Source organism: Helianthus annuus, chromosome 3 (genome assembly GCF_002127325.2).
Source record: "Helianthus annuus cultivar XRQ/B chromosome 3, HanXRQr2.0-SUNRISE, whole genome shotgun sequence".
NCBI classification, from domain to species: Eukaryota; Viridiplantae; Streptophyta; class Magnoliopsida; order Asterales; family Asteraceae; genus Helianthus; species Helianthus annuus.
The window spans coordinates 6,733,488-6,840,849 of record NC_035435.2 but is presented as its reverse complement, the minus strand read 5'-3'; the positions used below and the strand labels follow the sequence as shown (position 1 = coordinate 6,840,849).

Below are 107,362 nucleotides of genomic sequence, written 5' to 3'. Positions count from 1 at the left end.
AATTACACGTTGTATGTTTGTGCATAACTCATTTACATTGTGCGTCCAGTTTTGTCAACGTGTTTGCTAAAAACTTGTCTATATGAAGCGACACAGTTACTCGATCCTTAAAACCCACACATGTAAAAACTTGTCTATATGAAGCGACACAGTTACTCGTATCCTTAAAACCCACACTGCCACACATGTACACATGTTGCCACCTCATACATTCCTTCATCTTTTACGAGAAAAAAAACCTTAATAGTGGAAACGCCACTTTATATACATCCAAAGAGTAATGGATGTAATGTTGTTTGAGTTGTTTATATTTAACTCGTATAAAAAATATTTACTTGGTTTCATCATCCAATTATATATTATACTATGTATTCCGGTTTATGTGAAAAAAAGTGTACCACGTAGGCGTCACGTAGACAGACACAAGAGCTTTCATATTTCACATCTCTACGCCGATAATCTTATTAATAGTTTATGTTATAAACAAATAATAATTTTTCTATACTAATAAACAAAAATCCTTTTTGGACACGTGTCATTCTCTGGTAATTTCTCACTCTTATTTTTTTATTTATCTCTTTTATTAAATAATAATAATAATGCTAAACATCAATTTAACTAAATCTATTTATCTCTTTTATTTTCATAATCTGAAATTGATTTCTTTTTTAACTGTAAAGTTTCAATCTTTGGCAATTTAAGTTTAAAGTTTAAATCTTTGGTATTTTAGCCCCTTTGATTAATTTGATTTTTCACTTCTAATTCAAAAGTTTTCATCTTTTGCAATTTAACCCCTTTAATTTTATTACTTTCAACCCAAAGCTTTTCATCTTTCGCAAATTAATCTCAACACTTTTTTTACTTTCAACTTTAGTCTCTTATATACTTTTCATCTTTCATAACTTCTCCGTTTAACGTGTCGTTCTAAATTTCCGAGTTAATACGCCGCAACGTGCGTGTGGGGTTCAACCTTTTTTCATCTATTTTTTCCTGTTTGACATGTCCGTCGCAGCGCGTTTATTTTTCCCGTTTGATAGGTCTGTCGCAACATGCGATTAATTATTTTTTCTCGGTTTTACACATAGCTCGTGATCATGTGAGAACATTTGCCTTTCATCTAACATGATATATAACTAATGAATCCCCCGCCACATTGCGGCGGGTGGTAATTCTAGTAATAATAATAATAATAATAATAATAATAATAATAATAATAATAATAATAATAATAATAATAATCCAACATGTGACTTATTAAACATGTTTTTAACACCAAATTGTGTAGTAAATCAGTGTTGTACTAATCGTGACTAGGCAGCGACTAGTCGACGATTAATCACTAGTCGGCAAGTAATTGAGTAATTTTTTGTTAATCAGTCCATTAATCGCTAGTCAGCCAGTAATTAAGTAATTTTTTTATTTACATATAAAAAATCTGATTCGATTAATTTCAAGTAGTCACTAGTCCCTACCTCATCAGCCCGACTAGCGACTAACGAGTTCTCCAACCTCGAGTAAAATTATGCATATAAAAATAAGGGGCTAAGTGGGTGTTTGGGGTTCCTTATTTTGAAGAAAAAAGGACTTTTGAAGGGGTAAAAGTCCTTTTAAGAAGTGTTTGGCTTTCCATTTTAAGGGCAAAAGTCCTTTTTTGAAGGCAAAAATCAGAATTTCCTGACTTATTTTTACCAAAAGGACTTTTAGAAAAATCAGCAATAAGTTAAGCCAAACATGCCCTAAAAATCGAGTTGCAAACAAGTGCAAGGTAGTTTAATATCTCCAAACACTAAACCACCGCACTTGTAGCTGCTAACAACCGCAAATTGTCCTCTTCCCACAATACATACCCACATGTTACAAATCATTCTTTCATCTTCTTCTTCGTTTGACTAATAAATTACACAAGAAATTGACCAAAAATGGCGAAGCTTGAAGTGAAAATGGAGGTGGGTTCTGACGGTGTTGCTGTTATCACCATCTCCAATCCACCTGTTAATGCCTTTGCTGTCTCAAGTAAGCTTTTTTTTTTTTCAATAAAAAATCGTTTAAATCTGGATATTCAACTCAAATCCTAAACAAATTGAACAATCCTTTGTTGTTATAGCCCTTATGTTTTTCAATTTAGTGCTTTTTTATTTTTATGTAAATCAATTTTTTGATTAATTGTTTTTCTTGTGAGTTTTATTGGTTTGGGAAATTGGGTTTTCTGCAAGTTTAGTTTTTTCTCACTTAAATGTTGTAAAAACTGTTTTTTTTTTTTTTTTTTTTTTTTTTTTTTTTGGCAAATCAAATTTTTAATCAAGAAACTGTGATGAAAACTGTTGATTATCTGTTTTGCTTGTGGGATTTATTGGTTTTGGGAATTGGGTTTTCTAAAAGTTAATTTTTTTTTTTTTATGATTTAAATGTTGTAAAAAGTGTTAACTTTTTTGTTTGGTTTATGGTTTTTCTGTGTAGTTATTGCTTGGCTGAAAGAGAAGATCAGTGAGGCTATGAGCAGAGATGATGTAAAAGCTATCGTTTTGACGGGTAATTCGTCGACAAGCTAGTGTATTTTACTGAATTTAGACTGTTTGTTTTGTTGTTGTTACTTGTTAGATTAGATGTGAAGTTTAATGACCACCAACTGTTTGATGTTTTGCTTCTTAGAGTATTTGTAGATTTTGGAATTACAAGGCCTTGGGCATATGTTGGCATAAAGTTTTTTATTTTTTTTTATTTTGCTGCAACTCACCCTTATAATTAATAAATTATTGATATTTATTGACCAGATGTCAAACACATTGAGTTGACTATGCATCTAATAAAATGTCTCATTTGTTTCATGTTAGGGGAGTGAAGTATTACTAAATTATATTACTCTCATAGCAATATGATTATTTAAATAAAGTGATTTAAGCGGTTTTATGCATCATAGTACATTTCGTATACTATTTTAGCTACTTTTTAATTTACCATTTGACGTGTTAGAGATTATACATAACCCGAATTGACCCACTCATAAAGAATTAGATTGAGATTGTGACATCGACTTATCATGGTTTGAAAATAAGTATTTGTTTCCCAATTTGTACTCCTTTTTCTTTATTTACCATCAAAAGGTTCTTAGAATGAATGCAGTAATGTAATTGTTATCGCATGAGTTTTGTGTGTGTGTGTGTTTTATGTAATTTGCCTGCCTGCTAAAATCAGTTTCTCTTATTTCTATATAGGCAAGAAGGGCAAGTTTTCAGGTGGATTTGACATCAATGTGTTCCAAAAAGTACAACAAACTGGTACTACTTTATTCGTTATCATCTTTACGACAAGCTATTATCAGGGGGTGTTTGGATGGGTGGTATCAAAACGATTACTGGATTTTATTATTGTTGAATAAAGTAATTATAATTAGTTTTATACCAACTGGCAACTACGAGAAAACTGATCATGTAAGGAGAAACTAAAAGTACTTATTCACCCTATTTGAAATACATTTCATCTATTCTTGTTTTTATTATTATCTTGGTTTAAAAAAGCGAGCTTAAAGGGTGAGGCGATGAAGCGCTAGGGTTGTCGCTTTTTTTGCTCTGAGGCGACAAATCACGTGAAGTGTTTTGAAGCGTGCTTTAAGCCCGAAGTGCCATTGGTTTGAAGCGACGCTTCAGCCCAATCAGGTCAGATTTAGGTTTTTAATTTAGGCCCAATAGTCTCTAATAGGGTTTAATTGAGGCCCGCTACTTCTTTACCCCAAAAAAAGAACGTTAGTAAACATCTTCAGCCGCTCCCTCCCTCTTCTCCATCGATTCTTTATACTTTCTCCAATAATCGACTTTAGTTTATGTTTTAATTATTTTTTTTATGTGTTAAGTGTGTTTTTTAATCATGTTTTTGTGTTTATTATTGATTAACAAATAGAATATGTCATATTGATGTGTACAAATATTTTTTTATTTTTTTTCTTTTGAGCGCTTTGTATACGTGAAGCTCTCGCTTCGCGCTTAAAGCTTTTGGAACCAAAACGCTTCGGAGCGCCTCGCGCTTTTTTAAACCAAGATTATTATGAATATAGATAATCTTGAAGTTTGAGATGATTAATTATTAAAGTAGTTCATTAACAAATACTGTATAAAAAGTATTAGTATTGTTGGTAGAAATAAATCTTCATACTCAAAATTTATATTTTAATTATATAAAGAAGATATGTGGTCATTATATTTATTGGGTAAAGTTCTTGTACAAATAATCTTAACATACTAAACATACAAATTGAAGGAAAACTCAAAAAGACAAGGTGGCATTTTTGTAATTATCAATAACTATCAAAGTTACTCTACAAATATACCTAAAAAAACCTAACCACTCCCCCACCCCCAAAAAACACCTAAACCCCCCCCCCCACCCCCCAAAAACCTAAAAAAACCTAACCCCTCCCCCCCCCCCCCCACCCCCAAAAACCTAAAAAAAACCTAACCCCCCCCCCCCCCCCCCCCCCTCCATCCAAGCTAAAATGCTAAAAACTAAACCCCCCAAAAAACCTAAAAAAATCTAAAAAAATAAAAAAAAACACACAAATTATTTTATTTTATTTTTTTAACATTTTTTATTAAAAAATCGCTACTTTTAGTAGCAGCAAAAAAAAAAAAAAAAAAAAAAAAATTTTTGCTAACGAAATGTAGCGATTTTTTAATAAAAAATGTTAAAAAAAAATTGTGTTTTTTAGGTATTTTTGGTTGTAACTTTGATAGTTGGTGGTAATTACAAAAATGCCACCTTGTCTTTTTGGGTTTTCCTTCAATTTGTATGTTTAGTATGTTAAGATTATTTGTATTTGATCTTTTGCCTATATTTATTAGTTGCCACTATTACAACTTCAAACATCCAAACGCTATCTCCTGCAGGCCGTTCTATAACCACTGTTTATCACATTCTGATTATTCCGTTTAATATAATAAGTAGTTCATTTTATTGTTTGAATGTATATGCTGACAGTTAGGCATTATCATTTGACTGGCAGGCAACTTATCTCTTCTACCCGATTTATCCATTGACCTTGTGGTCAATAGAATCGAAGGTTCCCGTTTATCACATAACTCGTAATCAATATATGTTACCAAAGCTCGCTTTTATTTTATATATGTATTAAATTTGTTTTTTGTAAACTTAGATGCAAAGAAACCTATAGTTGTCGCAATAGAAGGACTTGCCCTTGGGGCTGGATTAGAAGTTTCAATGGTTCGTAATTTTTGGGCATCTATTTTTTTTTTTTTTTTTGGATTGAAAATATAAGTTATATATAAACGGGATCTCGTATGTTTGTTTCAAATAGGGATGCCATGCGCGCATTGCAGCACCGAAGGCACAACTTGGCTTGCCGGAATTGTCTCTTGGAATTATCCCAGGAGCTGGAGGTAACATCGTAATCTGTATACTTAGACTATCCACATTCACAACCCAACCCAGTCTTTAATAAAATACTAATTTCTCTCTCTTCCACCTACACAAGCCAACCCAACATAAACTTTCACACCCATTAGCAACCTAACCCATACCAACTTTTATTAAATAAATAATTTATGAATATATTTTTATTTAATTTAAACTGTTAAAATATATATATATATATATATATATTTTTTAGAGTTAATTACTGTTTTCGTCCCTGTGGTTTGTCAAAAATCACTATTTCAGTCCATTAGTTTAAAAATTGCGATTCCAGTCCCTGTGGTTTCATTTTCGTAACCATTTTAGTCCATCTCGTAACCATTTCAGTCCCTATACTTACAAAATAAATGGATTGAAATGGTTACGAAAGTGAAACCACATGGACTGAAATGGTTACGAAAGTGAAACCACAGGGACTGAAATCGCAATTTTTAAACTAATGGACTGAAATAGAGATTTGAGTGAATTGCAAGTTTTGTCCTTTATCTTTAGGCCATTTTGCAAGTTTTGTCCTTTATGTTTAAATTTGACGAGTTTTGTCATTTATGTTTGAAAATCAAGCACGTTTTACCCTTTGGGGCAAAACGTGCTTAATTTTTAAGGACAAAACGTGCTTGATTTTTTAAACATAAAGGACAAAACGTGCTTGATTTTTAAACATAAAGGACAAAACATGCTTGATTTTTAAGGCTCAAAGGGTAAAACGTGCTTGATTTTTAAACATAAAGGACAAAACTCGTCAAATTTAAACATAAAGGACAAAACTTGCAAAATGGCCTAAAGATAAAGGACAAAACTTGCAATTCACTCTAGAGATTTTTAACAAACCACAGGGATGAAAACAGTAATTAACTCTTTTTTTTTATTTTGAAACAAATAGTTTTTTTTATTTTAAATATAAAATAAGAAAAATGAAAAAATTAACATTCATCAAATAATCTATATTTATTTTATATTTAAAAATATATTTTTCTGAACGAACTCTGTTTTTAATAAAAGAGTGAATTGCAAGTTTTGTCCTTTATCTTTAGGCAATTTTGCAAGTTTTGTCCTTTATGTTTAAATTTGACGAGTTTTGTCCTTTATGTTTAAAAATCAAGCACGTTTTACCCTTTGGGCCTTAAAAATCAAGCACGTTTTGCCCCAAAGGGTAAAACGTGCTTGATTTTCAAACATAAAGGACAAAACTCGTCAAATTTAAACATAAAGGACAAAACTTGCAAAATGGCCTAAAGATAAAGGACAAAACTTGCAATTCACTCTTAATAAAATTTATATCAGGATGTTCACAAAAATATAATAAACAAGACAGTTTGTTTAGATTTTTGAAAAAAACTTAAAAATTATAAGTTATTAGAAAAAAACTGATTATATTTAAAACTAATTGTTAATAAACAAAAAAGAAAAAGAAAATAATAGTGATGCCCACTCTTGTTGTGACACGTGGCATAGGAAATCGCCAACCTAGGTTGCAACCCTGCTGGAACGACCAGGTTGCCCATTTTTCTTGTATTTTGTTTTTTCTTTAAATGATTTCAACAACCCAACCCATGTTTGGGTCACCAATAGGAACAACCTTAGGGATGAGCATTTTGTACTGGGTACTGGTTTCCGGTACATAATTGTTTTCGGTACCGATTGGGTACCCACTTTTTGACTTCTTCGGTACCGGTAAAATACCGATATTTATATTCAAATACTCACACCGTACCGAGCAATTTCGGTACTGGTACCGGTACCCAATTTTAGCGATTTTCGGTACCGGTACTTTGGGTATTGGTACCGGTATCACGCTCATCTCTACTATTTTTTGAATTTTTATTAAATAAATGTGGTTTTTATGAATATTTGTTGATAAAAAGTTAAATTTACTTTTTAAGGTACCCAAAGACTTCCCAGGCTTGTGGGATTGCCAAAGGCGATCGATATGATGTTGGTGAGTTCCTCTATCTTTCAACATGTTTAAACATGACAAAACTCGTATATAGTCATTATGATTTAATATTATCTTATTAAAGTGCACTAATTTTAACGTTATTTGACTAATTTCGTGAAAATAACGTTAAAAGCTGAGGACGGTTAATCATGCATCATGTGGTGGAGTTGATAGCTGAAAGACAAAAGGGTACATGCACTAATCGGTCTTTGTCCCGATTGCTGAGTGTTATGTGCCTTATGTCCAAGGCTTGATGCAAAACTACTATCGAGCCAGGGGTCTCACTGGAAGCAGCCTCTCTATTCCTACGGGGTAGAGGTAAGGCTGTCTACATCTTACCCTCCTCCTCAGACCCTACCTTTGCTTTGCTATTGGTGGGATTTACTGAGTATGATGATGATTTAGAGCGCTGTCTTGAAACAAATAAAGGTTTTGTTTTAACTATGTACGGTAGAGGTGGCAATATAGACCCATTTAGTTATTAATGGGTCAATATGGTTGTGTTTTATGACTTTATCTCAAACGGGTCAAGTAAATCAGCTAATATGGAAACAGGTCAAACGGGTTGACTTTCGGCCAAAGTCTATACTGTTAATGCATTAAGGATTCTAATAACAGATTTTGATTACCGTTGTCTTCAATTTTAACTTACCGATTATTGATTTAATCACTTATTTTGTAGACATCTAAACCAATACTCTCCGAAGAAGGGAAAAAACTAGGTCTAATTGACGCTATTGTGCCTCCTCAAGAACTGCTAAAAGTTTCTAGACAATGGGCGTTAGACATTGCGGAAAAACGTAAACCGTGGACGCGGTCCCTTCACCGCACAGACAAAATTGGCTCTTTGTCAGAAGCACTTGAGATAATTAAGGTTGTGCGTCAACAAGTCAAACGGTCCGTATTTAATATGCCACAGCACCAAGCATGCCTTGATGTTATTCAAGAAGGCGTTGTGCTCGGAGGATACCACGGTGTTTTAAAGGTATGTTTTAGAAGTGTCAAAATGGGTAGGTTGGATGGGTTGTGTCAACGGTCAAAGCGGGTCGTGTTGGGTAGACTTGAAACGCTTTTTGTCGAAAATAATTTTTCATGAATTTACACAAATCTTTTGTTTTCAGGAGGGCAAAGTTTTCAATGAGCTCGTTGTTTCAGACACATCAAAAGGTCTTTGCCATGTGTTCTTTTCACAACGTGCAACCTCAAAGGTAATAATACTTGATCTACCGTGTTTTTTTAAATACTTTTTTTCTTATTGAGTAAAATGCCGTTTTTGTCCCTGAGGTTTGGCCAGTTTTGCGACTTTCGTCCAAAGGTTTGTTTTTTCGCATCTGGATCAAAAAGGTTTGAAATCTTGCCATTTTCATCCGGCTCGTTAACTCCATCCATTTTTCTCCGTTAAGTCAGTGATATTTCCGTCTTTTTTGTTAACTTGAAGGGTAATTCAGTCTTTTTTAGGGGTATTAGGTCTTTTTTACATGAAATGAAAAAGACCGAATTGCCCTTTAAGTTAGCAAAAAAGACGGAAATACCCCTGCCTTAACGGAGAAAAAAGGATGGAGTTAACGAGCTGGATGAAAATGGCAAGATTTCAAACCTTTTGGATCCGGTTGCGAAAAAACAAACCTTTGGACGAAAGTCGCAATACTGGCCAAACCTCAGGGACGAAAATGGCATTTTACTCCTTTTTTTTAATAAATTTACATGCTCAACTTAGTTTTTATCATCTACAGGTGCCTAACGTTACCGATATTGGGCTCAAGCCCAGGCCCATCAAGAAAGTTGCTGTGATTGGTGGAGGTTTAATGGGTTCTGGAATAGCTACCACCCTTATAATTAGTAATATAAACGTTGTTCTTAAAGAAGTCAATTCTGAGTATCTTACAAAAGGGATAAAAATGATAGAAGGTAAGATCTCCATTTTAATAGATTTAGTTAACGGTACTTATTCATCATATGGGTTAAAGCGGGTTCGGTTTGAAACTTCACAATGCTATCTGTTTGTAGCAAACGTTCGAGGTTTGGTTGCAAGAAAAATGTTGGCACAGTCAGCAGCTGACAAAGCGTTGTCGAAGATTAAAGGTGTTTTAGACTACTCGGAATTCAAGGATGTAGATATGGTCATTGAGGTATTTTTTAATGGTGGTTTATCAGAACTTTGGATTTGGTCCCTAGCTTTCCAAAAGTACACAGATGGTCCTTGTGGTTCGTACTTTGTAACGCATTTAGTCCCCAGCTCTTTCCAAAAGTACATGGATGGCCCTGTGATTTGCACTCTGTAACGCATTTAGTCCTTAACTTGGACATAATAAAACCTTTAAATTTGTTGGCTGGGGACTAAATGCGTTACAAAGTACAAACCACAGGGACCATCTGTGTACTTTTGGAAAGCTAGGGACCAAATCCAAAAATATGGTAAACCGAAGGGACCATCCGTGTACTTTATGGAAACAAAAAAACTTGTACGGTATTAAAACGTGAGACGTGAGTACATGGGAAATTGTGAGAAAAGACCCTTAGTGTTTATTTTTGGAAAGACGCTATGTGAGGTTATTCATTTATCGAAACATAGTTGTTTGATTAGCTACTTACATTAACAGGCGGTTATTGAAAACGTGCAACTAAAACAAAAAATCTTTAGCGAGATTGAGAAAGTATGTCCTCCTCATTGCATTTTGGCGACCAATACGTCTACCATTGATCTCAATTTGGTTGGAGAGAATCTAAGATCTCAAGATCGAGTTGTAGGCGCACATTTCTTCAGGTTAAGTGGCATAACCCGTATCTTATGAATTATAATATTCGTATACACTCGTCATTGAAGTAAACGAAAGGAAGTATGCTAAGATGACATATTAGTGTTCACAATTCTAAACACGTAATTTTTATGTAGACTGACATGTAGGGCTGACAAATCGTGTTTTATCGTGTTTAAAAGGTCTCTGACGACTCGAATAATGCAAGTATTAAACATGAATACACGTAGTAAAAAAATCACGTAGTGTACTTTTCAGTAAACAAGTCTAATCGTGTCTTATACAGGTGACCTATTGCCAGCCCTACAGTGAAATGGGTCGGGTCGGGTTGGGTTGGCCCGAAACCATTTTCTCCAGTTTTTTTAAATGTATTATGAATAATTAGTGTGCTTAATATGATTACAAACACCATATTATTGTAATATAATACTATTTTTTTTTTAATAAAATGGTTTAGGAGATTGTATGCATTGAAAATACATATTACTTTACGTAACTTTTGACCTGTGTATTCATTCAACTCATTTCATTTTTAGCTGAAACTTTAAAATACCCATTTGACCCGTTAGAGATGACATAACCCGAATTGACCCATTCCTTAGTAAACTGGTCGAAAATGCCATCGTTGATGTCATTTATTCACATTGTGCATCATCAAAACGAACATGTCCCTTATACATATTTTTTCTCACGGTATGTATTTGTTTTTGTTTTTGTTTTTTTTTGTTGTAATAATTGCAGTCCTGCGCATATGATGCCACTTCTGGAGATCGTTAGAACCGAAAAGACTTCCGCTCAAGCGATTCTTGATCTCATGACAGTTGGAAAAGTTATAAAGAAAGTTCCGGTTGTTGTGGGAAATTGTACGGGTTTTGCGGTTAATCGTACGTTTTTTCCGTACAAACAGAGTGCACACATTCTGCTTCATTTAGGTGTGGACTTGTTTAGAATTGACAAAGTGATCAGCAGCTTCGGGCTCCCAATGGGCCCGTTCCAGTAAGTTTCTGGACTATAAATTGGGTTGACCGAAACACTATTTGTCTTTCGTTTTAACAAGCATAGCCCGCATGACCCATTCATAGATAATTGGGTCAAACTATGAGAAGCTTTTATAACTTATTTATTTTTATTTCTGAACTTATAATCGTAGGCTTGAAGACCTAACAGGATATGGTGTAGCTAAAGCTATAGGTAAAGAATTTGCTACGGCTTTTCCCGACAGAACATTCAACTCTCCTGTAGTTGACCTTCTAATTAAAAATGGACGTAACGGTAAATTGCTTATTACATTTGTTTATTTTTCATTTCTATTATATTTAAAACCGAGTCACCTGTTCACAGGATTATGTTATTTTAGGTAAAAACAATGGAAAGGGTTATTACATCTATGAAAAAGGTAGTAAACCGAAACCTGATCCCTTGGTGCTACCGATTATAGAAGAGTCTAGAAAGCTCGCTAATCTTATGCCACGAGGGCAGGTAACATGTTTTTTGTTAAACAAAATTAAAAAAAAAAAAATCAATCATAAAAGAAATTTGAATGGTCTTTTTGGGTTGTTTTCTATTTCAAACGGTAACCCTTAACTTTTGGCACATTCACATATATTAACCCTCAACTTTTGACAACATTCACGTATCAACCCTCAACTTTGGACAACATTTGTTAACCCTCAAACTTTTGACAACATTCACTATTAACCCTCAAGCGTTTGACATGAAACACTATAAACCGTAAGTTACACGTTCACTTCTAACTTTTGGTAATTGACAACTTTGACCCTCCAACCTTTTCTACTTAATAAGTTGGCACCTCCTTATGTTTAAATTACTATTACGACTTTACACCGCAACGTGCGACACATTATTATACTTTTTTTTATCTATACCTGACCATGTTAGTGTCTAAATTTCTTTTACGACTTTACAGCACTATCTAAATTACTTTTACAACTTTACACCACAATGTGCAAGACATAGTCTTTTTTATCTATGTCTAACGACGTTAATGTGACGAACGTAACATATGTAACAAAGTAAAAAACGCGTAATGTCACGTTCGTTACACGTGTAACGAAGTCACAAACGCAACTTTGCCGCCGCAACGTGCGGCATAGGTCCAAATTCTAGTTGTTAATCAAAATGAACCAGTTAGAAGTGGAATGGGTCAAACGGGTTGGAAGTCACCCAACATCTATTTTCAACGCATGCAACTTCCTAAAGCGTTTTATTCAAATATTCAGCTTATACCCGTATGAAAAATGACACATTGCAATATAAGCACAGATCGAAATCAAGTTCGTTGATTTTTTTTGTGAGCTCGGCCATTTAATCATATCCATCCATCAAATAAGATGATTTCCATTTTTTATGTTGAGAATACTATGAAATAAAGTCGTTTCAACTATTTTTTTTTTTCTTTTTGCAGCCTGTATCTATAACCGATCAAGAAATAGTAGAAATGGTATTGTTTCCCGTAGTGAATGAGGCATGTCGTGTTCTAGAAGAACAAATTGTTGTTCGAGCGTCAGATCTTGATATTGCATCAGTTCTTGGAATGAGTTTCCCTAGATACCGGTATGTCCAACATTGTAACTTTAAACCAGTGGCGAAGCTTGAAATTTTTAAGGGGGGGTCGAAAACGTATATACCCAAAAATTTCTATAGAACCGGGGGGTCGAAAACACATATACCCAAAAATTTCTATACGAAAATTATATATATAACACTACTGGCCGAAAAGTTCGGGGGTCGGGCGCCCCTCCCGGCCCCTTCAAAGCATCGCCCCTGCTTTAAACCCGTTTCTGTTCAGCTATATTTTTTTTATCTTACGCGTTTAACATGTTCGGGATTATGTAATTGTCCCATTGATAACCTAGACTAAGCCGCCACGAGTCCATGACGTTATTGTGCTTTATTATATATTAAACGATCAACGAAAGGAATATGATGATTTGAAAATATGTTTCTTCTTTTCTTTGGCTGCAGTGGTGGCATCATCTTTTGGGCAGATTTGGTTGGAAGTAAACAAATTTATGCAAGTTTAAAAAAATGGTCCGAAAAATATGGCAATTTCTATAAACCGTCAAGAATCTTGGAAGAACGAGCGATGAATGGTGTACCACTGGTGAGAAATCTTAATCTTCCTACAGTTCGCAATTTCTAGCCATTTACTTTTGACCGGGTCGATTTGGGTTAATTTAAGTATTTAACATGTTAATTATTTCTAAAAATAAAAGTTGGCAAATAGAAAGGGTCTCTGATACAAAAACACAAATTGTTTTTGATCCATTACCCAACCCATCCGACCAGCCGATCCCACCATTCGTTCTAGAAAATGTACTATTTATAAAAAAAAGGGAATTGGCCTGTAATAATCTCAACTAGACGTCATTGGCCCCTGCCAGTCTCACCTTTGAATATTCCCCATGCCAGTCTCACCTTTCACCTATTTTTTATCCACCGGTCCTCGGTTAAAAGAACTTTACGGAGTAATCCCAACTAGACGTCATTGGCCACTGCGAGTCTCACCTTTGAATATTCCCCATGCTAGTCCCACCTTTCACCTACTTTTTATCCACCGGTCCTCAGTTAAAAAAACTTTACGGAGTGAAGTTTTTTTTCCGAATTACAAACTGACGTATTAGGGCTTTTGATCATAACGAGGATACGAGTCTATTGATGTAGAACTTACCTCGAAACGGCGCTTCAAACGACTTGATTTTTGTTAATTGGAAGTTTAAACACCCGAATTGAAGCACCGTTTTCATCGTTTGGAGCACAATTACAAGGTAAGTTTTATATCATTCAACTCGTATTCTCGTTCTGATCAAAAGCCCTAAAACGTCAACTTGTAATTCAGTAAAAAACTTAACTCCGTTAAGTTTTTTTAACTGAGGACCGGTGGAGGAAAAATAAGTGAAAGGTGAGACTGGCAATGGTCAATGACGTCTACTTGGGATTATTATAGGCCAATTCCCCATAAAAAACAGTAAAAGAGTTTTTTTTTCTTTAGAAAAGAAAATGAAAACAAGTTTCTTTTCATGTGTGTAACATATCAATCTGTTTTTTTTTTTTTTTTTTTTTTTTTTTTTTTTTTTTTTTTTTTTTTTGCAGAGTGCACCTGTGTCATCTCCTACAGGATCTAGGGCTCGCCTCTAAGCAACTACAAGAACACGAGTATATACGCTTAAATTGAGTTATGTATATAGCTGATATTGAATAAACTGATCTTTTAATTTAGTCCATAAGATTTAAACAGTATTATATGTTTGAAGAGTCTTGTTTTATCTTTAAATAATTTGGGTTAAAAAACTATTTGTTGAGTAACTTTTTTAACAAAAAAAAAAAAACTGTATATATTCAAACCGTGTGAGGTTAGCAATGCATTCTTTTTATTTATCTTTTTCAAGCTTTATAAAGAGCTCATATATCAAATATGATAAAGAACCTATTATTATTATTGTTGTTAAAAGGGAAATTGGATTTTAATAATCTCACCTATAGAGGTAGCTAGCCATTGGTAGTCTCACATTTTAAGTATTTTTTCTCTCACTGCAAAAAACACTTGATCAGAACGAGGAAACGATTCGGTTGATGTAAAACTTACCTTGAAACGGTGCTTAAAACGACGTAAACGATGCTTCAATTCGGCTTTATAAAGAGCTCATGTTGTACGATTTCGGCAACCCATGTTTCATAAGAACTCTAGTTCAGCTTTAATAGTAGGGAGTTGATTAACTAACCCCGTTGGGTTTAGACATTCCTTTCGGCACCATGTTCTTTTTAATACATAATATTAAAAGAATCTAGACCTATATTTGGACAGATATAGTCTACCATGCGTCTAAGAATTAAGAATGCAATCGGTCATGGAAACCTCAAGATCGCATCGTTTATACATGTCTGAAACAATGATAACATGAATATCTGCAACCAAAATGCGTAGTACCCCTTGCATGTGTTGTCTGTATGTCTAGGCAGAACAACAATTTGTTGACGATGAGAAACCAAACAGTCCTCTCCATCCTTACAGTATGTATTCCATACTCCATGAACCTCGATCGTCCAAAGTAGGAAAAATCTTTCACCGCACTTGTCCATGTGGCGAATATAGTAAAAACGCTTGAGCTTCACGAGCTCCAACAAGATCATTAGAATCTCCATAGATGTCAAATAGAATGCAATGAGAGAGTTATAACATGGCTCATGCCATACCATCCATTGGAATAAGACAAATGTCAAACGACTAAGTTTAATGTAACTATTTCCAATAACTAAGATAAGGTGTCATAGATGTTACACCCTAGCCGATGGCGGAAACATCAGAGTAAGACGAACGAGATTGCTCATTGCAACATAACACTAATGGCGACATTAATTTAAATAAACCGATTTCATTTCATAACAGCTTGTCACATTACAATACTTGGAAATTCAAATACAACATGAGTTCAAATACAACAACGAAACAAAATACAACATAGTACAAAATTTGATATAACAACATAATCTAAATATTTCTAGGTGTGTATCTAAAGCATCGTCGCTACACCCATTTTAATATCATCATCATCATCATCATCATCATCACCCTGCAATATGTTAAAAATACATGGTTCAATACAAACATATTGGCGAGTATACAAGTTTAATACGTAGCATAGCATAAAAGTTTAACGAATCCACATGGCAAACTAGTTATCAAGATTAACATTAAAACTGGCATGTGATTGTTTGAGCCAACCCTCTTATTATCGCAATAATAAGCATTTAACATGACCACAAGTTTACGGGCGGTGTGTTACTCCTATAGCGCTATACATGTTAACGGGAGGCTTGTACGAAGTTAATGACAGGTTATCACACAAAAGAATCATCCAGAATAACGAATCAAGTATAACGAATTTAGCATGCATGTATTGGATCGTTTGTGCATTTTGTATAAAAGTCTAAGTGTAACTGTGTAGGTTATTAGGTAAACATATTGCACCCAAAGTGTAAAGCGGAAAAAGGGTGTTCGAGTATACTCACGGTTTTGCTAAATCTTCTTTAGTAATCCAGCGAGCGTAGAGTTGGTTGACGTAGTACAGGAACGCCAAGGTTATTCTACCCGGCGAGCAAAGGGATGGTAGTGACAGTACAGGAACACCAAGGTTACCCTACAGGGCAAACGAAGGCGTGAGTTTGAGTTGCAGGATTATGTTACAGAATTTAAAGTACTTAGTATGATACGAAAGTATAATAAAACAGAAATTGTATTCTGTCCGTGCACTTATCGCGAAACTGATTTTCTGTGGTTTTACGGGTCCTAGTTTGCCCGACAGAATCAGCAACAAGGAACGCGGAAAACAGAATAACGGGAAAACTGAAATACGAACTGTTTGGACGAGAGACTGACTGGGATGAAAAGGCCATTCGCGCGAAAGGGCCTGTCGCGCGAAAGGGACTGTCTGGTGAACTGAGTCTCGTTTGAACGTTTTAACTATCAAAAAGTTATGTTCGTGATTTCTATTAAGTTTATTAGTTATTATATCAGTATATTAATAGTCCAGAATATTCATAAGGTTCATAGAAGTCATGCATGGAGGTTTAACCTCGTTATTGTTCACCAAAGCACAAATCAGTTAACTTAGTTAACTGACCGGTTGGTCATGAATATGGAATGGAAAAGATAGAATGTAAAATTTACCAGACAACCGAATAATGTACAACCCAGGTGTGCCAACATGACATAGAAAGAATTAACTAAGTGTCGGAGGCTGCACGGGGTTCACTTGTTCTGGGTCTAGGAGATTGTTTGGGTGTTCGTTTCACGAGTTTAAGTCAGGTGGTGGATCTAGATTGGAAACAAAAGTTCCCACAGAACACACACACTGACATTCTAGAATCATCTATATTGATAATAGTGATCTGGATAGTCATTCAACACTTGAAATCGTCGGAACTTAGTGAAACAGATGCATTCGGACGCCTGGGAGTCCCCTTTCGTACGAAAGGGTTATCCTCTCGGACGAGTGGGCCTGCACCTCGGACGAATGGGGCTGTTTCTAGATGAAATCAGTTCGGTTTTGCTTAAACTGATTACCTACTCGGTTGGAATTGGTTCAAACTTGAATCCACCGCTATTGACTTAGCTTGTGAGCTCAGAGAACCTCAGATCCGACTGAGTTCGAAGTTAAAAAGATTGTTTAAATAGTTTTGAAGGATTTACTTCACCTTCAGCTTGGTCGTCAACTGATTTGAGAGTTTATACCAGTTGCCATTGCAGATCTGATAAACCAAGTGAAGATTCGTGAAGAATCTTGTAAAAAGTTTACAATATAAGTATGATGTCATTGCAGATCTAATAACCTAATTCCCTATAACCAGTGCTCTGATACCAATCTGTAACACCCCAATCGCCTAATACAACAACACGCGGCGGAAATATCGGGGAGTCACGTTACAAATTGCTCACAACCACTGGTACTAAATTGTTTCATTATTGTTAACATTGTTTTACAATACAAAGAATACATGTAATTGTCTTTTGATTAAAGAAGTCTAAGGCCCGGATGCGTCCCTATGTGTAGCATGCTTGAATAATCAAATCCTGAAACATATGTGAAAATGAGAGTTAGCTTTTATGCTGGCGAGTACATAGGTTTTGTTTAGCCAAATAAATGGCAAAAAGTTTAGTATTGCAATACTTTGACAACTACGAGAGTTGTCAATTGAAAATGGACTCTTTGAAGCCAAGGAATGGCAAAAAGGTTTAGCATTGCAATACAGTATCTTGGTTGTAAAACTTATGACAAGATATCTTGCATCGTTAGAATGCAATATGGTCCTTTAGCTATATGTGTGACAACTCGAGTTTCCGACTTTCACTTTCACATTTATTGCACGTTGACTTTGACTGTTTAGTTGTTTGACTTGTTGGATTTGTAATTGTAAGCGTTGTGTTTTAATGAAACGTATTTGTCATGGTGCATATATGTGATTACGTAATGTTGTAAATATAATATTAGATTATTACAAAACACTTAGACTAAATCACGTAATGCCCAACGAAACAGAATTTTATTCACCATTTAACCGACTCGACGAAACATATGTGTTTCGCCGAGCCTTGATTCGCCAAAACCGCCAAAGCCCAATTACGGCCCAAATTTGTTTGCGTTAAATATATATTAGATCAAGGGGACGGTTACCAAAAGACTAAAAACCCTATTCCTCCTCTAGTGCGTGACGGCAATTACAAGATTCCAAACCCCTCCATTCGATCAGTCTAGTGACTCTCCCTTTCGGTTAGTGTACTATTGTTGAATAAAAGCAATTGTTTAAGCTATTCGTTTATTATCACTATGATTTCTTGATGAACGCAAGATTCAATGATGTTATGTATGTAGATACATGTTATTATTTACAACTGTTATGTATGTGTTCGTGAATGATCTGCAAATTGATTTATAATCGTGACTATACAATGATTAAGTAGTTTGAATATTCTCATATCAATGGTTGGAATATGGTTGTGTGTCATTGGTTCATGTATCGGCTGGATAAGGGTTGGTCCAATCAACAATTGATGGCACACTACACAATTTATAATAATAACATCAAAAGTCTACGAATGTCTTTGAGTCTAGCAATTGTCAGCCAGCATGTTGTTGAATTTGCATGTGATTATATCAATGTGCATGTGGGGTGTCGGCTGGTAATTATTTAGTGGTGCAGGGTTCAAGGTCAAGGTCGGTAGGTTGCAAGGGAGGGGTATGGGTGTGATGTTTGATTGGCAGTAATGGGCGGTCCAACAAAAGTGATTAGGAGGTCTCATATGATGAATTTCCGATTGGTAGGTTGGACGGCCAAATGGTGGCCATTGGCTGTTTTTAGCGGCCCATTAGCATAGGGGGCCAACCACCTTAATTCCTTAAAGTAATACTGTTTTTTTTATTGTTGCTGTTGTGTTGGCGAAACAAAATTTATACCGGCGAATCACCGGTTGACGAAACTTGGCTTTGGTTTCGTCAAGGGTGGTTGACGAAATAGAGGGGGGGTGTTTCGCCAAGAGTAGTTGGCGAAACAGAATGTGTTTCGCCAAAAAGTGTGTTTCGCCAAATGTATAACCTGCCCAGTAACTCAGTCTAATCCTGTTAAATATTAACTGAGATATCTAACTGCTGTTATGTTAAGTGATGTGCATGACTTTTATGATAGTGGATACATGCTAGTACTTCTGTGATTATACCTATACGCGAACAACTTGGATACAAACTGATTATGTATACGTACGTATTTAGGATGTGAATAATTATCTGTGAGCACCCACTTAGCATACCGAGCAAACCAAGGTGAGTTCACACACCCTCTTACTAAGGCATGGGATTCCCAGGGCTTGGGAATGGGATTGAAAGGATAACGTTGAATAGATTCATACGGACACTATTACTAGACTACCATACCATCGTCCTCGGTTGTGCAGGATACATACGTAAAACCTACGTATACTTATGTTACTCACTGTCCTCAGGTTGCGAAGGACACTCACGTAAAACCTACGTGGACTTATACTCACTACTGCCTCGGTTGTGTCAGGCACATACGTAAAACCTACGTAAACCCCCGCCTACCCCTATCCTCGGTTGTGAAGGATACTTACGTAAAACCTACGTAAACTTGTACGTATCACTGTTCCCGGGATATGTAGAACACTTATGGTTACGAATAGTCTAGTGGTTATACAACATGGGAAGCCCCCACCAATAGAACTTACTATCGGCCCAGTAGAGCCACATGTTACAAACGAACTTACTATTATGCATTTACTTTCTGTGAACTCGCTCAACTAGTTGTTGATACTCTGTTACATGCCTTGCAGGTCGTTAGGTATATGGAGCTTGCACATGGAGGAGCTGGTCGTTGTGGGCTTGGATCGTGATTGTCTTATTAAACATTTATGACATTTTGTACTTATATGTTGGGTTTTAATTATACGCTTCCGCTAAACAGTGATAACATACTTATGTTTTGGAACACCTTTCATATGGATTTGGTTTGGTTTATATTGCAATTACTTTTACTTTATACAATGTTCTATATGATAGGTGACTTGATCCTGGTCAGTCACGCTCTCAAGCGGTGATACTCCGCAGGTGGATTTTGGGGGTGTGACAGATTGGTATCAGAGCCATTGGTTATAGAGAACTTGGTTTTAATATGGGAAAACGTTTTTATTAAAACCAGACTATAACCAGAACAGTGCTCTCAACGATCCACAACGACGCTTCGCTCCACGTGCAAGACTCAACATCCTAGGTAATAAGGTTTATGTTTATTGCCTACATGCTAGAATTGCATAGAACTTTGCTAGTAGTATGCTTACATTACTTTGCTCACTACTTGTTATTGCTTGAGAACACTTGTGTGCTTACACTCTTCTGTCATCGCACTATTCGCGAACCTTTCTCACTTATGTTGCCTTTGATGTGAAGATCAATGGCCGGACGTATTAACATGACTCAAGCCCAGTTGACGACTCTTATCAATGAACAAGTTGCTGCGGCACTTGCAGCTGCAAACGCAGGAGGTATACCCTGCAGTCGTAACTCATCCTAGGATCTTTAGATCCTACGTCTCTAACCAACTCTTATGTTTAACCTTATTCTATTCTTACACATTAGGTCAACACGTTCAGCAACCTGTGTGTACCTTCAAGAACTTCATGGATTGTCGTCCTAGCACGTTTAGTGGCACGGAGGGAGCGGTTGGACTCCTCCACTGGTTCGAAAAGCTCGAGTCTGTGTTTGAGATGTGTGAATGCCCTGAGGCTCGCAGGGTGAAATATGCCACTGGTACCCTAGAGGGGATTGCGTTAACTTGGTGGAACGCACAAGTGCAGATCCTAGGGTTGGCAGCTGCTAACGCCACCCCTTGGAATGACTTCAATGAACTGATCAAAAGGGAATACTGCACACGGGAAGATATCCATAAGTTGGAAGACGAGCTGTATCATTTGAAAATGGTTGGGTCAGAGATCGAAGCTTATACTAAACGGTCGAATGAGCTGGCCGTGCTATGCCCAACTATGGTGGACCCTCCAGTTAAGCGTATTGAGTTGTATCTCAAGGGTTTGGCGCCAGAAATTTAGAGCCATGTGACATCGGCTAATCTTGACAACATCCAGGCTATTCAACGCCTCGCTCATCGCATCACGGATCAGGCAGTGGAACAGAACAAGTTGCCTAAACGTATCAGCGCTACTGCTACTACTTCTGCTACACTTGCTACTCCCAGTGACAACAAGAGAAAATGGGATGGGGATTCTAGCAAGGGATCAACTTCAGTTCAGTCACAGGTTCAGCAGCGAAAGACTGACAGTTATCAGAGTCCCAGTCTGTACTCCTCAGGCAGCCACAGGCATGGTGGTTATCGAGGGAACCTCCCAAAGTGCAACAACTGCAATAGACACCACAGTGGCCAGTGTAACAAGGGTCGCTGTCAAAGATGCCTCAAGATGGGTCATGAGGCCAAAGATTGTAGAAGCCATCGGCCTGCGAACCAGAATCAACAGCAGCCACAAGCACAGCAGAATCAGCAACAGGGCAACAAGGGGTGTTTTCATTGCGGCGTAGAAGGGCACTTCAAAAGGCACTGCCCTCAGCTAAACAGGAACCAGAACAACAACAACAATAACAACAATCAGGGAAATGGCAACAACAACAACAACGGTGGGAACAACAACGACAATGAAGCAAGGGGTCGTGCATTTGTGTTGGGGCAGGGTGATGCCAGAAATGATCCCAACGTAGTTATGGGTAAGTTTCTTCTCGACGATATTTATGTTACTGTTTTGTTTGATTCGGGTGCGGATACGAGTTATATGTCTTTGAAAATGAGTAAATTGTTAAAACGTACACCAACACTCCTAAACACCAAACATGTCATAGAACTAGCAAATGGTAAAAGTGTAGAAGCCACGCATGTAGTCAAGGGTTGTAACATCGTTCTAGCGGGTCAGGCCTTCTCGATTGATCTTATTCCAATAGTTTTGGGTAGTTTCGACATCGTCATCGGCATGGATTGGTTATCCAAGCAGCAAGCAGAGATCCTATGTAAGGAGAAGATCATTCGTATTCCTCGTTCGGGTAAGGAACCTCTCGAAGTTCAAGGCGACAAGAGTGGTGCTGTGGTTGGCATCGTCTCTTTCTTGAAGGCTCAGAAATGTTTACGAAAAGGTCACACTGCCATTTTGGCACTTGTTACTGATGCATCGACGAAAGAGAAAAGAATTGAGGACATCCCAGTGGTACGCGACTTTCCTCAAGTGTTTCCTGAAGATTTACCTGGTCTACCGCCTCATCGCCAGGTCGAGTTTCAAGTCGAGCTAGCTCCAGGAGCAGCACCTATAGCTCGAGCACCGTATCGTCTAGCCCCAACTGAACTGGAAGAACTGTCTAAGCAACTACAAGAGCTCTTGGATAAGGGCTTCATTCGTCAAAGCTCTTCGCCTTGGGGAGCTCCAGTATTATTCGTGAAAAAGAAGGATGGCACTTTCAGGATGTGCATAGACTACCGCGAACTGAACAAGGTGACAGTGAAGAACCGCTATCTTCTTCCTCGTATTGACGACTTATTCGACCAGTTGCAAGGGTCGAGTTACTACTCGAAGATCGACCTAAGGTCAGGTTATCATCAGCTGAGAGTCCGGGATGAGGACGTCTCCAAGACAGCATTCAGAACTTGCTACGGTCACTACGAGTTTCTTGTTATGCCATTTGGGCTTACGAACGCGCCTGCAGTCTTCATGGATCTTATGAACAGGGTGTGCAAACCTTATCTTGACAAGTTCGTCATTGTCTTCATCGACGACATTCTGATCTACTCCAAGAGTTAGGAGGAGCATGAGCAGCACTTACGTCTTATCTTGGAACTCCTTCGGAAGGAACAATTGTACGCCAAGTTTTCAAAATGCGACTTCTGGCTTCGTGAAGTCCACTTCTTATGCCACGTGGTCAACAAGGATGGGATTCATGTTGATCCATCCAAGGTAGATTCGATCAGGAACTGGCCTGCACCGCGTACACCAACGGAAATACGCCAATTCTTGGGTTTGGCGGGGTACTACAGACGATTCATTAAAGACTTTTCGAAGATCGCACAGCCGCTTACGCTACTGACACAGAAAGGTGTTACCTATCGTTGGGGTAATACACAAGAAACGGCTTTTCAGTACCTGAAGGATAGACTATGCAGCGCACCTATTCTCTCATTGCCAGAGGGCACGGATGATTTTGTGGTCTATTGTGACGTATCGATACAGGGGCTTGGTTGTGTATTGATGCAGCGGGATAAAGTTATTGCCTACGCCTCTCGTCAACTCAAGGTTCATGAACGGAACTACACGGCGCACGATTTAGAGCTGGGAGCTATTGTTTTCGCGCTTAAGATATGGCGACACTACCTGTACGGTACCAAGTGCACAATTTACACCGATCACAGGAGTCTCGAGCATATCTTCAAGCAGAAGGAATTGAACATGCGTCAACGACGATGGGTCGAACTGCTTAATGATTACGAATGCGCCATCAAGTACCATCCAGGCAAGGCCAATGTTGTGGCTGACGCTCTCAGTCGAAAAGATACTTTACCTAGGCGGGTACGAGCTTTGCAGCTCACTATTCAGTCTGATCTTCCTGCACAAATACGAGATGCTCAGGTGGAAGCATTGAAACCAGAAAACGTAAAGGCTGAAGCCTTACGCGGCTCAAGGCAACGGTTGGAACAAAAGGAAGACGACGCTTACTATGTAACAGGACGCATTTGGGTCCCACTATACGGCGGTTTACGAGAACTTGTGATGGATGAAGCTCATAAGTCTCGCTACTCGGTACATCCAGGCTCGGATAAAATGTACCACGACCTTAGAACTACATACTGGTGGCCAAGCATGAAAGCCCTCATCGCAACGTACGTCGGCAAATGTTTGACTTGTGCGAGAGTCAAGACAGAGTACCAGAAACCCTCAGGCCTACTGCAACAACCCAGAATACCACAGTGGAAGTGGGAAGAAATTTCCATGGATTTTGTTACTGGCCTGCCTAGATCTCAGCGTGGGAATGATACTATATGGGTGATCGTGGATCGACTCACCAAGTCTGCACACTTCCTGGCTATTAAGGAAACGGATAAGTTCTCCACCCTCGCAGACGTTTATCTTAAAGAAGTTGTTTCGAGGCACGGGGTGCCCACCTCCATCATTTCGGATCGAGATGCACGATTCACCTCAGAACTATGGCAAGCGATGCACAAAGCTTTTGGCTCTCGTTTAGACATGAGCACAGCTTATCACCCTCAGACGGATGGGCAGTCTGAGCGCACGATTCAAACTCTAGAAGACATGCTTCGGGCGTGTGTTATCGATTTCGGCAACAGCTGGGAAAAACACCTCCCTTTAGTGGAGTTTTCGTACAATAACAGTTACCACACCAGCATACAAGCCGCTCCATTCGAGGCATTGTACGGACGTAAATGTCGGTCACCTCTCTGTTGGGCAGAGGTGGGGGATAGTCAGATTACAGGTCCAGAAATGGTAGTTGATGCTACTGAACGAATAGCACAGATACGACAACGCATGGCGGCAGCTCGTGATCGCCAGAAAAGCTACGCTGACCTACGCAGAAAACCGCTCGAGTTCCAAGTTGGGGATCGAGTGCTACTCAAAGTCTCACCCTGGAAGGGTGTGGTTCGATTTGGTAAACGAGGCAAGCTCAATCCACGGTATGTTGGACCATTCGAAATCACTGAAAGAATAGGCAAGGTAGCCAGCCTACAGACTAAACCTACCAGCTGAACTCGGTGCAGTTCACAACGTATTCCACGTGTCGAATCTGAAGAAGTGCCTGTCAGATGAGACCCTCATAGTTCCTTTTAAGGAACTCACTATCGACGAGCGGTTACAGTTCGTCGAAGAGCCAGTTGAAATCATGGACCGGGATGTTAAGGTCCTCAAAAGCAAGAGAATCCCTCTTGCTCGAGTTCGTTGGAACTCCCGATGTGGCCCAGAGTACACCTGGGAACGCGAAGACCAAATGAAAGAAAAGTACCCCCAGTTATTCGGAACCAATGCAACCACTACTGAAACTGAAGCTACTACTGCGGAATTTCGGGACGAAATTCCAAATCAACGGGGGGATGATGTGACACCCCAGGAAAATCAGTAAACGATACAACTTACCTAGCTTCCTCAGTAACTGCATGCTAAATTTCGGGACGAAATTTCTTTCAATTTGGGGATAATGTGACAACTCGAGTTTCCGACTTTCACTTTCACATTTATTGCACGTTGACTTTGACTGTTTAGTTGTTTGACTTGTTGGACTTGTAATTGTAAGCGTTGTGTTTTAATGAAACGTATTTGTCATGGTGCATATATGTGATTACGTAATGTTGTAAATATAATATTAGATTATTACAAAACACTTAGACTAAATCACGTAATGCCCGACGAAACAGAATTTTATTCACCATTTAACCGACTCGACGAAACATATGTGTTTCGCCGAGCCTTGATTCGCCAAAACCGCCAAAGCCCAATTACGACTCAAATTTGTTTGCGTTAAATATATATTAGATCAAGGGGACGGTTACCAAAAGACTAAAAACCCTATTCCTCCTCTAGTGCGTGACGGCAATTACAAGATTCCAAACCCCTCCATTCGATCAGTCTAGTGACTCTCCCTTTCGGTTAGTGTACTATTGTTGAATAAAAGCAATTGTTTAAGCTATTCGTTTATTATCACTATGATTTCTTGATGAACGCAAGATTCAATGATGTTATGTATGTAGATACATGTTATTATTTACAACTGTTATGTATGTGTTCGTGAATGATCTGCAAATTGATTTATAATCGTGACTATACAATGATTAAGTAGTTTGAATATTCTCATATCAATGGTTGGAATATGGTTGTGTGTCATTGGTTCATGTATCGGCTGGATAAGGGTTGGTCCAATCAACAATTGATGGCACACTACACAATTTATAATAATAACATCAAAAGTCTACGAATGTCTTTGAGTCTAGCAATTGTCAGCCAGCATGTTGTTGAATTTGCATGTGATTATATCAATGTGCATGTGGGGTGTCGGCTGGTAATTATTTAGTGGTGCAGGGTTCAAGGTCAAGGTCGGTAGGTTGCAAGGGAGGGGTATGGGTGTGATGTTTGATTGGTAGTAATGGGCGGTCCAACAAAAGTGATTAGGAGGTCTCACATGCTGAATTTCCGATTGGTAGGTTGGACGGCCAAATGGTGGCCATTGGCTGTTTTTAGCGGCCCATTAGCATAGGGGGCCAACCACCTTAATTCCTTAAAGTAATATTGTTTTTTTTATTGTTGCTGTTGTGTTGGCGAAACAAAATTTATACCGGCGAATCACCGGTTGACGAAATTGGGCTTTGGTTTCGTCAAGGGTGGTTGACGAAATAGAGGGGGGTGTTTCGCCAAGAGTAGTTGGCGAAACAGAATGTGTTTCGCCAAAAAGTGTGTTTCGCCAAATGTATAACCTGCCCAGTAACTCTGTCTAATCCTGTTAAATATTAACTGAGATATCTAACTGCTGTTATGTTAAGTGATGTGCATGACTTTTATGATAGTGGATACATGCTAGTACTTCTGTGATTATACCTATACGCGAACAACTTGGATACAAACTGATTATGTATACGTACGTATTTAGGACGTGAATAATTATCTGTGAGCACCCACTTAGCATACCGAGCAAACCAAGGTGAGTTCACACACCCTCTTACTAAGGCATGGGATTCCCAGGGCTTGGGAATGGGATTGAATGGGTAACGTTGAATAGATTCATACGGACACTATTACTAGACTACCATACCATCGTCCTCGGTTGTGCAGGATACATACGTAAAACCTACGTATACTTATGTTACTCACTGTCCTCAGGTTGCGAAGGACACTCACGTAAAACCTACGTGGACTTATACTCACTACTGCCTCGGTTGTGTCAGGCACATACGTAAAACCTACGTAAACCCCCGCGTACCCCTATCCTCGGTTGTGAAGGATACTTACGTAAAACCTATGTAAACTTGTACGTATCACTGTTCTCGGGATATGTAGAACACTTATGGTTACGAATAGTCTAGTGGTTATACAACATGGGAAGCCCCCACCAATAGAACTTACTATCGGCCCAGTAGAGCCACATGTTACAAACGAACTTACTATTATGCATTTACTTTCTGTGAACTCGCTCAACTAGTTGTTGATCCTCTGTTACATGCCTTGCAGGTCGTTAGGTATATGGAGCTTGCACATGGAGGAGCTGGTCGTTGTGGGCTTGGATCGTGATTGTCTTATTAAACATTTATGACATTTCATACTTATATGTTGGGTTTTAATTATACGCTTCCGCTAAACAGTGATAACATACTTATGTTTTGGAACACCTTTCATATGGATTTGGTTTGGTTTATATTGCAATTACTTTTACTTTATACAATGTTCTATATGATTGGTGGCTTGATCCTGGTCAGTCACGCTCTCAAGCGGTGATACTCCGCAGGTGGATTTTGGGGGTGTGACAATATGTTTACAATATAAGTATGATGTCACCATTTACTAATATGTCGGTTGTTTATGGTGACCACAGGTTATTCGGATGATGCACTATGTCTGTTGCCTACGTCTACGAGTCGTGACGAGTCATGTAATAAGGATGATTGTTAGATTATGATATTTGTATTGTAATGTAATGTTACCTTCGTATGGAGGAACATGTCCGTGCGGAGGTGTTAGTCCGTATGGAGGTAATACTAGTTCGCATGAAGGTAGTCTTGTTTAGTAAAAATAGACGTGTGGACTTAGTGTTAGATGTGTGTTTGCGGATCAGACAACGAAGCTCTGTCCGTGTGTTTTCAGGATCTTGTAAACGTTCAAACAGTTAATGAAAACAGAAAATGAAGTAACTTGTTATTGTCGCCTAACTAAAATTGGATTAAGCACGATTTGAACTAGGTTAACCGTTTACCTGAGTTATCAGATGGATAAACGGTCCTCACAAGTGGTATAAGAGCTTGGAGGCTAATATCTGAGACATTCAACAAGATCAAGACATTGAAGACTTCTTTTCTACTCATTTTCTTCTTATTTTCATCATTTCTACTCAAATTATATCTGAGACATTCAACAAGATCAAGACATTGAAGACTTCTTTTCCACTCAAATTATAGTTTTGATAAACGATACCTAACAAAAGAAAAAGAAAAAAAAATATACAAAAGAAAAAGGTTAAATACAATAATCGTACCCACATGTTATGTTCCCACCAAACCCTAACCCTACACCTGCTATATGAAGGAACATTTTAATTTTATTTAAATACCACATGACATGCTTCACGGCTACAAATATCTCTATCGGAGGCTATAAGATGAACAATCGGAGTTCGACCATCCAACAAACAACATCATGAAGAAGTTGTTCTTCTTCGCATTTTTCTTGATTTTGTACTCAAATTTCACATTCACACATTCAGCAAAACTCGATGCGCAAGAAGGTCTTCTATTTTCATTGTTTTCCATATCTAATGATAATTGTTGTGCGTGTGCCATCAATTTGATTGTTGCAGTGAAGGTACTGACACAAATTTAGGGAAAGTTAGGGCTAAGGGGGAAGAAGAAATGGAATTCTGACAAGAATCCGTGCAATCACCAAGGGGAGTGGCTCTTCTCTATTCAAGGTGACTACTCTTTTGATAATAATTCCACCTTCCGTGTTATCGAATTGTACATATTTCGATCTTATTGCTTTAGCAAAATGGAAACTGAAGTTGTATTCTTAAGATTTTAAGTATTATTTTCTTTAAATTTCCGGTCGTTATTCATGCTTCTTGGCACTTATACGTTCATGACATGGAAATATTATATTATATTAAATATTTACAGAGTGATGCTAAAGAGACAACACTCTCAAATTTGTACACCCTTCTCAACATACCAACTGTCAACTGTATGATGTCATTATTTTAGTTTATTATATTGTTGTATTATTCTTTTAGTGTATTATATTGTTGTATTATTATTAATCCTCTAGAATAGACGATAGAAATATTCCTTTAGTAAACTAGGAAACTCAGTTTGGTTAATTAGATTGTTTCTCCATTGTACATGTATATATTTGATTGTGAGTGTAAATAAAGATCATCAGAATATGTAATGCCCCAAAATTCTAATGTTTATATTCGCTAATATGTTTTCATATGATATAACATGAAATAAATTAAATAGGCTCTTTAACCTAGTTATTTACTTAGTTATTAAACAAGTAAGGGATGAAATTTGGGACAATTTTGATTAAGTGATAAACATGGGGGGCTGAACTTAGAGATTTGAGATGAAGTTTAAATTAAATAAAAAGTTCAAAATTTGTTGTGTGTAGTGTTTGTGTGCGTCGTGTATAGAGATGGAGAAAGAGGAGAAATCCTCTCAAAACAAGAATGCAAGATCTTTCCCAAATCAAGGTTAAATTGAATGATAAAACTTGCATGAATGAAGATTCCTCACCATCTAGCTCTAACAATCATGAGGTAAGTTGTAATTTTTTATTTGATGATTTTGCAAGAAGTGGGTTTATGATTAATCCATGAATTAGTATGAAATTAAGCATGAGTATGTGTTGGAATCACCATATAGAACTTGTGTTATGAATGATTTTTAAGTAATTTGATGTTTAAAGGTGAAACCCACTAAAAGTGGTGAAGATGGTGACATAGGTGTATCACCCATGTCCAATCCTTGTTCAGTCTTTATGTGTCATGTTGTATGTAATGGATTCTTGTAGGTAGATTGAATGTGATATGAAATTGTTAATGTTTTGATTATATTTGATGAATGAAAGCAAGAAGTAGGAAGATAGGCATGAAATACTTGTATATTATGCTTAGATAGTGGTACTGATGTGCGTAAGTGTGTATATGTTTTTAGATGTTTATTTAAGCCCTTTTTACACTTTTAGCCAAGTTTTAAATTTATAAAACACGATATTTACTAACACTAAACACACATATGGGCAAGTGCACCCATCGTGGACGTAGTATAGTGTTGGTAAGATACCGAGGTCGTCCAAGGACACAAGAGCTTTTAATACCGGTTTATCCTCAACGTCTAACCAAATCAAAAAGTTAGAAAAATATTTTAAACTAAGAAAAATAAAAACTAACTAAATGCTGAAAAATAAAATAAAATAAAAAACAGATAGACAAGATGAATCACTTGGATCCGACTCGTGTATTAGTATAACCTTTGATTATTTTCGCACTTTTGCACTTGTTTAAGAGATTATCTTAGTTATTGTAGTAGGCCCCTCTTTTGAAGGCGACGTTACCCTCAACCCAGTAGTTTGAGTCAGCAAGGATACAATCCTAAAGGGTCGGATTATTGAAAGATAATGAATTAAGTTATTAATGCAAATTATGGTAGGCCCCGTTTTCGGCGGTGACGTTACCCTCGACTAAGTAGTCTGAGTCAGCAGGGATACAGTCCTAAATAGCCGGGTTATAGTATTAATAGTAGTTAGCTTATGAGGGGGTCAAAGAGTTTGGATCCCCGCCATCCAATACCCATGGGCATTGAAGGCGGTCCTATTAAATTTGACCCAGGTCCCAAGCAGGACCTCTAAACGCTGAACAAGGGCAAGACCTTTACCAAACCGTTCCCTTAACCCCCGACCGGGTAGCCAACATACCTCCATATAGACCGTGGAGATATGAATGGTGAAAATCTTTTATTTTATATAGACAGTAAAATAATGCCAAGACACCACGGACAAACGATAAGGAAAGATCACCTTCAACATAAGTAACTAGTTATTAAAGTCATTAATACAAAACCAAATAAAAAGTGCAAAAGATTAAAAATAAAAAGTATTATACTAAACACTTGTCTTCACCAAGTGATGTAAGAGACTTAGGCAAACATGGCCTTGATTGTCAAGAACTCTTACGATCAATCTTGGATCCCGAGACGACTCACACACTCTATGATGGACAATGGATGATGGTGGTGGATGATGGTGTTATGGTGGTGATGGGTGGTGGATGAAGTGTGAGAGAGGTGGTGTGCCAAGGGATGAGAGAGAATGGAACCAAGCTCCTCTATTTATAGGCTGAACAGAACGCTGGACACGGCCCCGTGTCCGCTGGACACGGCCCCGTGCCCGTCTGACATTCTCTCTCTTCATTAATTGTAATTGCGAATTACAATTAATGCGCCTGCTGTACTTTCAACACGCCCCCGTGTCCGCTGGGCACGGCCCCGTGGTGAGCAATGGAAGCTTCTACTGGTTTGTCTTTTCTGCTGCTTCCTGGGCACGCCCCCGTGTTCACTGGACACGGGGCGTGTTCAGACTCTGTTCTCTTCTTCTTTGTCTTGGGAGGTGCCGTTGAGGGTCCGGGCAGTTTACTTTTTGTTCCTTTTCTTGTATTTATGATAGAATTAGGGGTCTTTTTGCTTCTTTTGTGATTTTGAGCCCATTTCATCCTGAAAATACAAAAGGAAGACAAAAACACTCTTTTTCCAACATTAGTACTCAAAAAGGGTTAGTTTTATGCCTTAATTGATGTGTTTTATATGTTGCATTTTACACACATCAAATACCCCCACACTTGAACTTTTGCTTGTCCTCAAGCAAAACTCTTTTAATGTGGCTTACACTCCCAAATGGAATAGGTAGAAGAGAAGTTTTTTAACTTGTCCTAGAGTGTCGGGAATCCAAGGTTTGTATAGGTTCTATTTTTATTTTATTTACAATCTTATTCGTCATGGTTTATTTTGAACTTTTCATAAGATAAACTACTTAATTGGGCATAGCATGCCTTATTAAAATTCCATTTATATACAAGTTCACATACCTCACGGGAGATCACTCAATCACTCGGCCGAAGGTGTATATTTAAGTGAATCGCTCGAGAGCGGCACGGATTTACATTCTCCATATGCTTGCCAAGCGATCAATCCTCCTCCTTTTTAACTTTTTACCTTTGTAAATATCAAGAGGTCTTTTGGGGTGAAGGCTTGGGTTTAAAGGTGGGTGGTTGGTTAGTGGTTAGTAAAAAGGGCGAAAATCGTAACAAGTGTCGGTTTTCGTGAAATACCTTATTTTTGGTGATATTTATTTTTGAAGTATTTCTCCAAACAAGCTTTTTGTAGCTTATGTTTGTTTTTGACTTCATCATTTTTTTTTTTTTTTTTTTTTTTTGATCACCTTAAATGGTATGTTTATGAAGAACCGAGTTTGTTACTAAAATAAAGGTAAAAAAAATGAAAAAGGTTTTTGATGGGTAAAAAATTTGTTTTGGGGGTAATGAAATGAAAGGTTTAGGCTCAAAGGGGTTTTCTAGGGGGATTTTGGGTAGGTAAAAAAAATGAAAAATAATGGTTTTGAAAGAAAAATAGTTAGTCCTAATGCCTCCATCATTTACTTACTTGGGTTTAAGTTGGTAAGGACCGGGAATGTATCGTCGTGGCAAGTTCTAGATTTGTAAAGACCGAGCGGCTATTCACACAAGAAACGAAAAATGAGCATTTAATCTAAATATGTGTATTTTTATGCTCAATAAAGGCTCAAAACTCACTTTTTGTGGGAATGGGTTTTTTAATGTGATCAAGCATATATAATCGAATTTTAACTAGACTTGTTATACCGGTTCATAATTTTCTTATGTTAGTTCTTTTTATCATGACGCTATCGGTTGTAAGTTTGTAAAAATATAACCCTTTTATAATTTGTTATTCCCAACTTAAACTAAGACAAGTAAATAATAAAAATGAAAAAGTTTTTGAAAAAAAAAATTTGGAGTGTTTAGCGGTTCCAATAGAGTTTTGTGTAAGGCTTGTTTTAGGATTTTGCAAAATTCCAAGGTTTTAGCATCCCCCCCCACACTTAAATTACACATTGTCCTCAATGTGTCCAAAAATAGAGTTTTTTGGTTGATTAGATTATGTAAAAGTGTGTTTAAAAACAAAGATTTGTGTTACTGGCACTCTGGACACGGCCCCGTGGTCAAGTGCCAGTAACAAAAATTATAGAATTGAAACAGAAGCCTGGACACGGGGGCGTGTTCGCTGAACACGGCCCGTGTCCAGTTACCTGAACTGGGTGATTTCCTGCAGGGGGCTCAGCACGGGGCCGTGTTGGTTGGGCACGGCCCGTGTGGAGCCTTCTGTTCGGGAGATTTTTGTCGGTTTGTTCTGTTCTTCTGCATGGTTCCATTTTTTTTTTTCTCATTCCCTTTTTTCATCCATTACCACCATGAGTCCATAAACCATAAAAACCATCATAACATTGCTAATAGAGAGATAATACATAAAAAGGTTACATAGATAGTAAGCTTATGGAGTTCTAGCCCTATGTTTTATTTTAATGTTAGCAAAATTTCCAAGAATCTACTGATCTTGGTTAGATAAGGCTTTGTAGAGCTCCATCTTTCGGACACGTTTCTCCTCATATGTCGGCAAGCCACTCCTCTACCTCCCTTGGAAGGAGGAAGGAAGGCTCGTTTGCATTTGTTTGAGGAGTTTCAACTTCCGCCGGGACTTCTTGTGGGATTTCCATAGGAGGTTCCGCGGGGATGTCTCCCCACCCGGTAGGGTTGTTAATACCTAGTGCTAAGTTCCAGTCTTGTTGTGGAAGGACTGGTTCCATAGGAGGTGCCACCAAAATGTTTAACCTTTGGTGCAAAAGGTTAATCTCTTGGAAGCTGCTTTCCAATCCTATCGTAAGATCGTTGATACGGTCAATGAGGACCTCCTCTACGGACGTCATTTCGTCGAGAGCTTCCCTTAGTGCTATCACGTAGTGCACAAGTGTAGCTTCAACGGAGGGCCTCCTTCCCCTTCGGCTGTTTGAGGAATGAACGGATGATGTTTCGCTGTTTTCACTCGCCATTCTACGAAAAATAAACCAAAAATAGTTTATAAGACGAAACAGCTTCTGGACACGGCCCCGTGCTCACTGAGCACGGCCCCGTGTTCATCTTTCTGCAGAATTTTGGAGCAAGGAATTTTGGTTTTTTAAGTTATTTTCTGAGTTTATGCAAGCTTTTTGACAGTAAATAACTCTAAACAATGTTACATAACATGTTTTTACCAAGATTCCATGACCAAAACTCCTTGTTTCCTACCATAAAGATTGAGAATTCAAACTTTTCATGGTGGCTTTTGGAGAAAGATGAAGAAGAAGGAAATGTCTAGAAGAGGAAAGGACAAGATGAGTTGTTGGAAACTTCTTTTAGACTTACCTAGGATTGTTTGAGAGAAGATTCCTTCAAATCTCTGTCCCCAAGTTGGTCCAAATGTGCAGGATTTTTGGCTGCATTTATAGAAAATGACAGCCCGCTGAACACGGCCCCGTGTCCGCTGGACACGGCCCCGTGTGCAGAGAAAATTCTGACACAGTTTGTCCGTATTCTGACGTCATGATCAGAAGGGAATCTTTTGATGGACACGGGGGCGTGTTGGCCGAGCACGGCCCCGTGTCGGAAAGCTGACTTATGAAGTTTTGTCTTTTCTAAGGCGCTAACTTATATCGGGTGGCTCCTGACTTGTTGGAACAACCCCAAAGTGCCTAAGATACCTTAATTGTCCTATACTAAGGCGAGAACGCAAGAGGTTGTCGGTGAGGGTAATTCCTATTTTCATTCTAGGTGGACAAGTCCAACCCTTTCCCGGGCTCTCGTTAAAGAAGGTGTATGCCGAATCGCTCAGGTCTATGTATGCACCGAACGAGGTCGATGGGGAGTCCTTCACGGCACAATCGGCACAGGGACGACTATCGTCCACGTCTTGTCTAGGAGGAAAGGTATTTTCGGGAGCAACGAGGTTGTCAGAATGCGGTTCCAACATTTCCTCATGGTCATCATCTTGGGATGGATCTAAGAAATCCTTCCTAAGTTCTTTTGACCAATTTAGAAGTAGTTCTTCTAGTTGAAATAGCTCGTCAAGGAGCATATCTCCTAGAATATCCGGTTGGGCGCATTCGAGGGAGAAATAATGTTTATTTTTACTTTCGCCCCTCTTAAGGCTACAAGGAATTGGTGGGTCTATATAGTGTGGCCTATAAGTGAGGAAGAAACATTTTAATTCCTCGTGTTCGCCTCCACATATTTGACACCACAAACCATAAGAGTGCCGAAAGTAAAAAGAATCATCATTACTCATGTTTGTATCAGAAGTTACCAACCGTCGGGATCAAACGGTTCTGTTTTCAGCAACTGAATCTTGGGCACGGGGGCGTGTTGAGTGGACACGGCCCCGTGTTCAGCCTACTGTCTGATATAAAACAGGATTGCCAGTTCCAATGATTGGGCACGGGGGCGTGTTCAGCGGGCACGGCCCCGTGCTGAGCTCTGCAGAAGCTGGAAAAAAAAAAAATCCTAAAAATTAAAGAAAAATAAAAAGATGATTAGGCCGTTGATTCCTAACTTTCTTAAAATCCTTGTGTCCCCGGCAGCGGCGCCAAAAACTTGATGTGCGTAAGTGTGTATATGTTTTTAGATGTTTATTTAAGCCCTTTTTACACTTTTAGCCAAGTTTTAAATTTATAAAACACGATATTTACTAACACTAAACACACATATGGGCAAGTGCACCCATCGTGGACGTAGTATAGTGTTGGTAAGATACCGAGGTCGTCCAAGGACACAAGAGCTTTTAATACCGGTTTATCCTCAACGTCTAACCAAATCAAAAAGTTAGAAAAATATTTTAAACTAAGAAAAATAAAAACTAACTAAATGCTGAAAAATAAAATAAAATAAAAAACAGATAGACAAGATGAATCACTTGGATCCGACTCGTGTATTAGTATAACCTTTGATTATTTTCGCACTTTTGCACTTGTTTAAGAGATTATCTTAGTTATTGTAGTAGGCCCCTCTTTTGAAGGCGACGTTACCCTCAACCCAGTAGTTTGAGTCAGCAAGGATACAATCCTAAAGGGTCGGATTATTGAAAGATAATGAATTAAGTTATTAATGCAAATTATGGTAGGCCCCGTTTTCGGCGGTGACGTTACCCTCGACTAAGTAGTCTGAGTCAGCAGGGATACAGTCCTAAATAGCCGGGTTATAGTATTAATAGTAGTTAGCTTATGAGGGGGTCAAAGAGTTTGGATCCCCGCCATCCAATACCCATGGGCATTGAAGGCGGTCCTATTAAATTTGACCCAGGTCCCAAGCAGGACCTCTAAACGCTGAACAAGGGCAAGACCTTTACCAAACCGTTCCCTTAACCCCCGACCGGGTAGCCAACATACCTCCATATAGACCGTGGAGATATGAATGGTGAAAATCTTTTATTTTATATAGACAGTAAAATAATGCCAAGACACCACGGACAAACGATAAGGAAAGATCACCTTCAACATAAGTAACTAGTTATTAAAGTCATTAATACAAAACCAAATAAAAAGTGCAAAAGATTAAAAATAAAAAGTATTATACTAAACACTTGTCTTCACCAAGTGATGTAAGAGACTTAGGCAAACATGGCCTTGATTGTCAAGAACTCTTACGATCAATCTTGGATCCCGAGACGACTCACACACTCTATGATGGACAATGGATGATGGTGGTGGATGATGGTGTTATGGTGGTGATGGGTGGTGGATGAAGTGTGAGAGAGGTGGTGTGCCAAGGGATGAGAGAGAATGGAACCAAGCTCCTCTATTTATAGGCTGAACAGAACGCTGGACACGGCCCCGTGTCCGCTGGACACGGCCCCGTGCCCGTCTGACATTCTCTCTCTTCATTAATTGTAATTGCGAATTACAATTAATGCGCCTGCTGTACTTTCAACACGCCCCCGTGTCCGCTGGGCACGGCCCCGTGGTGAGCAATGGAAGCTTCTACTGGTTTGTCTTTTCTGCTGCTTCCTGGGCACGCCCCCGTGTTCACTGGACACGGGGCGTGTTCAGACTCTGTTCTCTTCTTCTTTGTCTTGGGAGGTGCCGTTGAGGGTCCGGGCAGTTTACTTTTTGTTCCTTTTCTTGTATTTATGATAGAATTAGGGGTCTTTTTGCTTCTTTTGTGATTTTGAGCCCATTTCATCCTGAAAATACAAAAGGAAGACAAAAACACTCTTTTTCCAACATTAGTACTCAAAAAGGGTTAGTTTTATGCCTTAATTGATGTGTTTTATATGTTGCATTTTACACACATCAGGTACGCACGCCAAGTGTTTGATGAAAGGTCTAAATGACAATATTATGTGTTATGCAAGTAGTGGGTGAATATGTATAGAATGTACCAATGAAGTAATTAGTGATAGGTTAGCAGGAGAAATGTGCTTTGGATGGATTTCATGTGGTTATCTAGTTTGCTGAAATGATTTAGTAAGAAGTATAGTATATGAGATTGTACTCTATGTTTTAATGGGTGGTGCACATCATGTGTAAGACAGCTTGCTTAATGGTGATTTAGAAAGGAATGTGTACTAAATGTATAACTTTTAGACTTACTAGTAAAGGATGATGTTATGATTACGTTAAATTGGCTAACTTGGTATGTGGTTGTCAAATGTAGAATCATGAAAGTATTAGTATGTGTAAAATGATTTTTGTGTATATGGTGTATGGAATCAAGTGATCGTGTAGTTGTATGTGCCACACAACATGAATATGAAATGCGTGTGACATTATTACAATGGTCTACCATATCAAGATAAGTGTGTATTCATAAGTTAGAAGATATAGAAAGTTTGAAAATCGCATGGTTAGGCATGTTAACACAAATATAAGATTAGAGAGATCATGAGATATGTGTTAGACCAAATATGTATTATGTATGATGATGAAATTCGGTTTGGTGGATGTTGAACAATGTGCTTGTCAATTCATGTCTTATGCATGTTCATGAACTATTAATAAAAGTCGATGTAACTAAGAGTTGAAATGGATGTTGATATGAATGAGCATCATACTAACAATGTTATAAACATGAGGACATGAAAGGATGAACCACATTAGCATGGGCTGAAGCATGGAAGGCTAATGGGTCAAGAGGAGGCAAAGAAGCAAGCACGCGTACGGACGCTTAAGGTAAGTGTTCCCGAGCTCACTTTTTGTTGTTTAAATGAAATTATGTATGCTCGATTATTGGGAACCATATAAAGATGGGTGTATTATGGTAGTATCAAGGTAAGTATAATTGAAATTGATTATATGTAGTTGATTATGTTTGAAACCATATGGAATAAGTAAACGGGTCACAAATACGAAAGTAATTAACCACGTTGTGAGTATTGGATGTTGGGAAATGAGAATTAGAACATGAATGATTTGTGGGCTTGGGAAAAATGTCAATTCATCTTTTGGGACCCTCGGGGTGCGCGAAAAGGGGTCGAAACGCTTAAAAGAATGAAATTCAACGTCGGACCTACAGGTCGCGTCGCTAACGCCCCTGCAGGCCATCGCCAACGACATGCCCCTTTTCAGCCGACGCTTTAAGTTGCTACCTACGCGGGTCCGACGTCGGAAACTAGTTTCTCGCGTTTTTCTTGGTACCCAAGCTCTCGTCAAGCTTCCAAAAGGTATCCCAAGCCTACTATAGAGTTTTGTGGGGTACAAGTAAGGGCGGAACCCGTACGGGAGCTTGCATGAAGATGTAGCATGTATGTTGGTGCGTGTAAATGTGGATTTTATTATGTATGTGACTGATTCTCGTAGGAATGATTGTACTTGGATGTATAACACGTGTGAATGGACATAACTAGTACATAAGTATGTTTATATATGGAAAATGGTGTGCCTAACAAAGTAATGTGCTTGAAAGAAATTAAGTGAATGTGATTGTATGTGTGTATATAAATAAGAATTCATAGTGAGCGTATGTAGTGCGAACTTATAGGTGTATACGTGTGTATGGGAAAACGTAAGTATGTGCTTGGATATGAACGTGTACGCATGTGATGTAATCTAATGAATGTAGATTAATGGAATGTTTTTATGTAAAGTTGTGGGTTTTCAAAATGTTTAAGGGTACACGTTGCTAATCATGTTATCGTTGAGAATGGAATGAAAAGTGCAGTGCTTATGAGGGTGATTGTGAAGGTTCCATGATTGACTGCCGCTAAGGTTTCACCTCAAGTCATCAAAGACTTATGTTCAGACAAATGCATTAATGCTTTTGCTAACATAATATATGTGAACAAAAACCTTAGGAACAAGATCTTATATGTTGAACAACAGTTTTGAAAAATCTTTAGAAATTAAAATCAAAATTGTTTAAAACAGAAAAGAAAATCAGTAGTCTCAAAACATACATCAAACATAACTAATGATCAACTCCAAACTATGGTGAGAAATATCAGTGTTGTAAAAAGGAGCTTGAACCTACCAAAATCACTTGTGAGAAAAGGGTAGAATCCTGTAGAGGTTATGAGTTGATGTTTAGAAAATCAGATCAAAAGTAATGTGAAATTTGGCATAAACATGTGCAAAAATGACCAAGTCTCTCAAAATATTACTGTAAATGATTCTGGATTGATCATTCTTTCCTTAAAAGACCTTCTAGTAAATGCTACAACATCTGCTTATGGAAGGGTTAAAAAGGGAAAAAAGAAAAATCAGAAAACTCAGGAGTGTGTTTATCTCAAAACTTTTGAAGTCAAAAGAAAAGAGTATAAATCCAATGATACTAGAGAGTCCACAGGTTAGTACTACAAAAGGAAAACCAAACAAACTTTCATCCTTGCTCAAACATCTGTTACCAAACAGTTGAGTGCAACCTCTGCTTCTAGAGAGGACCAGGTAACAGATGCATCACTAGTAAATAATTTTTCAAAAGGACATAGGCAAACATTTTTCCAAAGATAACACATGGTAATATGGTCTACAAAAGACTTTCAAAATCATTGTGAAAAAGCATCCTCATGTTTACAATCATCTGACAGGAAATGGTTCCCAACAGTGGTTATAAAAATTTGCTCAAACCACTGACCATTCTCCTAAACTTGAGGTTGGAATGAATTTGACCCCATCTAAAGCTATTTTGCTTTGGAAATTCACCAGATCTAATTGATTCATTTATCAAGAAGCTTTTACTTGTTTTTAAATAGTAAAGGTTTCATGTACATATCAAGACACGTGTTACTCTTTTTAGATTTTTTTATGAAAAAAGAGATACATTTTAAGCTTTTGCTTATTTTGAATTGTGGAGGTTCAATGCACTAATAGAATATTCAGCCCTGTTCATTTTAAGGGGTAATATATTCCTTGATAATGAATCAAAAGATGATGGTGTCAGGGTTAGAGTCAATTCATACAGAAACTCAAGTCTAAATCAATAATCAAAGTTGACTGTTAACATATTTCAAAATCTTTGGTTGCCCATGTTTTATCCTAAACTTAAAAGATTCAATTTCAAAACTTGCAGCCAAAGTGGATTGGTGGTTATCATCTGGGATACTCAACCACTACCAATGCTTATAAAGTATTTAACACAAGGACTAGGTGTGTGGAAGAGACTTTGAATGTAAAGTTCAGTGAACTTTCATCACTGAAAATCCTAGCAAACCCTGCTTGTAACACCCCCAAAATTTATTTAAATATTAGAATAAGTGAAAAATGTATAAATTTAGTCATGGGAGGTGTTTAAGTCAACCTTTAATAAACTTCAAGGGGGAAAGTGAATATTTTCAAACTAGTAAGGTTTAGTTGTGACAAAACCACAATCACACACACAGTACGTGTGTGGATCGACCAGGAGCAAGGAAGAACTAGGGTTTACCCTTGTTCTCACCATATTCGCCCATAGACTAGGAAAAATCGATGTTTATCAACTGCATGTAGTGAAAATTCGATCATCTACTCATACCCGGTGAAGTGGTAAGTCGAATTTCTAGATTTGGTAAATTGTAAAAAGGGGGTTTCGACCTAATCACGAATTCCTGAATATGATTGTGTTGTTTAGTTGTTAAGGAGACTCCCTAGAGTAGAAATCATGCTCAATTTTGATTAAATGAAAGAAAACTCTATAAACCCACTTGTGGAATTGTGATTATGAATAGAAAGATTAAAGGGATTATGATTATAGGTAATTTTGATATATAATTCAGCTTGTAATACCTGAATGCTAGATAAATTGATGTATACTAAAGAAATTGTAAGAACTAGCGTGTTAGAGATGACAATTAGGATGAAATAGCAAAGCCATGCTTTAAATGCTTGCACCCCATGCTTTATTAATGTAATGCACTCTAGGTGTTCGATGAAATGCTTGAAAGAATAATTATGTATAATTTTAAAAACATGATGGAATGAAAGTGGGGTACTAAATGAATGAATGAATGTATTGATGTAGGTGTGAAGGAAGAAAGTTCAAACTCTAAGAAACCGGAAGGATCACAAGACCGAGGTATGTTCCGTTGCATACAAATCTTTGTTAAACTCTCTTTTTACTTAATTTGATATAGAACTAACCTTGCACGACAATCATGGTTGATAGCAAGTAAATAACAAATCCTATGTGGATTTGGGTATGCTAACGAAAGTTATGTTAAGCGATACATTTTGACCGATTTAAAATTCAATCGTGTCAAGTAGAGATGAATGCCATCCGTTTGAACGGGTAGCTTCGAATGCCATAATGAATGTTGAAAGCTTAATCCGTTATGCGGATAGAATGATGAGTAATGTTGAAAGCAAATAACCCAATTAAACGGGTCAAATGTGTATGCTTAACTCTCAATGAGAGTGTTTATGCCAAACCCAATTAAACGGGTCGAACGTGTATGCTTAACTCTCAATGAGAGTGTTTATGCTAAACCCAATTACTTGGGTAGTCGTATGCGTAAAAGAATTATGGTTCCTGTATGGATGGAGTCAAAACGAATGAATTATGACTTAACAAGTGTGATAACTAACCTTTTTAAAATTTGGTTGTTAATGTAGGTAAAACTCCACTTTAGGCGATTTGGAGATATGGAGCGAGCACATGTTCAAGCCTTATTATACCAAGCGCTTCCGCTAGTTTATATGCATACTTTTTGGGTCCATGTCTTGTAGTTTTGTTTAATCTTGTTAGAAGTCTACACTTGAAAACTTGTTGTCTTTGTTTGGGGTAGTTTAAAGTTAAATGGATCGTAGATTGTCGTTAGTTTAATATCTTATAAACAGGGGGCATGCTCGTTTTACGAACGGGTCATGCCCAAATTTTCTAAGAATTTCGTTATGTATTAAATTTGGTATTTTGATGTCTTTAAATTATTTTTATAAGTAGCCTATTTTTATTATGGAAAAGCGGACCTTACAAGTTGGTATCAGAGCCAAGGTTTGAGGGATTCGAGCTTTTAACGCGATGCTTGAACTCAAACCGATGGCTCGTTCGAAAGTGTGCTCGCTCCAGGATCGCCAATGAGGTAATAATGTACGTTTTCGATGAATGCTAGTATATGTCATGAGTTAAAGATGTAAGGTTGAGTTAAATAAGTGAAGTAACGATTATGGGTAGCGAAACAAGAAATTCCGGAACCCGAGCAGCTGGTAACGGACCTGGAAATGGATTAAAACATAAAAAATGAAGTTACAGCGAAATGATCAGGGGAAGGCCGTCCCCGACGCCCTACCCGTCCGTCGCCGACGCCCTAGTTTGGCCGACGGCCTAAGTTCCTGCCTACGGGGTTTTTCACCCGACGCACATTTTTAAGAGCCGTCGCCGACGGGCTTCCCTGCTGTCGCCGACGGCTAGCGTAGGTCCAGTTCGCTGATTTGTTTTGTTTTTCACATTCTAAGTTTCCGTATTATTTGAAAGCCTATTAAATTTTTACGAGAAGTCCATATAAGGCTTCATAGATGTGGGGAACCATAAATAGTAATTATGAAGGGATGGACTCGAAAGAATCAAAGGTGACGAGTCGAATGATATGAACGAATAATAAAAATTTAAAAAGCAAGTAAAGTCTAAAATATGGGAATGCGGATGAAGTAAACATGGATTAATGAACTCTGATGTAATGAAAGCTTGTTATTTGTATTAAATGTAAATATGACATTGTGTAGATGGCTGATGCAAGCAACGTTAATGATGATAATGATACGGCTCGTCAAGAAGCATTTCACAATAGAGTCACGGAAGTAGCAGAAGGGATTGTGCAAGCTAATCTTCCACGATTAGCTCAAGAAGTAGAAAGTCGGGTGTTGGGAGTTGTGGATGCCATGATGACTAGCAAGATTGAAGAACTGAAAGAACTGATAGAGGGATCTAAGGGCAAAAGCAAAGAACGACGGTGCACATATAAAGATTTTATGGCATGTCATCCGATGACGTATGACGGTAAAATCGATCCAATCGAATGTCAAAGATGGATCTCGAATATGGAGGCGGTGTTCATACGAAGTCGGTGCGATAAGGAAGATCAAGTAATGTTCGCTACCGGTCTACTAACCCATCAGGCAAAAGATTGGTGGGATGCGCACAGTAAGGAAGTAGGCGAAGATAGACTTCAAATTATAACTTGGCAAGAGTTTAAGGAGCCCTTCATGAGATATCATTGTCCTCAGTCGGCTATCGACAAGATTCAGGAGGATTTCTTACGCCTCCGGCAGAAAAATGAGTAGGTAAATGAAATATCAAACGCTTTCATGGATAAGATGAAGTTTTGTGGGGAATTGGTAACAACCAAAAGAATGAAGATAAATCGTTTCTATGGCGTGTTAAACGCAGAAATTAGAGAGTTCATCACTCCTTCAAAATGTGAAACCCTCGATGAGCTCATTAATTTAGCACGGGATAGGGAGATTGAAATTAAAAGGCAAGAAGAGCGAGGTGAAAAGAGACCAAGTGAAAAGGGTGCAAGTTTTAGTCCATCTAAAAAGGGGAAGTTTCAGGATCAAGGAAGGAAGGGTAAGTCGAAGGGTGGAATTACTCCATGCAAGACTTGTGGGAAGCTCCATACCGGAGAGTGTTTGTTAGGCAAAAAGGGGTGCTTCAAATGCGGTAAGGAGGGACATTCGTCTTATCAATGCCCGAACAACCCGAATACTTGTTTCAACTGTTTGGAAAAGGGGCATATCAAATCGGAATGCCCGAAGCTTCAGCAAGAGTCAAAGAAAGAAGATAAGAAGTAAGAGGGTTCTAGGGCGAAAGGGAGAATGTTTCAAATCACATCTGAAGAAGCAAAATCCCAGCCGAATGTGGTCTCAGGTATCTTTCTAATAAACTCCATACCGGTTTATGTTTTGTTCGATACTGGAGCCACTATGTCATTTATTTCGAGTGAAATTGTACAACATCCATCATTTAAGACTGAATGAATGCCAATGCCCCTAGAAGTAGAAATAGCCGATAGTAAGGTCTATATGTTACATGAGATTTGTAGAAATTGCAAATTCACCATAGAAGATGAGGAATTCGATATTGACCTTATACCCATGGTTTTGGGGGAATTTAAAATGATAGTGGGAATGGATTGGCTGGCGCGACACCATGTAGAAATTAATTGTGAAAGTAAGACCATGCTTGTCCAAGCTCCAAGTGGAAGGCAACTGAGTATTCAAGGAGAAAGAAATGTGGAAACCAAATTGTGCACCCTTGTCCAAGCTTTCAAATACGTACTTAACGGGAATAGTGCATACCTAGCTTATGTAATAGATACCCGACAAACCCTCCCGAGGTTTGAAGACGTTGAAGTCGTGAACGAATTTCCGGATGTGTTTCCGGAGGAATTGCCGGGACTTCCTCCCGAGCGAGAAATAGAATTTCGTATCGAATTGAATCCGGGTGAGAAGCCGGTTGCAAAGGCCCCCTATAGGTTGGCTCCCACCGAAATGCGCGAATTAATGACACAATTACAAGATCTTCTAGATAAGGTCTTCATACGTCCGAGTGTGTCACCTTGGGGAGCACCTGTCTTATTTGTTAAGAAGAAAGACGGGTCGATGCGCATGTGTATCGACTATAGAGAGCTAAATAAGCTGACCATAAAGAACCGCTACCCTTTACCTAGAATTGACGACCTTTTTGATCAATTACAAGGGGCGAGTTGGTTCTCCAAGATAGACCTACGTTCAGGGTATCATCAGGTTAGAGTACGAGGAGAAGATATTCCAAAGACTGCGTTCAGAACCCGTTATGGGCACTATGAATTTCTAGTCATGTCTTTTGGATTAACGAATGCGCCGGCTGCATTTATGGATCTTATGAACCGGGTGTGCCGACCCATGTTAGACAAATCGGTAATCGTATTCATAGATGATATCTTAGTCTATTCGCGAAGCAAAGCTGAGCATGCAAAGCACTTGCGTGAAGTACTTGAAGTTCTCCGCAAGGAGAAACTTTACGCGAAATTCTCAAAATGCGCCTTTTGGCTCAAAGAAGTGCAGTTTCTGGGGCATGTAATCAACTCGGAAGGTGTGTTAGTAGATCCGTCAAAGATCGATGCTGTAATGAAGTGGGTTTCTCCGAAGAACCCGACCGAAATAAGAAGTTTTCTGGGCCTCGCTGGATACTATAGACGGTTCATACAGGATTTTTCAAAGATAGCCTTACCCTTAACAAAACTGACGAGGAAGAAAGAGAAGTTTGTGTGGGGTAAAGAACAGGAGGAGGCCTTTCAAACATTAAAAGAAAAACTATCACGTCCGCCGGTCTTGACATTACCGGATGGGACTGAAGACCTGGTGGTCTATTCAGACGCTTCACACCAGGGATTAGGCTGCGTTTTGATGCAAAGGGGAAAGGTTATCGCTTACGCTTCACGACAATTGAAGCCACATGAAGTGAACTACCCAACCCACGATCTAGAATTGGCAGCGGTGGTATTCGCCCTAAAGATATGGAGGCATTATCTATATGGCACGAGATGCATAATTTACTCAAATCACAAAAGCCTCAAGTATTTCTTCGAGCAGAGAGACTTAAACATGAGGCAACGGAGATGGCTGGAACTTATTAAAGATTACGATTGTGATATCCTATATCACCCGGGAAAAGCAAACGTGGTGGCCGATGCGTTAAGTCGAAAAGAATATCCACCTCCCATCCAAGTGAAGTCCATGAAGATGATTGTTACACCCCGTTTATTTGATATGATAAAAAATTCCCAAATTAAGGCTCTCGAAGCGGAAGATTTAAAGAAGGAAAGACTAAAAGGTGTGGTTGATAAGCTAGAAGAAAATTCGACCGGACTCAAAGTAAGGTTCGGCCGAATTTGGATACCTCGTTTCTGTGAAGTCAAGGCAGCGCTACTTGAAGAAGCACACAAATCCCGATACTCGGTTCACCCCGGGGCTACCAAAATGTATCAAGACTTGAAAACCAATTATTGGTGGCCGGGTATGAAACGTGATATTGTTAAGTATGTCAAGAAATGCCTGACTTGTTCCCAAGTAAAAGCTGAACATCAAAAACCATACGGGGAATTACAACCTTTGGAAATTCCGGTATGGAAATGGGAGGAACTAACAATGGACCTGGTAACCAAGCTTCCTAGAACAAAAGGGGGGCATGATACAATATGGGTAACCGTAGATCGACTTACGAAAAGCGCACACTTTCTACCCATCAAAGAAGCTTATTCTTCCGAGAAGATGGCAGAGATTTATATGAATGAGATCATATCCCGACACGGCGTGCCTGTGTCAATCGTCTCGGATAGGGATACTAGATTTACTTCTCGCTATTGGCAAAAGTTTCATGAGAGTGTGGGTACGAAGTTACACAGAAGCACTGCATACCACCCTCAAACTGACGGCCAGTCAGAAAGAACCATTCAAACACTTGTCGATATGTTGAGAGTGTGTGTCTTAGACTTTGGGGGAAATTGGGATGACCACTTACCACTAGTGGAGTTTTCTTATAATAATAGTTACCATAGTGGAATTCGAATGGCACCTTACGAACTGCTTTACGGGAGGAAATGTAGGACCCCGGTGTGTTGGAATGAAGTGGGACAAAGAGAAATTGCTCCAATTGACTTGATATCATTAACAAATAAAAAGATTGAATTGGTTAGAGCTCGACTGAAAGCAGCCCAGGACCGACAAAAAGCTTATGCAGACAAAAGGAGGCGTCCTATCGAATTTCAGGTCGGAGATTATGTTCTATTGAAAGTGTCACCATGGAAAGGCATAATACGTTTCCGCAAACGGGGAAAATTAGGCCCTCGGTACATCGGACCATTTAAGATCTTAGCCTGAGTTGGAATGGTTGCTTATCGCTTGGAGTTACCACCCTCATTAGACGGGATTCACAATACCTTCCACGTGTCGCAGTTGAGAAAGTGTCTCGCAGATGATACAACAATTGTACCTCTCGATGACATCGAATTGAACGAAGGACTGAATTATGTCGAAAGACCAATAGCCATTAAAGACTCCAAGGTAAAGAACCTCCGCAATAAGGCCGTTAGACAAGTATTGGTGCAGTGGCAGCACAGAAAGGGTTCGGAACTTACATGGGAAGCAGAAGACGAAATGAGGAAGCACAATCCGTTCCTTTTTGGTACGAAAATGTTCGAATTTGTTATATGCGCAGGTTTTGGGGACAAAACCTCTTTTAAGGGGGGTAGACTTGTAACACCCCAAAATTTATTTAAATATTAGAATAAGTGAAAAATGTATAAATTTAGTCATGGGAGGTGTTTAAGTCAACCTTTAATAAACTTCAAGGGGGGGAAAGTGAATATTTTCAAACTAGTAAGGTTTAGTTGTGACAAAACCACAATCACACACACAGTACGTGTGTGGATCGACCAGGAGGAAGGAAGAACTAGGGTTTACCCTTGTTCTCACCAAATTCACCCAATTGACTAGGAAAAATCGATGTTTATCAACTGCATGTAGTGAAAATTCGATCATCTACTCATACCCGGTGAAGTGGTAAGTCGAATTTCTAGATTTGGAAAATTGTAAAAAGGGGGTTTCGACCCAATCACGAATTCCTGAATATGATTGTGTTGTTTAGTTGTTAAGGAGACTCCCTAGAGTAGAAATCATGCTCAATTTTGATTAAATGAAAGAAAACTCTATAAACCCACTTGTGGAATTGTGATTATGAATAGAAAGATTAAAGGGATTATGATTATAGGTAATTTTGATATATAATTCAGCTTGTAATACCTGAATGCTAGATAAATTGATGTATACTAAAGAAATTGTAAGAACTAGCGTGTTAGAGATGACAATTAGGATGAAATAGCAAAGCCATGCTTTAAATGCTTGCACCCCATGCTTTATTAATGTAATGCACTCTAGGTGTTCGATGAAATGCTTGAAAGAATAATTATGTATAATTTTAAAAACATGATGGAATGAAAGTGGGGTACTAAATGAATGAATGAATGTATTGATGTAGGTGTGAAGGAATAAAGTTCAAACTCTAAGAAACCGGAAGGATCACAAGACCGAGGTATGTTCCGTTGCATACAAATCTTTGTTAAATTCTCTTTTTACTTAATTTGATATAGAACTAACCTTGCACGACAATCATGGTTGATAGCAAGTAAATAACAAATCCTATGTGGATTTGGGTATGCTAACGAAAGTTATGTTAAGCGATACATTTTGACCGATTTAAAATTCAATCGTGTCAAGTAGAGATGAATGCCATCCGTTTGAACGGGTAGCTTCGAATGCCATAATGAATGTTGAAAGCTTAATCCGTTATGCGGATAGAATGATGAGTAATGTTGAAAGCAAATAACCCAATTAAACGGGTCAAATGTGTATGCTTAACTCTCAATGAGAGTGTTTATGCCAAGCCCAATTAAACGGGTCGAACGTGTATGCTTAACTCTCAATGAGAGTGTTTATGCTAAACCCAATTACTTGGGTAGTCGTATGCGTAAAAGAATGATGGTTCCTGTATGGATGGAGTCAAAACAAATGAATTATGACTTAACAAGTGTGATAACTAACCTTTTTAAAATTTGGTTGTTAATGTAGGTAAAACTCCACTTTAGGCGATTTGGAGATATGGAGCGAGCACATGTTCAAGCCTTATTATACCAAGCGCTTCCGCTAGTTTATATGCATACTTTTTGGGTCCATGTCTTGTAGTTTTGTTTAATCTTGTTAGAAGTCTACACTTGAAAACTTGTTGTCTTTGTTTGGGGTAGTTTAAAGTTAAATGGATCGTAGATTGTCGTTAGTTTAATATCTTATAAACAGGGGGCATGCTCGTTTTACGAACGGGTCATGCCCAAATTTTCTAAGAATTTCGTTATGTATTAAATTTGGTATTTTGATGTCTTTAAATTATTTTTATAAGTAGCCTATTTTTATTATGGAAAAGCGGACCTTACACTGCTGAACTGTTTGACCTTGATAAATTTACATTTGAAGATGTGTCTGTCAAGACTAACCCTGCAGGTACCCCACAATCCTTCTCACAAGACTATGGATGTGATATTGTGATCCCACAATACAAAATCACTACCATCACCAGAGTAGCAGATGTTCAAAACAGCTGTCAAAACTCCGCCACTGTTGAATCAACAGTTGTTGATCAAAACTCTGCCACTACATCATCTCCAACCTCTGTTGATAAAAATCCATCAACAGTGGATACAAATCAACATTGTGCCAGACCCATTCCTCCCATTCCTCTACCTCCATTTCAAACAGATGTTGGTTCTTAAAAAATTACCAACAGATGTTAGCTCAGATGATTCACATTTGCAGCCTTCACCTCTCAATGCCATTGTTCCATACAAGGGGGATCTAATCTTCCTTAAATATCATCCACCTAATTAAGTTATTGGCAACATCAATGAAGGGGTTCTCACAAGAAGTCAATTTCAAAACATTCGTCTTTTTGTAGGCTTTCTATCACTCCATCAACTAGTCAAGTACCAAAAGGCACTGAAAGACAATAGTTAGGTAGAAGCCATGCAAGAACAGCTCCAACAGTTCAAAAGACAACAAGTATAGGAACTTGTACCACTGCCAAAGGAAGTTAGTCCAATTGGCACAAAGTGGGTCTTCAAGAACAAAGCTGATGAAAGGGGCATTGTTGTCAAGAACAAAGCCAGGCTTGTGGTTCAAGGTTATAGACAAAAAGAGGGCATAGACTATGATGAGACATTTGCTCCTGTAGCAAGACTTGAAGCCATCAGATTGTTCTTAGCCTATGCTGTCAACCACAACATCAAGGTGTATCAAATGGATATAAAGTGTGTTTTCCTTTATGGCAAAATACAGGAAGAGGTATATGTCTACCAACCTCCAGGTTTTGAAGATCCTTTTTATCCTGATCATGTGTACAAGCTCAATAAAGCTTTGTATGGCTTGAAACAAGCACCAAGGGCTTGGTATGAAACTCTTTCCACTTTTCTAATCTCCAAAGGCTTTACAAGAGGTAAAATTGATAAAACACTGTTTTTAGAATGGAGAGGAAAAAACTTGATGATTGTCCAAATTTATGTTGATGACATCATCTTTGGAAGCACATGTAATTCCATGTGTGAAGAGTTTAGACAACTCATGACAACAGAGTTTGGAATGAGTGCCATGGTAAGCTCCATTGCTTTCTTGGTCTCCAAGTTAAGCAATTGCAAAATGGTACTTTCATTCATCAACGTAAATATGTAAAAGATCTTTTAAACAAATTTGACATGAATGATTGTAAACCATGTAGTACACCCATGCCAACCACAAAGCTTGTCATGTCTGATGAAAAAGATGACTTGGTTGATCAGACCTTATATAGAAGCATGATTAGGCTTTATTGTACCTAACTGCATCAAGGCCAGACATCATGTTTGCAACATGTGTCTATGCCAGATCCCAGTCAGCACCTAGGAAGTCTAATCTCATTGTTGTAAAAAGAATATTCAGATACATAAAAGGTGCTCTCACACTTGGTATTTGTTATCCTGCTAATAGGAATGTCAAGCTTTTAGGTTATTCAGACAGTGATTTTGCTGGATGCAACACCACAAGGAAGTCTACGTCAGGAGGGTGTCAATTCCTAGGCAATATCTTAGTGTCTTGGCCAAGCAAAAAACAAGCAGCTGTTTCCACATCCACTGCTGAAGCTGAATATATTGTTGTTGCAAGCTGTACAACCCAACTGTTGTGGCTTCAAAACCAGTTACTGGAATTTGGTATAATTGCTCTAAAGACTCCTCTCATGTTGAATAGTCAAGCAGCTGACAATATCATCAAAAATCCAGTATCCTATTCAACCACCAAACACATTGACATCAGACATCACTTTGTTAGGGATTGTGCTATGAAAAGAGTTTGATTTCTCTGCATCATGTTCCAACTAAAGATCAACTAGCAGATGTGCTAACAAAAGCATTAGACACATCTACCTTTAAAAGTTTGATCTCTAGAATTGGCATGCTTAACTTGGATTAGAAGGCAAAAACTTCTTTTCATTGCATAAAAAACATTAAAATGTTTTCAGAATATCAAAAATTCATCCTTAAAAATAGCTTAAAATGAATTTTTTCATAAATCCTTAAAAGTCTGTCCATATCCATTGATGTTTTAAACCTCCGATTGCTTGAAAATTCACCCACTGCTGAAAGACAACCTCTGTTTTCCATATCCTTTGTTGACCACTGTTTGACCAAACAACTGTGGTTACAACCTCTGATGTCTATCCACTGATAGACTAAAATCAGCCACTGTTCTCATATACACTGTTCTCAACCACTATTATTGCCCAACAGTGGTTACCAAACAACTGCCATCCACTTTTTCATCAGAGGTTGCCATGTGGGCAGATGTTAACCATCCGATCTTTGAAACCGCTGCCACGTCAGCGTTCATTTTTTTCTCTTTTATAAAACCCTGATTAAATCTCAAACAGAGCTATTACTTGCCGTATCGAATTCAAAATTCTCCAAAACGGTTTCCATCTTCTTCTTCACTTCTTTTTCAACCTCTCGTAATTTCTAATTCCAATCATGGCTCTGATCATCAAACACCCACATAACTACCTTTGCACCTTTGAGAAAACCAAAAAAAATATAGAATTTCACTCAATAATTGACATCTTGTCAACCTCCAAATACAAAACACTTCTCACCGCCGATGCACCAATCTACCAAGACACACTCCACGACTTCTGGGCAAATGCCAACATTGAGGAACAAGGCAATGAGCAATTTGGTATAACTTCAACAGTCGGAGGTGTATTGGTTGCCATAACCCTCACTACCATATATGAAACATTCCAGATGAATGACTTGGTAGGTAAAACTTCTTTCCCAAAAAATGATTTTCAAACAGACTTGATTGAAATGGGTTATGATGGACAGTTGAATAAAGCCACCATGTTTAAACCAAATTTTCCACCTCCCATGAAATTCCTGTTCCATACCCTTTTAATATGCCTTTCAAACAAAACCACTGCTTTTAATGAAATACCTCTAAAAATTCAGTATTCGGGGTATGCAATTTTGACTAAAAATGATTTTAACTACTCCCAAGCACTATTTATTGATATGGTTAATAATTTGAAAAACATTAAAAATGGGAAGAATGTTGATATTCTTATGTTTCCAAGATTTTTAAGTTATTACCTGCAAAAGAAGCTTCCACAAAAAGCCTTTGAAAAAAGGTACAACTTTTAATATGAACAGTTTGTCATCAGAAACTTTTACTCGCCTAACGGCCAAAGAGTCAAATGTTTCCAAAACAAAAGTGAAGAGGTCTGAGCAAATTTTAGATGAGTTCACATCTGCTCCTCAAACCTCTGTTGCTGAGCCCACTGCTCATGGTGATCATAACACCACAACCACTGCTGTGAAACCCCCACCATCAAAACCTAAAAATACCAAATCCAAATCCTAAAAGCCTACCAAACCCACAAATAAGGGTCCTCTAGAAGATGAGATCCCAGAGGTTAACCCTGTGACAACACAAATGTCACTAGAAACCACTGTTCCTACTTCTTCACAACAGATGGAAAGATCTCAACCTGAAAACTTACCTTCTCATGATTCCTCATAAAAGGAACATGTTGTATTCACAAGGACCCTACAATATGATGTCATACCCTTATTTGAGAGTATGCGCAAAAGCCCTTCTCCCGGGGTAATGTCTCTTTCCACACCACTCCCTTCATCTCCTATTCCACCTACTATTATACCACTGTTTGAGGCTATTGACATTCAGACTCAAAACAGCCCCTCTCACCAACACATTACTGAGAGTCTAACTTCAACAATAGCTGTGTTTGAACCTGTTCAATTAGCTAACCCACAAACAGTTGAGGAGGTTACACCACTTGAATTTCACGAAATTTTTGTTGGTGTTTCAAGTGGAGCAGCTACTACAAGTGTCAAATCCACTTATTTACATTTGGACAGTAGTTTCATTTCTAAGACTCCCTTGAAAGCAACCAGTGTTGTGGCTACGAAGGTAACCACTAATGCAGAGGGAAGTCCCCAGTACCAAGAGAAAAGGGCATCTGCCACATATGATTTGGAGTCTACTCCTATCACCAAGGCAGATACAACCACCTCTGGTGTGTGACAACTGGCACAAAACCGGTAAAATCCATACAGATTTAATAATTATTTAATATCTGCAATTATGTGCATAAATGTCAACATTGTCTGATTACATGCTATACATGTGAATTCATGCACATTTTATACTTCAAACATTAGTTTATGCATTACTCTAAGCGTTGCGTCAGAAAGACTAGTAAACTCACCGGTAAGACACACTGTGTCAGCAGTTCTGCAGAAAGCAGTCAGATAATAGAATTAGGGCCTAGGAATAGGTCCAACATCTGAAATACATTAAAACCCAAGTGTGGATACGAGGATTAACATATAAACTTTCCAGAAGCTAAACTGTGCACTAAAAAGCACCCGAAACTCACTTTAAATGCAGAATTCTGCATAAATCAGCAACAATTCAGCTATAATCAGCTTTTTAACACAATAATATCATGCAGAATTTATGTTTTATTGTCCAGAATAACATACAAAGTGTCGGGAATTGAAACTGCCACAAAAGGGGCTTCATACTTAGTGAAACTGCGCAATTTAGTACTTTAACGAGCCGTAACGAAGCGAACAACTGGACACTACCCGGAACATCAAAAGTTGACTAGAAGTAATGTTTCTATGATATTAAGCTAATATTGGTTCTAGAACACCATCATAAAAACACCTAAACACACTTAAACTAACTTAAACCCCCTCGTTTGCACTTTAAACCCTTAATTACCAAAACATTACACTTTACCCCCCCTTTTACCATGGCCGACCCCTATGGGCCCCACATGACTTTTATTATTTTATTTAACTATGTCTCCTAACTTGTGTGCACAAGATCTTGTAAAGATTAACTTGTTGGAAGATTATGTTATAAGGACCTTTAGTGTTGAAACTTATCATTCTCATAACCATTTCAACTCCATCTTTCCCTTCCTTTCCCCCTTGTTCTCGGCTCACGTTCACCACCCATACATCATCCATTGTCACTTCATTTCCTAGCAATCCAAGGCTACTACAAGGTGTAAGAAGCTTATCAAAGAAGGTGTGAGGTGCTAGAACTTGAAGGACCTCTTTGTGGAGCTTTTAACCACTCACTTTCTTCCATCTTCATCATCTACCTTCTTGTGCCACTTCCCTAGCCATTAGAGCTAGTAGTAAGCTTTTTGATCACTAAAATAAGTCATGTTTATGCTATGTACAAGTTTCACCATCTAAACAACTTAACTTTTAAAGAAGAAAATGAGAAGATCTAACATATTTATGAAGAAAACAAGTGATTACATGAAATTTTAGTGTACGTAATGAAGTTGTTGATGTTATATCTTGTGTTTATGTTTAGATCAAGTATGTTAAAGCTTGGATCTAACACGTTTAAGCATGGATCTTGAAGGATCCATGGTTAAACTTGAAGATGAACATATAAAGCATTATGTGAACTTGAAATATGAATTTTTATGCATAATTTTGTAATTATGAAGTAATAAAGTGTGTGTAGAACTAATTTTTGAAACTAAAACTCTTGGAAAGTTTGTTAAAAAGTTAACATAAAGCTTGTTTATGAAAGATCTAAAGTTATTAAGCATGTATCTTGAAAGATCCATGGTTAAACATGATGTTAAAAATAATGATTTTTCTAATAAACATAAAAGTGGTTTTAGAACATGATTTACAAAATTTAAAGATCATTAAACTCATGGATGAGTTAGTTAATGAAATAAAGTTTCATAAAAGTTTGTTTAAAATACTCAAGAACACTTATTTTTGGAAAGATCATAATATGTTAAGTTTAGATCTAAAAGACTACACATTTTTAACAAAAATCAAGTTCACCATGATGTTTCATATGAAAAATTTGTATATGTTGTTGATGATTATTGTTGAAAATTGTTTTTAGTGTTGAAAAGAAAATAAACACATCTTTTGAAAACATGGGAAATCTACATTTTTAGGGGAAACTATGTCAAAATTTTTATAAAATTTTGACACTTAGAAAATGTAAGTTCTGGTGAAATTTATTCCCTAAAAATTCACCTAAAATTTTTTACCAAGGTTTCCCTAATTTTTGTGTAAAATTACAAGTCAAGAAATGGTGATTTCTTTAAGTTAAAATTAATATTAAGTATGTATATTTTTAGGGGAAAATATATATATTTAGTGATCACCAAATTTTGTGCTAAATGTATATTATGTGTATTATATATATTAGTGTATTAGGAACTTGAAAATACACTAAATACTCCCATGGAGTATGACTACAAAAAAAATACACATACAAATACATGAGAATACTAAAGTATACAAGTATACAAAATTCCTCACAAGGAAATACATGGACAAATACAAGAAAATATATTTATGAAAATATATTCCCTAACATATTATTGAATTTGGATACTATGGACTTAAATATATATATTTGGACAAAAAATATATAACATATACCAAGTATTAGAATTTATACAAAAATCGAGTGGATATCAAGAATAACCATATATATATTTTATAGCATGACAAAATATATATATTTCATATAAGTCTTAAAAATATATTATTTTTAAGATATATAATTCCGGAAAGTAATAAAGATCAAAGTATTGATTTTTGGTGAAATATACAAAATACACAATTATCCACATAAAATACAAGTATACTTTCCTAAATACTTGTACAAAAATAATATTGAAAATATTGTTTCACAAAATACTTATATTCATTTTTGGAAAATAATATAAGTAACCTACATGGAAAGTTAAAAATATAAATTATTTTTAACACTTACTACCTTGACAAAAAGGCTTATAAACAAATATATATTTTAAAGAGTGAAATATATATCTACAATATATACTCAAAGTACAAGAACATGACAAACGGGCAAGACCCGACAAACAAAGGCACGACCCTCACAAAGAATGATCATACAAAGAACAGATACATAAACAAAAGATGGTGACTTGTACTTGTGTGATACAAATCTAGTGACTAGCATTAATAGAACACGTATAGGTCACGACGCTACAAAACCAATCGGTGAAGTTTACGACGCAGGACACGCAAAGTTGTGAGTTCATGTCCCCACTTTTAAATTTTTACTTGATTTCTAAACTTTGGAAAAATACATATAGGGTGCCATAAGCACCATTAATCAATTACATACTAAGGAATGATATTATAGATCATGTGACGTATAGGGTGCCATAAGCACCATTAACCAGTTACATACCAAGACCACGGAACAAAAGGTTAGATCTAATGGGTTTCAGGCAGCCACACTCTTGGCCACTCTTTTACCAAGCAGTGTTTTTGTGTCTCTAATCATGAATCGACAAGTAAAAATGCCTATGGTTTGGATGCTTCCTATGTCGTTACACATGTTAATGGCCTAGCTATCCATTAGCGATCTTGTAATCCTTACATTTACAGAAATACTTGTTTCATAAAATTACATACCATGTTTTCTGCAGTAAATGCTTAACTGTTTTACACAAAACTGCATGAATTCACACCAACATTATGTTGACGATTTTCCAAAACTTACATGTATTTCAAGTAACTAAAGTAGATGTACGTGCGGTCTTACCCTTGCTCCTAGATGTCGTTTCTGTTTTTAGTTACCATGTGTCAAAGACTCCTATGCCCATTTTGCGGGATTTGGTTGTTATGTCCCATCCTGTGTGGAGATATAAGGATCAAACCCTTTATGCTTGTCTTTTAAATAAAGTTGTAAACTTTTTAGGCAATGTTTATGCTGTGATGTAGACTCTAAACTTAACTTATGTTTTCGATTATGTAATGTTAATGGCATTTGGATTTATTTTATGATCATGTAGTATGTTTACCATTCGTATGCAATGAGAACCTTTCAAGATCACACTCGTGCTTCCACCTTAGAAAGGGGTGTGACATGGTGGGAATTCAGGTGATCCTATTAAGTTAGGTGATGACTTAAAATACAAGGATTTGACAGAGAGAATGTCATATATTGAAACCACTGTTGATGAAATGAAAGATCTGATGAAACAGCTGGTTAATGCTTCCAAAAGTCAGCCTACTCACTAGCAAATTACCCAAGAGCTTTGGAAATATGTGCAACCAATCTTAGAAGCTCAAAGGGAATTAGCTAAAATCAACCACAACTCACACATGGAACTGATCAGAGTTATGGTTGATGCAAGATATAAGGATACTCAGGAAGATATAAGGGGTATTAAAGAATCCCTTGCAAAACTCACTGCCACTTCCCCTGCACCTATCTTTGAAAAAGATGATCAAGATGATGCCAAAAAGGGGGAAAAAGATTCCTTGAGAAAACTTGATGTTGACCCCAAAGCAAAACCAAAAGGTCAACCAAAACAAAAGCCAGAATCTTCCAAAGACACTTTTGCAAAATCTTCTGAAAAATCTGATGCTGGAAAGAAAAAGGGAGTTGATGAGACCCTTAATAAACAGACAGATGCAGAGATTTTAGAAAAGCATAAGAGAAAAGATACAGTAGAAAGCAAGGCAGATGTTTGGAAGCAGGAACAGGAGAAAAAAATGAAAAGAGAAAACCAAATACAAAACATTGGCACTTCTAATAGAAGAAAATCATTCAGAAACAACAAACCTCCAATTGCCACATTCCCCAAAAACACTAATGCTTTTAAAAAGCCAACCACTGCTGCAACCAAACCCAAACGTTCACCTCAAAAATCATCACCACAAAAGCCACCTCAAAAGAAGCAGAAAACAGCTTCATCACCACCACCATCCTCCATAAAATTAACAGATGTTGATGCATCAAAAGCATCATTAGATGTTAAGGCAACAACTGTTGAGACACCAGTGGTTTCAGCAGTTGTTAGCCAAACCACTGCCTCAATATATTTTGATCCTCCACCATCAACACAACCACCAACACCTCAAAGATTCCCCTCACAATCAACCTTTTCACCTAAACCACCATCTCCATCAAAAACTCCTCTTCCTCCAAAGTTTGCCTATGCCAAAAAAAAAAGGAAATTTGTGGTGCTTGATGAAGAAAAAGAAATTCCATCACCAATTCCTTTATCATCTGCTCCTGCTACATTCATTCCATCCTCATCTCCAAAAACAAACCCACTTGATCATCCACCCACTAGTCACATTACCATGTGTCATTCCATTGGCAACTCAATATCCTCTGGAACTGCCTGCAGTCCAATATGAAATGATACAATTTTACAAAGAAGAGGATCCATCCAAAAGAGCCTTCTCATCTCTATATGGCTTCAGAACACCTCAGAATATAGATGAATATCTGATGTTGAAAGCCAAACAAGCAGAGCTTATAGCAAAAAAAAAAAAAAAAAGAGAGTAAAGGGTTAGGAGACAGGAGATACCAAGGTCTGATGCAACATGGGCTTAGCAAAGTCAGGAAACTTGAAGACTTTGCTAGAGACCTAAGTAAATTTATGTCAGAGTTACCACCAGATGCTGGTCTTCTAAAGGAACTAAGGGTTGATTATTTGATCTCATCATGAAAACCAATCCCTACAAAGCAAACAAGTCTATATTCAAAGATTGGTCTCTTGATGCTCTCAAAGAAGAAATTAATATAATTGAAATGATGAACAAAGATCCTCAAATGAAGAAATCTGCACCCAACTGGAATAAATTCAAGAAGGTTGATGTAGAAGATTCATTGAGGTACAAGAGAAAGAGAGCAGTGCTTGTCACTGCTGTGTATGGGTCTGCAAGATCAATTGCAAGATGGGCAAAGCAGAATGTTGATAAGACTTACAGAAAATTGGAAGAGCTGAGAAAGAAAGACCCAAATGTTCCTCATAAGCCAGTATATACTGAAACTACTGCTGATAAGCCTCAACAGACCCATGCCCTTAAAAAGTTGTTCTCATCATCTTCTTTACCAATCAGTGCCTTGAATCAACTAAAAATGCAAAAGTAGATGGATGAGGAAGATGAGAAGAGGTATGCTGAACACAGAAAAGAGGCTACCAGAAATCAACTTCAATTTGGAGTTGATGATGCTTCTCACCAAATTGCTGCTCAAATTGCTGATACAATCAAACAGTTGGCAAGTAGACCTCAATCACCAAACTCATCTCAGATAAACCTTATCCCTAGAAAGCTATCAGACCCAAAAATACTAAAGTGGAAGTCTGACAAAGATACCCACGTATTGACTCTGCTTAGGTCTAATGGCAACGTTGAAAAGCTGTCAAGGAAGGTTGCATATGGTCTGAATGCAGGAGACCTTCAAGATCTATTGAATCTTCAACTAATTAGGGATGAAGAAGACACAGATTCCTTGGATTTTGAGTTCCATTTCAAAGGACAAATCAGGGAAACGTTGATGAGGGAAAAAAGATCAGAGAATAATGAAGTGTTTGGACATCATCTGTTCTGGGGGGAAATTGTTGGCTCATGTGATCCTTCCTGAAGAACAGATGATACAAAGCCAAAACTGGTTCGGCAACAACTGATCCAAATAACAGTGTTTGAATCCTATTTTCATCTAATGGCAGTGGCATCCAACATCTGATGATCTCTAAAGTCTGCTGATCTATAAAGGCTGTTATGTACAAAGGTTTGCTGAAGTTTAAAGTATGTTGAAGGCCTATCATCTGTTGAAGTCAAAGAACTGCTGGAAGTCAAAGGCCTGATCAACCTTTATGGAAAGCATTGCTCAAGCTTCATCAGTGGCTGAGCCCATCAGCGGATAACATCGTCAGTAGATAGATAATCAGTGTTTAATGTAACACTGTCTGTAATCATCAGTGTTTAGAGGTTGTTAAGATTGTTAGCTGTCATTGTCTAGGTGATGTCAACAAAGATGCCATAGTGTTTAGGATAGTACTATAAATAGACAATGCATGTACTGTTCTATTAGTTCTTTCACACACTTGCATCTTGTACGAACTTACACTTTGAGCTCAGGCTGAGGGGGAGATAGCAATTCATGCATACGTTGAATATTTTGTAATGAAATCATTCGACACAAAGTATATATGATGAAAGCTTTTCTTTCTTGTTTGTGTTATAAAGTTTTTCATTCATTCCGCTGCAAATTACAATTTGTTTATCTTCTTCCATTTATCATCTTATAAAAACAACACAAACAAGTAAACTCAGATGCTAACAGCGGGACAATATCCCTGCTGACTCAGACCAATATAGTTGAGGGTAGCGTTGCCTTCAAAAGAGGGACATGCCACTATAACTAAGATAATCTCTTATAAAACCCAAAGTGCGGAAATCATCAAAGGAAACATAAATGACGAGTTGGAACCAAGTGATTCTATCTGTTCTCCTTACTTCCCAAAGCAAAGGTTTTTTTTAGGTTGACTTTGGAAAGGCGCTAAATAGGCCTTTTATTTGTTTATTTTCTTCATTTTACTTAATTAAAAATCTTTTCTCAAAAATTTGGTTAGATTAGACGTCGACGATATTCCGGTATTAAAAGTTCTTGTGACCTTGGACGACCTCAGTATTTTACCACCACTATACTACGCCAACGACGGGTGCACTTGCCCTAACGTGTTGTAGAGAGTAATAGTTTTATATCGTGTTTTTATAAATTTAAAGCTTGATAAAAGAGTAAAAAGTACAAAAAATATATGGAAACTTCGTACACACTCGCAGACACGTCAATTACTTGTATGGGTCACTTGATAGTGACATCTATATGAAAATTCCTGAAGGATTTAAACTCCCTGAAACGTTAAGTTCAAAACCCAAAGAAATGTATTCAATCAAATTACAAAGATCTTTATATGGGTTGAAACAATCTAGAAGGATGTGGTACAATCGTTTGAGTGAGTATTTGATTAGCAAAGGTTATACAAATAATCTTATCTGTCCATGTGTCTTTATTAAGAAGACAATGTCAGGATACGTGATCATAGTTGTATATGTTGGTGATCTAAATATAATCGGGACGCAAAAAGAAATTCATGAAGCAATTATTCTTTTAAAGAAAGAATTTGAAATGAAAGACCTTGGAAAAATAAATATTGTCTTGGTTTATAGATTGAACATATGAGCAATGGAATACTCGTGCATCAAACGAATTATACTGAAAAGTTATTGAAACGCTTCAATATGGACAAGGCAAATCCTTTGAGCACTCCAATGGTCGTTAGAGCACTTAATGTCGAAAATGATCCATTTCGTCCTTGTGAGGACAACGAAGAAGTTCTTGGTCCAGAGGTACCATACCTCAGTACAATTGGAGCACTTATGTATCTTACGAATTATACGAGACCTGACATTTCTTTTGCAGTGGACTTGTTAGCAAGATTTAGTTCAGCTCCTACTAAAAGGCACCGAAATGGAATTAAGCAGATTTTTCGATATCTTCGAGGTACTGTTAGGCTTGTTTTATCCTAACAATTCAAAAGAAGGGTTAGTTGGTTATGCATATGCATATGCAGGTTATTTATCTGATCCTCATAAAGCAAAATCTCAAACTGGATATGTATTTATGAATGGAGGAACTGCGATTTCATGGCGTTCTCAGAAACGAACACTTGTTGCAACATCCTCAAATCATGCTGAAGTCATTGCGCTACATGAAGCTTCAAGAGAATGTGTATGGCTAAGATCTGTGTCACAACACCTAGTGACTTCTCGTGGGCTAGAGAAATATCAAAGTCTAACTCCTATCCACGAAGATAATGCCGCTTGTGTCTCTCAAATGAAAGAAGGGTATATCAAAAGTGACAGAACAAAACATATACCACCAAGATTCTTTGCATATACTCGGGACCTTATTAAAGACAATCAGGTCGAGATGAGATATGTTCAATCCAGCAACAGTTCAACCGATCTTTTCACAAAAGCACTACCTACAGCAACTTTCAGGAAACACGTTAATGACATTGGCATGCGTCACGTACGGAGAATGTGATTCCTTACAACTTGCAACTTGAGGGGGAGCTATAAACTCCACTCTTTTTCCCTTAGTTAAGGTTTTTTTCCCACTGGGTTTTTCTTTAGCAAGGTTTTTAATGAGGCAGTACTTAAAGACCCTGAAGTTTGCAAAGTGTCATCCAAGGGGGAGTGTTATGAATATTATATAGAGTTTACCATGTAAATCAAGATTTACCTCTAGATCTACCAAGCAAGTGGATGAACTCTTTGTCAAACTTATGGATAATGTACCATACTACTTGTCCATCAAATAGTTAATCTTGTCTACCAAATAGTTAATCTTTTTGTAGTAGTATAAATACTAGCTCAAGGTAGAAAAGAAATGCACATCATGTATACACTTTCATAAGTTATACAATTCTTTTCTTCTTACTCTTATAACATTTCTAAAGTTCTTAAAGTTTTATCACTAATCGTGTGTTAATTCTTGTTATATTATAACACATTTCTCTTTTACCAAATTACTGTAGCGAACATTTTTTTCTTTTATGTTTTTTTTTCTTTTTGATTTTTTTACTATTCTTAACTTTTAGTATTGTACTTACACCCTTTGGCTTTATAAAAACTTTGTAAAATGTCATTTTAACCCCCTCGAGTTGTACATGCTTATTTTTATGTACATGGGTCAAATATAAAACGTTTTACGTTCTTCAGATGATCTACGTTTTGGAAATACGTTTTCGTGCTTATTTTTATGTATTTTTTTTGTTGATCTATGTTTTGTCATATATAATACATTTTCATTAAATTGTTCAAGTTACTTTACGTTTCAACGCTACCGCAACATGAGATACCGTTTTTTAACTTAAAAGAAATACTATTTTTTACGTGTTTTATTTAAGTACATTTCGTTATAAATACAAGGTGGTTTATGGTGTTTTGACGTATTTTTTTCTTGGTAATAAGTGAGGTGAAATATAATACGTTTTTGTGCTTATTTCATGTATGTTTTCAGTTGATCTAGATTTAATGTAAGTTTTACTCAGAAACGAGTCAAATCAGATATTTAACTGTAAAAATTCAAATTACTCTAATTTTTGACCCGCCGCATTGCGGCGGGTCAAAATATACCAGTTTAAAAACAAATCTAATAATTATCAACAACTACAAACCCCAAAGTCGGCGGTAGGCGGGAATAGCCCTCCCCCTTCATTGGGCTAAATGGGCGGCAAATGTATAGTGCCAGGCAGCTGCCTGGCACTCCCCTATTGGCCCAACAAATTTACGATTTTATCCCCTTTAAAATTATGATTTTGCCATTAGTTAAAAATTATGTTTTTTCCCTCATTTAAAAATAAATTTACGCTTATACTCCGAGCTAAATATTTCAGTTTTGCCCCCGGTTAAAAATTATGATTTTGCCCCGTTTCAATTTACAGTTTCGCCGTTAGTTTTTTTTCCTTAAAAATACGATTTTCCCATCAGTTCAAAATTATGTTTTTACCCCCGCTTAAAAATAAATTTACGCTTTTACTCCCAGCTAAAAAATTCAATTTTGCCCTCGGTTCAAAATTACGATCTTGCCCCGTATAAATATATAGTTTTGCCATTAGTTTTTTTTCTCACAGCCAAGTTACGATTTTGCCCTCAACTTAAATTTACATTTTCTACATCGTTTTTGTTTGTTTTCCTGGTGACATTACAAGTTTGCCCCCGGTGTAAAATTACAGTTGTGCCGTCAACTTCCAGGCACTCCCCCGTTGGTCCATTTAATTTACGATTTATCCCTGAATTAAAATTATGCTTTGGCCCTCAGTTAAAAATTACGTTTTTCCCATCGATTTTAGTTTTTTAACCAAAACTATAAAAGTTTTTTGTTTTAATTGGTTTACTCGATTTAATTTATTTTCGTGTCAAGGAGTTGTCTAACACTTGTTCATTAGTCCTGAAAAATTACAGTTTTGCCCTGAGCCCAAAATTAGGGTCTCATCATTTTTTTTTGTTTTTTTTTTCCTAGCAAAATTACAATAGTCTTTTTTTTAATTGGTTGAGAATTACTTGGTAATCGCCCCGCAACACGGGCGACTAGTTTAAAAACAAATCTAATGATTCTTGCTGCCATGTCGAATGGTGCAGAAAACAACACGAAGTAGCATTCGGCGCACCATATTATGACACGTGTCCGGCGCATTAAAGCAAACACCGACTTCCTCCGCGTACATCTAAAGCAATTAATGCCTGGTGAATGAATCTTCTCGAACTTGTGATTACAGTGACTACTGACACCTGCGATTCAGCTCTTCGCATCTCATTCTCCGTCCGATTCTTCCAATAATCACAAGAAATTGTTAGGTAAGCAGCTTCGACTCTGTAACTGCTTCAAATTCGAACCTATTCGATCGGTTTTTACAAGTTTTCTGGATCTTACGACACACGATTGATGAAACGGCGTAGTAATTGATATCTGATTGTTGAAATCGGAATGTGTAGTTTTAATTGTAACTTGCTTCAGATTTGAACTTATTAACGGCGTAGTAATTGACATCTGATTGTTGTTTTTGCTTCGAATTTGTACGTATTTGATAGATTTGCTGTTGAATTGTTGAAATCTGAATTTGTAGTTTCGATTTTGTAACTTGTTTCAGATTTGAACTGGTTCGATCATGTTTTACAAGTTTGTCTTGATTTTACGGCGCACAATTGATGCCAATTGATATCTGATTGTTGTTACTTGCTTTAGGTTTGTAAGTATTTGTCGGTTTTTTGGTAAATTGTTGAAATCGAAATGTGTAGTTTGATGTTCTAGTGTGGTAGATCTAACATTCTAACCTCTTCGTGTTGATATGATTGAATTTCGTGGATAATGTTGCGTTAGAATTTGTAACTTGCTTCAGTTTTGAACTTATTTGATAGGTTTTTTACAAGTTATTTGGATCTTATGACACACGGTTGATGCAAATTGATATCTTACTTTTTTGTTTTTTTGCTACTTGCTTCGGATTTGAACTTGTTAGATCAATTTTTACGAGTTTCTGGATTGACGATGCACAATTGATGCAACGACTAGTGATTGATATCTGATCGTTGAAATCGGAATGTGTAGTTTCGATTGTGTAACTTGCTTCAGATTTGAACTTATTAGATCGAATATTAGAAGTTATTTGGATTTTACAAGTTATCTGGATTTTACTATACACGATTGATGCGATGGCCTAGTGATAAGTTATCTGGATTTTACGATACACGGTTGATGCGATGGCGTAGTGATTGATATCTGATTGTTGTTACTTGCTTTGAATTTGCACATATCTGATTGATTTTATGTTGAATTGTTGAAATAGGAATGATTTTATGTTGAATTGTTGAAATAGGAATGTGTAGTTTCGATTTTGTAACTTGCTTCAGATTTGAAGTTTTGAACTAACTAGATCTGTTTTTACTTGTATAGGTTTTACAATGCAACAACATAGTGATTGATGTCTGATTGTTGTTACTTGCTTTGAGCTTGTACGTATTTGATTGGTTTTTTGCTAAATTGTTGTAATTGGAATGTGTAGTTTCGACTTTGTAACTTGCTTCAGATTTGAACTTATTAGATCGGTTTTTATAAGTTGTATAGATTTACGACGCATGATTGATACGGCGTAGTGATTGATATCTGATTGTGGTTACTTCCTTCGGATTTGCACGTATTTGATCGATTTTATTGTTGAATTGTTGAAATTGGGATGGTGTAATATGAGTGTAAGTTGATGTTTTAGTGTGGTAGATCTAACAGTTAAACCTGTGCGTGTTGATATGATTGAATTTCGTGGATAATGTTGTGTTATGGAAGCTTTAATTTTGTAAGTTGTTTGAAATTTGAAATTATTTGGTTTTCTTTTTTACAAGTTATCTGAATTTTACGACACACACTTGATGCAATGATGTAGTGATTGGTATCTGATTGTTGTTAGTTTGTTACTTGCTTCGGATTTGCATGTATTTTGGTCGATTTTTTGTTAAATTGTTGAAATCGGTACGTCTAGTATGAATGCAAATTTAATGTTCTAGTGTGGTAAATATCACATTCTAACCCCTGGTATCTGATTGTTGTTACTTGCTTCGAATTTGCATGATTTTGTCAATTTTTTGTTAAATTGTTGAGACCGGGATGTGTAGTATGATTGTAAATTTGACGTTCTAGTGTGGTAGATCTAACATTCTAACCCGTGCGTGTTGCTATTATTAAATTCCGTGGATAATGTTGTGTTAGAACTTGTACCTTGGCGACTTCGATTTTGAACAGTATATCAGGCTATCAGCTAGGTTAAACTTTAAGCCGACAGAACTTGTGTTATGTGGGGCAATCATTATCTTTAAACATGAACGAGATGTCTAGAATATCTAGATAGTTACTGTTTATTATTCTACAAACTGAAGGGCTAGAATTATGGGAGGCTTCTAGAGTTCTCTACAGTTCTTGAAGCCTCTTGAGTAGTGTATAAGTTTCTGGAATTTTCTATAGGTTAATGTGCTCATAAGATTAGTGTTATGACGCTGGCTAGATTGACAAATGACATTTTGTTTCTGTGGGTTCAGTAGTAGCTGTCTTAAGAGTCATCCAAGTTGTGCAATTTGTCATCAGTTTTGGATTTTGTGTGCCATGCCGGCACTCCCAAACGTTGGTGCCTCTATGTACAAGAGAATGCCGTCTAGGGACGGTACAAATTCAGTTGATCTAGAAGATGATTCTGGTAAATATCTGATTTTATATAATTTTTCTATACCTTATGGATATGTTTTCTGCTGTTGGAAAGGTATGCAAAACTTTTGTGGATATAAACGTTACAAAATACATGTTTTGCATTTTGACTTGTATAAATTGTATATACCTTAAAGGCAAACATATAGAATTAATTGGGTTTCAAATTTAAAGCAAGTATTCCACCATCATTAACATGCCACCACCATCTCTATTCTTAAGTCATTTCTACTTGTATGCTTAAGTAATTACCATAAGATAGTTGTAGGATGCTTTAGGTTTACTGTTCATTTATTCTTATTACATGTAGGAGATCCAATTTGAGAAGCACTATAATTATAAATTGACTTTGGAAATAAAAAAAAGGTTCCTTCATATGGTTGGACTTAGGGATGTGCAAAAAAACGAATTAACCGAACAGGAAAAACCTAACCGACTCAAAAACCAGTGGGTCGGTTAATTTTTTTTCTGAAAACCGAAAGTAGTGGGTCAGTTATTGTTATCAACATTTCCATACCCGCCATAACCGAATCGAACCGACATGTAGTAAAATCCTTGTCGGATTTTGGACTTGTCACCATTTTTCCAATATTTGATGTTTTTGGTTGAACATTTGTTAGAATTTATAAGTTATATTATATCGTTTGTTTGAATTTATGGATTCTGTCATATCATTTTGTTTGAATATTCGGCAATATTATCCGTTAGATGTAATTTTTAATACTATGTAATATACTAATATATAGAAATGTGTAATCACAATTTAATCCATAGTTGAAAAAAATTTTGAACTATTTTTAGGTGGGCCTAAATTCACGGTTAACCGACTCACAACCGACCCGCTATAACCTTCAAACCGATTAACCAAAACTGCCATAACTGTTTGGTTATGGATATGATTATCCATTAACCGACATCACGGTTATGGTTATGATTTTGAGCGAAATCCGACCCAAACCGACCCATGCACACCCCACTTGGACTTTTAAGCGAGTTGTGTCATTAGAGCACAATATTCTTGTGTATTTGGCGATTTGACAAAAAAAAACTTTGAATCTAAAGAAGCTAGGGGTTGCCATTGAATTTATGCCACTACAATAATACCTTATTGTGTCAATTTGCTTTCTAATTGATCTTTACAATCGCAATAGTTTGGGGGACATAGTGCTAAAAGTTTTGTTTGTTTTGTGTAGAATATTTGCAGGATGATATGGTCCAAGAGTATACAGATCCACCTTTAAGACATTCTTTGCCTCATGTGCTTGTGGCATCTATAGTCTCTTTTTTATTTGGTTACCATCTTGGGTTAGTTCTCAACCTAAACATCTCTTGTTTTTATTTTTCCTCCACTCCTTACAAACTTATATAGTTATATATGAGCATGCTTCTATATTGAATCCAAACTAGAACCCCCTTGAAGAATGGAATAATTTATAAATTGGATCTGATTTGAGGTTATTTTGCAAAAAAATGTGAGTTCTTTTAGGGTGAATCTCATATTCCCCTCTCAAAAAGTCAGTAATATCGTATATATCCAACTTACAAGTTGAATAACTTGTACACATTGACTAATGCATAGTTGACCAGGGTAAGGATAGTGTAAAAAGGGCCTAAAGTGTGAGAAGTGTATTATAACACTATATATAATACTATATAACACCCTATAAACACCGTATAACAATATGTAACACCATATAATACCATATAACACTATGTAACACTATATATCATTATATAACAAATATAACACTATACATCTATCATAGGCATGCTATCAGACAACCTATAGTGTTATATTTGTTATATAATGATATATAGTGTTACAAAGTGTTATATAGTATTATATGGTGTTACATATTGTTATACTGTGTTTATAGGGTGTTATATAGTATTATATATAGTGTTATAATACACTTCTCACACTTTGAGCACTTTTTACAGGATCCTCTACCTAGTTGACCAAATATGGTTTTATTGAGTTTAGGAGAGGGGAATATGAGTTTCAACCTTTTTTTTTAATTTTCTTATTTGGTTTGGAGGACGCCAGTTGCCAAATAGGCACAACATTATGTTCTTGTTAATTTTTCAACCCATTTATTTTTTATTTTGTATTCACACCCTCTTCATATTTTGATATATACACATCATGGTGCAACAATACCCATTATCCCCTTTATTTTCCTTTTAATTACAAAAATGTCATTCACTCACATACTTAACTTCTTCTTCTTTATGGCATTTTTTGTAATTTACTCTTTTTTGAGTGGCATTTATAACCATTTCACAAGTTTTGACCACTAAGGTTTTGGTTCTTACCATTTCGCCCCCCTCAACTTTTGTTAGTTTTTTAACTTTTTCTAAACAACTTACATTCTTACTCCTTGAATTATAATAAATGTATTAAGCATCCCCTAAACTCTAATAAAGTTATCATTACCCCTATTAAACCGTCTTACACTGGTAAAATGCTACAATATTTTTTTTTAAGTTTCAAATTAATCCCTTACACTTTAAATAATATAGGCCTTTAACCCAATAGTTTTAGTTTCCTCTTATAACTTTCGTTCGTTAGTTTTTTTACAACTAAATTCGCAGTATAATTTTTTTAGAAAACGGACCAATCCGGTACCCACCGAAAAAATTTATTAATTTACCTTTACGTTATCTAAAATTGATGTTTTAAAACCGGTCATTATTAACTATAACAAGTTGGTTTTGAATATTGTAATGTAATGTAATATAGTAGCTTAAAGAATTGCTCTTTATGGTTTGGTTCGTACACGGATTCCCCGCTGCAACACGCGGTGGGGAAATCCTAGTTTTGATTAATTCGCATAGTTTGTTGAAGTTTGACGCAAATATCAATAATTTCTGTAAAGTGGTAAACCATGTAGCAAGAAACTCAAAAGTTTGTGTAAATTGTGTTCCTATACGTGCAGGGTAGTAAATGAACCACTTGAAAGTATATCCCATGATCTTGGTTTCAACGGGAATAGCTTGGCTGAAGGTATTTGTTTTACATTTTCTAATACGTCGATCTTGTATCTTGTTATTTGTGTATAAACTAAGTTTTGTGAGTTTTTGTCCAATGTAAATGAAGGTCTGATAGTTAGTACGTGTCTTGGTGGCGCCTTTGTGGGGTCCCTGTTCAGTGGTTGGATTGCTGATGAATTTGGGCGCCGCAGGACGTTTCAGTTATGTGCTTTGCCTATGGTCATTGGTGCTGCTTGTAGGTAATAATATTTGCAACAACAATAATGTATTTTCTTGACTCTTGACACATAGTATAAATGATATGTCTGACTGTGCTTTCAATGTCTAAAACTAGTAAATTTCCCCTGCGTGTTGCAGCGGGAATCCAGTCAGTGTCAGTTCAGTTCGTTACGGTATCCATACAGTACCGACACTCAGTATAGCAACCGAAAGGAAAAACTCAAAAAGTACAATACCGACAATCGGTATAATTAACAAACGCAAGTTACTTGAAGTATACGGGTGGGATTGAAAGTTAAGAAAAACACCCAAAAAGACAAAAACCACAAAAAGTGGCTCATTTTAACGTGATAGGGCGGCTGAATTTTAGCACCACCTAACTATTTAAAGTACAGGGGTGCGATTGAAAGTTAAGAAAAACACCCAAAAAGACAAAAACCACAAAAAGCGGCTCTTTTTAACGTAGATGAGGCGGCTTATATTAGCAAAAGGAGATGGTGCATTTTAGCACCACCTAACTATTCACAAGAATTAACTTTGTTATATATAATAATAATAATACTTCTTAATAAGACAAAAATAGAGAAAGTTTGTGGACTATAATGAAAGTTTCTCTATTATGTATAAAAACTTACTCAACGGTGATTTTTTTATCAATAAAATGCATTTATGAGAGATATTAATAATTAATTGTTTCAGTGCAACAACCAATAGTTTGACTGGGATGCTACTTGGGAGGTTCATTGTTGGAATCGGGCTGGGTATCGGTCCACCTGTCGCAGCGCTCTATATCACAGAGGTTAAGCAGCAGTGCAGCACTACTTGTTTTTGCATACGGGTTTGGGGGGTCGGGTTACCGGTTAAAACTAGTAGTTTTGTGTTGGGTCTAAACACTTTCCTCCAGTTTTTCACTTTTTTGTTAATGATTAGCGCGTCAAATATGATGGAGAGAATATCTATCGTTTCAATTGTAATCTAATTTTTGAATAAATAATTTAGAAGGTTATGTGCATTAAACGTACATTCTGGGTGACTTCAAGTCTTTACCCCATTTGAACTGTTTCTGTTAAGCTCAGTTTTTCATACTACTTGTTTGGCCCGTTAAGAGATGCAACATAACCCGTATAGACCCCTTTATAAGCAGACGGGTTTATATATTCCACCTGTAACATTTTTTTAATTGTGGTTTCTTGCAGGTTTCACCTCCTTCAGTGCGTGGTACTTACGGTAGCTTTATTCAAATTTCAACATGTTTAGGGTTGTTAGGGGCTCTTTTGATAGGGATCCCTGTCAAGAGTATCTCAGGCTGGTAAGGAAATAAAACAAATTTAAAGTAGAGTAAATTACTTTTTGAGTCCTTGTGTTTTAGTGGTTTTAACCACTTGAGTCCAAAATAAAAAAATTTTAACATCCTGAGCGCTCATTTCATAACGTTTTTGAGTCCAATTTTGTTCATTTTATAACGTTTTGAGTCCATTTTTGTTAAAAATTTGGACTCAAAAGGTTAAAAAATGGACCCAAAAGGACTCAGAAGGTTGTAATAAAAGAGTCTAGGGACTCGGGGCGTTTAACATTTTGATTTTGGACTCAAATGGTTAAAACCACTAAAACACAAGAACTCAAAAAGTAATTATTATCATGATTTTTTATATTTTAAAAAGTTGTATTTCAAATTCATCATTTGAATCTATGTGTTCAGGTGGCGTATTTGCTTTTGGTTATCTACTATTCCATCTACGGTGCTTGCTCTTGCTATGATATTTTGTGCAGAGAGTCCACATTGGCTTTACAAGGTTTGTTTTCATCTTTTTTGTTGTTTACATGAGATGGTTTATCTTTTTTCCTCTTTGTATGTTCATGATTGTGTATGTGTTCTTATGTGTGCATATTTGTTAAGGGTGTTAAAAGATAACGAAACCAGAAACACAAGATCCGTACCAAATTTTAGGTGAACCTTTTATTATTTCTTCCCAAAAAATTTGGTTTAAATTCATGAATTTTGCGTTGCAATTGTTAAACCAAAACTAGTAAAATTACCCGCGCGTTGCGGCAGGAGTTTGGTCAACATTGGTTCGGTTCACTACAGTATCGATACGATGCTGGCACCCAGTATAACAACCAAAAGAGAAAAACATAAAATTAAAGTCGAAAGAAACGGTTGTTGAAGTTTAAGGGACTGTTTAATAACTTTATTAAGGTCTAGGGTCTAAGAAATCATCATCATCATCATATCATCATACTCGGTAAATCCCACAAATAGCAAAGCTAAGGCAGGTGGGTAGATGTAGACAGCCTTACCTCTACCCCGTAGGAACAGAGAGGCTGCTTCTAGGGTCTAATAAGTAAACTGAGTGAACTACATGGGTTGAATGTGTAAAGGGTGATGCTATTCATCAATACACACCTTTTAATACATATATATATATATATATATATATATAATCGAGATCTTTTTTTTCAAGTTTAGCCTCTTCTGTTGTAAGTTAAAGCTGAATTAAATAGGAGAAACTGCAGAAATTAAGATTTTTATATGCAACTTTCTGAGTCTTATCTTGTTTTTTATGATCTTTTGTTCTAAACATTAAATTAAACTAAAAAGCATCAACTGTTTAAAAGTTGTTTATTTGAATTTATAGTATCTCAAAAAAATAAATCAGTGATCTTTTTACGAAGTTGAAGTATGTATGAGATGGTTATTTGTTTTTGGATTTTGATGAGGTTGGAACATAAAAGAATTATCATTTTTTTTATTTATATTTTATAATTGATTTTTTTTAATCATGTACTCATTAATTAAATCTGTTATTTGGTTTACCTTCTAGCTGAACTGAAATATGGATATACCAGTTAAGTACATTTAGTTCGTTCACCTACTATTGACAAACCTAATTTATTATCTAGAGTAAATTACTTTTTGAGTCCCTGTGTTTTAGTGGTTTTAACCACTTGAGTCCAAAATCAAAAAGTTTAACGCCCTGAGTCCCTAACCGCTCATTTTATAACGTTTTGAGTCCAATTTTGTTCATTTTATTACGTTTTGAGTCCAATTTTATTAAAAAAATGAACTCAAAAGGACTCAAAAGGTTATTAAAAAAAAGCATCTAGGGACTCAGGGCGTTAAACATTTTGATTTTGGACCCAAATGGTTAAAACCACTAAAACACAAGGACTCAAAAAGTAATTTACTCTATTATCTATATATATGTGGCCGTATATGCTCATTTACCGAGTATGATGATGTGTCCGTATATGCATGTCAGTGTAAACACAAAACAATATGTGTTTCTTGAATCTAAAGAATCTTGTATGTTCTGTTTTACAAGCATAGGGCATCTTACTTGCGTGTAATATTATTATGTGCTAATGCTTTTAATGTGATTTTCTTTAATGTTACATAGAGGGGAAGAAACACAGAAGCAGAGGTGGAGTTCCAGAAACTTCTAGGACCTGCAAACGTCAGATCAGCAATGGCAGAGCTTTTGAATTCTGACAAGGTGGATGAAAATGATACCGTTAGTATTTCAGAACTGATTTACGGGCGTCATTTTAGAGGTAACTGTGAACTTTAAGATTTAGATTAATGCTAGGAACACTAAAATTATGTAGATTTCTTTTTGCAACACTATTTTACCCCAAATTTGGTGCAACTATTCGTCACGCCAATTTTCATGCTTCAACACCACTTATCACATCAATTTTCATGCTTCACTTATAACACACAAGAAGTATAAACTAAATTACAGAGGATGTATGATTAAAATAAGGTAAAGTGCACGAATAGTCCAAGTGTTTTTTTCAAAATTTTGGATTTGGTCCCTAGCTTTCTAAAAGTACGAGCATGGTCCCCTATGGTTTGCACTTTGTAACGCAATTAGTCTCCAGCCAATAAATCTAAAGGTTTCAGGAGGTCCAAGTTATGTACTAAATGCATTACAAAGTGCAAATCACAGGGACCATCCATGTACTTTTGGCAAAACTTGTGGACTAAATGTGTTACAAAGTGCGAACCACAAGGACCATCCTACTTTTGGAAAGCTAGGGACCAAATCCCAAATTTTGGAAAACCACAGGGACTATCCATGTACTTTATTCTTAAAACAATTTCATTGAGACCTTTAAACTATGTACCATACCATAGTTGTCAATAGCGATCGCTATAGCGCGCTACGTAGCGTATAGGTCTAGGCTCGCTATTAGGGTTGTAGCGATAGATAGCGATAATAGCGGCAATTTTTTTAATATAAATAGCAATTAAATATAGCTATAAAATAGCTGGATTTTAGTTTTTTGTTAAATATACACGTAAAATAGCATATATACCAGGGTATTTTTATTAGCGGGAATATCTTTACATTAATTGTATTTGACTATAGAATTATTATTTCCATAAATTGTGCATAGTTAGCTCCTGTAATCTCTCCTAGTATCTTGTATATATACTCGGTCATTCTCAATGAAATTCATTCAAGTTTTGACATTTCACATGGTATCAGAGCCGATACCTTGCTGATACCCCTGCAGTCTCTTCTCGGATTTCGATCCATTTTTTTTTTCAGGGTTTCGACCCTCTGCACCTACTTCCAGCCAACCCCTTCATCCCTGTTCACCTTTCTTTTCGCCTCTGTCACCCCTGTTTTCAATGGGTGACAAAACTGACACCTCTTCCAACACCACCAAACCTTCGGTTCCCCTACACCCTGTCTACACAGTCACAGACATCACCAAAAAGGTTCGGATTCTTGATGGTGTCAAGGTCACGTACTCCGCGTGGGTGAAGCTTTTCAACCTTCACGCACGTGGGTACGAGGTCCTTGACCATATCACCAATGACCCGCCTGCTAAAGACGACCCTACCTATGCTCAGTGGATGAAGATCGACGCGGTTGTGCTCCAATGGATTTACAGTACTCTATCTGATGAGTATGTTCTTCGTGTTCTTGAAGAACCATCCACGGCTCTCCAAGCTTGGAACCGTGTGAAAGATTTGTTTCACAATAACAAAGGCCCTCGTTGTGCAGCCCTCCAATCCCGGTTTGTTAATCTTAAACTCAGTTCGATGTCCTCCCTGGAAGCCTACTGTCAGGCCCTTCGGGACCTGGCGGCTCAACTAGATGATGTTGGCAGCCCAGTCAACGAGCAAACCCTTGTTCTGCAACTTGTCAGGGGCTTGCCTCGTGAATACGACACCATTGGATCCATCATCAACCGCGAACTCCCTTCGTGGAATGAAGCCTGTGAAATGCTTCGAGGTGACCTAGAGAGACAGACTGCTCGTGATGGAAACACACCAACTTCAGAGGTTCATGCTGCTGTCCAACCTAATAACCCACCTGCTCGTAACACCCGTGACAACCCACCTGCTCGTAACACCTCTGGCCCCTCCCGATTTGGTCGGAACTATGGTCCCAATCGTCGTGGCGGACCACGTCATGATAACCCTACCCACAACCAATCAAATCCAAACCCTAACACGAACCAGCCCTATGGTAATACGGGTCAGACTCACTACCGATCTGGTGCTGGGTCCGGCTCCAATACCCGAGGCCAATCCAACCGCCACCCTGCTCACAACACCTGGAACCCTTCCTTTTACCCACCGATGCCACCACCCTACTGGCCAAACTCTTTCTGGACCACATCGCCACCTCCATGCCCCTACCCAACCCAACCAGGTTGGGTCTCACCATGGACAGCCCCACAGCAGCTGGCTTCCAACCTCTCTGACCAGTCTGCCCCTCAGGCTCACATAACTGATGTAAACCCACTTGAACCAACAGAGCTTGCTGAAGCTTTTAACACCATGGCATTGGAACCCGAAGCCCCCACTTGGTTCATGGATACTGGAGCATCAGACCATCTCACTCGGGACTCGGGTATGATTTCTCACTCGTGTGATTATTCTATTAAAAATGTGTTGGTTGGAAATGGCAATCGGTTACCAGTTATTGGATCGGGTCATACCAATTTACCCTCCACCTCTAAACCACTCCAACTTAAACACATACTACATACACCCAACATTATTAAGAACCTAATTTCTGTCAGAAAATTTACCCGTGACAATTGGGTGTCTGTCGATTTTGATCCTTTTGGTTTTTCTGTGAAGGATTATCCGAGTGGGACGATCCTGAGTCGCCACGACAGTACCAGTAATCTTTACCCGCTCACAGCTCTCAAACCACCTGATGCATCCGCTTTTGTCTCCACCAGCTCTCAAGGTTCCTGGCACAACCGCCTTGGACATCCTGGTTTACATGTCCTTGACCATTTAAATAAAAATCCAACCCATCACCGATTCCCACCTCCACTGGTCCGACCCACTCGACCCATCCCATGATCACTCGGTCTCGTGACGGGACAACCAAACCAAAGGCACCCTATAACCTCAATGTTGAGACAATCTCCCCACTACCCAAATCACACATTGATGCCCAATCTGATCCAAACTGGTCTGATGCTATGAAGACCGAATACACTGCTTTAATAGATAATAACACGTGGGATCTTGTGCCTCGGCCTCCCGACGCCCACATTATCCGGTGTATGTGGCTCTTTCGTCACAAGTTTCATGCTAATGGTACACTAGAAAGATATAAGGCCCGTCTTGTAGTAAATGGAAAATCTCAACAAGTTGGCATTGATTGTGATGAAACTTTCAGTCCAGTAGTTAAACCTACTACTATTCGCACAGTTCTTAGCATAGCTGTTTCACGATCATGGCCTATACATCAGCTAGATGTTAAGAACGCATTCCTACATGGGGACCTTAATGAAACAGTGTACATGTTTCAACCACCAGGGTTTGTTGACGAACGTAATCCTAAGTTTGTGTGCAGGTTAAATAAATCACTCTATGGGCTTAAACAAGCACCTCGAGCATGGTACCACCGGTTCGCCACTTACATCATTCGTTGTGGATTTAGGACATCCACATCTGACAGCTCTTTGTTCATTTACAAAAAGGGCAACGACATAGCATATCTACTTTTATACGTTGACGACATTGTTCTCACTGCATCTAATGATCGTCTATTAGATCACTTTATTACAGCTATGTCTCGAGTCGTCACAAGTTTCATGCTAATGGTACACTAGAAAGATATAAGGCCCGTCTTGTAGTAAATGGAAAATCTCAACAAGTTGGCATTGATTGTGATGAAACTTTCAGTCCAGTAGTTAAACCTACTACTATTCGCACAGTTCTTAGCATAGCTGTTTCACGATCATGGCCTATACATCAGCTAGATGTTAAGAACGCATTCCTACATGGGGACCTTAATGAAACAGTGTACATGTTTCAACCACCAGGGTTTGTTGACGAACGTAATCCTAAGTTTGTGTGCAGGTTAAATAAATCACTCTATGGGCTTAAACAAGCACCTCGAGCATGGTACCACCGGTTCGCCACTTACATCATTCGTTGTGGATTTAGGACATCCACATCTGACAGCTCTTTGTTCATTTACAAAAAGGGCAACGACATAGCATATCTACTTTTATACGTTGACGACATTGTTCTCACTGCATCTAATGATCGTCTATTAGATCACTTTATTACAGCTATGTCTCGAGAATTTTCTATGACTGATCTTGGCAGGCTACATCACTTCTTGGGTATTGAAGTCACTCACAATTCTGGAGGTCTCTTTCTCTCACAGCGTGCATACATACAAGATATTCTGCGTAGGGCCAAAATGGACAATTGCAAGCCATGTCACACACCTGCTGATACTCATTCAAAGCTCAGCGCTGCCAATGGGGCACCACTATCTGATGGGACTTTGTATCGCAGCCTTGCAGGTGCTTTACAATACCTTACTTTCACTCGTCCAGACATCTCCTATGCTGTACAACAAGTATGTCTGTTCATGCACGCCCCAAGAGAGCCTCACTTTGTGTACCTCAAGCGTATTCTTCGCTATCTCAAAGGTACAGCTGACCATGGTCTTCACATATCCTCCTCCAAGACAACCAATCTCACCGCCTATTCCGACGCTGATTGGGGGGGTTGCCCGGACACTAGACGATCTACATCTGGTTACTGTGTCTTCCTCGGGGATAATCTAGTTTCATGGTCCTCCAAGCGCCAGCCCACCATCTCGCGCTCAAGTGCTGAAGCAGAATACAGAGGGGTTGCGAACACTACAGCTGAGTTATCTTGGATTCGCAACCTTCTACTCGAGCTTCATCTACCCGTCACACAGGCGTCAATAATTTACTGTGACAACATTTCAGCCATGTACTTATCTCAAAATCCTGTCCAGCATCAACGCACCAAGCACGTTGAAATTGACATTCACTTCGTAAGAGAAAAAGTTCGCCTTGGTGCAGTTCGGGTCCTACACGTTCCCACAGAATACCAATACGCCGACATATTCACAAAAGGACTCCCACGCCTTCTATTTGAGCGCTTCAAGTCCAGTCTCTGCATTCGGCCGGCTACTGCTTCGACTGCGGGGGGCTATTAGCGGGAATATCTTTACATTAATTGTATTTGACTATAGAATTATTATTTCCATAAATTGTGCATAGTTAGCTCCTGTAATCTCTCCTAGTATCTTGTATATATACTCGGTCATTCTCAATGAAATTCATTCAAGTTTTGACATTTCACAATTTTGATATAATATATGTATAATTTTTTTGCTAGTGTATCGCTATTTACAAAATAGCCGCCCGCTATTTATCGCTATCCGCTATGTAGCATATAGGTACCTTATCGCTATTTGTCGCTATTCACCGTTAACAACTATGTACCATAATGAGTATGGGTTTTTAGTCCTTTTATTATTCAATTGTAGTTGGGAAAAATTACAAGTTTTGTCCTTTATCTTAATAGCACTTATCAGGCGGTGTCCTTTTTAACGAATTTTGACAAGTTTTGCCCTTTACAAGGAATTTTGTTGAACGTTTTGTCCTTTAGGCTTAACACAGTTAGATTTTCTTGTTAAATCTTGTCACCCAAGGGTATTTTAGTCTTTTTACCCATTTATTTCAAGAATCAACCCTAAAGTATTTTGTTTTATTTTTTTAAATAATATTAAATAAATGGGTAAAAAGACTAAAATACCCTTGGGTGACAAGATTTAACAAGAAAATCTAACTAAGTTAAGCCTAAAGGACAAAACGTGCAACAAAATTCCTTGTAAAGGTCAAAATTCGTTAAAAAGGACACCGCCTGATAAGTGGTATTAAGATAAAGGACAAAACTTGTAATTTTTCCTTGTAACTGTTAACAATGAGTTGAATATTTTTAATATTTGAGTAAATTATAAGATATTAAAATTGTTTCTTTTTTTTAGAGGGAACAATAATATTTCCTAATAAGTTAGTGTGTAAATCTAAATTATCTAGTGTAAACACCTTAAATTATCTATTTCGGTTGGAAGAGATGGTTAAACGAACAAAAGTGGTGAATCGCTAATGTTACAATTTGGTGCATACATCGGATTAGAAAATAAATTTGATGTAAATCATATTCCAAGACTATGCAGTTTTTTACACCAAAATGGTGTAAATATTTGGTACATACACTGCAAAACGCATTGTTATTCACTTTCTCCTTTTGCAGTTGTGTTTATTGGATCAACCCTGTTTGCTTTACAACAGCTATCAGGAATAAACGCCATATTTTATTTTTCTTCAACTGTATTTCGAAGTGCTGGAGTTCCTTCAAACCTTGCAAACGCCTTTGTCGGGATTGTCAACCTATTTGGTAAATCATCTGTGTGTGTCATATACTTTGTTGTTAATAGACATAAACAGAAGGGTCAAATTGCTCACATTGAATGTTAACACTCATTCAGGATCTATCATTGCACTTCTTCTTATGGATAAACTTGGGAGGAAGGTTCTCCTTCTATGGAGCTTCTTTGGCATGGTAAATTTTATCACACCTTGTTTTTTAATGCATAATGTAGATTGCTATGTAGTATGTACTATAGATAAGGGTGTTTGGATGTGTGTTTCAATGATTATGTCAATAACCAAAATCAAAATAAAACGGTTGTAGAAATCTAGAAGATAGTGTTTGGATGTGCTTTTGTTTGTTGAAATTGGAATATTGAGATATCATACACCATCTATTTCTCTCGGTTCTAGGGATGCCATTGGGCGTAGTATGGGACAGGTTTAGGTACTTCCGATTATAAAATTGCATCCCATACGCGGCCCTATACGGCCAGGACTTTGGTTACACATTACTTATTACCCATTAGGTTCGCGGATATACCCATTTATGGTTTTATGACGTTAAAAATTACTCATTGAGACGCCTGCTACCCGAAACCTGATCATAAACTTTCTCAAAAACCGACTTGAAATATCAAATACTCGATTACATGTATAACATTTCTATAACTATTATAATTTCAAGTTGAGTAAAATGCCATTTTCGTCCCCGAGGTTTGGCCAGTTTTGCGACTTTCGTCCAGAGGTTTGTTTTTTCGCATCTGGATCCAAAAGGTTTGAAATCTTGCCATTTTCATCCGGCTCGTTAACTCCATCCATTTTTCTCCTTTACGTCGAGGGTATTTCCGTCTTTTTTGTTAACTTAAAGGGAAATTAAGTTCTTTTCGAGGGTATTTGGTCTTTTTACATTAAGTGAAAAAGACCGAACTGCTCTTTAAGTTAACAAAAAAATGGAAATCCCTTGATTTAACAGAGAAAACTGGATGGAGTTAACAAGCTGGATGAAAATGGCAAGCTTTCAAACCTTTTGGATCCAGCTGTGAAAAAACAAACCTTTGGACATAAGTCGCAAAACTGACCGAACCTTAGGAAAGAAAATGGCATTTTACTCTTTCAAGTTTCTAACAACATCAGCATACTATTTATCATATCTTTTAAGATAATATATTATTGTAGGGGTAAGGATAGTGTAAAAAGGGCCTAAAGTGCTCAAAGTGTATTATAACACTATATATAATACTATATAACACCATATAAACACCGTATAACAATATGTAATACCATATAACACTATACATCCATCATAGACATGCTATCAGACAAACTATAGTGTTATATAATGTTATATAGTGTTACATAGTGTTATATGGTATTATATGGTGTTACATATTGTTATACGGTGTTTATATGGTGTTATATAGTATTATATATAGTGTTATAATACACTTCTCACACTTTGAGCACTTTTTACAGGATCCTCTACCTAGAATCCTATTATTGTATTATATTTTGAGTAACCGGGTGGGCATCCCCTAATAGTATTTAGGCTAATACCATACCCGTCCTGTACCCGTGAAAGTTATAAAACTATTTCCATACCCTATTGTTTGGGTTCGTTTTCTATCCCTACTCCTATCGGTATTTGGTTTAGTACCTGCATTGTTTTTTTAACTGTGTAGACTGTAGACATTAAACCTGATAATGTATTTAACTAATTGTGAAGTATGTAAAAGTATATGAAAATTATAAACTCATGTGCTTTCATGTTGCCTGTATTTTATTATTTCAGGCTGTGTCTACAGTCTTTCAAGTAATTGCAGCAGGTCTGTTTTCATCAACATCTGGAGCTCTTTACCTCTCTGTTGGTGGCATGCTAATGTAAGATTCTATACCTTTTACGCTAATCCGTATGATCTGAATGATGAAAATCCCAAAAGACAATCTTGGTAATCAGTATTGTATTATTGTGATTAATAATGATAATTACTTAGGGTATATAAAGACATAATAATTACACATACAACCCTCTAGAATAATCTAATGTATATTTACTGTCTAATATTCCCCCTCAAGCTAAGGCTGAGAAGCGACCTATAGCTTGGAGCCTTGGACCTAAGCCAAATAAATCGTTGTGAAGGCAGCGGTTTTGTAAACACATCAGCAATCTGGTCATCTGTCTTTATAAATTGAACACTAAGTTTCCCTTGCGCAACCTTCTCTCGAACAAAGTGAAAAACAACTTCCACATGCTTTGTTCGCGCGTGGAACACTGGGTTTGCTGACATATACGTTGCCCCTAAGTTGTCACACCATAACGTGGGAACCGAAGGCAGTGGAATACATAACTCTCTCAATAGTGTTTCAAGCCAAGAGAGCTCAGCAACCGTATCTGCTAATGCCTTGTACTCGGATTCTGTAGATGATCGAGACACAATCCGTTGTTTACGAGCGGACTAGGAAACTAGGTTTGAACCAAGATAGATAGCAAATCCCCCGGTGGATCGACGGTCATCAGGGCATCCAGCCCAATCTGCATCTGAAAAGGCATGTAGATTAAAAGAGGCATCCGTGTATGCATGTAAAAGAGACCCCGAGTAATGTTGTATCCAAAGACTGTATTCCGAAGGACCCTGTAAATACCGCAATATCCGTTTAACAGCCGACCGGTGATTTGTAATAGGGGAGTGCATAAACTGAACGACTTTGTTGACTGCATGGGCAATATCAGGCCGTGAAAGGGTGATTGGGCCGAGGGTGAAGAGTTGTCAGGTGTGATGGAATGGACAGTGTCGAGAACAGTATGAGGATTAAGGTAGTGGTCAGTAGGGAGGTGATGACGGAGTAGAGGTTGTAGTTGGTGTGAACGGAAATGATTGTTCATCAAAGCGAACATGCCTAGCAATGTAGATACGATCGGGGTCTGTATCTAAGCACCGGTAGCCATGATGGGATGTGCTGTATTCGAGAAAAACACAAGGCATGGATCGAAAATCCATTTGTTACCCACACCTTCGTGCTTATTGTAAGCACGAAGGTGTGGGTAACACCAACACCCAAAAAACCCGAAGGAAGGAAAAAATCTGGTTTGTGACGAAAGACTTGTTCAAATGGAGAGACCTTGGAAATGGTTCAAGATGACATCCGATTAATTAGATAAACCGTCGTGTGTTGAACGCAAAATGCCAAAAACGTTGTGGAACGTTGGATTGTGCAAGAAGGGTGATGATAGCAATCGGTTCGGTAACGGCTAGGAAAATTAAAACTCTAAATAAAACGGATAGATCTAACGGTCTCTTGTGATACAGACACACCACACAAGAAATCGATTAGGGCAAACTAAACGAGAATCAAGATACAGATACACCACTTGATTCTAATCTAGGCTCCAAGAACACCATTCAAGTTGCCACACTTGAACTAGCATGGAAGAATTAATTACTCTCAAAATCCATTGAGAAAATTAACACACAAATTTCAAACTCATAAAAAACTGCCTCTTCTTTTAGCAAGTACGATTACATATAGGAAAGATAAAAATAACTAACAACCCATGTTCCTATATTAAAGCTAGTAACTAAACACTTTTCAAATGAAAATAACTGACGTACATAAAATGCATTGAAAAGAAAATAAAATACTAGAAAATTAAAGTAAGCTAGCCTAACATGTGAGCTTGGGTGTTTGCATGGGTATTCAACATGATTTGTGCGCATCCATCCTAACCCGACTCACCCATTTTGACCGACTATTGGAACGCGGGTTTTGGTTAGATTGTACCTACGGCTAGCGGTTTCGAATAGCCGGTTGGTCGCCTATCAATGGGAATTACTAAAACTGTTGGTGTAAAAGGCCTGTGAGGATGGTTGTGTTATCGGTTGGACTTGAAGACCAAGTTGACCAAGCATTTGTTGAATGGCATGAATGTTAGTGGATGATACCACAGGGTTCTTTGAGGCAGGCGAGTTGGTAGAGGCAGCAGCAAAAGCCTGAACTGAAGTAACTTCTGGTGAGGATTTCTTGATCATATAGTCATGGTCTGATAACAGACCGTTAAGTTCAGAAAAGGCTGTTGGAAACTGGCGAGTGAGAAGCTGTGCGTGAAGAGTGTATTCCCTTGAGGCCGTGTGTGTAGGCGCATTCTAAAGAAAGCCATAATTCCTTGGATGTAGTGCTGCTTGTAACATGCTAGAAAGACGCTTCAAAAATTGTTGAGACCAGTAGCATTCGAACATGAGCATCATTAGATACCCAGGTCTGGTAGTTCGGGTTCGATTTTGGCTGTGGGGCGGTATCCTTGTCGGAGGCTGCTGACAGGTGTAATGGTGGCTGACGGACATGGTATGGTGCCATCAACATAGCCGAAGAGATTGTTGGTTACAAGGAACGGTTGTAACATTGCCTTCCAATACCCATGATTGGTAGGTGAGGGTTTGAATCTGAATTTGTGAGAATTGTAGGTGGTTTTATCAACTGAGGAGAAGGCTGCTAATAGAGCCATTGTATGATGACAGAGGAAGTCGGAGATGTTGTGTGTGAAGGGTGGTGGTTGTCGCCGGAAATAGGGTTTAGGGTATATAAAGACATAATAATTACACGTGCAACCCTCTAGAATAATCTAATGTATATTTACTGTCTAAAACCAAATATTGACCAACTGAAAGTCTTGAGGTTTAATTTCTGGAAACTCTTTTGGTGATGTAAATATTAGATGGTAGGGTCGGGTCAAACCTGTATATATTCATCTTGCAAATTTAACAAGTAGTTTTAATTTTTATGCTAAAACTTAGTACAACAACTGTTATTTAAGTTTTTAATAAAGAAACTTTGGAGGTTGTATAGAGTAAAGCCATGAGTTCAATTTGGGTCACTTTAAATTAGGGGCAACTATTCTTGACGGCTGATGTGCCCCGAAATCCGACACAAATAAAAATAGGTTTTGGGTCGACTAACCTGACTCATTTAAAAACGGGTGGGTTCAGGTTGACCCGTATTAAAAACAGGACGGGTTTGGGTTGACCCGTATAAAAAACAGGTTGACCCGTTAACCCATTTAAGTATTTAAAAAAGAAACTTTTTTTTTGTTTTTGTTTTTGTTTTTTCCATTTTCCGTTTTACATTGTTAGCCATCATAATGTTAGTTTTGTCACACCATATTATCTACTTGTCCCACTTAATACTCTCCATTTAACACATTGACATTACTGATAAGCCGCTTACAACCCAACAACCCACTTATAACTCGTCAACATATATTACTCAGTTATAAAAATGGGTTAAACGGGTCATGTTCGGGTTGACCCGAGTTTATGTCTGTGTGGGTTAGGGTTGAAACCTTTGACACGAATGGGTCAGGTTCAGGTTGCACATTTCAACCCGCAAACCGTCAACCCGCCAACCCAACTCGATTGACACCCCTACATTAAATACCTCCGACTTGTTTGACCTGTTTTCTTTTTAGGTATATGTTTTTCTTCACCCTACTTTTAGTAGCTAACTATAAACCCAAATCAACATGTTATCACATAAGTGTATTGAAATTATGGCATCTGCTTTAAATGCTTCGTTTTATATTTTAAAAAAAATGTAAAATTCATAGCACGTGTGTCTCTGCAGGTTTGTGTTTTCATTTGCTATTGGAGCTGGTCCTGTTCCTGGTCTCCTCCTCTCAGAAATATTTCCAAGCCGAATAAGAGCAAAAGCCATGGCCTTCTGTATGTCTGTGCATTGGGTAACACACTCTACGCAACTCATTTTATTTGATTTTTGACATTTTGTGGTGGTAGTAGCTAAATGGATGGGTCAGGTTTTTACGGGATGGGTTGGGTTGACCCAAAACACTTTCTGATCTAGTACTTATATTTCTTTTCCTTAAATATTTAGTCTGACAAATTTTAGTGCAGAAGTTATACTATATCATGATAGTGTGAGGTTCATTGGGGAACACTTAAAAAGTGGGGAACCGACTCAAACTAACTCCGATTGGACTCATTCCAGCGGCGTTGGAACCGTCTCGTCGAACCCTAACTATGATCTCTTAACCCTAAACCCTAAATCATAACCCCTAAACCCTAAATATATTAGGGTTTGGCTTTTAGGGTTTAGCTTTAGGGTTTAGCCTTAGGGTTTAGCTTTAGGGTTTAGAGTTTAGCTTTAGGGTTTAGGGTTTAGCTTTAGGGTTTAGAGTTTAGCTTTAGGGTTTAGGGTTTAGCTTTAGGGTTTAGCTATAGGGTTTAGCCTTTTTAGGGTTAAGCTTTTAGGGTTTATAGTTTAGATTTTACGGTTTAGCTTTTAGATTTTAGCCTTATTTTTTAGCTTTAGGGTTTAGGAGTTAGGATTTAGGGTTTAGGGTTAAGAGATCTTAGTTAGGGTTCGACGAGCCGGTTCCAACGCCGCTGGAATGAGTCCAATCGGAGTACGTTTGAGCCGGTTCCCCGCTGTTCCCCACTTTTTTTAGTGTTCCCCAATGAACCATCCCCTATCATGATAATCTATTTTTTTAATAAAGGCTGCTAGTTTTATATATTCCTTTCAAACGTAGACAATTCTGTTTTTACTGTTTTAAATTTAATATAATAGTTATCATTTTAAAACGCTAAATAGTAGATAAAACGAAACCAGTTACTTATAACCTTCCATCATTATGTATGACCTTATTAATGTTCTTATTTGTCGAGCACCTTATTTATTTTAGGGACAATTTCATACATACTCATGATATCTTATTTATCCGACGAAAAAGTTAATATCAAATATACTCATTCATAATACTAAAAGTTCTATATTTACTCATTTCGTTAATTAAAATTTTGTAATTGACCATTGTAGCCTTTTGTTTCTCCTTACACTCCAAACTCATATCCTAATGCAAGTTTTGAGGGAAGGGTATAAATGTCATAAATCAAAAATGAGTATATTTGATGTTATGATTTTTTTTCCGGGCAAGTGTTTCCTTCGTTTTATTTACTATGGAAACTCCACGGGTAAATATAAGAATTTAGTTTTTAATTTAATTTTAGTGTTTTTACCTTTGTGCATTTGATTCGGCATAACGCATAATGGAGTTAACCTGTTTTGCAAGTCATTTAGCCGGTCTGGTTCCATGCCCATGCAAAGCCCTAATCGTTCTTTTTTTTGTTTACGAGATTTTACACATTTAAAAACACTTTTGGCATGTGTTGGATTATTAGGTGTTCAATTTCATGGTGGGTTTACTATTCTTGCGTTTGCTGGAGCTAATGGGCCCGCAACTGCTGTACGCGATGTTGGGCACGTTTTGTTTGATGGGGGCCGCATTTGTAAAAAGAAACGTGATGGAAACAAAAGGAAAAACGCTACAAGAAATCGAGATCGCTCTTTTGCCACAAGATTAGGTCAAAGTTTGACCCATTTACGCCTAATGTAAGTTGATGGCATAGCTGCTTGTTCATCTTGCATAAGCAAGTTCCACAACAGAGCCATATATGTAAGTGTGTTTGCTACTCTATTAGAAAAGTTATTAGAAAGATGGTTTGTGTAAAGTAACACCAAGTTCGATTGACATGTGTGCGAGCGTTTGCGCGCACCCTTATGTGTGAGATGCTAGAAAGTTGTACGGCTTTTCAGAGATGGTAAAATGGATGGGTCAGATTGCCAAAACAGGTTTTTGAGAGGAGACGGTTGGTCTTTTATTGCGGCTCTTATTCGGGTTTGGTGAGAACCTGTATAACTTAATGCATTGCATTATGCGACAAAAAAGGGATAACCACGTCTAAATGTATTGAATCTGACATGTATCGTAGCAAAACAACACGATAAGTGGAATCGATCTCTTAAGTTTTGGAACATTGACATTCACATAAAGATACAATAAGCCCAAATTGTGAAACCAAACTGAAGTCAAGCTGGTAGTAATGGTTGGGTTTTAATTTTTGACGCTTTTGTTTTGATATAAAATGGGCAAAAACTGTTGCTAAGTGTTTGATTCATGGTTTGATATACAAAATCGTCAAAACCGGACTGTGAAAACTGACCCCCCCCCCCCCCCCAAAAAAAAAAAAAATCCCCTTGAAACCATACTCGTATACGACTTGAATCCCTCTACCAAATCTCAAAACCTAACAGGAACATACATATTACTAGCACTTTAACCCCTCTGAAAGTAATAACCCTGACCCTGATCACTCCACCAAATGCTAAACCTATGAATCCATCTGCCATGGATCTAAACAATAACCATGGGTGGTAGGGGAGATTAAAGACGAGAGAGCGATGGTGGTTTGTGGCACGGCTTCGAAAGGAGGGTTGAGTAGGTAGTGGCGAAGCTTGATATTTCCGACCAGGGGAGTCGAAAACATATATACCTAAAAGTAATTATAAAACCGGAGGGTCGAAAACGTATATACCTAAAAAATTCTACACGAAAACTACATACCGGATACTACTGAGCAAAAAGTTCGGGGGATCGCCCCCCCCCCCCCTCTCCTGTCCTGCGCCCATGTGAGTAGGGATCCTACTTTCGCTAGTTACATATATTTGAATATGATAAATGCTTGGCATCCTACCAGGACTAAAAAGGGTGATGAGTTCAACATAAGCATTTTACATGGTAAAATGATATACAAAAGTAGAACTTTTCAAGTTTATACATTAAACGAAGGAAAACAATCAATAAACTATGTAATTATGAACAAACAAAAACAATAAACCTAAAATTTTAAAGATAGTTACACAATAACCAATGACATAAATAATCTTGAAAAATAATTTTAGGTTATTAGCAACGTAATCATAAACAAACATATGGTAATTGTTATTTCGTTAGAACTAAAATAGCTCTCTACACAATTGTGGTCATTTATGTTAATTTTGAAAGAAATAAAAAAAGCGAGGCTTATGAGTGTGTGTTACAAATTACTTGGTTGTTTATCAAGAGACGGTGAGTGTTAAAAGGTGTTAGACATGGGAGTCTAAAAAAACCCGTTGAAATCGTCCAAACTGAGTACATCGGCCGGTTAGGTTTATGATTCATGGTTCAAGTACCAGGGATATCTACAGAATTGTATAAACACATGTACATAGTGCTTACTAGATATAATAGAAGACAGAGATATGGTCATGTAGTTACATATACTTGCAACTTGTACCACAGTTAAAAGCCAACAATTTCTATAAATGTTTAGTATCGTCTTCGAAGTCGAGATGAGAGGCACATACATCGAAGCGCTCTTTTGTAAGAAAAATTGTGAAAAAAAATTGTAAACCATATCTCAATACACATTAGACATTAATATACCTTCAAGGCTTCAACATCTTGATAATAATAATAATAATAATAATAATGACCCAAAGGCCTCTACAAAGTTTGGACCTTTGCAGATCACAGTCACTCACTCACTCCTCGACGTGGGCCAGGGGCGAAGGATAAGAGGGGCGGGGAGGGGCGCCCGCCCCCCCCCCCTCCCCGAATTTTTCGCTCAGTAGTGTTATATATGTAGTTTTCGTATAGAAATTTGTGGGTATATATGTTTTCGCCCCCCCCCCCCCCCCTCCCCGTTTCTATAGAAATTTTTGGGTATATACGTTTTCGCCTCCCGGCCGAAAAATTCAAGCTTCGCCACTGACGTGGGCGCCTCCGGTTCGCATGCACTCGGCAAAGCACACCATGTCGCCTCAAGCCTAGGCGCAACCCTATGATATATCTATATTACTCTATGTGAATGATAGCTCTCCAGCATTCACAAATTTGGAAATTGAAACTACTATTCTAGAGAATCAGATTATTCAACATCAAAACCTTGGAGATAGTTCTTTATTTCAATCCCTCACACATCTTTTCACTTAAATTTACAAAGAATAATAATAATAGTAATAACATTAATGTAAAAAAACAATTCCTTGTAACACCAAGGTCACACAAGACATGATCAAGAAAACCGAATCGAAAAATCACCACCGGATCCTTTAGTAACATCAAACCCTTCAAAATCAGAATCCGAACCAAAGTCTCGATGATCACCCCAATCGTCAGACCCAGACGAACCGTGATCCACACCATGGCTCGGAGACGGAACCCTAAGCTCAGACACAGGAACCGGTAACGGTTCCTCGTTTAAATACTTATCATGAAGCAGTTCCATCGCAGTGGCCCGACCCGCCGGGTCAAAGCATAACAGTTTCTTCACAAGCGAAATCTCATCTTGGCTTCGGTTAGGAAGACACGAAGCTAACCCGCTCGGGTTTTCCACTTTTTCAAACGAAATTATTTTGTAGTCCGGTAACTGCGCGCAACCGGGCCAGACTTCCTCGTTTAAGTTACCCAATACGTTAAAGATTCTACTTAACTGATCGATATCCGAAGCTCCCGGGAAAAGCGGTTCGAGAGTGAAAAGCTCGGAAATTATACATCCGAGTGACCATAAATCGATTTCAGGCCCATAGTTTTCAGACCCGAAAAGAAGTTCGGGTGCTCGAAACCAACGAGTCCCGACACACGATGTTAACAGCCCCGATTCGACTCCACCGTCGTTGGTTTCGTAAGAATAATTGCTTTTTAAAAAATCATCTTCTACATCACTTGTGGTGCATGTAGCGAGACAGGATGTATCTGCATCGGGGTAATTTGTGTCTTTGTCGGTTTCATCAAACGTGTCTTTGGATTTAAACTCATCCGATGGTCCGTATTCCTCTATGGTCCCTAGAGGAATATGGACCATCGGATTTGAACGGTTTTCTTGAGTGACCGTTTCTGGCTCGGAAACGGGTTTCTGTTGTTGGTACACGGATGATTCTTGGCTTTGAGGTTGTACGCTATCGTGTATTGAAACAAATCCAGGTGCTATCCGTATCCTTGCCTGAACAAATGAAACATAAGATCTTAGAAACTACGTTTCGAGATTTTCATTGTAGACAAAGTTAAAAGTTATGAATGGTGAACTTAAGGTTATTACAACATACGTATAAATCCTATGCATGTGTCACAGAAGCATAGTTGTTAATAGCGAATAGCGACATCCTATGCATGTGTCACAGAAGCATAGTTGTTAATAGCGAATAGCGACACGGGACCTATATGCTACATAGCGAATAGCGACAAATAGCGGCCGCTATTTTATAAATAGCGATACACTAGAAAAAGAATTTTGAAAATTTTTATATGTATCTTATATCAAAATACCTTGGAATATATGCTATTTTACATGTATATTTAACAGAAACCTATAAATCCAGCTATTTTATAGCTATATCTAATTGCTATTTACATCAAAAGAAAAAAAACCTAACTGTCGCTATTCACGCTATTAGTCGCTATGAACCAGATAGCGCCTCGCTACATGACGCGCTATAGCCGCTATTGACAACTATGCACAGAAGATTCAAAGCAGCTTAAGTTGATGCCTAGAGAGTTAAAAAAGTATGGAAGTTTTAACACATGTCTACCATAGAACTTGAACCCTAACCGCATAAGGAGAAACATGTTACAAACCCAACTTGATACCGCTACACTACAATTCTAATCCTAAAATCTACACCTATGTCAGTCCACCATTAAACTTGAACCCTAACCGTTAGGTTACAAAGAAGCACTTTAACACCTCACTTAACATGATTATTTCCTATTTGAGCATGGAAAATTATCTATCTCCAACCTATGTTGTCAAAAGCCCCCTAGGCAGGCGCTCAAGCACAACCCGGTGCACCAAATGCGTTGCGCCCTGAAAGCTTTCAGGCTCTCATACGCTGACAATTCCTGACTTTTTTTCGAGCCGGGGGTCTCACTGGAAGCAGCCTCTCTATTCCTACGGAGTAGAGGTAAGGCTGTCTACATCTTACCCTCCTCAGACCCTACCTTTGCTTTGCTATTGGTGGGATTTACTGAGTATGATGATGATGATGATACGCTGACAATTCCTGACTTATTTATGACACGATTAAACATGTTTAATAAAAAGTATACTATGTAAATTTACTTTTTTAATAATAACTAAAATTACAAGGCTAGGCTCCATCTTTTCCTCCTCTTGGTACATAAAACATATACAAAAGTTATAAACGTGAGATATAAAATAGTTAAACGACTCGTTTTCATGTTAGATACTTTTGTTAATCGCATCATCTCTGACAGATTTAACACGATGAGACCTGTTTTGTCAGTCCTCTGCAGAGCATTTCTTGACCAAAGCCGGCCAAAAATGGTTAAAAAAACTAAATAAGTGTGGAATCAACCTAAAACAGCCTAAACTAGCCCTACCCTAAACCTTGGTTGAAAAAAGCGCGAAGCGCACAAAAGCAACAAGGTCTAAAATCAAAGCGCAAATCGCAAATCACAAATCGCAAAAGCAGAGGGCTTTTCATATGCAAGGCGCAAGGTGCTTGTATATTTTTTATATATCCTATTGGCTTTTAGCATATCTTACCCAAAATATACTTATAAATAAGGTTTATATATGATTTAACGTATAAATCACTTAAATGTACAACAACTTTAGCTACATGTAAAACAGTTTAAAGCACAAAAACACCTTATGTTCAAGAAACACGCATCTCAGTGGGATTTTTTTTCCAAAAAAAACTCGCTTTTTGGGTGCTTTACTTGCCTTATGTCACACGTGCAGCTCTCTGCGCCTAGGGTCGCTTTGCGCTTAAGCACGCTTTTTTAAACCAAGCCCTAAACAAGCCTAAAACGCGTCTAACAATCCTAAAAATTGTACTTTCTACTATACACCTAGTTTAAAAGAGCCCTCCCTTCTTAAGGGCTAGTCGTTGGGCTCCACGCTCGGCAACATATTCTCCAACACAATAACTTAGTGGATGTTTGTTAAGCTCTTAACGAGACTCTTAATGGTTCAGACCTCTTGCTGATTCAACACTTAATGGTTCGGACTATTTGTTTCATGAGTAGATGTCTGAATGATTAAGACATTTGTCTCTGAATGGTTAAGCATTATACAGAGTCTGAATGATTAAGACATCCTATCTATTGGTCACACATTTGCTTCTGAATGGTTAAACATTATACTGGCTCTTAACCTCTTACTGGTTCAGCACTTAATGGTACATACCTCTTGCTGGTTTAGCACTTACCCACTCAAAAGTTACACAATAAACAAAAAACGAATCTAAGTAACAACATAATCTAAGACATCAATTCACCTGACCAAAATCTGCTAATTTCAACACCCCATCACTCGAAACAAGCAAATTCGAAGGCTTCAAATCCCGATGAATAATCGAGCTCCGATGACAGGCATCAACCGCCAACAAAATCTGCACAATCCACCGTTTAATCTCACCAACACTCAACCCGTTTTCCTTCTTGGCTCGTCTCAGAACCGTCGCTAAATCGGTATCCAAATACTCAAGGACAAGCACAGCGTCCTCATCAGGGGACCAGAAATACTCGTGCAAAACGACGACGTTGGGCGAGTGCTGAAGCGTTTGAAGCGCCTCGATTTCGCGAAAGGCGGACTGGTAGTCGTGGACTTCTTTTAAGGCGACGGTTTGGTTGTCGATGAGGCGACGGGCTTTGTAGACGTCGGAGAAAGTGCCGGAGCCGATGCGGGTTTGGATCTCGTATTTGGTTATGATTTCGGGGCGGGTGTGGATGCTCCAGCTTTTTGTGGTGGTTGACGGTAGTGGATCCATTTGGTTTGGTTTGGTTTTTTAGGGTTTTGAAAGTTTGTGATTTGGGAGGAAGAAGATGTGATGTGATTTTGGGGGTGATGATGAGTTTTGGAGTGAAATAATGCATATCTATGTGTTTTTTTAACCGTTTTTATTTGTTTTACTAGATACGAGAGGTTAGAACCCAGCATATTACATTGGTTAAATAAATATAATTTTATATATTAAATAACTAGGTTATAATCCCGTGTATTACACGGGTTAAGTAAATAAAAAAATCAAATAGTTAATAACGAAGATTTAACAATTATAAAACGATATTTTAAGACGTTTTTCTTATATTCAAACAAAATTTTGTGTCATTTATGATCAAAACTTGTGATGTTTGTCAACTTTATAAATATGAAAGCATTTGAACCATCGATTAGAAGGCAAACTGTATTATCAACTTTCTTACGAGTTTTAACACTTATGTGAATATACATTTAATAACCCAAGTTTTATTTAAATAATAGTGGTCTTAATTTATTAATTCTAAGAAAATGTTGAAATGTCCAAATTAGGCATATATCAATTAGCCAATTAGATACACTTATAGCTACAAAATAATATTTAAATTAATTAGATAAGTATAAATTATCGGTAATTATTAAGTAATATAACTTTAAAATTTAAATATCTTGATGTGAGTTAAAAAGCATGGTTGTTTTTGGATAAAGTTATTAGTATGATTGTTTTTGGATAAATTTATTAGTATGATGTTGTTATGAGGTCTACTAATTAATTAGTGACAATTATAATAGAATATTTAATTATATATTGTTGTACATTTTTTTATTTTCGGTTATATCATTTGATGATGGGCGTATAACCTAGTTTATCAAAATCAAATATCTTATCTTCCTTTGATAAGTTTATTTTTATTATATTTTTTTTTGCAACGTTTAATAATAATTTTTGAAAAGTGTTATATTATATTTATTTTGTTTATGGTATAATTATTTATAATTAAATATATCTATAATTAAATATGAGAAACATATATTAAATTTAATAATTTAAATTAAATAATAATTATCTACAATTAAGGAATTAAGATATAATTTCTAACCTGGTAATTAATATAAATAAATAATAAGATATTTTATGGAACTTTATCCGTAATTTCTTAAATGTATGAAACATATATTAAATTTAATAATTTAAATTAAATAATAATTATCGATAATTAACGATGCTCTAAAATAATGACAAGTGTCTCTCAATTGGTTTCTTTTATTATATAGTATAGATTAAAAAATAGTATATTTTATAAATTGAATAAAACTAATTTTATACACCGAATAATAATTATAAAAAGTTTTATTTTTAAAACTTCATGTATTACACGGGTTGAATATATGTAATTTTTTATAGTAAATAATAAAAGAAGTTATATCTTTAAAAAAAAACCTTGTGCATTACACGTGTTGAATAAATCCAATTTTATATACCAGATAAGATAATAAAAAAATTTATATATTTAGAAAAACTAATTGATATACTCGACGCACGATAGATAGAGTGATTACAAGGATAGTTCGTGAATTTTTTTTATTTATATATGTCATTACACTTTCTTAAAACTGAATTAATAATAATGAGGATACACAATGTTTATGTTAACATGGGACTATGGAATTAATTTTTTTTATAGTTTATGACTAATATTCACGTGTATGATGATAAAATTACATAATGATCCATGTTTGAATATTATATTTGTTTATATTATTTTAACAAATTATTAGATTAGATAATAATAATAATAATGATAATAATAATAATAATAATAATAATAATAATAATAATAATAATAATACTAATAGTAATAGTAATAATAATAATAATAATAATAATAATAATAATAATAATGAAGGATTGCTAAACGGTGATTTGAAATTTGTGATTATATTATGTTTCTATTAATTGAATAACATAATATTAGATTTCAAGGATAAATAATTAAATCTGATGAAAATTTCAAAATATTATGTTATCTCCTATATGAATTGTTTTTATGAAGTTAAGATATGAGTGTAAAATTAATAATTAAATTTATATTAAATTCAATTGTATAATTATCTTTTAATTATTGATATTAGGTAGAATAGATAGGTGGGAAAACTAAAAAATAGATGCTTCAATAAGTGACATAAAAACAATTCATATAGGAGATAATTATAAATGGTTTCTTTTATTATATAGTACTAGCGGTAAGACCCGTGTGCAAACACGGGTCGTTTCTTAGAAAACCATGCATAACACATATTGACAGAGAGTAAAAAAATAATTAGTGCAGACTTACAAAATTGATATAAACTAATGGTCAATAGGTTTATTCAACAGCAATTCCATTACGTTGATAGCAAACCACTGTTGTCTATTAACTGTTAAAAACCTCTGTTGCTTTCCAACAGACTTTCCTAAAAACTGTCATCCATTATCTCCAACAGAGCTTTCCAGATGGATAGATAGTAAGTATCAGATGTTAGTCAACCCATGTTAAAAAAGTCAGTCAACAGAAATTACAAAGGTTAGTAAACAGATGTTAAGAGAATAATGTTATTAACAAAGAATTTAGTACTCTCATAAAAATGAGAACTGCAAACTTGTTACTACAACGCCAGATATAAACATTTTTCGCAGCATGTGTTCTCAGGATAGGCTTAATGCAGAGCAAGTATCAGCTGCTTTCAAAAAGTTGTATTGCTTTCCAACAAACATTTATGTAGGATCGTGTGATGACCCGAATGAGTCGTTCAGAGGAGTTTTGATCAGTTTCAGAGGCGGAAACTAAGAAACTGACTTAGAAACATCTTGTACTTCACTTTAAACACCTCTTAGATTGATTTAACAACAATTACATCCACTGGAAAAACCGGCAGCACCTCGGTATCCAAAATTACAAAAGTTCTAACTGATTTCGCTCGAACTACCTATGGCCTATTTATAGTGTTCTGATTTCGCTTGAACATGCTCAAGCGGAATCACCATTCAAGCGAAATCTCTTAACTTGACCACTCAAGCGGAATAGCATATATCTGATTTCGCTTGAAAGTGCACATGTTACTTTCAAGCGGAATCACCCTAAAATACACACAAATCTCCTATTTTCTCGAACAACGTGCCCTGATCTAACATATCTAGAGTAAGACTCGATACAAGACGAAGTCGAGAGATGCATGCACTAACAGACTCCCCCTCAGATGTTGACGAGTCTTTCGTGTCGAGTCTTCACATCTTTAGTCTTTATCAGTCTTTGGGCTTCACTCTCTCTATCAGCATCAACAGACTCCCCCTAACGATGTGTTGGCATTCCTTAAGTTCATCAGCATCATCAGCTTCAGGATCGTAATCTGGCTTTCACAGGTTCAAGATCGTTGCCTGGCTCAAACTTTGTCCACCGAGTCCTCAGGTATCGGAACCTAGCTCTTTAAACACAAGTTTCTCAGAATCGATTAACCTGGCTCTGCTATATCCAAACTCCCTTTGATGTTGTTTCAAAATCATGACCTGGTTCTCATTCAGCTCAGGATCGTCACCTGGCTCAGACTTATACCTGCACAATCTTTACCTCAAAGTAAACCTCACAAATTTAAACGTTTCAAATTTAGGTATTTAGACTCTCCCTCAAGTTTAACTAGACTCCTGATGAACCACTTGAAGATTTGATTAAAACATATTTGTTTTCAACCACAGATTCCCCCTCACAAAATGGTCATCCTGTTTAGCACTTGGAATTTTGAAAATCAGCTTTTCAACACCAGTTGTCAAAAAAACTTTTTGAATTTTTCAAAAGTTTACGCTAAAACACACTAAAAATCTTTTTGGATTTTTCATAGAGAAATGCAGTTAGGAAATATTTACAGACAATATTTTTGTGAGTTTGTGTAAGAGGATCATATCAGTTTGTGAGACAAATCACCAACACCGTTAAGCTTCATTTCATTTTAAGTTCTAAACAATTCACCTAGATTGTCAGTATATTGGTCCACTTAAATTTCCACACAAAGTTCAACTGTTTCGAGATATGATATTAGTGTCTTAAACACTTAAACTTATTCGCGTGTCCCATTACTTGAATATACTCCCGTATCCAGATCCCAATATTCAGTCTTACAGGTGAGTATACCACGGATGATATCTGTAAAGGGGTTAGATGCGAAACCGTGAGAGCTCAGGTCAGAACCTCCGTTCAGCAGAGAGATGACGGCTCGACTTTAGGTGTGTCCCCTTTAGAGGATCTTTTCTTCAACAGCAATGATTATCAATTTTATTGTTTCATCATTTTTGCTGAGGGTGATGCTATATTTCAAGCATTTGCAGAAAGTATTATACGGGGACTAGGTCATAATTTCCATCAGCAGAAGTCCCGGGATAATACCCCAGATATCACTGAGTATAAAGACCTAGTATCTCAGAAAGAGGGACCTTTCAAACAAGATTTCGGGGGATACCCATATATCCAAGAAATTGTTCCCCACGATATAAGCAAGTTTGAAATTTTAGGTTTATATCTCGTCACAATCTACTAAATGTACAAAAACCTACTGGCATATCCGCAGTGAGATTGTTTATCACATTTTGACTTTCCATTTCTTTAGCATGTTGTGACAGTCCACTGATATACTATCATTTCCTCTTTTCTCAACAAAACTCGTTTTTGATTTTTATCATGTTTTTTGACTTTTTACAAATGTTTTTGGATTTTCTGAAATTTTTACTCCCCCTAAAATGCAAACACATTTAAAAGAAATTTGAAAACAAACTATACAGAAAGTTGACAACTGATATCGAATCGCTTCAATTCGCCATCCACTTGGCATAAACAATCAGAACTTCCCCTTTCAACAGACTATTTTCTCATTAAGATTTCAAAACATTTGAGTTTGTTTTAATCAAAATGATTTTTTCGAAAAATGAGTTTGTTTTTACCCCATGTAGGGTCGGGTTCATCATCTTGTTCATTCAATCACTTGTAGTAAATTAAGTACGATTTAATGTCCCTGATTTACCACTTGCAAGTATGCACAGATAAACCTCTGTACCAATTGTAAGACCAAACCTGTACCAATTGTAAGAACTAAATATCCTATACCAAGTGTAGGATAAATCAAGTACAACTTAATGTCCTTGAGTTACCACTTGTAGAAATACCACATCTACACAGATACATGTTACCAATAAAGATGTCGATTCCTGCTTCACACTTACCAACCTGGAAGCTTCGGCATAGTCCATCACCTGTAAAAATTTGATCATTATAAATTCATTCACAAAATCAAATTTTTAACAAGAATGATGCCGATTCCTGATCCACGATAATAAACTTGGGATCTCCGGCAAGTCCGGTTTTTACATATTAAACACAGACATCCAAGCCTCAGCAAGCTTGGATGATAGCTTATCAAGTTCACTTTCAGTCAGGGTATATGTTGCTTTCTTTGTTTCATAAAACTCTTTTACCCCTTTCACCTTTCCATCAACCATTTTTCCAAAAAATTTTTTCACACTTCCATTAAACTCTTTATCGACATCAAATTCTTTCTTTTCAGAATAGAATTGATTCGATATCTCAACCTTACCAACTTTTGATTTAAAATTCTCAGGCCTCAATGGTGGAAAGTTCTCATCATTCATTGGAGGCACTGAGTTCTCTTCTTTGACCTCAACTTGTGGCTCCACTGATTTTATGGAATCAGATTCATCGCCGACTTTCTCATCTGACTTCTTAACAACCCACATTTGGTTGTCCTTGGCCTTCTTTTTGTAAAAAATTTTCTTTGAACATTCACCAACTTCATAAGTTGAATTTTCAAAAGTTTTGAATTTCTCTGTTGGTTGTTCATCTTTCTCAACAAGTTTTTCTTTAAGTTTTTCAGAAACACCCTGTTTTGTCTTAGTATCCTTCGGACAATTCCATGCAATATGACCAACTTCATTGCATTTAAAACATATTCTAGTTCCTTTTGGATGAAACACTCCAGTTCCTTTCCTTTTCTTCTCAGCAAGAAACTCCTAGTTTGATTGTTTCCAGAACGGTTTCTTCTGTTCATCCTCAGCACTTCCACCTGAAACAAATTTTGTTTTTGCTTTAGAAATTTTCTCATTTTTATCATTTTCTGATGGAATAAAACCTAATCCTTTCTTTTTGAAATTACCATTATGGTTTGGTTTCTTTTGAAAACCAGGACCATAATTGTAACCCTTTTTCTTGTTTAATCGCTGTTGAACTCTTGAAATGTATTTTTTAGGTTTTTCAGTAAGATTTAAATCTTTTATTTCAGAAATATTAATTTCTGTCATTTTGAAAACCTTTTTGATCATGTCAAGACGAACACTTCTTATTGGGAATTCTTTGTCAGAATCATTCAAAGTATATGCTACTTCAAATGTTTCATCATCCAAATTTGATTTTGATAACAAAAACTCTTTACTGTAAGTCCTTTTAACCATCGGTTTTGAACTGTTGACTAATGAACTTGACCCTCCAGACTTAGAATTTGACTCCGACTCCTCATCAGTATCCAACACCTGATTGACCACCTTTTTTATTAACTCAGACTTAAAGGGATTAATTGGTACAGAATGTTGTAATCGGAATACGATTCTTCACTGTTAAACACCCACGGATTTATTATGGAGAAATCTTAACTCAAAAACTCCAAAATTACAATTTTCCCTACCAATTTGATTGGTATATATAGCTAACCTAAACACGTTAGACTATAACTAGGAAACCTATTAATTAATTACATAATAATTATCTAAACACACTCCTAACCTATCACGTATAGGAACCTTAGATAATATTCACTAATTAATTAATAATATTGTTTATTACTTGTCTTGCACTCCAAGCAATACTCCTAGCCATCCTTCACGCATGTAAGCCATGGATTAGACTAGGAATTCCCAACATTCACCCCCTGAATTTCTAAGTCGTATACGGGAGGTCTTCAATGCCAAGTAGATCCCGCATCTCCTTGAACTTGATTTTCGCTAGTGCCTTCTTTGTCAACGGTCTTCGCATATGGGTTCCAACCATGCACGCTTCGCACACCTTATTCTCGTGACGAATCTTTGGAACTCCTAAAATCATCCCATTCATTTGCTCCAAGGTATTGAAACTAGCATACCCGAGCCTCTCATGCCATAACCACGAATCTTCACTGGTTTTCGCCATAAGACAAACTGGAGCGCCCACTTTCAATTTCACCTTGTACAAACGATTTTTCGAACGAGCCACTCGCATCAATAATTTTCCACCACTATCAAACATCGTTAGAAAATTATCTTTCATTCGAATTTCACATCCAAATTCGGTTGCTTGACCCAAACTCATCACGTTACTCTGCAAATCTGGGATATAATAAATATCAGTTAAAAGCTTTTGTTCACCGGTTTTTCCTTCAAATAAAATCGACCCTTTTCCTTTAATCGTCACACGCGAACCGTCACCAAACTTCACGCTTCCAGTTATTCGCTCGTTTAGTTCTACAAAATAACTCCGGTTACCCGTCATGTGGTTGCTTGCTCCGTTATCAAGGTACCAAACATCTTTTTCGCTAGAATCGGCTTCAAATTTCTTGGGCAAAACCTTTTCTTCGTTTAAAAAAATAGTTTCTTGATCGGCCTTCATCATAAAAAATGTTCCATCAACCTCATTATCTTGTTCCTCGGCTTGTGCTATGTTCGCCTCATTATTTTTGAATCGATCCGGACATCTTGAAACAAAGTGTCCATATTTGTCACACCGGTAACACTTTATTCCCAACAAATCACGCTTTTTATCCTTTTGCTTTCCGTTGTCTCGGGTTTTATTATCTTCTTGTTGACCACGGTTTTGGGTGTTTTCCTGACCACGATCACGCCCTCGCGACGAGTGAGATCCTCTACCTCGGCCCCTACTACTACTAGAATCACGTCCACGGCTAGAAGAAGATTCAGATTTAGAAAACATTAAGTTACCCGAATTGCCGTGTGCGTTATCTTCTTCTTTGATCCTCTCTTCATAAGCTTTTAGTCTACCAACCACATCTTCGTACCCGACCGTTTTCAAGTCCAAAACTTGTTCAAGCGAGGCCACAATGTGTATAAACCGCCTTGGCAAACTAGTGAATAATTTCTTGACCATTTTTCGTTCTTCAATCTTTTCTCCTAGTGTGGCCGCCTTAGAAGCAATAGACGACAACTTTGAGGCGTACTCATCAATCGTTCCGGTATCCCTCATCTTCAAACCATCGAATTCGGTTATTAACGTTTGAAGTCTTGCTTCTTTCACACGTTCCGCACCGAGATTTCTTGACTGAATGGCTTCCCACATCTCCTTTGCTAGCTTCAAATTACCGATCTGTAAAATCTGTTCCTCCGGTATCGACTGAAACAGAAGTGCCTTCGCCATGTTATTTTTCTTCGCATCATTGGAACCCGGATCAATCACATCCCAAACTCCATAAATCCCAAAAATAACCTCCATACGCATGCTCCAGATCGTGTAATTCGTTGAAGTTAACATCAGACACTGAAACGAAACTGGATTCGTTTCCTTTACCGGAGCATTCGAACCGTCACCCACAACCATCGTTCGTTTCTTTCGTCGGCTATAGGTTTTAGTAGTCCCCAGTGAATCAATTTTACTGATACAACCCTTTTAACACGGTCGTAATCGGTTTGTTTTTCGATTCGTGTCGATAACGTCGTAGGACAATCAACGGTTTCCCGTTTCCAACCTACTATAATCGACGATTAACCAAGACAATCAACAGTTAAAAACTGTTTCCAACTTGATCAAATCTGAATCGAAAAAAAACTTAGACCACGTTTAACTTACGGTTTCGATTGAAACGTAGTTTAAACATTAATATGGAAAACCCCACACCATTAATTGTAAATAAATAAGGTAATTTAAAAGAATTACCTTTTTCAATTATTCACAAATAAAGCTATGACTAGCAAACAAATATTAGTCAATCTCTTTGAACGTAGCTTTGACTTAAAAGAAAAGGTCTGCAACTTTTCCTCCAAAGACACCACTATCGCTGATGTCTTTCAAAACGTGCCGACAACCCAGATTTGATCTCCGCTGAAGTTCTCAGACTATGACTCGTACACCAAATGCTGCTCCTTTCTCTTTGATCAGAATGGCTCCGGTGAGAACTTCAACAAATTCAACCGAACCCCTTCAATCGCGGGTTCAATCGTTCCTTGTTGCTTCTGATCTCAGTATCACCGACCAGTTTCTTGTGTTTTTTTCTTTCTTGAACAGTACTGTTCCGGAGAGTCCTTCAACACCCCCTTGTCTCGCAGGTATGTTGATCTCAGGTCCCTTGATCCTTTACGTCGCTCGCCGGTAATCACCTCGGTTCACAAGTACCAATCAACCACTTGTTCGCAGGTTGATTGAATACAGGTTCTAATTTTGATCTCCGGTATCAACTTCCTCTTGCTCGCAGGTTAGTTGATTTACACAAGTCCCTTAATCGATTTCAAATTCCGCTCTGATACCAATTAAAGGGATTAATTGGTACAGAATGTTGTAATCGGAATACGATTCTTCACTGTTAAACACCCACGAATTTATTATGGAGAAATCTTAACTCAAAAACTCCAAAATTACAATTTTCCCTACCAATTTGATTGGTATATATAGCTAACCTAAACACGTTAGACTATAACTAGAAAACCTGTTAATTAATTACATAATAATTATCTAAACACACTCCTAACCTATCACGTATAGGAACCTTAGATAATATTCACTAATTAATTAATAATATTGTTTATTACTTGTCTTGCACTCCAAGCAATACTCCTAGCCATCCTTCACGCATGTAAGCCATGGATTAGACTAGGAATTCCCAACAAGACTCATGATCAGTGTCAGACAATGTGAAAGTAACGTCAATGTTTTCTGGTAATTCATCAGTTGTGTCGGTTTTTAACTTTATATTAACTGCTTTTTCAACTTGCTCCTCATTTGGTTTTCTGGGAGAATAACCTTCCTAGATCGGAGGTGGACACTTATTATAGCTAACAGTCGGTTTCTTACCAGTATCTTTCTTCTTTGGCTTATCATCTTGAAATGCTTCGAAACCTGCAACAGTTGGATAAATTCGATCAATAAGATAATCAGAACTAGAATAACTCTGTAATAATCGTCTGATTCTCTCATTCTCAATTTTCTCAGTCTCCAACTCTTGCTTCCACTTTGCACTTTCTTCGATGTAGAAATTAATAGCTTTTTGCTTCGTCATCACTGTTGTATTCATCATCGTCAAGGCATTTTCTCTTTCAGAATTTGTCTTTTGAAGACCAGTTACTGTTCTGTTCAAAACGTCATAAGACTCTTTCACATAGTTGAGATTGAACAGTAATTGTTCCTTCATCTTTTCAAGCTCAGCCAGCTTTTCATCTTTAGCTGTACATTCTTTGCAAGATTCAAGACACTTTGAGCAAGGCTTGATAACTTCCACAATCCTCTCTACTTCGATGATTTTTTCAACTTAACAACTTTTTCAGCTTCAGTCACCTTTTCTGTTTCACCAACCTCCTCAGCAACAACTTTAACTTCTTCATTTTGAACTATCTCATCCTTTTCGCTTTCAGACTTCATTTGCTTTTGTTCTTTTGCTGCTCATTTCTCCTTCAGGTTTTCCAAACGATCTGCAAAATAAAAATGAAAACTTTCAGGAGAGAGATGAGAAACCATTAATATGTTTTTCTTCCTCATCATCACTATTGTCATCAGTTGGTGATTGATCAAACTCTACTGATTTGTCAGAACTATCATCCGAAGAACCAGAATCAGATGGTGTTTGATCAAAGATAACTTCTCTTTCTGAACTCTCATCTGAAATCTGTGAGCTTTCATCAGATGAAACAACATTTTCTTCTTCATTCTTCACACTAACACCACTTGATTTCATCCACTCAGTAAACATATCTGGTTCTTTCACAATTTTAGCAATGAAAGCCTTAAATTCTCTTTTCTCATCTGTAAACATATCCCAGCTAAAGCCTTCAGGTAATCTTTCATCATCCTGATTGATTAAGCATGCTTTGCTGTCAGATGAAATGTATTTGTTCCAGCTGAATCCACTTCTGACCTGACCTTCTGACGAGAATCCTTCAAACTCTTTTTTTCAAGTCAAGAATGTGTAAACCAAAATTATCTTGATTCACCAAACATGCTCTCTTTGAATCCTCTATCACTTTTCTACCATGAGCCACTTGTGGTTCTTGTTGTTGTTGTTGACCAACTTGTTGATATATGGCTTTCCGGTAGTAGTCCTCTTTTCCGAACGGATTCTTAGCTTCACTTGCTTCTCTGTTCTTACATTCCCTCTTGAAATGACCTTTCTCCCTGCATCGAAAACAAGTAACTTTAGATTTATCAAAACCTAAAGTGGAAACATGTGCATCAAGAAAGTCATTTCTTCCGGTAATCAGTTTGAATTTCTCTGCTCTTCTTAGAACACTAGCTAGACACCATTTGATGTCCATGAGCTCCATTTCTTCAGCGTCTATCTGATTGTAATCCTCCTTTGTTAGCATAGGATTCCCGATCCGCCCTGCAACCAAACCTTCATAGGATAGTAGCACGGAACCAAGTAATGCGATGTGATCTTTAGCAACTTCTTCAGAGAAACTTTGACCATCAGGAAGATTCAAAGCAATGTTGCATTGTATCACATAACCATTTCCACTTTTAGAATTTTGATGCTGAAAGCTTGATGTTGTATCTTTTGGATTAACACTCGGATATGAAGAGAATCCACTGCTGTTGTTAGAACCCTGATCAACATTTTCTGATGAATTTCCAGCACTAAAAGCAGTTTGAATCTTCGGGCTTCTTTCAACTTCTGGAACACTGCCTTTGTAATACATTTTCACGTCTTGTTGACCACTCGGATTGTTCATCCTTGCAATCTTTTGCTGTTCCAGATCTTGACCCTCAATCTTCTCGATAAACTGAGAAATTGTCAACCCATCATAAACTCCAGTGTTCTTCAAGATCATCAAGTAAGTACCCCACTCTTTTTGTGGTAAAGAATCAGCTAACTTGTCGACCCATTCTTCACGATCTTTGGTTATGCTTAGCATTAACATGGATCGCACTAAGTGGCAATATCTTTCAATAAGCTTCTTTGTATCTTCCCCAGGCAGACTAGTGAATAGATCAAATTCTTTCTTAAGCAGTGCCTTTTTACTCTTAATCATATTCTCACTACCCTCAAACTTGACTTTAAGAGCATCCCAAATTGATTTTGAAGTCTTGTCATGTTGTAACAACACAAAGATGTCTTCCTTAATGGCTTGCTGAAGTAAACTGATCATCATTTTTTCAGCTCTGTATATTTCTCGTTCTTTGTCATTTAACTCAGAGATTTGTTTTTCAGTTTGCAGTTCAGTACGAGGTAGAACATATCTCTTCATAATACACTCCCATGATCTCAGATGGTTAGCTTAAACCTAGTTTTTAAATCGATCTTTCCATCCCTAATACTCCTCAATGCTCATTAGCTTCGGGGGTTTTTGGGTAGTTCCCGTTTCGTTTTCCAAATTCATGTTTTGAGCAATGACAGCCGGAGTAGTTGGAGATGTTGCGAACGCGTTGTAAAATTCTTCACTCATGCTTTGGTAGTGTGTTTTTCAAAACAGACAACTTCAAGTGGAATCAAAACTTTAAGTGAAAACAAGCTTCAAGCGGAATCACCTGAAAGAACACTTTAAGCGAAATAAGAGATTAAAATTTCAAGCGGAATAACAACAAACAATTTCAAGCGGAATCTCTGAAATTGTTTTCAAGCGGAATATCAACTGAAGTGAAATCTCTGATTTAGCTTGAAACTTTTCAAGCGGAATAGTGTATTTGAAGCGAAATATGTCAATTTCAAGCGGAAACAGAACTTGTCCGTTCAAGCGGAATCACTTCGAAGGTCCATTTTTACCATTTTTAATCCGAATTTTAAACTGATTCTTTGAAGGCTTTGTTAAAATGTAGTTTTACACACGTTATGAAAAATTCAGGCCATTTCATCCGTTAAAACCTGTCCTAATGAAGAAAGAAGGTGTAGAAGTAGGAAAACACAAATGAAATCTAGCTGTAATCTGCAGAACTCCTCCTCCTGAGCTCTGATACCACTTGTAGGATCGTGTGATGACCCGAATGAGTCGTTCAGAGGAGTTTTGATCAGTTTCAGAGGCGGAAACTAAGAAACTGACTTAGAAACAGCTTGTACTTCACTTTAAACACCTCTTAGATTGATTTAACAACAATTACATCCACTGGAAAAACCGGCAGCACTTCGGTATCCAAAATCACAAAAGTTCTAACTGATTTCGCTCGAACTACCTATGGCCTATTTATAGTGTTCTGATTTCGCTTGAACATGCTCAAGCGGAATCACCATTCAAGCGAAATCTCTTAACTTGACTACTCAAGCGGAATAGCATATATCTGATTTCGCTTGAAATTGCACATGTTACTTTCAAGCAGAATCACCCTAAAATACACATAAATCTCCTATTTTCTCGAACAACGTGCCCTGATCTAACATATCTAGAGTAAGACTCGATACAAGACGAAGTCGACAGATGCATGCACTAACAATTTCCTAACAACAGTTCCTCCATTAT

General features: G+C 37.2%; 5 protein-coding genes and 2 long non-coding RNA genes across 9 annotated transcripts; 6 read left to right on the top strand and 1 right to left on the bottom strand.

Annotated features, from left to right (window-relative positions):
- The first annotated feature begins 1,752 nt into the window (after positions 1 to 1,752).
- LOC110928562 (peroxisomal fatty acid beta-oxidation multifunctional protein AIM1) lies at positions 1,753 to 14,480 on the top strand. The gene is made up of 18 exons (XM_022171574.2): positions 1,753 to 2,013; positions 2,458 to 2,529; positions 3,213 to 3,275; positions 4,994 to 5,050; positions 5,144 to 5,211; positions 5,306 to 5,387; positions 7,302 to 7,357; positions 8,040 to 8,342; positions 8,479 to 8,565; positions 9,091 to 9,265; positions 9,365 to 9,486; positions 9,958 to 10,121; positions 10,855 to 11,109; positions 11,264 to 11,385; positions 11,471 to 11,592; positions 12,539 to 12,687; positions 13,099 to 13,237; positions 14,227 to 14,480. The coding sequence occupies exons 1-18, from the start codon at positions 1,920 to 1,922 to the stop codon at positions 14,269 to 14,271; spliced, it is 2,175 nt and encodes a 724-aa protein (XP_022027266.1). The 5' UTR covers positions 1,753 to 1,919; the 3' UTR covers positions 14,272 to 14,480.
- A 22,773-nt stretch (positions 14,481 to 37,253) lies between these two features.
- On the top strand, positions 37,254 to 42,379 carry LOC110928560. The gene is made up of 3 exons (XR_002586454.2): positions 37,254 to 38,215; positions 41,478 to 41,531; positions 42,068 to 42,379. It is a non-coding gene; the product is annotated as an uncharacterized LOC110928560 (long non-coding RNA).
- Positions 42,380 to 43,756: 1,377 nt separating this feature from the next.
- Positions 43,757 to 44,242, top strand: LOC110931158 (DNA-binding protein HEXBP-like). The gene has a single exon (XM_022174564.1). It carries the CDS (start codon positions 43,757 to 43,759, stop codon positions 44,240 to 44,242), a length of 486 nt encoding a protein of 161 aa, XP_022030256.1.
- Positions 44,243 to 47,866: 3,624 nt separating this feature from the next.
- LOC110928561 lies at positions 47,867 to 49,369 on the top strand. The gene is made up of 3 exons (XR_002586455.1): positions 47,867 to 47,992; positions 48,468 to 48,521; positions 49,058 to 49,369. It is a non-coding gene; the product is annotated as an uncharacterized LOC110928561 (long non-coding RNA).
- Positions 49,370 to 57,723: 8,354 nt separating this feature from the next.
- On the top strand, positions 57,724 to 58,767 carry LOC110931157 (uncharacterized protein DDB_G0284459-like). Its single transcript, XM_022174562.1, has one exon. It carries the CDS (start codon positions 57,724 to 57,726, stop codon positions 58,765 to 58,767), a length of 1,044 nt encoding a protein of 347 aa, XP_022030254.1.
- A 5,786-nt stretch (positions 58,768 to 64,553) lies between these two features.
- On the top strand, positions 64,554 to 87,715 carry LOC110928558 (probable plastidic glucose transporter 2). 3 transcript variants are annotated; one of them, XM_022171570.2, is made up of 14 exons: positions 64,554 to 64,785; positions 67,015 to 67,169; positions 68,371 to 68,482; positions 70,117 to 70,184; positions 70,278 to 70,410; positions 71,090 to 71,189; positions 71,587 to 71,699; positions 72,090 to 72,183; positions 73,789 to 73,942; positions 79,962 to 80,105; positions 80,197 to 80,270; positions 81,870 to 81,958; positions 85,694 to 85,808; positions 87,268 to 87,715. In XM_022171570.2, the coding sequence occupies exons 2-14, from the start codon at positions 67,079 to 67,081 to the stop codon at positions 87,448 to 87,450; spliced, it is 1,470 nt and encodes a 489-aa protein (XP_022027262.1). In that variant the 5' UTR covers positions 64,554 to 64,785; positions 67,015 to 67,078; the 3' UTR covers positions 87,451 to 87,715. The 3 variants fall into 3 exon arrangements, with proteins under 3 accessions (XP_022027262.1, XP_022027263.1, XP_022027264.1); XM_022171571.2 differs by having other exon boundaries at positions 64,580 to 64,785; positions 67,018 to 67,169; XM_022171572.2 differs by lacking the exon at positions 67,015 to 67,169 and having other exon boundaries at positions 64,580 to 64,785.
- A 2,123-nt stretch (positions 87,716 to 89,838) lies between these two features.
- LOC110928557 (cyclin-dependent kinase F-1) lies at positions 89,839 to 93,793 on the bottom strand. The gene is made up of 2 exons (XM_022171569.2): positions 93,209 to 93,793; positions 89,839 to 90,909 (listed from the first exon to the last, which is right to left on the bottom strand). Exons 1-2 carry the CDS (start codon positions 93,698 to 93,700, stop codon positions 89,983 to 89,985), a joined length of 1,419 nt encoding a protein of 472 aa, XP_022027261.1. The 5' UTR covers positions 93,701 to 93,793; the 3' UTR covers positions 89,839 to 89,982.
- Between the last annotated feature and the right edge of the window lie 13,569 nt (positions 93,794 to 107,362).

Bases quoted from the DNA above. Each gene is read 5' to 3' on its own strand.
- LOC110928562 (XM_022171574.2), top strand. From the start codon at position 1,920: ATGGCGAAGCTTGAAGTGAAAATGGAGGTGGGTTCTGACGGTGTTGCT. The intron at 8,566-9,090 runs GTAATAATACTT...TATCATCTACAG, and splicing joins CACAACGTGCAACCTCAAAG to GTGCCTAACGTTACCGATAT. The intron at 11,593-12,538 runs GTAACATGTTTT...TTCTTTTTGCAG, and splicing joins ATCTTATGCCACGAGGGCAG to CCTGTATCTATAACCGATCA.
- LOC110931158 (XM_022174564.1), top strand. From the start codon at position 43,757: ATGGATAAGATGAAGTTTTGTGGGGAATTGGTAACAACCAAAAGAATG.
- LOC110928557 (XM_022171569.2), bottom strand. From the start codon at position 93,700: ATGGATCCACTACCGTCAACCACCACAAAAAGCTGGAGCATCCACACC. The intron at 90,910-93,208 runs GTGAATTGATGT...TCATTTGTTCAG, and splicing joins AATTAGCAGATTTTGGTCAG to GCAAGGATACGGATAGCACC.
- LOC110931157 (XM_022174562.1), top strand. From the start codon at position 57,724: ATGGAACTGATCAGAGTTATGGTTGATGCAAGATATAAGGATACTCAG.
- LOC110928558 (XM_022171570.2), top strand. From the start codon at position 67,079: ATGCCGGCACTCCCAAACGTTGGTGCCTCTATGTACAAGAGAATGCCG. The intron at 71,700-72,089 runs GTAAGGAAATAA...CTATGTGTTCAG, and splicing joins GTCAAGAGTATCTCAGGCTG to GTGGCGTATTTGCTTTTGGT. The intron at 80,271-81,869 runs GTAAATTTTATC...TTATTATTTCAG, and splicing joins TATGGAGCTTCTTTGGCATG to GCTGTGTCTACAGTCTTTCA.